The 144,179-nt window shown below is 31.7% G+C and overlaps 10 protein-coding genes and 3 long non-coding RNA genes across 14 annotated transcripts; 3 read left to right on the top strand and 10 right to left on the bottom strand.

Annotated features, from left to right (window-relative positions):
• Positions 1-20,536: 20,536 nt before the first annotated feature.
• On the top strand, positions 20,537-30,305 carry LOC131594465 (transcription repressor KAN1-like). Its single transcript, XM_058866603.1, has 7 exons — positions 20,537-20,654; positions 20,925-21,644; positions 22,025-22,101; positions 22,975-23,020; positions 23,348-23,459; positions 29,199-29,292; positions 29,823-30,305. The coding sequence occupies exons 2-7, from the start codon at positions 20,954-20,956 to the stop codon at positions 29,916-29,918; spliced, it is 1,116 nt and encodes a 371-aa protein (XP_058722586.1). The 5' UTR covers positions 20,537-20,654; positions 20,925-20,953; the 3' UTR covers positions 29,919-30,305.
• An 18,763-nt stretch (positions 30,306-49,068) lies between these two features.
• LOC131596760 (uncharacterized) lies at positions 49,069-49,875 on the bottom strand. The gene has a single exon (XM_058869503.1). The coding sequence runs from the start codon at positions 49,873-49,875 to the stop codon at positions 49,069-49,071; it is 807 nt and encodes a 268-aa protein (XP_058725486.1).
• Positions 49,876-50,857: 982 nt separating this feature from the next.
• LOC131596759 (annexin D5-like) lies at positions 50,858-64,482 on the bottom strand. Its single transcript, XM_058869502.1, has 8 exons — positions 64,323-64,482; positions 64,005-64,150; positions 61,289-61,527; positions 61,142-61,165; positions 56,571-56,709; positions 56,397-56,486; positions 55,987-56,116; positions 50,858-51,098 (listed from the first exon to the last, which is right to left on the bottom strand). The coding sequence occupies exons 1-8, from the start codon at positions 64,396-64,398 to the stop codon at positions 50,992-50,994; spliced, it is 951 nt and encodes a 316-aa protein (XP_058725485.1). The 5' UTR covers positions 64,399-64,482; the 3' UTR covers positions 50,858-50,991.
• Positions 57,199-60,447, bottom strand: LOC131598799 (large ribosomal subunit protein eL28y-like; the record flags this gene model as incomplete). The annotated part of the gene is made up of 9 exons (XM_058871359.1): positions 57,199-57,468; positions 57,657-57,889; positions 58,418-58,529; positions 58,629-58,705; positions 58,802-59,056; positions 59,325-59,472; positions 59,698-59,861; positions 60,033-60,141; positions 60,430-60,447. Coding segments are annotated over 4 exons (300 nt in total), but the record flags the coding sequence as incomplete, so codon positions are not given.
• Positions 64,483-69,973: 5,491 nt separating the features above from the next.
• On the bottom strand, positions 69,974-71,986 carry LOC131598803 (annexin D5-like; the record flags this gene model as incomplete). The annotated part of the gene is made up of 5 exons (XM_058871362.1): positions 69,974-70,382; positions 70,484-70,573; positions 70,657-70,872; positions 71,485-71,700; positions 71,837-71,986. Coding segments are annotated over 5 exons (876 nt in total), but the record flags the coding sequence as incomplete, so codon positions are not given.
• Positions 71,987-74,584: 2,598 nt separating this feature from the next.
• On the bottom strand, positions 74,585-75,824 carry LOC131598804 (uncharacterized). Its single transcript, XR_009282401.1, has 3 exons — positions 75,738-75,824; positions 75,225-75,454; positions 74,585-75,084 (listed from the first exon to the last, which is right to left on the bottom strand). It is a non-coding gene; the product is annotated as an uncharacterized LOC131598804 (long non-coding RNA).
• A 3,464-nt stretch (positions 75,825-79,288) lies between these two features.
• Positions 79,289-81,608, bottom strand: LOC131598802 (annexin D5-like). The gene is made up of 6 exons (XM_058871361.1): positions 81,451-81,608; positions 80,600-80,745; positions 80,219-80,434; positions 79,898-80,113; positions 79,724-79,813; positions 79,289-79,645 (listed from the first exon to the last, which is right to left on the bottom strand). The coding sequence occupies exons 1-6, from the start codon at positions 81,524-81,526 to the stop codon at positions 79,442-79,444; spliced, it is 948 nt and encodes a 315-aa protein (XP_058727344.1). The 5' UTR covers positions 81,527-81,608; the 3' UTR covers positions 79,289-79,441.
• Positions 81,609-84,962: 3,354 nt separating this feature from the next.
• Positions 84,963-88,482, bottom strand: LOC131594464 (uncharacterized). Its single transcript, XM_058866602.1, has 6 exons — positions 87,693-88,482; positions 87,398-87,507; positions 86,874-86,938; positions 86,310-86,399; positions 86,128-86,220; positions 84,963-85,633 (listed from the first exon to the last, which is right to left on the bottom strand). The coding sequence occupies exons 1-6, from the start codon at positions 88,112-88,114 to the stop codon at positions 85,232-85,234; spliced, it is 1,182 nt and encodes a 393-aa protein (XP_058722585.1). The 5' UTR covers positions 88,115-88,482; the 3' UTR covers positions 84,963-85,231.
• Positions 88,483-90,729: 2,247 nt separating this feature from the next.
• Positions 90,730-95,487, bottom strand: LOC131594463 (UV-B-induced protein At3g17800, chloroplastic-like). Its single transcript, XM_058866601.1, has 4 exons — positions 95,343-95,487; positions 95,115-95,246; positions 93,064-93,365; positions 90,730-91,876 (listed from the first exon to the last, which is right to left on the bottom strand). Exons 2-4 carry the CDS (start codon positions 95,238-95,240, stop codon positions 91,057-91,059), a joined length of 1,248 nt encoding a protein of 415 aa, XP_058722584.1. The 5' UTR covers positions 95,241-95,246; positions 95,343-95,487; the 3' UTR covers positions 90,730-91,056.
• A 6,869-nt stretch (positions 95,488-102,356) lies between these two features.
• LOC131598801 (uncharacterized protein At1g24485-like) lies at positions 102,357-107,062 on the bottom strand. Its single transcript, XM_058871360.1, has 7 exons — positions 106,437-107,062; positions 105,189-105,661; positions 104,427-104,559; positions 104,254-104,322; positions 102,965-103,036; positions 102,817-102,885; positions 102,357-102,722 (listed from the first exon to the last, which is right to left on the bottom strand). The coding sequence occupies exons 1-7, from the start codon at positions 107,021-107,023 to the stop codon at positions 102,482-102,484; spliced, it is 1,644 nt and encodes a 547-aa protein (XP_058727343.1). The 5' UTR covers positions 107,024-107,062; the 3' UTR covers positions 102,357-102,481.
• A 6,238-nt stretch (positions 107,063-113,300) lies between these two features.
• LOC131598800 (uncharacterized) lies at positions 113,301-116,910 on the top strand. The gene is made up of 4 exons (XR_009282400.1): positions 113,301-113,417; positions 113,536-113,583; positions 115,265-115,549; positions 115,658-116,910. It is a non-coding gene; the product is annotated as an uncharacterized LOC131598800 (long non-coding RNA).
• A 6,848-nt stretch (positions 116,911-123,758) lies between these two features.
• LOC131594462 (uncharacterized) lies at positions 123,759-126,698 on the top strand. The gene is made up of 4 exons (XM_058866600.1): positions 123,759-124,146; positions 125,629-125,774; positions 125,931-126,049; positions 126,393-126,698. The coding sequence occupies exons 1-4, from the start codon at positions 123,932-123,934 to the stop codon at positions 126,492-126,494; spliced, it is 582 nt and encodes a 193-aa protein (XP_058722583.1). The 5' UTR covers positions 123,759-123,931; the 3' UTR covers positions 126,495-126,698.
• Positions 126,699-128,175: 1,477 nt separating this feature from the next.
• Positions 128,176-133,791, bottom strand: LOC131594461 (uncharacterized). Of its 2 annotated transcripts, none has more exons than XR_009281398.1 (3): positions 133,637-133,791; positions 133,250-133,333; positions 128,176-133,153 (listed from the first exon to the last, which is right to left on the bottom strand). It is a non-coding gene; the product is annotated as an uncharacterized LOC131594461 (long non-coding RNA). The 2 variants fall into 2 exon arrangements; XR_009281399.1 differs by lacking the exon at positions 133,637-133,791 and having other exon boundaries at positions 128,176-131,171; positions 131,261-133,153; positions 133,250-133,612.
• Positions 133,792-144,179: the final 10,388 nt, after the last annotated feature.

The raw sequence follows: 144,179 nt of genomic DNA, 5'->3' as shown, positions 1-144,179 counted from the left end.
ATTTTTTTGTACTTACATATCATTTTTGTGGTGGATTGAATTAAGGTAGTGTGTATTGAATTAAGGTATACGATAAGTTTCCATATTCCAGCTAGTATGAATATAATATTTATTTCTAATGGGCCATTGTATTGAAAATCTATGTTGGATGTAAGGGATATCATGTGAGGATGAAAAAAGAAAACGCAGAAAATTCTAGACAAGTTGTTGGGGGAGATTAGAAAGGAATATTTGGGAGAATGAAGAGGAATTAAGAAACTAACTAAGGAATTTTATATTATTAGGGTTTACATTTGACAAATATATAGAAGCAAACAAACAAGCCTTTAGGCCCTCATTCTCCATCTCTATGTGTCACTATGTCTATTCACACATTCTGGTCAATGGGTCCACACCATAAAAATCAACATTTCTTTATCCCTATTATCACAACCACCGTTCATTTATTGCTAACGATAAAATTACCTAATATTGTTTGTATTGTACTATTATGAGTCGACCACATGTGTCATCATGTAAATCAGGCATGTTAAAATATAGTTTTTTCTCTTTTAATTTATTTTCATATATAAAAAAAACCATCAAATGTTATTGTTTTAGATAAAAAAATTAATGTGAATATTTTTTTTTATGAAAATATTGAGGGTAGTTACTACTTCAAAAGGAGGTTAACTTAAAAAGGCATACTAAATCTATTTTTTACAAAATCATTTTTAATTTTCAAGTAGATTAAATTAAAATATTGTAGATGATTAATTTTGATGTCTATATTAATAAAAAAAAGTACAACAATTCCCTTCCCTATAAATGCGGGAAAGAAAAAAAAATTCATATTAGCAATAATTTTCAAACAATGATCTCAAGGCTTTCTTAATTTTCAAGGAATTAGACAAAGCTTGGACCATGAAGAGAGAATCCATAGTTTAGGCCAATGTTTCTTAGATGCAATTGTGCCTAGCTTTATTACTACTTTGAATTCATATTGAATGTGTGTGATATTGGATCGAACTCTAGTGGGTCGAAGAGTAGCTTCTGGTTCGACAAGATTTATGCATGAGGTCGAGGTTTGTTTGCATGTTGTCGTCGAAGTAGTGTGTGTTGTAGTCGAAGGTGTTCTAACATGCATTAGTCGAAATGCTAGGGTTGTTAGTATTTCGAATTGGGTCTATTTGTAACGTTCAATTGTTTAAGTTAGCTTGTACCCTAAGTTAGCTTGTAATGGGTATTGGTAAAAAATATCATTAGTTTAGTATGTTAAGTTTTATTATAAATAGCATATTAGTCTTTCATCATTGCACACTGCACATCCTAATATAGGGTGAGAGGGTTGTTTGTTATTCTTGTAACTTGTAATCTTGATTGAAAGAGAAAGGAAAGAATAATAGTTACTTGTTTATCATCTTTTTTTTCATTGTGTTCCTTATTATACTCTGTTAGAGGCATCCTTTTCACAAAAAATTGGTGCGATGAACGTAGAGAAGATGCCCTCAACAAAGTATGAGATTGAAAAGTTCAGCGGAGCGAACGATTTTGCTCTGTGGCGCTTGAAGATGAAAGCCCTAATGGTTCAGCAGGGTTGTTCGGAAGTGTTGAAGGGAGCAGCGGCTATGGATGATGCGCTAATGGAAAAAGAAAATACGGCCATGATAGAGAAATCCCACAGCGCAATTCTGTTGAGCATTGGTGATAAGGTTCTTCGGCAGGTATCAAAGGAGACGACCGCATCAGGGTTATGGGTGAAACTTGAAAGTTTGTACATGACCAGATCATTGGTAATTCAACTCTACCTGAAGCAAGCTTTGTATTCATTCAAGATGATTGAAGACAAAGTGTTGGCTGAGCATTTGGATATGTTCAACAACTGATTCTTGATCTTGAAAATATTTATGTGAAGATCGATGATGAAGATCAAGCATTGTTGTTGTTGTGCGCTTTGCCTTGAACCCATGCTCACTTCAAAGAAACTCCCTTGTATGGAAGAAAGTCCCTAACCTTTGAAGAAGTTCAATCACCCTTATATTCTAAGGACTTGAATTAACAAAAGGAGCATAAAACTTCGATGGTTGGTGAAGCTTTGGCTGTTAGGGGAAAATTCTTACGAAAGGATGGTAAGTTCAACAAGAAGAAAGACAAAAGTCAGCAGAAGTCTTATAGTGACCAAACATTTGGTATTCGATGCTATCATTGCATGAAAAAGGTCACACAAGAAAGGTGTGCCCTGAACGCCTGGAAGATCATGGAGGTAAGGATAATGGCAACGCATCCATTGTTCAAGATTATTTCAAATCATCTAATGTTCTTGTGGTTTCGAGCAGTGACTCTAGTAAGAAGGGGATTATGGATTCAGGTTGCACTTGACACATGACTCCAAACAAAGACTTGTTAGAGGAATTATGTGATCAAGATGGCGGATCCGTATTGCTGGGAAACAGTAAAGCTTGCAAGATTGCAGGTGTTGGATCTGTGAGATTTAAGCTCCATGATGAGCCAATAAGGTTGTTGACTAAAGTCAGGTATACCCTTGAGGCTGAAGTTGTAAGTAGTTCGACAAATATTGTATCCATAAAACATTTTTTCGAAGACATAAATTTGGCACATGAGATTTGGGCAATGTCAGTGAAAGGGGTCTGGTCGAATTGGGAAAACAAAATCTTCTTGGTGGAGACAAAGTCGAAAAGCTGAAGTTTTGTGAACCCTGTGTACTTGGAAAATCTTGTAGAATGAAGTTCAACAAAGGCAAACAAAGAACACGTGGATCCATTGATTACATCCATGTCGACCTTTGGGGGCTTGCAAGGTGTCCAACACATTCAGGAGCAAGGTATTTTCTATCCGTAGTAGATGATTATTCCAATAAATTATGGGTATCCATCCAGAAGACTAAGGATGAAACTTTTGAGAATTTCAAAAGTTGGAAGACTCTGGTCGAAAATCAAATTGGCAGAAAGGTCAAGAGGTTGAGAAACAATAATGGCCTTGAATTTTGTAATTAGGCGTTCGACAATTTTTGTGCTGCCTCTAGTATTGCAAGGCACAGAACTACTGTAGGTACTCCACAGCAAAATGGTTTAGCTGAAAGGTTTAATTGAACTATTTTGGAGAGAGCCAGATGCATGTTGACTAGTGTTGGGTTAAAGAAGGTGTTTTGGGCCGAGGCTGATTTGACAACAACATATATGATAAATAGATGTCCTTAGACTGTGTTAGATACGAAGACACCTGAAGAAGTTTGGTTGGGACATCCACCAGATCTCGACAAACTGATAGTATTTGGCTGCATAGTCTATGCTCAAATTAGGCAAGACAGGGTCGAACCTAGAGCTCTGAAATGCATGTTCATGGGATACCCTGAAGAAGTCAAAGCTTATAGGCTATAGTTCCTAGAGCCAGGTCACAAGAAGAGTATCACCAATCGAGATGTAGTTTTCAATGAAGCTGGAATGGATTTTAAGAAAACTGATGATGTTGGTTGAAGTGTAAAAATGTCTGATAAAGAGCTAGAACATGTAGAGATTCTTTTTGAGGTGGAGCATGTTAATGCTGAATTGCATATCCCAAATGAAGTCGAAGAAGAAGTAGAAGATGTTGAGGAAGTTGAGGAAACTGTCGATGACTACCTATTGTCAAGAGATAGGTCGAGAAGAATCATCAAGCCACCTAAGAGACTTGGGTATACAGATCTTATAGCTTATGCCTTAATCTCTGCAAGTGAGGTTCTAAATGAAGAACCTAGAGACTATAAGAAAGTTATTAGGAGTCGAAGTAAGTCTGAATGAATGAAGGCCGTGAATGATGAGATGAAATCTCTTCATGATAATTACACTTGGGAATTGATTAAGAAACCCGCTGGAGCAAGGTTAGTCAGCTGTAAATGGATTTTCAAATGTTGCTTCGAAGGTTAGTCGCAAGGGGTTTCACTTAGAAAGAAGGTTGGTCGCAAGGGGTTTCACTCAGAAAGAAGGTGTCAACTTTAATGATGTGTTTTCTCCATTCAAATGTTGCTTGCCATGGTGGCAAAATTCGATCTTGATCTAGAACAGATGGATGTAAAGAGTGTGTTCTTGTATGGTGATCTAGATGAAACGATCCTGATGAGACAACCTGAAGGATATGTCGAAAAGGAAAGAAAGATTATGTGTGCAAGCTAAAGAGATCTTTATATGGACTGAAAAAATCTCCTCGACAGTGGAATAAAAGATTTGACAAGTTCATGGCTTGCATAAGTTTTGTTAGAAGTCAGTTCAACCATTGTGTTTACTTCCCATATCGAGCTGGTAATTCATTTGTTATTTTGTTGCTTTATATGGATGATATTCTCATAGCAAGCAACAATGTCGAAGATGTAATGAGGGTGAAGGCTGAACTTAATAAGGAGGTCGATATGGAGGATCTGGGAGCTGCATCCAGGATTCTTGGGATTGACATCCGAAGAGATAGAAAGCAGTTGAAATTATGCTTATTTCAAGAGGCATACCTACGAAAGATTCTTGAAAAGTTTGGTAGATACAACTTAAAGCCTGTTGTGACTCTGACACACCCACAATTCAAGTTGAGAATTGATCAGTTTCTCAGTACTAATGTCGAAAGAGCTTATATGAATAGCATTCCATATGCTAATATAGTAGGTTCTTTGATGTATGTTATGGTCTGCACAAGACCCGACATAGAATATGCAGTAAGTCTTGTAAGCAGGTACATGGCGAATCCTAGAAAGGCTTAATGGCAAGCATTGAAGCATTAAAGTGGATTCTAAGTTACATAAACGGGTCTCTGAATAGAGTCTTAATTTATGGTGGATCCTTGGGTGAACATAGTAAAGCACTAATTGAAGGATATGTCAACTCTGACTATGCAGGTTGTATGAATTCTAGAAAATATATTCCTGGATATGTTTTCACTATGTTTGGAACAACAATTACTTGGAAAGCAACACTTTAGAAGGTTGCTGCTTTATCAACCACTGAAGCAGAATATATTGCCCTTGCCGAAGCTGTGAAAGAAGCGTTATGGCTTGAAGGTTTTGCGAAGGAGCTGAAACTTCAAGGTCAAAATATCACTATTAAATGTGATATTCAAAATGCTATACACCTGTCGAAGAACTCAACATATCATGAGCTAACCAAGCACATCAATGTGAGGTTGCATTTTGTCAGAGGAGTAATCGAGCATGGAGAAGTCCAAGTGCTAAAGGTTTTGACAGATCACAATGCTTATATGATCACGAAGACATTGCCAAGTTGCAAGTTTTTCCACTGTATGCAGTTGATAAAGCTACATGACAAAAGGTTCTAAGGTGTAAATTTTTTAGATATTGGATTGAACTGTAGTGGGTGGAAGAGTAGCTTCTGGTTCGACGGGATTTATGCATGAGGTCGAAGCTTGTTCGCATGGTGCTGTCGAAGTAGTGTATGTTGTAGTCTAAGGTGTTCCAATACGCATTAGTCGAAATGCTAGGGTTATTAGTATTTCAAATTAGGCCTGTTTGTAATATCCAATTGTTTAAGTTACCTTGTACCCTAAGTTAGCTTGTAATGGGTATTATTGAAAAAGCCCATTAGTTTAGTATGTTAGGTTTTATTATAAATAGCATACTAGTCTCTCATTATTGCACACTACAAATCCTAATTTTGGATGAGAGGGTTATTTGTTATTCTTGTAACTTGTAATCTTGATTGAAAGAGAAAGAAAAGAATAACAGTTATAACCAATCATTGTTGTTCTTCTTGTTTATCATCTTTGCTTTTCATTGTGTTCCCTATTATACTCTATTAGAGGCATCCTTTTCACAACATAATGAAGGAGGTATTTATGAGATTTTAGAGAAATCCAAGATGAAGTCTCCATGATTGTTCCTCAATATACTACGACAACCCAAATTATGAGTCTCGTGATTAAAAGCACTATCACAATTATATTTCAACCTGTTCATATGTGGTGGCTGTCAAATCACTTCCTTAATGGTGGTAGCTCTAGGGTAGTGAATTTTGATGTCAAAAGCTTAGAGAAGAGTAAAGTCCTCCATGGAGGAATTGACAACCAAATTCCTCCATGTTGAATTGACAACAAGAATCCATGTAGCAGCCTCTAGACATGGCCATGCCATTAGTAGCATTCTTTTATTGCATTATTATCAAAACTAATAAGGACTTGGATGGTGGAATGTCCTTACTTCATATGCAGCTAGCCCAATGAGTTCTAGTTGGAGGTTTTGATTTGAAAATATAAGCTTCTTTGAGGTTAAGGGAACCTGAAGAGGAGTGAGGCCAAATCCTTTGATCATTATCATCAAGGTAAACCAAGTTTATGGTTGGTGGTATGTTATGGAGGAATGGGAAAATAGATGTCCTAGTTTCATGAAACTCCCAATCAACTTCATTAATTAACTGTAATACTTTGATAAAAGTACTAATGTCGTGAGTAACAATAGAATCCAAGTATGTTTCCATGTGAAGAGGTTGGCCAGACAAAGCATCCAACCAAATAATGATGTCCTTGCCATTACCCAAAACCCAACAAGAATGACATTTGAGAAGCTTGAAATCAATATTAATTCCTTGGCATATGGAGGAGAAAATGTGATGCTTGATAGCTCCTTACGGTCTAAAATTTCTGGATCTTGATATTCTAACCCAAGGCTCCATACTAGTCAACATATCCTAATCCAATTTAAGATTTCTAGCCTCATTAAGGATGTTAAGCAATCTCATTCTAAGACCTCCACTTGAGAGAGGAGTTTAAATTTTATTCCATGCAACCATGATCATCTTCATATTATTCACATTTCTACTTCAAATGAAATTCCTAAAATATTTTTCTATGCTTTTGAGAAGAGTGACCTGCCATGAGGCTAGAGTTGTATGAGTAAACATGCTTCAGATGACAGATTTAATAAGCATAACCCTACAAGCCATCGATAAGAAGGATCCCTTCCAAGCTGAAATTTTTTAGATGATTTTATATGCTACAATTTACATATAAATGGTTTTGACCCTGCCTTTAAAAGAGGCACACCAAGGTAGTTAAAGGGCAAAGAAACCTTGGAGAAACTTGTCAACCTTGTTATATAATCCAATCTTCTCATTAAAATGGAGCCTGAGAAGATTTTAATTTAGCTTTGCTGAAAATTTGGTCTGATGCAAGAGAGTATGTAATGAAAAGGTTGGTAACGGCATGAATACTAATTGTGCTACCTGTATAGAAAATGAAAATATCAATAACATAAAGAACATGAGATGGAATTGTAGTGTTTGTAGTTCATTTTAAAAAATGTAGGTCCTCATCCAATACACGTTTAGTGATGTTCATGCTAAGAACATCCTCAGGAAGATAAAAAGGAAGAGGAAACAAAGGGTCACCTTGTGTCACACCCCTAGTGCAATTAAAGTAGCCATCTAGGGTAGCCTTAATGGCCATAGAAATAGATACAAGATTAATGATATAGTTTATCCAATCACTAAAGCTAAACCTTTTTAGAACATTAAGAAGAAAGTTCCAACTTAATGTTTCAATAGCCTTGTGATACTAGCTTTCATAGAAAGGCTCATATAAGTGTCATTTTGTTGTGTTTTTGTATATATAGTTTTGTGGCACGTATCATGTTTTTGTGTAAATTATGTTGAATAATTTCCCGTTTAGTGTATAAATACGTTTAGTTTATTTATACTCGTGTTTTGATTCATTTATGTACCATTAAATAGTTTTCTATTCATTTTGTAGGTATTGATGCGTGTTTGGAGCATGGGCAATAAAGTATCGAAGACACCACTTCAAACGCGCGATTTTGAGCAATTCATCAATGAATAAGGCTCAAAACAAATATGAGAAAAGTTATTAATTTTGTGTTATATTTAGTCATTGTTAGATATAAAATCGAATAAGCTTTCCAACGCATCGAACCAGGTGCAAAACGGAGTTACGATTCTCAAGTTATGACCTAAACAATGCAGAATTTATTGGTGTAATCACCCGGAGAATCTAGACTCACCCGACGAACCTGACAGGACAGAAATACATTAAAAGGGGTCAAAATCACATTTTTAGGTAATGTGTTGGGTATTTTTGAGTCTCAACACCATCAACAACATTTTTTGGGTAGATTGAGGCTTAGAAACAACAATATTGGAGCTTGCATATGGATGGTCTGGAGTAGATTGCTCATCAATCGGCATTGACAAACTGGGAGATTTGTGGTTCATTTATCTTCTTCTTTGTGTATTCTCTCTTAGTTGGGTTTTTTATATGTATTTACTTTAAAATCATGTATATTTGTCGCCCATGGCATTATATTTAATCTGTTTTACAAATCTGTGTTGATTGTTGTCTTAGATTTTTGCTCTATGCTCAGGATTTGGGTTGCTATAGACATATACTGCTTGAATATTTATTAGGATGTTTATCTATTAGTTTTTGAATTCTAGAGATAGATTTAGAGCTAACAATCTTTATGGGTGTCGAACCTTAATGCTTCCGTGTTTGTTGTGTCGGTTGAGAGATCGTCGATACAAATGATGTGAATGTTTTCTGTGTTGTTGAGGTTGGCTGAGAGGTCATCCCCGAGATGATATAGTAGTTCTCTTTACTTTGGGTTAGAAATGACTTAGGGTTTGAGCGACACTGGATGATACAAATGAGTATTCTAGGTTAAGTATAACAGGTCGATAAGTTTAAGTTTTTGAGAAGTAGATTATATGCATGCTTGATAAGTTTCTTCTCTCTGAAGAATGAATTCTTTTTGTGTTGATATTTACTTTTCTGTTTTTATACTTTAAACAATTCAATCCAAACTCATAACTTTGGAAACTGTTGAACGGAAGTTCAATGCACTAGTTCATGTGGAGACGATAATTTCCCGGATAAATATTTCCAATTCTTTTGTTGCTTTCCATTTTACCGCTTCAACAGGCTCCCAAAATTATATTTATTGTGAATTTTACCATGGTATATGCGTCATTGGTTTTTAAGATGAGGATTATGGTGTTGAAATTATAATTAGACATGATCGAAGCAAGCTTGAAGAACTAAATAATGGTATTACAAATAGAGTTATATTAGGGTTTAAATCTGGTAGATCACGTAGTAAAATTTTTAATAGGAAGAAATTAAATCGGCCTATTATAAATGCTCCTTTTATGATAAGCTTGGCCACTTAGAGGCATTTTGTTTTGATAACTTTAAGAATGTATAAAGGTAGTAACCTAGACCTCTTAGAACTAGTAACACACCAGGACACAAGATGATTTGGGCACCAAAGGTGAAAACATATAGTGTGTTTTGCATGGATACTTTGCAGTTTTAAATAAAGCCTTAATGCAAATTAAATGAAGGTTTGTAAAGAAACATGTATACCTTTGTATAAACATAGCGTTCCTTGTAATCCAAGTATGTTTATCGATGGTTTATTTCAACAGGAGTGATCAAAACTAATTTCATTGAGGATGGCTCTCAAAACTTATGATTTATGATGATCAATTAACCTCTTAGTTGGTTGATAAGATAAGTCTGTAATGGATTTTACTATCTCATGGGTTTAACCAAATATCGTCTCCAAATATTCGTATAGAAGGATTTACATCATTGTTTTGTCGTTGCCTCGAATGAGCTAGTTTTATCAAGGTTACTTGCTATTTAAGTTGGTACACTTTTTAGAAGTTGAATAATCGTAAAATAATGATTAATCCTCTAAATCAGTGGTTTAATATTTGCTCATCCTTTAAGAATTATTATTACTAATAAAATGTATGAGTTTCTAGCATTTTTGAAGAAAGGGGTGCAAACAAGATCAAAAAGGGTGTAAAAAGAAAAGCCAAATCTCAACTCAAGGCCCAAAAAGACAAACGAGACTAAAACCAATGAAATAATCGTTTAGACTAATCAATTGTATGCTCTTTGTAATAGCTTGGGCCCCTCACAAGGCAATCTCGACACTACCACCTCACGAACTTCTCTACTCCCATCTCTAGTAAAGCTTTTGCCTTTCGTGGGAATCGAACCATGTACCATGGGGTTCAAGACATGTTCAATTAATTCCCACTACCAATCAAACTACTAGTTCAATTTTTAGTGGGAATGGATTGAACATGTACTTGAACCCCAGGGTACATGGTTTGATTTCCATGAAAGGCAAAAACTTTACTAGAGACGGGAGTAGAGAAGTTCGTGAGGTGACAGTGTCGGGATTGCCTTGCGAGGGGCCCGGGATGTTACACTATTTTCATTTCAAATTTCAAATTAAATTAGATTGTATCTTTTACCCCAAGATAATCAAATCAGAGCATTAATGGAGAACGCGCGAGATATTCAAAATCATCATTACTTAATCGATTAGTCCTAAAAACTAGTTATTTGGTTGACTTGTTTTTAGAAAGTTTTGGTCTTGACACTTTTTGGACTAAATCTTCAAGGAGTTTATGGAGATTTTGCATACCTAAAACGTTAAAAGGAACACTATAAATAGGTAATATTATTCCCATCTTTTGCATCATTCTTTTCATCTCATTTTAGCTTCTTTCATATGTGCATTTTAAAGGGTTTTAGAGAAAATTTTCTTCTCTATCTCTTCATCATCATTAATGGCACCAATGAGAGCACGTACCACTAAAGCCTCATCATACTACCACTCTGAAATCTTCTGAACCCGAAGCAAGAAAGTAACTTCAACCACTACTATACCAAAAGATAAATTCTTAAGTCTCTCTATTTGGATGAGAAAATCTTTAAGGATTGCAACTTTGTCCAGGCGTTTATGGAGGTATTTTTGAATAATTTCATCTTTGAAGTACCCAAAGAAATATTCTCCACCTTAGTGAGATTCTTTTATGTCAACCTCAAATACGAGGATGAAGTCCTCATCTATAAAGAGAAGAAACATCAAATTCACTTAAATCTTGAAGAATTCACACACATTTGCAATCTTCCTTGAAATGACTATGAATATAATTAAAGTAAAAAGGGTAACACTTTTAATTGTATTGATGCTTCTATTTATTTTTTGGTTGATCCAACCTCTATGATTCCTATTCCCTTCACAGTTTGCATAATATGCCAAAAAATTCGTCTAATCCGCTGTGGTTAATCATGTTTTTTCCCAAGGAAAAGCAACTCTAGACACTTAAAAAAATATGACATACCTCCAGTTTGGTTTTTGGATAATATAGTTGAGAAAAGTTTGGTTGATGCGGTGATCCATCATATGGTGGGCAGCAAAATGAAGAACACACTTCTAACATACAATGAACTAGGCACAAAAATATTGGTGCAAACTACCTATGATTTAGATGAGGAAAAAAACTTTAAGTTAGATGAGGTACAAAATTTAAAATGAGGCATTAATTCCACTACCTCCAGAAATACCACCACGAGCACAATAACAAGTAGAAAATATGGAGGAGCCTAACATACCTCCTACCTTCTCTTCGAGACTATCCTAAACAACCTCCTCCAAAACTAACAATAGATAATAAGGATGCAAAAGATGAACAATTTAAGGTTTTTTTCGTTTTATAGACAAGCTCGCTGCAACCTGACTCATATCCCCGATCATTTCCAATGACGATGATGAGAAGGAAAATTAGTTATTTGCTTAGTTGTTTGTAAGTTTATTTTAAATTTTTTTCCTTTTCTATTTTATTCTTAATTTTGCAATATTATTTTTTGCTATTACTTTGTACTCCACATCATTTAAATTAATGAATGTTTTCCCGTTTAATTAAACTCATCTTATTTACTATATCTATATGTCTCACCTTTGTTAGTAAAATGTGTTTGACCTATGTGACATATGTGTTTGCATATTTACCTTTGTTGTCTAGCATATTAACGTGTCTTTTTGATTATGACAAAGGGGGAGAAGTATATTCTAAAGGGAGTAAAGTATACTCCTTACTCATGTGTGAGAGAGTTTAATCATTCAAACTTCTATCTACTTTCCTTCTCTTTTACCACCTCCCTAAGAAATGAGTTATCATCATAAAAGGGAGAATATGGACCTACGTGCTTGCAGGTACAATCAATAAGTGATCCAAGATGGTAAAGCTTAATAATAGAAAATATGTAAGTCAACCAGTAGTTTCTTAATTTTGATGATGATAATACTTGAGGTCAAGCAACTACTAAAGATATCTCAAGCAATCAAAGACACACAATATAGTTGATCAAGCTATCCTCCCAAATATAGAAGTACATGTGTTTATAGTGAACACTGTAGTCCAACGACTTTCAAGTGAAGACTTAGGGTTTATGATCACTGAGGATTTGATCTTTCAACTCTCAAATGATGGAAGTCAACAAAGAATTATTTCAGTCCTCATCAAGAAGACTCAAGGTTCTTGTATGATGCTAAAGTCAAAGATAATGATGTTAATACTTAAGGCTTTAGAGTGTAAAAGAGAGAAAATGTGAAAGCTCTTTGACCGTATCCGTTTGAGTGATCATGTATTTTAAAGACACAAGGGAATTTTCTAAAGTATTATGGCCAAATCACATACACTAAAAACTGTGAGAATCCTCTTGTTTTTGAATTAAAATCACCAAAAAATATTTTTGGAGCGTTGCCAATATATAATATAATAAAATTTCTAGAAACATTTCACCAGTTCCTCTTTATAATGTATCTTTTGATTTTGAAGAAAGTGTAGCCAAGTGGAAGTTTATTGAGCTATCTATTGATGCACATAAGTGCAGCAAGTTTAATGAGCTCCTTAGTGATGCTCAATTCTTGAAGACTTTGTTTTATGTTGGGCCTTATTATTTGTTATTACATATGGATAGCTTATTTTTATAGGAAAAATGTTAAACAATATCTCTCAAAAGTTACTGATACATCCTGGCCCATTTATCCTAAGACTGTGAAAGAATTTATAGTTAATCTTTTAAGTGAGTTTAATTATGGCGATAGTAGAAAATGTAATAAGGTCCATGTTAGATAAGATTGTTTTTATTTTTCGACTGCAATCATAAACGAGTATCTTTTTTGTGGAAGATTGATAATTTTTACCATTCTTTCCTCTTTAAAGACCATATCTTGAGAAATTAGTGGCAATGTTCATGAATGATACTATAGATACTATGATATAATTTCCTAATCTAGGAAATTCTACGGAAATATTTGGTGTTCCTATCTCCATGAGTGTTGCATGTAACTATATCTTTTTGCTTCTAAAATTGATGTTGAAACTTCAGAGTTTTGTTCAAAGCCTCTTATGTATTTTTTTATCAATATGGAATAGCCAAGATTGTTTATGTGAGGTTGAATACAATCGAGATCCTCCATGAACTTGGGGACATTATTGTTAACATCACCAAAAAGCATCTTTTTCTTAGTTTCTAAGAAATGGTTTTTATAGTTTGGGATAATGTCTCATAATATAGACAAGTAGGAAAAAAAATACTTATTAACCATCGTCATAATTAATTAATAATAGAATATGACATGCAATATTTTTATCATTATCTTTTGAAGTAAAATAAAAAGAGGAAACATAAACATAACCAAATAGTGATAGAAAACAATCTTCCCACTTCAAAACAGTTGTTAATGGGCATTATTATGATTCAATTTCTAAGAAAAATGTTGACCACTATTCATTCATATTAATTAGTGGTTACAATACTTCATATTACGTCTTAAAATAAATAATGATACAACATATGTGACATTTGTTTATACCTTAAAATAACTAAAGTACGAGCCGAGAAGATTCTAGGGTTAGTCAAATATTTCTCATTCTATAGCATGCGAGGCAAGTATATATACATAAGAAAACATGAGTCAACAATTCTTTTTCAACTCTACATGTGTCTATCTGTTTACGGTGATTTCCGGTAAACAACCGTTAGTCCTCCAAACTATAAAATATACTTTGGTTACTCGCAGGATCGACTAGATTGATCCTAGGACATAGTCAAACAATTGTCTCTCGATATGATTTGATTCATATTTGTTTTTTCTGACTTCAAGAAAACTTGTTTCTGATGTGATCGTATGAATATTCACTTAAAAACAACACTTGTTATACATGTTAATATGACTTTGGACAAAGGAAACGTAAACAAAAGCGTGTAAAACTGCAGGAATGTAAAGTGCAAAAATATAACGTGCAAGAATGTAAAATGCAGAAAAGTAAAGTGCTTCGAAATGAAAGTTAAACAAAAAGGATAAAGGAATTGAAAAGATACTTGAATAAAGAAAGATACAAATGTATTTAAAATCATGTTGGTGTCATACGTACATTTCTCAGCGAACTCGTTCTCTGAACACTTGATACTTGAGTGATTTGTACAAAATGAACACACGGAATCCTAACATTAAGACCCTTATTTATACTAATTTCGACCCTAACGGTCCTATACTAATCTTATGCCACGTTGCCCACAAGAATCCTTGGGATGCCATCTGTCCTTGTGCGGTTACACATACTACTTCGAAATTCAAATCCTCCCGCCTGAATCCTCTTTCGACGCGTGGCAACGTGATCAGAACCGAGAATGCCACGAAAACACGTTAGGCCTCAATACCTTACGTATTTCGCAAAACGTTTAAGTCTCAAAGATAATTCACTTCGAATTAGCTCTGATTCTAACCATCTTCACTCCAACTCAAACAACATTCTCGAAACATGGCCATCAGTAGCCATTTTTAATAAAAAATGGTCATCAGTAACCATCTTTCTTCGAATCATAATCCTTCAAAGAATATTTCCTCCAAACGAAATCTCCGGCCAACACTATCATGGTCGCCAAGACTCTAAATTTGATCAAAACATGATATGACATGACAATTGGGTCTTATGACCATGTTTATTTGATAACATCATTAATCAAAAGAGTGCGGAAATTGTAGAACCACATAATAAGGACATGGTCAATTTAATTCACCGAGAAATAGAACAATACGAAACCGAACGCGACATCGAATAGGATTTCGAGATAACGAATGGTGTCATAAAAAGTGAGCTAATTTTCATCTCGAGTTATTGACCGAGGTGAAGAAGAACTGGATAGCGCACCATTTTCCCCCATAGTTGGAATACTAATCAATGTGAAATGTTGTTTGGTCATGAGTTCGAATCTCAGCAATATCATTTTTTCATTTTAAAAATGACGCATTGTACTGAAATTTCCCATGGTTGAAATAATAACTGAGGTTAAAAGCTCAACTTTCTACCACGACTGTGCCTTTAAAAGGGATAGGTTGAGGTGACTCACTTTTCTCTTCAGTTGGGAGATCCAACAGTGGGGAAATACATTGGCTTTTTAAAATATAAATTTTTAATTTTACCTAATTTTCATTATAAACTATATTTTTATGAAACAAAATCGGAACAGAAACAGACACGACAGCAGGACACACAAAATTTATGAGCCAAAACCAAAATGGTACACATTATGAATTAAAACTATACATTATTACATCAAAACCAAAACGACACACATTATGAACCAAAAATATATATTATTACATCAAAATCAAAATGACACATATTTTATACATTGTTGCATCAAACAAGGAAACAACCAAAAAAATAAAAATAAATGGGAACTTGACTCATAAATCTAAAGGAAGCAATAAACATAACATGAACAAATATTTTTTGGTGTCTGATCGTTAAACACCTTTAATTTGAAATAGTAACACTTATTGACACACACGTAAAACACTTAGAAATAATAATAAACAATAAATTAAAAATAAACAATAAACAATATTCACTTGTTAGTTTTCCCATACCACTTCTTGATGATCATAACAAATAGCAGGCACATCATCTGAATCATTTTATTCATATGAACTACGCACATGTGTTGCGAAAGAAGGGATCTTTAGAATATCAAGAGTTAAATCTTTATTTTTATCACTAGGATGAATGTGTTTTTCTTTGGAGGACAATTGATCATCTATTGTTAGAAGGAACCTTATTGCTTGAACCGTAATCATCATACGCAACATTGTCCTTTAACTAGTAGCGCGACTCCTTACACTTTGGGCAATTATTGGGTTTTTCATACTCTTTACTTTATAATATTCAATCATTACGACATGCATGTTTTTGATATAATCCAAACACATTGGTAACAATATCTTCTAGGCCTCATAATTACAGTCCAACACGTGTTACCTTCTGGAAGCATTTATTTCAACACTTCATGAAATTTAGTGAACCTTTTATCCGTCCACCCACTATTTTCCTTCAAATTAAACAATTTTAACATTAGTGACAATCATATAAAATTATTCAGTGTGTATATCATGGATATTCCTTGCCACTACATAAAGCATCATACACACGAGCTTTACTAAAAGATTCTTCTTCAATATCACATATCATATCTTCTAGTCGATCATTCATATCTACATTAACTTTATCTCTATGTGATTGTCATACCCCAAATTTGCCAGCTCCATTTCGAAAGAAAATTCAAATGATTTTTCAAAATTGGGTTTTATAAATGTATTTGGTTTATTTTGGCTTTTTGTAAAACACTTGGTTTGGATATTATTTCGTTCTGCTTACATATAGAAAATAGTTTATTTAAAATTATTTGTATATTTAAAGAAATATCACATAACCTTCATATAATTTCAACTGGATCTCTATTTTGAATATATGAGATAGCACAATTGGTAAGGAAGTAGAGGTTGCAAGCATGAGGTCATGAGTTTGAATCTCACTTAGTGCACTTTGGTTATTTTTTTAGTTATTTTTAATCTTTTTTGCACCTCGACACAAGTATGTCCAAATTCTTAATATTGGTGACCAAGATAGTTTTGGGATTTTTTATTTTTGGGTAATTTTTTTTTTTGTTGAGATTTTTAACCTAATTTTTGGTTATATAAATAGGGTTCTCTTCACCATATTTTTTCGGACCAACTATCACCCAGAAATTCTACGATTTTAAACACTTACATTTTTTCAACCTTGTTTTCAAAACCTTTTTTCAAAAACTATTTTGGGTCGATGATTTCATATGAGGCTCCCCTTTTACTTTCAATTTTGTCTTTTTTAATTATTTCTTAAAATCATATGATGATCCCTGATGGTTATAAAACATTTATACTTTTTTTTATCAAATATCAACAATTATCTACAAAATTCCACAATTCCTAAATCACTCTCCCTAAGTTGTTGTTCTTGACGAACAACGACAAAGATTGTTGATCTTGACGAACAACAACAAAATTATTGATCTTGATGAACAACAATTATAGAAAACCCAAAAACCTCATTTTTAAAACCTAAAGACTAAATGGGTCCCCTTGAGTACAAGGGAGGCAAAAGGTATCTACCACCTTTCCTTTGCCTAATTTACATACTTATCTAGATCTCTTATTTTTAAGGATTTTCCACTTGCCTTGTCCTTTAATTAGGATAAAACAAGTAGTGGGTAGCGACTCGTTTAAACATAGATTTTAAAGCAGGTTACCACAGTGACGTAGTTGGATTTTATCCACTTCACCATTCTAAGTCCATAATATATAATATTGACTAATTCTATCACAACATAGATGATTGAACCACAAGGATAATAAAAGATTCCATTATTTTTAGGAAGTATTCTTTTAGCGAATTCAAGAAATTCAATCACTTCATTCTCATACTCCGCATTTAATCTATTAGCTTTCATGCAATTACGATTCATTAAATTTTAGAAAATCAAATCAAAATCCTTGTAAAAAATGAAAACTTTGCTAAATTCAAAATTTTGCTAGGCCACATTATAAAATCAAAACATTTCTATGTCACGCTGTAATAAAACTACACCTATATTAAATTAGACATACATTAAACATTTAATCTTAACAACAACAGCAATATCAACATAAAACCTTCAATTTCAATAACACCAACAATATCAACAATAAACTTTTTACTTATCTCACCAAAAACAACATATAACATTCAATCTCAATCTAAACAACAACAACAACAATAATAACAAGAAACTTTCAATCTCAATAACAATAATAACACTAAACCTTTTACTTATCTCAACAACAACAAAATAACATAAACCTTTAATCTCATCTTAGCAAAAATATCAATATAAAAACTCCAATCTCAATCTCAATAACAATAACAACATTAAACCTCTAGAATTTAGGGTCTCAACAACAACAATATTACCGAAACATAAATGATGAAAATGTTTCATGTACCAGAAATGTGATGAAGAAGTTAAAAACTTGATTTTTGTATTTCTTCTTAGGAGTTTCATGTTTCCTTTCCTTGCTTTGTACGAGTTAGAGAAGATATGATGGAAGTTAGTTAAAAATGATGCTTCATAGGTTTATAGAGACGAGGTTTTACTAGGGAATTATTCTGTTTTGATGGGAAATAAGGTACAACTTTGTTTATGTAATTTGTTTTAATTTAAATTAAAAAATAATAGAATTTTTTTCACCTCGATCAGTTTTAATTTAGCACCGAGGACAAATGTATTATGTTTTAGTTTAAAATAAAAAAAGGAATGAAACAACTTTTCACCTCGGTTTGTTTTTCCAACTGTGGTGAAAGGTTAGCCAGTTTTTATCTATAAAGTTTATCTTTCATTAACAAAATTTACCTTTGCCCTTAAACTAACTCATCATGCCTCCAAATTTCACCTTCCATTAACAAAATGCTATTTCTCCCCTAAACTAAACTAAAAAATATAATTTCTTCCACAAATCAAACTTGAAAACAAATTTTCTGATTATGATGTTGTTGTATCACTAACTTTTAAGATTTGTTTTTTTTTAACTTTTAAGATTTGGTTTTGAAGATGCTAAAACAATATCTGAAAAATTTTGGTTTGAAGATTAATTTCAAATTTTCCTTTATCAGGTAAATGGTATGCTTGAACCTTGACATTAATATTTAAAGCTAAAATTTTCAAGATAATAAAATATTAAGATATTGCAACCCAAACAGAAAATGGTGAATAGTAAAATTTGGAAAGGAAAAAACACTTTGTGGTGCGTTTTTTCTTCAATTTTTTCTTATTCATTTTTTTAAAAATATAAGCAATTTGTTCCCACGATTGCTAAAATTAACCGAGCTAAAAAGTGACTTAAAAATAAAAAATAAATAAAACTGTTGGAGCAGAGACTCGAAATGTGTCCTTGAGAAACATTTTTCTACAATTGCTAAAGATGACTAAGGAGAAAATTAATTTTATTTTAATTTAAAAATAAAAGGAACACGCCACTTTTATAATGAATAAAACACAAAATTATTGGTGCTAAGATTTGGAGTGTGTGTTCGGGGGACCTTTATCCACATTTGGTAACATTCACTGAGGGAAAAAGTGATTTAAAAATTAAATGAGAGAAAAACGTCTATTAAAATAGAATTTATTTTAATGGATTAATTGATCGAGGTAAAAATTTGTTAAGAAATGTACAATAAATTGGAGTGTCTTATAATATAGACTAGTAGGCCGAAATGGTTATTAACCATCGTCATAATTAATTAATAAGAGAATGTGACATAATTAATTAATAAGAGAATATAACATACAATATTTTTTATCATTATTATCTAAAATAAAATAAAAAAGAGAAAAATTAAACATAATCAAATAATGATAGGAAACAATCTCCCCATCTCGAAACGGTTGTCAAGGGAAGTGATTATGTTACAGTTTTTAAGAGCAAGTTGACCATTATTTATGCTTTTTAATTAATTGTTATCTTACATCTTAAGGCTAAACGATAATACAATATACGTGACATTTACTTTACACCTCAAAACAATTAAAGTGCCAGCCGAGAAGATTCTAGGGCTAGCCGAATGTTTCTCATTCTATAGCAAGTGAGGCGAATATATAGACCCAAGAAAACATGAGTCAACCAAATTTTTCTCGAATCTACACGAGTCTATCATGATTGCCAAGACTTTAAACTTAACTAAAACACTATAGGACAAGACAATTAGATCTTATGACGATGTTTCATTAATAGCTTCACTAACAGAAAGAGTGCGAAATTAAAATTGTAGAACCACGAACCAAGAGAGTTGATCACTTAATGATAGGTTCAACATGATTCACCAAAATAATATGAAATCCAATGTGGTATAATAAACATTCATGCATTACCCACATAAATATAAGGATAGAAGAATAGTTTCTCTAGACCTAACTTTTTACTAGGACAAAATTGCATTATAATTTTTATGAAAATTGTGTAGCAAACTTTAATTTTACTAAATTTCTGGTCAATTCAAGTAAATCAAGGACTTAGTATAACAAACATTATTATGATTAAGCTCTGTGACACACTATTTATATTCTTTAAATAAAAAGCAAAACTAGAGATAGAAGTGGTAGCTAGGTATATGGAGTAAGTAGTTATTGTACGGACAGTCTTTGTTTACTGTTTCTACACTCTACACTCAATAATGCAAACAATATTTCACCCCGTTGTCTCCGGAGAATTAATAAATTAATTATCAGAGAAAAATTTTGTCCAAACTTTTCAGTGTTTGCGTGTTTTGACTATTCAGAAAAGGAGAGTTATTATTATTATCATAGAATAAAAAATAATGGAATTGTTGGAGTGTCACTTTCCTATATATACTCTCAAACTCAACTTATTCCCAGAAACAAACCTCATATCTCTCTCTCTCTCTCTCATGATTCTTTCAAGGATGTTTGTTTTATGAAGCTCATGATAAAGGGTATATTGTTTTTATTTCATTATTACTAATTATTAATTATTAATTATTAATCATTTCCTCTATACAATTAATCACCTTAATTAATATATTCTATCTTCTTCTTGTTTCTTTAATTCTTCTTAGTTTTCTTTCAAGGGTTTCTCTTACTCAATAGTATAGTAAATGAATAAATAAATAAATATATAATTAAACAAAACATCCTTAATTTGATTGTCCTATGTTTATGTCTTGTTACATATTTTTGTTCTAATTTTTCTTTGTTTGTCTCAGGTTGAAATTTTTTCCAAGAATAAAAAAAAATGTCACAGAATCAGATTCCTGACCTTTCTCTACAGATTAGTCTCCCAAACAGTGCTCTTTCATCAATTTGCACAACAACAAATGAAGTTGATGATTTGGATTCACCTTTTGATATATGGAAAAATGTTCATGAAGGTTTCAAATCTCATAGTGATGATTTTTCATCTTCATTCAAGAAAAATGGTGATACTTTTCAAAGAATTGATGATACAGAACTTTCATTAACAACAGCAGCAGCTCCTTCTGAAGCTGAGAGTCTTTGGAAGAGAAAAAGCTTTGTTAGATTAAGACCCTTTCATGGAATCCCTTACAATCCTACAATATTAGAGAAAGATTCAAATTTTTCTCTTTATCCTTCTTGTTCTTCTGGTAATAGTGGTTTTGATGGCGTTAAGCAAGTTTCGAGGTTTAATGGGATAACTATGGAGAGTTTAAGGGCTCACAAGTTTCAATACTTGAATTTGAATCAACATCAAATTCTACAACAGCAACAACAGCAGCAGCAACAGCAACAGCAGAAATATAATCAGTTTGGAAATTCGGAGTTTGGAAATGGATTTGTAAGGTCAAGAATGATGATGCCAAGACAACAGAGTAATAAGAGGAACACAAGGGCTCCGAGGATGCGGTGGACTAGTTCGCTTCATAATCGATTCGTTCACGCCGTTGAGCTTCTCGGCGGCCATGAAAGTGAATCTCTTCTCTTTTGTTGAATTTCTCTCCTTTAGGTTTCCGTTTATAGATCCTCTGCAGCATCTGCACCGATACAGTAATCTAGATGACTGTTTATATATTTAAATTGACAATAAATTTATTAGAATTATGTAATTCTAGTAAAATTCTGTCAATCCGATACAGTCATATAGATGACTGTTCATATATTTAAATTGACAGTAAATTTATTAGAATTATGTAATTCTAAGAAAATTCTGTCAATTTAAACATATACTATATCTCGGTGTAAAAGCTGCAGAGTTTTCAGATCTAAATATAACCAAATATATCATGCATAATATAATAATTTTTTTTATAATTCTTGATGAATTTTTCTTTTAAATTTTGGATGATAGGAGCAACACCAAAGTCAGTTTTGGAGCTAATGGATGTGAAAGATTTAACACTAGCTCATGTGAAGAGCCATTTACAGGTATAAAATATAACTAACTCTCAAACCTAATTGTTTTTTCTTACCCTTTTTTTTATTCTTGACATATAAAACAAAATTACAAAATCAGAAAATCTCTTTATGTGTGACTGAAGTGGATTGTCAAAATCCAAAGTCTATCTTCTAAGAGGCACAAGAACCAAGGCATGCAGTGAGTGAGTGAATGGAGAGATGAACAGTTGAATCTGTTTGTTTTGATGCACAGAACCAGACAAGTTCTACTTTTTATGAGAGAGAGAGAAAAAAGAAATTTTTAAAGTAGGAAAAGTAGCCATCATTTCTCAATAATAGAACCAATTTACTTACCTTACCAAACATCAACCTCATTTGTTATTGTAGTATTTAATTAAACAAACAAACCCCTAGAAAAATGAGAAAAAAAATTCATCTCATTTCATTATTTTATTTTCCCTTTTTTCTATTTGAAATTTCCAATACCTAAATATAGATCTTTCTCATCTACCGACTAAAATTTATTTTTTAAAGGTGAATAAGAAAGTGTCGCAAATTCACATGTTTTATAAACTAATAATTTAATGTTTATCTGATTATCAACTTAGATGAATTGACCTAGTAGTTTATTGTTTTTTCAACTATCAACTGAGTTGGATTAACCTAGTAAATTAATATTTTTTCAACTATCAACTAAATTGGATTTACATGAATTTCATCAATAGTTTTAAATTGTGCTTTGGTTTCAATCATGGTTATAGTACAAAATGCAACAAAAGGAATCAAGATTTCAAAATTACTTTTATATTGCGAACACAATTGCGGATGAATTGAAATACTTTTGTTCATTTTTGTTGTTGTTGTTTATTTTGATCTTAATTGTACTTTATTTGGTTTATGCAGATGTATAGAACTGTTAAAAACACTGACAAGCCAGCAGCTTCTTCAGGTAAATAATTCACATAATAAAAATCACAAAGTTTCTTTGTACTAATAATATTTTACCTAATGAAATTTATATATAATTAATTCCTAGGTCTTTGTTCCACATTTTGAGTCTACTTTACTCAAATCAAGTGAAGATTCCTCTCACAACGCTTTATGACTCACCCTATTAATTCTTCCATATTTAAATAATTATTTTATAGACATATTTAAATAATTATTTTATAGACCTAAGTGAACATTGCAAATTTATTTCAACCTAAACTTTGTCTCCACATTACTATATGATTAAAAAAATTAATTATTTTTTTATATAATGCAAATTTAACAGATGGAGATGAGAATTTCATGTCCCTAACACCACCTCATAATCAAAATAATCTCTCTCTAGATCATGATATTAGCTTCATTTCCAACAATCTATGGGGAAATTCATCTTCAAGGTAACATTTCACAATTTTCACTCTAATTTTTTTGAATATTAAGGAAATATTTTATTTTTTAATTTATATATATGTGTATATATGCATGAATGCATGGTTACATCCATATTCTTTTGTGAAACATAAAAGTGCTTCTTTCTGACAACTTTAGCTTTTTTCATACATTTTCACCAATTCTACTTTTTTTTTTCAAAGATCAAAGTAGCTATTCCTCATATGGGTGATAACCCTTTTTGGTACAAGTTCTTTAAATGTACAAAAAGGTAAAAAGAAATTATTAACCTAGATGCGTTTTTAGTTGTTATGTACAAACATAAGTTAACAAAAATAAAACTTTTACTGTTCAATATATAGTACTTTCTAAAAATCAACTTACTCAATTTTAGAGCAACAAATTTTCTTTTCTACTTTGACTTGTTTACTTTTTTACTCTCTTTAGGTTATATATCATTGAAAATCTTAACAACTAAAATATTATCTTAATATACCGTTACAAAGTACACAATTGAAAAGAATAATTTTTTTCTATGTGAAATAGTACTTTTTGTATTTTAGCTTCATGAAAGATGAATGCTTTGGTACTATAGTTTGATTTGTAATTCAAATTTTGTGTCAATCTAATGGTACAAAAGAGGGTAGAATCCTAGGTAGAAAACTCTCACAATGATAACTAACTACTAAAACTAATGAAAATATTCATAATGATTACTAACTACTAAAACTAATAAGAAAATTTATACACAAAATTAGACAGTGGACTAATATTTAGTTGGATTAAAGGTTTAAAATGTGTATTTATGTAAAAATTAGAAGTGTCGGGTGACTTTCTTTTTCGAAAATTAATATAATTAAAATCAGAGTTGTTTCAAATTTAAGAAGGCTATAAATTAATAAGTGTGCAGCAACAACAAAACATACAGAAACTTTATTTAACTACGATTTATCCATCATAAATATTTTATAATAATATAAGTAACTATGATTTAACTGTAATAAATTTTATACATTTTGTGATAGTTTGTTTTGCACGAATTCAAAGACGACTCTGTTTAATGTATAGGTCGTATTTTATCGTCCTGACAGCTCAAAACACTTTTAAATAAATTGCTGAGTGAATAAATTATTATTAATTAAAAATATTAATAATTATTTTTTATAAAATTTATTTTTTTGAATTATAAATTAAAGTCAAACTTTTACCAACAAGTTATTATCTTATCAAGATCTATTAGCCTAAAGTCAAACTTTTATTAATATTGTGATTTGTGACACTAATTCACATACATCGATTTAGGAGGGAAAATGTAAAATATACTATCACAAAAATTTATACTTTTAGGTTCCCTAAATCCTAATAATGTTGGTCTAGAATTGAGTTGGCTTATTGTCAGCTTTGACTATCACATGCAACCAAAATTTTCTGAGTCTCTTCACATTATTTTTCTGAAATAGGGTTCCTTGTAAGTCAGAAAAAAACAGATAGTAATCTTCAATTCACTGTTTCTTTTTCGTACACTTTTATTGCTTGCTAGTGTGTGGAGAAAATAAATATTAAATTTTGAAATTAAAATATTTGATTTATTAGTAAATTTATTGAGAATATTATAAAGATATAGTAGCATTTGTAGGTGAGAATATTGTATTAAAATATGTTCATATATAGGTACAGTTGTATTGGATTGGACTTGTTGAATTTGACTGAATATTTTATTTGTCTAAATCTAACCTATCTATGGTCTTTGGATTTGGACTAAGACTCAACCAACTAAACATTATGATAAATTAAAATGCAGTATAATTTTTTTATGTTACATGATTTAATAAATATGTTTTTAATAAGTAAAAATGAAAACTAAAAGATGGGTTACTGATACACATTTATGAGCAACATATATCAGTTCTGTATCTTGGTTCATGTGCTTTTATTCAGACAAAAATGTTTATATAAAATAATTTTGTTTCTAAAAATTTTAAGGTATCAGAATAATATATTGCTAAGAATATGCTCAATTAACACTGACCTTTCACCCTTCCTGAATTCAATATACTCCATAGTTGGACAATTTTAAATATCACATACACCACTTCGATACACTTCCCAAATTTATGGTACATTTTCACATTTCACATAGGAATCCAATACATCCACATAGTTCACATGTGGATAGCACAATACACATGTGAAATTCAAACGTATTTATTTGTTTTAAAATAAGTGTCGTTTTAACAAATTAAATTTGTTTTAAAATGAATGTCATTCTGATTTTTTAATGCAGTAACGATTACAATTTCTTAATTGTGTCATTTAACTATTATTATGTACACTACTTCTAACACATTTATTTTAAGGTTAATAATGTAAAAATGTAATGTTTTATGACACTAAAATTACTTTCCTTAATATGTGTGCAAAAACCTTAAACGACACTCATTTTAGAACGGAGGGAGTATAATACCTTTTCGTGGAAAATTTAACAATATGAATTTTGTTGAGAGCTATCATGAATGAGATAAAGAATAATGATATTTACTCAAATGGTTTTTAGGAACAAAATAACCTGTTAAACAAACAGTGTAAGTAAATCCACAATAAAAAAAAATTAAGATGAAAGACGAGTTCATATAATTTATTTATTCACTTCTATCAAACTGATCTATTATGAGAGAGATAACAACTTTTTGATTGAGCATGCTTTCAAAAGTTATTAAAAGATATTACAAATGAGTTAAAAAAAATAATCTCTTAAATTTCTAACAACAAATTTTATTTTGTATTCAAGTTTTTCTCAATCTCTTACATTCTCTATATATGAATCACATTAATTCAAAGTATTTAGAAGTGTAATAATCTTATATACTTCCAAAAGTTTCCCAAATTTCAAGAACTTCGTAGAATTTTTACCATTGCCTCTCCTACTAGGATTAACACCTCTTCCTTTATCTTTTCTTCACATACAAAAGTGATAGAAATATGTATTTATAATTACTGAAACCCAACAAATCTCAAACAAACCCAAAAAAAACCCACTAATGAACATACTATTGACCTGAACTGACTCATCCCGAAACCAGCGACCTTCCCTGAGTAGCCCCCTCGCTGTCGAAGACCACCTGTTTTCAAATTTTTTGGACAGCGGGAGCTCCGCCACCATCACTTTCCAGAGTCAGACAACACCTTATGTCGTTTTCGTGGACCCCAACTGCATATTGTGGCTCCATCACCACCTCATCAGAGAGCTTATGATTTGCTAGAACACTCTCGCCGACTTCTCTGCCTCTTTTTGCGATTCTAATTTCTAATAGTCTCAAATCATATTTTTCTTCTCTTCATTACTTAATATAAGGGAAAAATTTAGAGAAAACATCAACTATGAATAAGCACATGGTTGAATATATAAGAGAGGTGAACAATAGATCCAATGCATTAAGATTTTGGATAGAAGTATGATATCTCTTTTTTTCGTGGTTTTGAAGAATTGATCCGTTGTTGCTTCCCACACTTCTCTAGAATCAGTAGCAATTAAAGCTTTATAAGGCTTGGCGCAAGAGAGGTAGACTATTCATGCATGTGTTGAATTTTGTAATAGGTGTGGGAGAATATCACTTAAGGAGAAGATTGTTGAATTCAAGAGTGAGTTGTTAAATCCTTAATTGATTATGAATAGATAAAATAATGAAAATATAACTGAAGCGAAGTAAATAGACAATGTATTCATGTTTTGGGTGAGTATTTAACGTTTCCTCTCTTGTGGTTCTGGAGAATTGACCCGTCATTTTTCTTGATGATTTCTATACTTTTCAGCAAATGGTATCAAGTATGATAAAAAAATCAAAACACAAAAAAAAAATCATAATCATTATCAAATGAAAATTAGAAAATAACAATATTTGATAATTATTACAACACATAAACTATTCTCCCAAACATCTCATCTCCCACAACACCCGCACTATCCAGAGCTAATATTTAACTGCATACCATCCCACTCTAACACAAGAATATGATAAAATTAAATTTTCAAATTGTCTTCATTGACAACCATAATATAAAAATAACTATCACATTCCATTAAAAATAAGACATCTTATTTGAGAAAAACAAGTTGGAAGTATTGAGAAATAAGTGCGAGAAAGTCATGTATTGATTAGAAAAGTGGAGATTAAACATTTTATAAATGAGAGAACCCACACACCTATAACCTTAAGATTTTGAGTGAATATCCGGTGTATTTATCGCAAGGTGTGTTTTTTTTTTTATAAGCAAAATGGATTATATTAACAAGCACTAGGGGTGCTCAACCCAAACAAGATTACAAGAAGGAGAAAAAGAAACAAAAGGGGCATAAATCCCCAACCGGATGCAACCGGAAACAAAACCACTCAAGCCAAAACTACCTATAAAAACGGTCTCGGATCGACACATCAATCCGGCCAAAGAATAGTGTCATGCACCTTAAAAAAAGTCATAAACCATTCCCAAGTAATCAATTTAATAAATCCCAACCCATTAAAAAAGTCATGCATGATTCTAGAATAGTGTCATGCACCTTAGACAAAACCAACCCATTAATGATCACCTCATTCCTACATTTCCATATAGTCCAACAAAAAATTAAGTCAAAGAACCAACCCACATCTAAATTAAAATTAAAATGCGACTTACAATAATTTTCAATTCAAATAAACCGCTCCAAAATTGTTCCAGTCGGAATGATATCATCCAAATGGAGCCAAAGAAACAATTTATAGAAAAATGTCCCAACGTAAAAAATCTCTCTAATGTTACCCCCAAATTGATGACGCAACAACTTGAACTTAAACCACTCTACAAATTTGACATTGTCTTCATTTTTGTCAAATAAATAACTTCAATTAAAAGTCAGTCACTCTAAAATATTTATATGTCAAAATCATCTTTGATTTCAGTTTCGACAAGAAAAAAGTTACTATTCCATCATTTTTCTCTAATTCAAATTTCATGGTGGAACTTGTAATTACAAGTTTATCCATAAAAAAAAAATGTAATGGAAAAGTCGAAAAGTTCTCAGGTAAGAGAGGAAGTTTCACAATATACCCACTCACACATTAACTCTTTTAGCTAAAGCCTTTCTAAAATAACATTTTCACAGCATGAACTATTCTAAAAATAAAATTTTCATTACACCATGCTTTTTTTTTAAATGTAATATCAAACAACACTACAACCACAAAGCATATTAAGAATTCATATTTTTAAATCGAAGAAAACACTCTATTACTAATTATTAGAAAAAACCGACATAGGAAAAATAAAAACACTAAAATATAATATGGATACTATAAAATAAGAGAAAAACTGCGGACATTAACAAATTACTCAACCAAAAAAAAATAATATGTAAAATTCTTACAACAAAAAAAGTTGTTGTATTTTTATATTTTGTGTTCTATTTTTTTTTTTTATATATAACCTCACTTCATAATCGATTACAATGTTGCTGCATTTAGTGGTATAATTTTATAAACTCCAAATCTACATAGGCTCATGGTTAAATACCGAAAATATTCCTAGGAAGTTGTACAAAAGTTTATAGAAATCACTTCAATGATATTATTTATCTGTCATTGCCATAAATTATTTATCTTTCAAAATAATCATTACAAACTGTTGTGTTTAGTACTATCAACTCAGTACTTCTTATACTAACTGGTTTTTTGTTGACTCACTTTCATTAACATCATTTTTGTTCCCTATGACAGTAAAGGAACATGGACACAAGGTAGTTCCAGAGACTTTGATGAGCATAGTACAGATGAAATCCTATCATCTCATCACATTGGGAACCCTCCTCAGGTTTTTAAGCCCTAATCCTCACTTATGCTAATACTTGTATCTTAGAAACATAATTACTTGGTATCTTAAATGCATGCCTTTATAATTAACAAATCATATAAAAGGGATATGGAACTATACATAATAAAAAAAAAATAACGGTGCAGCTTGTTGTCTGTTTACATTTTGTTACTGTATTCTGTATTATCTTTTTATATATATTTTAAAAGGGACATGAAATTACATATAATCAAGAACGAATGATGGTGAAATTTATTCTCCGTTTGCATTATGTTACGGTCAACAAACTATATATATAAAAGAAAGATTATACAGTAATATAATGCAAACGGAGAACAAACTGCATTGTTATTCCATCTTGATTATATATAGTTAAGAAGGAGTAAAGATGCAGGTTATTGTCCGTTTGCATTCTGTTACCGTATAATCTCTATTATATATGTATTTTCAAAGGCATGTGAAATTATATAAAATCAAGAAGCTTTAAAAATAAAATAAAAAACTAATAGACAAGTTAATTATTTTTGCAGGGAAACAACTATATACAACCAAGAGGCTTCAAGGATCAAAACTTAGACTGTCAAAAGAATCCAAACTTGGAGTTCACCTTAGGGAGATCAAATTAATTTTACTACTTGTTTACAATATTCATATGATCTCTTTACTAGCCATAAGAAAACAACAATAGTGCACAGATATATATAAATAGCTAGTTTAACTAGGTAGTGCTTTTGTGAAGACGAAGATGTCACTTTCCACAAATCTAAGCAACTTTGTATATTCTTCTTCTTTTGAGCCAAAGATTATTAATTAAGTGGGGTTATTCTATATAAAAATGTTAATGTTAAAAGTAAAAGTTGAAGAAAAAGAAGGAATCAAATGTATGATAAGGCTTTTATTGTGCCCTTTTTTTTCTTTCCTTTTCCCTAGGTTCCTACTGGTTTGTCCACACATGTAACTTTTTGTGGCTCATAATCTTTGATTATGCATGAATTAATGATGAGTGTGTGAAAGCATGAAATGTTTCATGAGTGACTTTTTCTTACTACCTTATATCATTAGAGTTGCTCAATTTTAATACTTTCTAGCTCCAATGATTTATCATTTGGGATATCAAAGTAGTATTTATTACTCTCTCTCTTAAAAGAATATTAGGTTAATTAATTTTAATGATATAAAGTGTTATGACTAAAACGATTTTATTTAAAATTAGTGAAGTAGTCAGATAGATTAAGATTTAATAAATAACACTATGGTTACAACAAAAAATACAAAAGATAGACAAACTCTCTTTAGGCAATAGCAAATCAGATAATTAGATGAGTATAAACATAGTTGAACATTGTAAGCCGAATTTTTCTCAAGTCTCCTGAGGTCTATCATGGTCATCGAGACTAAAGAGTTAGACAAAATAAAGCAATTAATAGATATATTAAGCACAAACCCCCCCACCCCCCAGTTAATAGCAAGTTAGACAAGTATGAACATAGTTGAACGTTATTCAAATAAATATTTCTCAAGTTTATTTAGTCAAAATGCAATAGAATTAGTTTATTTAGTCAAAATGCAATAGAATTAGACAATTAATTAAAGATCATGTTCCATGTCGATAACGCCACTAACAAAGAGGGTGAAGATCATGAAACCATAATCTAAGGAAATTGTGCATGCAGGGATAGAGTAAATGAAACATTTGTGAAGTGGAAGACATTCAGATGAACTTAGGGTATCATGTTTCTCTAGCTGATGAAGCACTTGAGTCCCATCACGACGCCCATCACTACTACTAAGAACACATTTTACTTCAATTGATTGCATTTTATCTCAGTTTCAAAGGCGATACGTAACAAAGGACGTCATAAAAAATTTGCACTTTAACTCTCGAATTCTATAAAACTGAGAGATAAAGTGTATACTACACATGGGTTCGAATCCTAGCAACTGCAATTTCGTATTTTATATAAAACAAGCAATTTTACCTATCGCTTTTACCAATAACCGAGGTGAAATATGTGTATATATTAGTATTTGTAAATATATGTATACTAAATTTTCATTGAAATACAAATTTTCATAATTTATATTATTTTTGTTTAAACCTACATGTACAATTTTGAAAAAGAATCCCAAAATGTATTCATCATCATCCTTGTGAATCTTGAAGAAGAACAAATGTCCGATATATAACAATAACAAAGGTTAGCTAAGAAAACTAATTTATCATGTAAAGAAAATAGATTATGATCGAATATAAATCTTAACCAATACTATTTTCTGCTCATACAATCCATCACAAAGATTGTTTCAACTTTCCTTTAAGTTTCAATTTTTTCAATCCTAATGTTTTCATTATCAATATTTGATATTTTAAATGTTTGTGATTCTGATATATAGTGCGGCATTGAATGGATGTCGTGACGGTTTTACGCTGATCTCTAATGTTTTTTGTGGATTAATTTGTTGAGCATTGACACTTAATAAATGAAGCGTTAAGATTTGTTTATGGACCACAAAGAAAATAAATAAACTCACTTATTTTACCCTTTTGTTTTGATAAAAAAAATCAAGGGAAAAAGTTTTTACTTTTTAAATAAAAATAAAATAAAATAGAGACTTTTCCTCTCAGTGTTTTGTTCCACCGATGTAATAGATTACTTGAAAAAAAAATATGGTGAATGAAAAAATTAGAAAGTTACATGCACTGTTTCCTTTTTCAATTTTTTTTGTCAATTACCAAATTTTTTTGTATAAAAATAATTAAACAAAAGACTATATTCTAAATAAAATTTTCAAGACATTGTTTGGTGAAACAATAACATTGCAGGATAAATTTTTCAATATTGTCAATCAAAGAAAGCAATTTATTATAGAATGTTTTCTTTGACTGACAACATTGGGAAGTTATTCCAAAAAATAACAATATTTTCTTTTATCATTCAACATTGACAAAAGATGGAAACAACAACAACAACAACAACAACGCACCATTATGTGAGATAAATTGCAAGAATAAAAAAATATTTGTTAAAGGTTGATATTAGAAGAACAACAGAATAAAAAAAAAAATTGTCTTGGAACTCATTCAAAAGAATAATGTTTACGAGTATGGAGCGACTATATATATGAGTTAAATTTATTTAGGATAAAATTTAGTGAATGAATCCTTTTATAACTAATTATGCGTATCATACCCTTTGGTTATTAGGAAAATAGATGAAATAAAATTATTTAATAATTAATAAAAATTAAAATAAAAAGAAAGAAGTCACTTTTAAAAAATAAATAAATTATGTATTGTTGGGATTTAAAGCATAACCCTAAATTATTTTATTCCTCGGTAAAGAAATAGATGGTATTTTTTTGAAGAAAAAAAATACCGTATCACTTCCAAGAATTATACCTCAATTTTTGATTGAGTAAAATAAAAATATTATTATAAAATATATTATTTATATTAATGCATAAAATATAAAGATAGAAAATTAAAGTTCGCGACATGATCACCAAATAAAGTTTTCAATCGAAAGTCCGAACTAACCTACTATCTTTTGGTTACACTCTCAATGATTAATTCACTACTAGAGTTAAGGGATTTACCAAATCAACTATAAATATTGGGAGTCAAATCCAATGTACTAGACATCATGTTCCATGAAAACGAAAGTAAATATGAATTGGAAGAACAAGATAATTACTTGTGACTACATCAGAAGATGGTATGGATCAAGAATCCAAATCAACAAATCAGTGAAAATTGCAGACCTTAAAGGAGTCTAAGGAATTTCAAGAATCTTTGGAAGAACTTGGAATAACCAAGATTAATGGATGGTAAAAAAATACTTTTAATTTTTTCTTACACAAAGAAAAAGAGGGAGTGTTTTTTTTCCTTGACTAATTTACATTGACTAGTACATAAGGGATATATAAAAAGCAGTGATGGGTGTGAAAGATATGAAGAATATAACATTAAGTTTTTTCTTTGCTACAAATAAATACTATTGAGCTTTTATTGATAAGTAAAACAACCTCTTTTTGACAAAATCTCATTTATGTGAAAAGCATATATATTGTGCTTAAAATTTCAAGATTCATTAATTAATATGTGATTGGAAAATATCCACGTTGCTTTAGACAGTAATTAGCATGTATATGTTGTGATTATGGGTTGCATAATATGGCCTACTAATAATGGATACCTTTTTGTTGAATTAAAATAAGCCTAATCTACTGACTTGATGTTTGATGGAAAAATCAGTTCCTACAGCTGTATCCTTAAGTGAAGCATATTCAAAGCCTTAAAGGCTAGGAAGAAAAAAAATACTAGTATTTTTATTTAAGTATCTTTAACATGTTTTGATTTGGTGTATTCATACTTATTTATTGTTATTTACATTTAAAAACAATTAATATAGTAGTCAAGATCAGAAGACGGTTTAACTAGGGGTGGCAAAACGGGCCGCCCGCCAAACGCCCCGCCTTAAGCCCGCCAAAAAACAAGCGGGGCAGACATGCCCGCCAAGTGAAATGGACACAAAAATCATGTTCGCCCCGCCAAGATGGCGGATTGACGGACGGCAGGCTTACCCGCCTATTTTATTTATATTTTTTTTCATTTTTTTAATAGATTAATAGGTTTTTTTTACCTTTTAATTAAATTTTTCACTTATTGTTTAAAACAATTTTTAATAAAAACAACTTTTTAACAAATTTTATTTAAAAAAAAAAATTACATATATTTACAAATAAATATATAAAATAAACCATCAAGAATTGAAATTACTAGAATTAACTAAAAAAAAAGGGAATTTTGGAGGAGGGGCGGGCTTTGGCGGGCGACGGGCGTTGGCAGGGCAGGCTATGGCGGGCGGCGGATTTTGGAGGGACGGACTTTGGCGAGTGGCAGACCTAAAATCCCAACCCAACCCGCCATTTTTTGGCGGGTGTGCGGGCTGGCCCGGCGGACCACGGCCCGTTTTGCCACCCCTAGGTTTAACATCAAACAATATTATTTGACCAATCGACAGGTGAGTGTGAATACAACTGAATACGAGATAGTCAAATATTTTTTAAGTTTATTAAAGTCTAAAAAATTATAGGAATGTTAAAAAAGTATTCTCTCAATCTCATAAAAAGTCTCAAAATAAGTGATTTAGTTGACAATTTCACACATATTAATAAAAGTGTATTTCTGTCAAAAAAATATAAAAGTGTATTAAAGTAAGAGAGAGAATAATATTTTTACTATAATATCCCTTATCATGTATTAAAAATGATAAAACAAATTTATTAATTAGAGGGTAGAATTGGAAATAGTGCATTGAAAATTGAAATGAGTCACTAATTTTGGGACAGTATTTTATTCCAAATTGGTCACTCATTGTGGGACGAATGAAGTATAAAATAAGGCCTTTTCAAAAAAAGGTCAAAATAAGTTGTGCCTAAACTAATGACGAGCAACACTTCGCATGGGTTTGCGCCTGCAAACCAAGAAAATCTCGTCGAAGAAGAAACCTTCTAGCTCGCAGCACCAAGAAACTCAAAGGAAAGGAAGAAGCAGATGCTATTCACACACAGGACTCACTACAAGCTACTGGATTTGGAAGGGAATAAGGCTTATCCTATAAATAGATGGTGACATGGGAAACATCCAACGCAAGAAACCAAAAGACAAACATGGAGGAAGAAGAGGACGCTGGAATATGGCTATAGATTGTGGAAAAGAAGTATGGTGAATATGAATGTCTTGAATTCATATTAACCAAAGAAGAAGAGGTAAAAATCGCTCAGCCTTGGAAGCACAGTGTCATCATGAAAATGCTATGAAAAATATTGGTTTCAAGGCGCTGGAAAATAGACTTAATCAGATATAGGCGTAACATGGATGCCTAAACATCATGGATCTTGGGCATGACTACTACCTAATCACATTCACGTACGAAGAATATCATCAAACAACACTACTAGAAGGGCCTTGACTTATATATGATCACTATTTGACGGTACGTGAATGGAGCTCTAACTTCAGTCCCTTGAGTGATACCATCGAACAACTTGCAGTGTGAATTCATATATCTGGATTGTCGATTGAGAATTAAGATCATCGTTTGCTCTCTTGCATAAGCAACAGTGTGCGGAAGACGATCAATGTTGATAAAACCACCTTGTCTAAAGAACGAGGAAAGTACGTAAGGTTGTGTATCCAGGTTTACTTAACGAAACCTCTGTTGGGAATGTTTGAAATCAAATGGAGGTTTATAAGGAGGATTTACCTCATGATCGACGCCATAAATATTTTGGCATACCCAATATGGTCATGTTTCTTGTTTCTAAAATTTGATTATATTGAGGTGTATAAAAAGTCGCTACCTCATGATTGACACCATGTTATGCACAGAACTCCTCAAACATCTTGGGTGTGTATTCACCACCTCTATCTGTTCTAAAAACTTTGATCTTCTAATCACTTTGGTTTTTGATAAGCATCTTTAATCTCTTAAAGATTTTGAATACTTCGTCCTTTCGCTTGATCATATAAATCCAAAGATTTCGACTATACTAATTGACAAGAAAAACAAAATACATGTTTCCACCAATGGTATGCTCCCAAAAAAGGCCACATATATCTGAATGTACAACTTCGAGTATGCAGGAGGATCTCATTGGCATAGTCAAAACACATAACTTTCTGGATTGCTTCTCTACTAAGCAACCTTCACATATTTTTTGTGCATCACAAGACTTGGTATACCTGATACCATATCCTGAGTGATTAGTTGATTGAGTGACCTAAATTTCAGATGGACAACCTCAAATGCTACAACCAACTGTTCTTCTGGCCGACAAGTGTTTTTCAGACATTATAACTCAATCGAGTTGATCATGGTCTTAAATGTACTATTCTTTAACATAGGATATTTCAAGACCGAGTTATTTTGAGTGTCGAATAGTTTCAATGTTCTATCTTTCATAAGTAACCTTTTTCGACCAGTTGTCCAACAATTAGCATATTACATTTTATTCTAGGTACATATAGTACATCTTTGATCATAGCTTTTGCTCCGTTATTCCTTTGAATAACTATGTCACCAATACCTTCTGCTTGAAACGGGATATTATCAGCAAGTTTGACCTTTCTCTTCTTCGACTCATCAAAATGTGTTAACCACACTTTTTGACCAATCAAGCAGCCTGAATCGAGGAACCGGATCTTATGGTTATCAACAATTGCAACCATAACTACCATATCTTTAGAATCATTTGAATTTTGGCATGCAAGGTTTTCTCCTTCATCCTTGTCTTTTTTCAATCCCTTGTCTTTTCTGTACCAATGATAAGTGCCAAATTGTAGTTAATTTTAGTAGTATTTTGTGGCACTTATTAGATTGTTTCTTTTGGTTTTTATGTTAAAACTTCAACTTTATTGTAAATAATAGCTTTATAGTTTTATGATGTAAATATTGTATAGATTAATTAATTTTTATCTTATTTTGTAGAGTTCTTTGCATGGTTGAAGCCTTGGGCATCATAGGAAAAGTAAAGCTTCAAGATGCAATTTTTGGATGGAAATAATGAGTCCCAGGTTGGACTAAGAGCTTTCAAAGCGTGCTTGTACTTTTCTAGACGGGGGGTAGCACGCTAAGCACTCTCTTTGGTGCTAAGCGTGCCCAGCAGGATAAGGCAGTTTAAGTGCAATAAGTGGAAGCGCGCTTTGACAAGGATAAACTCTCTTTGGTGCTAAACTCTAAACATAGATTTAGATCTAATATTCACAGTTGGTATGGATTTTTAATGCTCATTGTTGTTTAATGGGTTGAGACATCGTCGATTAAGGAATAAGGTCGAATTCTTGTTGGTGTTGCAGACATGGGAATTAATGTGAGGGATACATGATGATATTGATAAGTATCTTAAGTTTCTTAAAGATGATCGATAGATTTAAGTCTTTGACGGGTATATGAAATCCAAAGCTTGATAAGTTCTTTATTCTCTAAGGAATGCATTTATTTTCTTGTTCATAATTTGACTTTTCTCATTTTACTCTTTTAAACCATTCAAAACCAAGCTCAGGAACCTGGAGATTGTTGAACGACATTTTATCCCTTGCACTAATCTCTGTGGAGACGATGAAACAAAAATACTTACTTTTGCTTGTTGCTTTATGCAAAACAACCAACAATTCTAAACCAAGTGACCCCAGTTTTCACATTTATAGCATTGCACACCTTTTTTGTCTTTCTGATAGGTGTTTCTTTTTCCTCTTTTCGACGATTCAGAAGCCATATGATCGACCTTGTGCTTGTGAGTAGGGATGGCAAAACGGGCCGCCCGTCCCGCCCGCCTCCTGTCCCGCCAAAAAACGAACGGGGCGGACATGTCCGCCAAGTGAAATGGGCATAAAATCATGCCCGCCCCGCCAAGATGGCGGGTTGGCGGGCGGCGGGCTTGCCTGCCTATTTTTATTTATATTTTTTTCTTCATTTTTTTAATAGATTAATAGATTTTTTTACCTTTTAATTAAATTTTTCACTTATTTTTTAAAACAATTTTTTATAAAAGCAACTTTTTAACAAATTTTACTTAAAAAAATATTACATATATTTACAAATAAATTTATAAAATAAACCATCAAGAATTGGAATTGCTAGAATTAACTAAAAAAGAGAGAATTTTGGAGGAGGGGCGGGCGGCGGGCATTGGCGGGGCTGGCTATGGCGGGAGACGGGTGTTGGCAGGGCGGGCTTTGACGAGCGACGGGCCTAAAATCCCAACCCAACCCGCCATTTTTTGCAGGTGTGCGGGCCACGGTCCGTTTTGCCACCCGTACTTGTGAGGGTTCGACCAAGACTTCTTACTCTGAGTCTTGTCTTCTTTGCCTTTGAACTTATGGGAACCGCCATGCTTCTTTCATGCCTGAGCCTGTAGTTCTTGTATTGAATCTTGAACCCCTTTCCTTTCAACAATCATAATCTCATATGTCTCCAACGAACCAACCAAATTTTCCAATTTTTGAGTTTCAATATTGTTAGATTTTTGAACAGCAACGATAATGTGATAAAAGTGAGAGGTTAACACAGTCATTACCTTTTCAACTATCTTTTTATCAGTTAGAGTTTCACCACAACCCTTCGTGAGATGGATGAGATTATGCATCTTCCACTACAAAAAAAATGCTCATTAGTGACGTGAAATTCACGCCACAAATAGAAAAAACACATCACAAACCAAAGTTTGCGACGTGAAAATCACGTCACTAATTTTGGCCCAGATATTCACACAGCCAAAATCAGAGCAGGCGTAGTAGATTTGGTTCAGAAAAGGAATCTTTAGTTGCGACGTGTTTTTCATGTCACTAACTAGTGACATGTAAATCACGTCACTACTTAATGCATTTATTAAATAAAAATTATTATTGACCCCAAAATTGTTATTGACGTTTATTGGTTGCGACGTGATTTCCATGTCACTAACTAGTGACATGTAAATCACGTCACTAATATTTTTTTTATATTTTATAAAATTAATATATATATATATATATATATATATATAAATAATTAAATTAATAAATTAAATATATTAAATTGATAAATTAAATTAATAAACTAAATATATTATAATATATAAATTAAATTAATAAACTAAATATATAAATTAATAAACTAAAATTATAAACCAAATATTACTAAATAGAATTATAAATTAATCAATATTTTACAAAAATTCAAAATCAAAAGTAACAACAAAATAAAAACTAAATTAAATCAACAATCAGTGTGGGTTGGGAAACTCATCATCATTTCCGTCCTCCTGATCACTCGGCGCATAACCACCCACATTTTGGTTTCCACCAAACGATTGCATAAATTGCCGCATTTGGGCCTCCATATCCGATTTTCTCTTTGTCATGACCTCTATTTTCCGCTGATGCTCACTCTGCATTGCCTCCATTTGGGCCTTCAAAGTCGCTTCACGTTCCGCTGCATCACGTCTGGCTTCATTTATCGCCAATTGTCTTACGCTTTCTTGCTGCTCCGGTGTCAAAGTTACGGGACGTGAATCTCCTTCCCCGTCAATAACTCTTTGATATGAAGTTCTATCATCTGGTCTCAAGGTGCCTGCTAGATTTCCACCACCAAAAAAATATCCGTTAGGCCCCTTGCCGCCAATGACTTCACTCAAAAGATAAAAATCCACATCCGGATGAAGTGGCTCTCCGGGTCTTGGAGTATATTGATGATTAATATTCAAAAATCGTACAAGAAATGTTTGATAATCATCCTACACATACAAAAAAAAATTAAGTTGAATATAATTTAAATAAAATTAAATTGTCTTAAATAATATATGAAAAATAGCCACGGGATTTTCACGCCGCAAATTTAGTTGCCACATGATTTTCACGCCACAACTTCTCACATGCCACATGAAAATCACGACACAAAAGTTGCCAACAAATTAAAAAAATTTGAACAACGTAAATTAAATAACTTACCATAGCTTTTTGTGTACGCTCGTCAACAAAACCTCCTGTTTTCTTTGTCCGAGTCATTGCAATCAACTCGATCATCAGAGGTTGTCTATTCAATTCCTTAGCCTAAATAATAAAATTAACTATAATTAATATTATCTATTATTAAATGAAATTATAACTTTAAAAAGTGGTAATAATTATTACCAGGCGTCGAAGATGCTCAGCAGTGCTTATACTTCCAACAACATTAAGGCAACCCCTTTTTCAGATGCTCTCATCTTTTTTGCATTTTCAGATTCAGCTGAAACTCATCACTCTCCCAATATTTAAGAAGTTGCTAAAAGACTTCTTTTCCTATCCAACTGGGACGCATGCCATGAAGTTCCCAACGCTTTCTAACACGTCGTAGCATGTCAGAAAATCGTCTTGAAGTTCTGCCATAATAATTTTTTTTAATCCGCTTCTCTTTCATTGGTTCCCACACACATTTTTCCTGCAATGTTGTATGACATTAAAATAAAAGTTAGATAACTCTAATGAAAAAGTCATTTAAATAACATAAATTAAACAATAAATTAAGTATACCTGAAATTGCTTAAACCAATGTTCACTATCATCGCCCTTAACATCTTTAAAAGTCTTTAGAAATGTTTTATAATTCTGTTGAATTATATAACTTATAACTTTGGCAGCAGTCAGACTCGGCGCGAATCTAAACAACATTAATTGAATTAGCATTAATTATAAAATTATTAAAATGGAAACGTATATTTAAATACAAATTGATAAATAAGAAACTTACGAGATTCCTTCGGGCTTAATGAAAAATCTCCCCTCAATGATATGAATCTGGTTCGGATCATCATCCCCTCGAAGATCGCTCTCATCCAACTCATCATCCCCAACCTCATCCTCATCCTCCACCTGATCATCATCCTGTGTGGGCGGTGGAAAACTAGATCCTTCTGTCTCCTGGAATGATGGGGGCACATGTGGGGGATGTGGGGTGCGACCAGTCTGTATGGACGATGAAAAACTAGTTCCTCCGGTCTGTTGGAAGGATGGGGGCACATGTGAGGGAGGTGGAGTGCGACTAGTCTGTATGAGCGGTGGAAAACTAGATCTTCCAGTCTACCGAAAGGATGAGGGCACTTGTGTCTGCTGGAAGAATGGGGGCATCTGTGTCTGCTGGAAGGATGGGGGCATCTGTGTCTGCATGAATGGATAACCAGGTGGTGGTATAGGTGGACTAAGAAAAGACGGGCTGTCAGATGGATATGGAGAGGAGAGTAGTGGCGTAAAAGCCTGAGTACTGGCCATGGACATAGGATACACCTGACTCTGCGGAGGAAGACATATGGCCGACTGAGGTGACTGACATACTACTACTCGTGGACGCTGGGACCTCTTCTTACCACTATCACTCACACCCTTACCTTTATCAAATCGGGGTGGCATTTTACCTATTTATAGAGAATACACAATTAATATAAATATATTCAATAGATGGATCATTAAATAAAATTACAAAAATACGTTCTCAATAACACTTATTCATTAACACATTCAATACATGGTTCATTAAGTATAATTACAAAATCTTCATTAACACATTATTCATTAACACATTATTCTAAATCTTCATGCTCGTCATCCATATCATTCACATCATCTGATGTGATATTGCTCCTCAGACCCAATAATTTTCCATAAAACCCCTTCTATGCAAATGCCTGACCACTTCCTCTGGGTCTACATCCACATTTAAGACAAGGACGCCTAACTCCTCCTTCGCTTCGACAACATTCTTGAGCAAACCCCCAAGTGATAAACTCATTAACTCCTACTATAAAATTGGATTTCAGTGCACGTCTTCTCGGTTCCAATCTATCGTACATCCAACTACGATAATATAAATAATATTCCATACTGCACATATATCCAATCATTGCCTTTTTAGTAAACATTTAACTACATCAACTATAAATTTTCAATTATTTTAAAACTATATTAACTCTATATCTATATATACATTAACTAAACATTTAACATTCATAAAAACATATTGAATATATATTGGCATAAATTTTTTTATTTTTTAACTAAACATGTAATAAATAATGTTTTTAAATATATTCACTATTATTTTCTATTTTTTTAACATAAAATATAATAAACATATAAATTTATAATTATTTTAAAACTAAATTAATATATATATATATATATATATATATATATATATATATATATATATATATATATATATATATATATATATATATATATATATATATATATATATATATATATTAACTAAACATTTAACAGACATAAAAAAATATTGAATATATATTGACATAAATTTTTTGTTTTTAAACTAAACATGTAATAAATAATTTTTTTATATATATTCACTATTATATTCAATTTTTTAACATAAAATATAATAAAAATATACAATTATTTTTTAAATAAAATGTTAGGTTTAAAAAAATACTACATTACATGGTATTGTTCTTAAATAACAAAACATTCTATTATTAAATATAACATATAACTATATTTTATACTTTTAATATATATTTTAATTTAAGAAATATAACATATAATTATATTTTATTTTATTTTATTTTAAACATACATATATAATATATGTTCTACTTTTAATATATATTTTAATTTTAAAAAATGTATTTTCAATTTGATAACAATAACATATATTTTAATTTAAGAAATATAACATATAATCATATTATATTTTATTTTATTTTAAATATAAATATATAATATATATTCTACTTTTAATATATATATATATATATATATATATATTAATTTAAAAAATGTATTTTCAATTTAATAACAATAACATATATTTTAATTTAAGAAATATAACATATAATCATATTATATTTTATTTTATTTTAAATATACATATATAATATATATTCTACTTTTAATATATATTTTAATTTTAAAAAAAAATGATTTTTCAATTTAATAACAATAACATATATTTTCATTTAAGAAATATAACATATAATCATATTATATTTTATTTTATTTTAAATATAAATATATAATATATATTCTACTTTTAATATATATTTTAATTTTAAAAAAATGTATTTTAAATTTAATAACAATAACATATATTTTAATTTAAGAAATATAACATATAATCATATTTTATTTTATTTTATTTTAAATATATAAACTAATTTTAAACTTATACATATAAAAAAAATGTAAACTTATATATAAACAATTTTTAATAATCTGTTTTATTAATATATATATATATAATATATAAACAGTTTTTTAAACTTATAGATATAATAATCTGTTTTTTATTAATATATATCTATATATATATATATATATATATATATATCTATATATATATATATATATATATATATATATATATATATATATAATTTTTTTAATCTGTTTTAAATATATTTTTAAATCTTTAATAAAAAATTCGGATTAATAAACTAATATATAATAAAATATTTTAATAATATATATAATAATCGGTTTTATTAATATATATAATTTTTTATATATATTCTAAAATATTTAATAAAAAATTCGTTTTCATATAAAATCTATTTAAAAAAATAATTACATTCAATTTTAAAAACTATCTTATATTCAATCTAAATATAAAACAGACAATAAAAAAAATTGATTTTTATCAATACCTAAACATATAAATCATATAAAATAAAATTTTATAACTAACAGAATATTTTTAACATATATATTAAATTTATAAATAAAAATAAAAAACAAAAATACCTCTTCTTCTCCTTCAACCTTCTTCCTTTTTTTCAATCTTCTTCTTTGGACACTCTTCTTCTTCAATCTTCTCCTAAAAATCTTTAAAAAAAATTCAACCAGAAATAAACAAACAAAATTACATATTGATATGATAACAAAAATGAAATAATCAACAAAATTTGTATATAAATTACCTTTAATACAAGAATGGAAGAAATTTGGGGTAAGAATGGATGAAATTTGGTGTGGATTGTGTTCAATGGAGAAAGGGTTTTTGTGTTCCAGAAAGAAAACGCGTCTGGGAGGGAGAAAGAGAAGCATGTATATATAAGCCTATCAGTGACGTGAATTTCACGTCGCAACCCAGCCACGTGGAATTCTCGTCGCAACCTCCCCAACGGTAAATAATCTTCTCTCACTGCAATAAAGGACTGCACGAGTCAGCCTTAATTGGAAGGCGTGGATTTAGAAGCCAATCAGCGACGTGAATTTCACGTTGCAACCCAGCCACGTGTAATTCACGTTTCAACTTCCCAAGCGGTAATAAATTATATTCTCTCTCTGCAATAAAGTCTGCACAAGTCAGCCTTATTTGGTAGACCAAAGCTTGTAAAAAGGTAGCGACGTGAACTTCACGTCACTGCTCAAATTTTGAAAATTTTCAGATTGCCCCCATGTGAATGTCCCCGCCTATTTAATTTTTTGTATTAATTTTAAGGTTGCGACGTGTTTACCACGTCACAACTATTTTTTTAAAAAATAAAAACCTAACACACACAATATTTATGTTATGTTTAATATTTTATTATTAAAATTATTAGTGACGTGTTTTTCACGTCGCAACCAATTTATTCATCCCACGTGTAATTCACGTGGGTAGAGATCACATTTTTTGTAGTGTTCGACACAGCCTGCAATATTTTCATTTTCTCCCATCTGCAGCATTTCATACTGCCATCGCAAAGTCTGCAATTTAACGACTTTGACTTTCTCACCACCTTCATAGTACTTGACAAGAATATCTCATGCATCCTTCAATAATTCATCATGAGAGATCTTGTTGAAATTCATCGAATCTACCATCGATTGAATTCAATAGGCAACCTTACAATCTTTCTTCTTCGCCTCTTTATTCGCGACTCTCTGAGCATCGGTTGCATTCTCTGCAAGCTCAGGGGCGCCGTTAGTAACCACTTTTAGGGTTTCATGAAAGCCAAACAAAGATTGCATCTATTTTCTCTAGGATTCATTTCTTGCTGTCAAGAATTAGAAGGGAATTTAGAACATCATTAGTATCATTCATCTTTGCAGCAAACATGATTAACTACCCACGATCCCAGAAACACGATCATTGATGTGTGATTCTTGAAAATACGATTAGGAATCTAACAAGAGCTTTAAATACCAATTTGTTAGTATGCGAGACACTTTTAGTGATGAGAGAAAGAGATAGAATAAGAAAAATAAAGATTGATGTTATTGAATGAATAAAAACTGATTTACAATATGTCTATTTATATACAACTAACTTGTATACTAAATAACAAACAAATCTTAATTAACTTAAGCTTGGGCTTGGATTACTTAAGTTGGATTATATAACAACATTTACATCATCAAAACATACATCAAAGCAAAATGAAGAGAGAAGGAAACCATTTCAATTAAGAACGCTTAAAAGAATTCAACATCATTGATTCAGTATGGTTTCTAACTCTCATTGAAATTAAAAAGTATTGTGAAAAATCATAATAACAATTTGCTTGATGAATTTTACTAACATTTCTCCCATTGCGAGCTTAAACAGGATTTGTAAAGACTAATTTTGTGTTTTACAAAGAAATAATAATTGTTTGGGTCAAAACTAATCAATAACGCAATGTAGGGTTTGTTGGAATTAAGGTTGTTTTTGTGTGTAGGACAAGTGTTTAGAAATATTGGAGGCTTGAATAGAAACTTGATAGGTAGGGGAATTCTTTATGGAAGAGAGAACTTTGTATTTTTGCTTGATACAAATGTGTAGGATTACATCTCTATTTATACTACTCTAAGGAGAACTCTAGACACAATAATTCTAGAGAGTTCTCAACTCTAGAGATTCAAAGAGTATTCTAGAGAATTTTACAACTATAAGAAATATCTAGACATTCCAAACACTACAAGAATTCTCTAGAAACACTACCCAAAATTATCTAACCCCAAAATAACTAAGCCCAAAATACCAAGTAATAAAGAGGCCCAAATCAAGTTTAATATTGCAACATCCCCCCTTAAACTTGATTTGTGACTCCAAGCATACTCCTTAGCTTCACGAAAGTTTCCAACTTGAGTGGCTTGGTGAAAATATCGGCAGCTTGATCTTGAGACATCACATACTTCAACTTCACCTCCTTTCTCTCAATGCATTCTCTTATGAAGTGGTAACGTGTGTCGATGTGCTTACTTCTTTCATGAAAGAAGGGATTCTTTGCTAAAGCAAGTGCTGATTTATTGTCAACACATATTTCCATAGGATCTTTTTGTGGCATCTTTAACTCCTTCAACAAGTTCCTTAGCCAAACTGCATGACAAACACATGATGTGGCGGCGACATACTCGGCTTCACAAGTTGATAGTGTGACTATAGGTTGCTTCTTTGACATCCAAGTGAAAGCAGTATCTCCCATAAAGAACACAAAACCAGTAGTGCTCTTTCTATCATCCAAGTCTCCACTCCAATCGCTATCACTATAGCCAACAATTTCATAATTGTTAGAAGCGCAATAGTGCAAGCCAAAGTTTGTTGTACCTTTGATGTATCGAAGAATTCTCTTTGCCGCCTTGAAGTGAGTTGTTGTTGGAGCTTCCATGTAGCGACTTACGACTCCTACGGCATAGAGAATATCCGACCTTGTACATGTCAAGTAACGTAAACTTCCAACCAAACTTTTGTAAAGAGTTGGATCCACAGTCTCTCCATTTTCATGCTTGCTCAACTTTCTTCCACATTCCATCGGGGTGCCAACTGGATTGGTGTCATCCATCTTGAATTTCTTAAGTATTTCTTTGGCATAACCTTCTTGGGTGATGAAAATTCCTTTGTCTCCTTGCTTTACTTCGATGCCGAGATAATATGCCATGAGCCCCAAATTTGTCATCTCAAATTCATTTGACATGTCTTTCTTGAAATCTTCGAACATGCTTGGATTGTTCCCTGTGAAAATCAAGTCATCTACATACAAGCATACAATCAAAATATCTCCACTTTGCGCTTTGATATAAAGTGCATGCTCATATGGACACTTGATGAAGTTCTTGTCTTGAAAGCACTTGTCGATTCGAACATTCCAAGCTCTCGGTGCTTGCTTGAGACCGTACAATGCCTTCTTCAACTTCAAGACTTTTTCTTCTTGCCCTTTTACTTTATAGCCCAATGGTTGCTCGATATAAACTTATTCTTCGAGGAAACCATTCAAGAAGGCCGATTTCACGTCCATTTGATAGATCTTCCATTTATTTTGGGCTGCCAAAGAAATGATCAGTCTAATAGTTTCAAGACGAGCAACGGGAGAAAATACCTCATCATAATCAATTCCTTGTCTTTGACTATATCCTTTCGCCACCAATCTTGCTTTATATCTCTCCACTTCTCCTTTTGCATTCTTCTTCGCCTTGTACACCCATCTTACTCCGATTGCTTTGTGTCCTCGTGGAAGTGTAGTAAGTTCCCATGTATCATTCTTCGTGATTGACTTGATTTCTTCGTCCATGGCATCTCTCCACTTTATGTTTTCCGTCGCTTCTTGGTAGCTTAGAGGCTCACAATCACCAAAAAGACAAAAGAGGTTAATGTCGTTTAGGTTTTCGGTTACCTCATAAAGCTCTTCAATGCTCCTTAGTCGTGGTGTCCTCTCACTTGAGCTTGTTTCTTCCAACCTTGGTGTCGGTGAGGTCGGTGGTGTAAGATGTTCCTCTATCATTGGTTGTTCGATTTCTTCTTCTTCTTCTTCTAAGTAAGGAAGAAAATCATACCTTTCTTCTTGAACACTCCAATCCCAACAATCTTCTTCATCGAACTCCACGTCGCGGCTTATGACAATCTTTCCACTATTTGGATTATAAAGTTTGTATCCTTTGGAACTTGAGTCGTAACCTATGAACACATATTTCTCACTTTTATCATCGAGCTTTGTTCTTCTTTCGTTTGGAACATGGGTATAGGCAATACTTCCAAACACTTTGAGGTGAGAGATCCCTGGCTTCCTTCCACTCCATGCTTCTTGTGGTGTCTTATCATGCACACTTCTTATTGGGGAGCGATTTGTCAAGTATACCGCACATGCCACAGCTTCGGCCCAAAACTCCTTCGGCATCTTCTTGCTCTTGAGCATGCTTCGCACCATGTTAAGTATGGTTCGATTCTTTCTCTCTGCTACTCCATTTTGTTGTGGCGATCTTGGCACAGTCAGTGGACGACAAATTCCATGGTCTTCACAATATTTATTGAACTCATTTGAAGTGAACTCTCCTCCTCGATCAGATCTCATGGCCTTAATGGAAAGACCACTTTCTTTCTCCACAAGGGCTTTGAACTTCTTAAAGTTTTCAAACACTTCTGACTTCTACTTCAAGAAGTAAACCCATGTTTTTCTTGAATAATCATCAATAAAGAGGAGAAATTACTTACTCTTACCAAAAGAGTTGGGTTTGGTTGGTCCACAAACATCTGTGTGTATGAGCTCTAGCGGCTTTGTCGCTCTTGATGTTGATTCCTTTGGAAAGCTTTTTCGGAATTGCTTCCCAATTAGACATCCTTCACAGAGTTGATCTGGGTGGTTGATGCTAGGCAAGCCTCTCACCATCTCCTTCTTCGCCAAACGTTCTAGACCGTCGAAGTTGAGATGCCCAAATCGTAGATGCCATAGCCACGAGGAATCGGTATAGCATGCCTTGAGACACTTTGCCACATCATTTTGAATGTTCAAGAGCAACATTCTATTCTTTGACATAGGCACCTTAGCAATCAAGTTATGTTTACAATCTCTTAAGAAAAGACTATGGTCTTTCAAGTGGATGTCATAGCCTTTCTCTAATAATTGTCCCAAGCTCAAAATATTATTCTTCATGTTAGGGACATAGTAGACATTGGATATTAATTGATGACTACCATTATTCAAGCGTATGAGAATTTTACCTTTGCCTTTGACTGGTATCTTCGAGTTATCTCCAAATGAGACATCGCCATTTGCCGCTTCATTGATCTCTACAAACATGCTTCAATCGCCGCACATGTGGTTGCTTGCACCAGTGTCGAGGTACCACTTGTTTCTTTTCTCTTCAACTTGGTTTTGACATGCGAGTAGTAAATTTTCTTCTTCTCTACCTTTTTCTTCTACAAAGTTAGCCTTCTCTTCAACCTTCTTCGAGAATCTACACTCGGATGCATAGTGACCAATCTTGTTGCAGTTGAAGCACTTGACTTGTGATTTTTCGTACCTCAACCATGAATTTCCTCTTCCACGACCTCTTGTCGCTTATGGATTCCAACTTCTTTCTCCATTGTTGAAGTTGTTAGAGTAGTTGTTGTAACCTCCTCTTCCTTCTCCTCCACGTCCTCGTCCACGTCCACGATCTTGGCCACGTCCTCGTCCTCTTTGGCTCTTGTAGTTTACATAGTTTGCTTCCTTTATGTTGAGTTGTAGTAGTTGCTCTATAGCCTCCTTTTGTTTAGTTTTTCTCTTTTGTTTTTCTTCATATGCTTGTAAGGAACCCATAAGTTGCTCTATGGTCATGGTATTTAAATCCTTGTTTTCTTCAATGTTGGTAACAATGAAGTCAAAACTTGGATTTAAAGTGCAAAGTATTTTCTCCATGACTTTCACATCATCAACATCTTCACCATTTCTTTTAAGTTTATTGACTACGGCCAATACTCGAGAAAAATAATCAGAAATTGACTCGGACTCCTCCATAAACAAACGTTCAAAGTCACCTCTAAGAGTTTGAAGACGAATCTTTTTTACCTGCTCAACTCCTTTGTTGCAAGTTTGAAGCTTGTCCCACGCTTCTTTGGCCGTCGTTGCGTTGGATATCTTCTCAAAAGTATCTTCATCCACCGATTGATAAATGAGGAAGAGAGCTTTCTTGTCTCTCTTTCTTGACTCCTTCAATGTATCTTTTGCACCTTGACTTAGTGAGGCTTCATCTTGCTCCTTGAAGCCTTTCTCAACGACATCCCACACATCTTGAGATCCTAGTAGCGCCTTCATCTTGATACTCCAATTATCATAGTTGTTCTTTGTGAGCATCGGCATTTGAAAAGGGAAACCTCCATTTGCCATCTTTTGAGGACCTTGAAGCTCTGGTACCACTTTGTTAGAATTAAGGTTGTTTTTGTGTGTAGGACAAGTGTTTAGAAATATTGGAGGCTTGAATAGAAACTTGATAGGTAGGAGAATTCTTTATGGAAGAGAGAACTTTGTATTTTTGCTTGATACAAATGTGTAGGATTACATCTCTATTTATACTACTCTAAGGAGAACTCTAGACACACTAATTCTAGAGAGTTCTCAACTCTAGAGATTCAAAGAGTATTCTAGAGAATTTTACAACTATAAGAAATATCTAGACATTCCAAACACTACAAGAATTCTCTAGAAACACTACCAAAAATTATCTAAGCCCAAAATAATTAAGCCCAAAATACCAAATAATAAAGAGGCCCAAATCAAGTTTAATATTTCAACAGGGTTGACATTCGCTTACTCCTTAACGTAAATATTTTTCTTAGTTGGGGAATTTGAGATTTAACATCAGACGATGTTCCTTCCGTTGATATGAGGTTAAACAAATGCAAATATAAACAAAATTGAGGTAGTCAAATATTTCTCAAATTTAATGTGAGAAGAATTGAATTGAGCATTATGCACCACAAACCTCAAGTACTGGAAACTACATAAGGCTTTTAACTTTCTCCATTCTTAATTTGGTCATGCTTCCATGATAGTTATTCCTATTTGATAATTTATATTCACAGACCCATTACCATATATGAATTTTATATTTTCTCATAGCTCCTTCATATATAAAGTGCATCAAAGTAAATTGATTGTGTTCATACTAATCTTTTCAAAACCAGACCAAGCCATTCAACATATGTTGAACTGAGAACCTTTAAGTAGGCACGAATTTGTTCAACCACAATGATTTTTATTGCATCAGAACCATGTCGAACCATGGTTCAACTGATGGTTCAACCGATTAAACCGTGATCTAAAGGTCTGAATACTCCATTCTATGAATTGTGCTAACAATACACAAGTCTCAAACTCAAACATGCATGTTCATAACAATGCTTACAAATGTCTTACAAAGCAAATCAAACTACCAAATTTCAAAACATTTAAACAACATAGTTTGAAAACATCCAAAATAAAATATGATTAAACATCAATTGACTAATGATTGGGACCCAAAAGTGCGAGAAGAAAAGCCCTATAGTTGCCCGATGTTTCAGAGTGAACTGCATCATTCAATGTCTTCTTGTATTTCTTCGCATATTCTGCTTTGATATTGTTGTGAATTCAATGCCAAGAACAAAGTATAAAACAAGGAAGAATAAAGGACAAGGAAGAAGAGGAACACAAGAATTGGTTATAACTGCTATTCTTTCACTTTCTCTTAAAACAAGATTACAAGTTTACAAGAATAACAAATAACCTCTCTCACCCTAAATTAGGATTTGCAGCTTAGCAATGATGAGAGACTAGTATGCTATTTATAATAAAACCTAACATACTAACTAATGGGCTTTTTCAGCAAGGCCCATTACACAAGCCAACTTAATAAACAAGCTAACTTAACAAATTAGGGTTTAAACACTAAACCTAATTTAACATGCTAACAACCCTAGCATCTTCGACACAAGCATGTGAACAACCTTCGACTTCATGCTTAATCCTGTCGAACCAAGAAGCTACCCTTCGACCACACTAGAGTTCGATCCAATATCCCACAAATCTCCACCTTGGATCTAACTCTACAACGTCAAGGAACACACTAGCTTTCTTCATGCAGCTTTATCAACTACATACAGTGGAAAAACTTGCAACTCGGCAATGTCTTGGTGATCATATCAGCAGCATTGTCTTCAGTCGAAACCTTCAGCACTTGGACTTCTCCACGCTCGATTACTCCTCTGACGAAATGCAGCCTCACATCAATGTGCTTAGTTCGCTCATGATAGGCTGAATTCTTCGACAGGTGTATTGCGCTTTGACTATCACATTTAACAGTGATACCTCGACCTTGAAGTTTCAACTCCTTCGTAAAACCTTCAAGCCACAATGCTTCTTTCATAGCTTCAGTGAGAGCAATATATTCTGCTTCAGTGGTTGATAGAGCAACAACCTTCTGAAGTGTCGCTTTCCAACTAATTGTTGTGCCAAACATAGTGAAAACATATCCAGAAATAGATTTTCTGGAATCCATACAACCTGCATAATCAGAGTCGACATATCCTTCGATTACTGCTTTACTATCTTCACATAAGGCTCCACCATAAATTAAGACTCTGTTCAGAGACCCATTTATGTACCTTAAAATCCACTTTAATGCTTGCCAGTGAGCCTTTCCAGGATTCGCCATGTACCTGCTTACAAGACTTACTGCATATGCTATATCGGGTCTAGTACAGACCATAGCATACATCAAAGAACCAACTATATTAGCATATGGGATGCTATTCATATAGGCTCTTTCGACATCAGTACTGGGACACTGATCAATACTCAGCTTGAATTGAGGGTTTGTAGGAGTCACAACTGGCTTCGAATTCGACATACCAAACTTTTCGAGAATCTTTCGTAGATATGCCTCTTGAGATAGGCATAACTTCGACTTCTTTCTATCTCTTTGAATGTCAATTCCAAGAATTCTGGAAGCAGCTCCCAGATCCTTCATATCGAACTCCTTATTGAGTTCAGCCTTCACCCTCATCACATCTTCAACATTGTTGCTTGCAATGAGAATATCATCCACATAAAGCAACAAAATAACAAATGAATTACCAGGTCGAAATCTGAAGTAAACACAGTGGTCGAACTGACTTCTAATGAAACTTATGCGTGCCATGAACTTGTCGAATCTCCTATTCCACTGTCGAGGAGATTGTTTCAGCCCATACAAAGATCTCTTTAACTTGCACACATAATCTTCCTTCCCCTTTTCGACATACCCTTCAGGTTGCCTCATCAGGATCGTTTCATCTAGGTCACCATACAAGAACGCAGTCTTCACATCCATCTGTTCCAGTTCAAGGTCGAACTGTGCCACCATGGCAAGCAACATTCGAATGGACCTATGCTTCACAACAGGAGAAAACACATCATTGAAGTCGACACCTTCTTTTTGAGTGAAACCCCTTGCAACTAACCTTGCCTTGTATCTTTTCGACGTCACTCCTTCAATTCCTTCCTTAACTTTGAAAATCCATTTACAGCTGACTAACCTTGCCCCAGCAGGTTTCTTGATCAGTTCCCAAGTGTGATTATCATGAAGAGATTTCATCTCATCATCCATGGCCTTCAACCATTCAGTCTTATTTTGACTCCTCATAACTTCCTTGTAGTCTCTAGGTTCTTCGTCTAGAACCTCACTTGCAGAGATTAAGGCATAAGCTATAAGATCTGCATACCCAAGTCTCTGAGGTGCTTTGATGACTCTTCTCGACCTATCTCTCGACAATAGGTAGTCATCGACAGTTTCCTCATCCTCAGCATTTTCTGCTTCTTCTTCGACTTCATCTGGGATATGCAATTCAGCATCAACATGCTCCACCTCAACAGGAATCTCTACCTGTTCCAGCTCTTCGTCAGATGTTTCTGTACTTCGACCAACATCATCAGTTTTCTTAAAAGCCATTTCAGCTTCATTGAAAACTACATCTCGACTGGTGATACACCTCCTGTGACCTGGCTCTAGGCACCATAGCCTATAAGCTTTGACTCCTTCAGGGTATCCCATGAACATGCATTTTAGAGCTCTAGGTTCGACCTTGTCTTGCCTAATGTGAGCATAGGCTATGCAGCCAAATACTCTCAGTTTGTCGAGATCTGGTGGATGTCCCGACCAAACTTCTTCAGGTGTCTTCATATCTAACGCTGTCGAAGGACATCTGTTTATTAGATATGTTGCTGTCGAAACAGCCTCAGCCCAGAACACCTTCTTTAACCCTGCACTAGTTAACATGCATCTGACTCTCTCCAAAATAGTTCGATTAAACCTTTCAGCCAAACCATTTTGTTGTGGAGTACCTGCAGTAGTTCTATGCCTTGCAATACCAGAGGCAGCACAAAAGCTGTCGAATGCCTCATTGCAAAATTCAAGGCCATTGTCGGTCCTTAACCTCTTGACCTTTCTGCCAGTCTGATTTTCAACCAGAGTCTTCCAACTTTTGAAATTCTCAAAAGTTTCATCCTTAGTCTTCTGGATGAATACCCATAATTTTCTGGAATAATCATCTACTATGGATAGAAAATACCTTGCTCCAGAATGTGATGGACACCTTGCAGGCCCCCAAAGATCAGCATGGATGTAATCAAGGGATCCATGTGTTCTTTGTTTGCCTTTGTTGAACTTCACTCTGCAAGATTTTCCAAGTACACAGGGTTCACAAAACTTCAGCTTTTCGATTTTGTCTCCACCAAGCAGATTTTGTTTCCCTAATTCGACCAGACCCCTTTCACTGACATGGCCCAATCTCATGTGCCAGATTTCTGTTTTCGACAAAGGTTTCGTGGATGCAACATTTGTCGAACCACTTACAACTTCAGCCTCAAGGGTATACAAGCCTTGTTTCTTCACGCCTCTCAAGACTTCCTTCGAACCCTTCATGACTTTTAGGATACTTTTCTCTCCTTGGAAAACATATCCTTTCTTGTCGAACTCACCAAGAGAAAGCAGATTTCTCTTCAAATCAGGAACATACCTGACTTCAGTCAACAACCTTATTGACTCATCATGGAGCTTGAATCTAACAGATCCAATACCTGCAATCTTGCAAGCCTTGTTGTTTCCCAGCAATACTGATCCACCATCTTGATCACATAATTCCTCGAACAAGTCTTTGTTTGGAGTCATGTGCCAAGTGCAACCTGAATCCATAATCCACTCCTTCTTAGAGTCACTGCTTGAAACCACAAGAACATCAGATGATTCGAAATCATCTTGAACAATGGCAGCGTTGCCATTATCCTTCCCTCCATGATATTTCAGCCGTTCAGGGCACACCTTTCTTGTGTGACCCTCCTTCTTACAATGGTAGCATCGAATGCCAGATGCTTCGCCATTGTAAGACTTCGACTGGCTTTTGCCTTTCTTCTTGTCGAACTTACCATCCTTTCGTAAGAGTTTTCCTTTAACGGCCAAACCTTCGCCAACAGTCGAAGGTTTATGCTCCTTACGTTCATTCAAGTCCTTAGAGTACAAGGCTGATTGAACTTCTTCAAACGTCAGGGACTCCCTTCCATACAAGAGAGTTTCTTTGAAGTGAGCATGTGATCGAGGCAAAGCGCACAATAGTAACAGCGCTTGATCTTCATCATCGATCTTCACATCAATATTTTCAAGATCAAGAATCAGCTTGTTGAACATATCCAACTGCTCAGCCAACACTTTGTCTTCAACCATCTTGAATGAATACAAAGCTTGCTTCAGGTAGAGTCGATTTACCAGCGATTTGGTCATGTACAAACTTTCAAGTTTCACCCATAACCCTGATGCCGTCGTCTCCTTTGATACCTGCCGAAGAACCTTATCACCAAGGCTCAACAAAATTGCGCTGTGTGCTTTCTCGATCATATTCGTCTTCTCCGCTGTCGTCAATTCTGCATTCATGGCTGCCTCCCCCTTCAACGCTTCCAAACAACCCTGCTGAACCAGTAGGGCTTTCATCTTCAAGCGCCACAGACCAAAATCATTCACTCCGGTGAATTTTTCAATCTCATACTTTGTTGAAGGCATCTTCTCCACGCTCACCGCACCAATTTGTTGTGAATTCAATGCCAAGAACAAAGTATAAAACAAGGAAGAATAAAGGACAAGGAAGAAGAGGAACACAAGAATTGGTTATAACTGCTATTCTTTCACTTTCTCTTAAAACAAGATTACAAGTTTACAAGAATAACAAATAACCTCTCTCACCCTAAATTAGGATTTGCAGCTTAGCAATGATGAGAGACTAGTATGCTATTTATAATAAAACCTAACATACTAACTAATGGGCTTTTTCAGCAAGGCCCATTACACAAGCCAACTTAATAAACAAGCTAACTTAACAAATTAGGGTTTAAACACTAAACCTAATTTAACATGCTAACAACCCTAGCATCTTCGACACAAGCATGTGAACAACCTTCGACTTCATGCTTAATCCTGTCGAACCAAGAAGCTACCCTTCGACCACACTAGAGTTCGATCCAATATCCCACAGATATATTGCATATCAATCTCAGTCCTTGATACAATTACCCTTATGAGTGTGTCATCATTAGTCCCAATACCTTTCATTGCCTTATGCAACACCTGCATTGTAGCAAGCATGAACATACAAATTTTGTGTAAAAGAAAATTAATACATTTAAAAAGTTCTCTAATATTTCTATTCTATGCATCACAGACACAGACACGACTCTAATACTGGTATGTTTGCATCAATGATAAGTGATTGAATGTAACTAGATGTGTCAGCGTCAGAAAAGTAGTAGCAATTCAATCATACTGTTATTGAACACGAAAACTTTGGCCATTGCGTAAAATCATAAAAGAAGTATTTGTCGTAAAGTTGAAGTGAAGATAAGAATACCTTTGCAAAATACTTTGCTGGATTTTTAGCACATTCAAGTATTGTCAAAAGTGCGAGACCTAAATTCCCAGATGTTTCATTCTTTACTGCCTAATATGAATTCAGTTTAAACTTTAATACCTCAAAATAAATGAAGTTGAAGAAGTGATGATTAGATTAAGGTGATTAAGATACCTTCTTCAATGAGTTACCATACATGTCATGATAATACGAATCGACCGCAGCCAAATGCGCACTACTTCGTTCACTGAATATTTTAACAAAAGTCTTTTCATCGATTCCGAGTTTCTTTTCACCCGCTTTGAAGAGAACCCACTACAGGAAAAAAGTCCTCCTGCCACGCCCAGAAAACCGAGGCTATATGCAAAATAACCGTGGCGTAACGCTGAGGCCACGGTTTGGCCACGGAAATCCAACTGTGGAGTATACGGCCGTGGCCTAAAGTTAAGACCACGGTTTTTTTTGTATAGACCACGCCTTTTTTACAACCGTGGCTTTTTTAGGCCACGGTTTAGGTAGCTTGATTAAGGCCGCGGTTTGTATTTGCCATGACTTAAAAACTGTGGCTATATGGTAAAGCCACGGTTTCATTTTAACGTTTACGACACAGTATTAGTTCAAGATATAGCCACGGTTTGGTTATGACCACCTATTTAAAACCATTGTTATATGTTATGCTTTCTAAACCATTTATCTAGCCACGGTTTATTTCTGTATCATTACATAAATATGTTATATATATATATATATATATATATATATATATATAATTAACAATAAAATTAACATAATAAAATTAACATTAAGGTCAAAAGTAAGTTTTTTTTTTTGTAGTGCCACTAATAATAGTTGGATACTAAGTTTTGATGTCATCCCAAATTCAAAATTCAAAACAACCATATGATCCAAAACAACCATATTAAACACAAGTTTCTCTCAAAAAAGAGTCATCCCAAAATAACAAAAAAAAATTCTAATAACTGGCTAGCTAGATAACATAAAACAACTATTCTTCTTGATCTTCTCCTTGCTCTTCTTCCACATCTTCTGCACAACCAGCTTCTTTAACAAACTAAAATTAGATTGGTATTAGTATTAAATATAACAAGAACCTCACCTATGACAAGGTCCATGAATAAATGAACTTTTCACTATAAGAAATGATTTAATAATTACTCTATTTAACATAAGATAAAATTGCCAATAATTACTCTATTTAACATAAAACCATAATATACATGCATTGATGACATTTCTCACCCTTGGTTAGATCATATATACGGTCTCCATCCTCATCATATTCATCCACAAACAATTTCCAATCAGTCTCACAATCTCCAAGAAGCTTCTCGTGCTCTTGAGTATAAACCTCAGGCTTTGTACCTTGTGCTATATAAATCACCACCTCCTTCTTTTTCTTACATGATGAATTTCCTTGATGCTCAGCTTTAGGAAGTTGGAAACTATAGTCAACCGGTGGTAGAGTCATTATGCTGCAAACCCATGAATCATAAACAGAAAATCAATTCCAAAACTCAAACACAATAATACTCCTTCCCCGTGTATTTTAAGCATCTTAGTTTTAGTGAAGCATCTAAGCCTGAAGATTAAAATAGTGAAGGTCAGTACATGCATCCAGTTAACTCTAACAGATATATTGGGCATTGATGAAAACATGTTTCCTAGCAACACCAATTATTCAAGTAAGTCGGATGCTGAAATATACACAAATCCCAGCCTACAACTATATTGTCCTATCATAAATATTCAGATAGAAATTGTGTATCTTTCTGCTTCAAAACAGGAAATAATAAATATACAATGATGAAGAATAACCACATACAGTAAAGACACAATGGTAAGAATTGGAAAAATAATAGGTGAACTATGTTATTTTAGAGTATTTCCTCTATCCACTAATTCCATCCCGTTCTTTCAAAATTAAATCTTCTGTTCAATGCACAAGATAAATGGAAGGCATTGCACCATCTATACGCATCATATAAAATGAAAATTACTACCTCTTAAGGAAGTATCAATCACTTTGATGGCTATGGTCATCAACGACGAACAATCCAAGCAAACATCAGCACCCTTGCAGCAGTATCTAACATCATCATAATCTGTCATATCCTAAAGCCCACCGTGCAAAAAAAAGAAGAGGATAACAAAGGTCAAAAAGAGGAAAGTATCTAAAGGCTTCAATAGGAGACTCAAGTCAGAAAAACTTACAATATCAAAAATAACTCCCTCTCAACTGGAGTGAAGACACTATTATCACCCTGTGCATAAGCATGCCTTTTTGCAGGCTGAACCACAAAAAGAATCATTAGTAAATGCAGCACGAACTATAACAAAACTGAGGAAGATAATAATTAACTATAGCGTGAGAGGAGAAATGTTACATCGATTGTATAGACAGGTCCAATGTCAATCTTTAAAGGGAATTTATCTTTGATCGAGTTTTCAAGTTCGAGGACACTGTTGTATGATTGAAAACGCAGATAAAAATCACCTTTCAGAGTGAAAGAAAATTCCCTTCTTCCAAAGTAAGACTGATCACAACCAGGATGTTTCCCATCTATGATAACATTGTTGACGCCGGCAGAAGAACTTATTGAAGGAGCTGGTTCAGAACATGCCTTGAGAACAGCTTCATTCTTTTAAAAAGAAAAAAAACCATAACATTAGCCATTGTCATAATGTTATATCCTTGTAAAGAAATAATGCATGAACAAAAACAAAAGGAAGTGGCTCTTCAACCACAGAAGATAAAGTAACAAAGCAACATCCTTAATCATTTTTTCTAGGTATGAGGAGCCTATTTTATTAATAACGTAGAATGCTAAGCTAATTTAACGGATAAGCATAAGAAACTAAACTAGCAGGGTGATTGCAAGTTGGGAGAGGTGTTATTCAAATACCTACCACACACGGAGAAGATGCTTCTTGGCATTGGCTTTACGGGTAGTCGTGAGTTTGATTCTCTTCCAAAGGAGTCCTCCAGAATCATGCTTCTTCACTTTCTCCAGCACACGTGTCGCCCAAAATGCACCAGCCATCTACTTTATTTTGCCTACAAAATAAACACAAACATATTAGATTCAATTAAGATTTCATTTGACACAAGCATCGTCTTATTTCTTACACTTCCCATTAGTCTCCAATCAATAGAAAATACATAATTTTCATATATTTGCAACACTACACACTACATAACATTAATTAGTTTGTAAAATAAAGAACTACACCTAAAAACAATATAACAAAATCAACAACATGCAAATAAAAATCAAATTACCTGATTTTGGACAGCCTTTGCCATCCTCCTGAATTCCTTCTTCATCACAGATTTGTGAAGCAAAGTGGAAGGTTTGTTCTGCTTCCTTGGCTTGGTGGTCGCCAATAACACAGACTGATCTTTGCCAGCTGGCTGAATAGTAACAGTTTTCTTGTTGGCCAAACCTATCAGAAAATCATAAACACAAACTAAGATCCATGCACAGAAATCAACAGAATCACAAATACATCACACAACAAAACATTCACATTATCAAAATCAAAATCTTAATCCTATTTCCACAGAATCCAATTAACATCACATTTAACATTAAAAGGAAGCTATTTTCTACTAACCAGAGTACTTGTAGGAGTTGAGGTTGTAGAGACTGTTTGGCTCTCTGCTAAACTGAACACTCTGAGTGTTGTTACCGAACTCCTTAACCAAGAAAGAGTTGTTCCTCTTCTACTCAGAAACGGAGATTTATCAAAACAAAACATAAACTTGTACTTGAGAAAAAGAGGAGTTAGGGTTTTCAACAACAGTTTACCAACACTAGAAAAATTTAATAAAGGATACTTACTCTAGAAGAATAGGATGCTCACGGCTGCCTGAACAAATCTGGCGTGGTGGCTCGCCCAAAATAGTGCCGAAATTTTGTAATAACAAAGCAATCCAAAAATCTCAATACAAGGAAAGAGGAAAAGTACAAGACGAAGAATAAAATAGAGTATGATGGCTGAAAGTCCTTACCGTCAAGAGGGGAGATAGAGGTCACCGACAAATAGCTAGAAAATATGATCTGTTGTGTTCGATGGAGAGCTCATGTGAAGGACAACACAAAAAACACTTTCATTCTTCATTTTCCGCCGTGGTGGCCGAAGGCAGAAGGATGGTGGCGGGCGGCGAGGTTGGGAGAAATGGAATACAAATCGGTGTAAAATAAAGGTCATGCGACGAGGAGCAAGGAAGTGGTGTTTGTTTTTTGATTTGAATTTCAAAGTGACCGGAAAGAGGAGAGAGGAAGCGGCGATTTAGAGAGAGAGGGAAGTGAGGGAAGGAGACGGAGATTATTGAGGCATGAGAGGAGGGAGAGGAAAAATTAGGTTAACTTGTATTTATATTTTAAATGTTTTTTTAATTGAAAAATATTATAAAAGATATTAATTTAGAAGAGGGAAACGAAAAGAAAAGAGGGAAAAAATAGCGGGGACTAATTTTTTTGGACTTTGGTTATAATTTTTAGTCAAAATTATAAGGTCGCAGTTTTTCTTTGTGGCTTAAAATATCCGCAGTTGTATAACTGTGGTAATTGAAGTAAATGCCACAGTTTCATACTCCGGATTCAATATTTTATAACATAATTCTACGCTTTTATAACCATGGCCAAAACATATATGTTGCCACAGTTTCTGAGCTGTGGACAATTTTAGCGTGGCCGTAGGCCAAATTTCTAGTAGTGACCTTTGCATCCTTCTCAGCAATTTCTCTTAACAAGTTTTTTGCATAGATCGATTATTAGACGTGGAAAAAAGGTAAATTTGTCAACAACTAGAGACAGAATTCACAATTACAATCATATTTTTTTGATCCTATAAAAATTTCATTCAACTTGATACTCAATAAAAACCTCACCTTTTGAAGATCTCCGGAAGTGTTTGCTTCGATTTCATGCTCGAGATAAACTCCAAACTTTGAATGGTAGAGCTGTTTTAGAAATTGCAGTTGGGATGGAGTCCGCGAACATATTACCTCGGTAGCAGCTTCGAGGTTTCTCTTCACAACAAGAGACTTCCTAATGATTTCTGCATCACGTCCGGCAGGGTCGTGCATCCAAAGCAGAACTGCAGTCTGTAAAACCGAAAAAGTGTTAAACAAACAACGAAATTGAACAGTTCTAAGTTATTATAAACTTGATCCACTTTGTTAGATCTTCCGATTCAACGCTTTGTTCTTTTGTTCCATTGATTGATTTTGAATTCTGTATTACATTATGTAATTTTAAAAGATTGATTTATAGTTGTTCTAGGCCGTTTGAAGGCCTATAGCAAAAAGTCAAACGGTTTTAACTGCTCACACTATAAAGGAAGAGCGATTCATTTCAGGTATTCATATTCATTCTAACTCTCACATTACTCATTACTCTCTCAGTGAATTTGACATCGAAGTACTAACTTTGACTTTGACATCGAAGTACTAACTTTGCAGGTCAATCCTCTCTCTGCGCCACACCGAAAACCTACTCAACCAATCTAAGACCGCGTCTCGTAGTCTCACCAATCATTTCTAATTCTCAAGCGGAACAATAGTATTAATTTATGTAATTTAGTACCTCATTACACCAAGGAAAGATAATTTCGCTCCGGTCGCGTGAATCAACGTCTGATTAGATCCAAGAGCCACATGCAAAACGCACCTCTTTTCGTACAAACAGTTTTAACTGCTCACACTATAAAGGAAGAGGGATTCATTTCAGGTATTCATATTCATTCTCACTCTCACATTTGTTAGTTTTTGGGGTAGTAGTGATATTTTAGAATGTAGTTGGATAGTGTAAAGAGCTTTGGTTGATAGTTCAAAGATAGTAGCAAGTAGTGTGTTAGATAGTATCGGAGCATGGCAACACATAAGTAATCAATTTATTGTAGGAGGAGGGTAATAGTAGAATGAAGCCTCCAATGTTATTGATATTGAACCTTAAAGGCTTAAAGGCTTGAAGATAATTACACATATGTTTGCCTATTTATAGGAGCTTAAGGATGTTTCTAGAATAGAACTATCTAGGCTCTTGTGGTCTTTTCTACATTACATTTACATAGAACTTTCTAGACTATAAGTAAATCTAAGAATCATTGGAACACTCTAGAAACATGTAGCAACTTTAGACTATTCTAGTTTTCTCTAAACATTGTCATGTATTTATGCTAGAATATTCTAGAAATGTGCATCAATTTCAACACTCCTCCTTGATGCATATTTCTGTAACTCCAAGTGTAGTCCATAATTATTCAAATGTGAATTTGAGAAACTATCTCCTCCTCCATTGATACTCTTGTGTAATATATTCTATTTTGAAAAGCATTACCTCCATCGTGATTCCACTTTGTCACACTACTTGTCTCAATGAATGTTAGTGAACTCTTTCTCAACACTGTTGAAGGCTTTTTGATGAGAATCATTTTCACTCCTTAGTTGTGTTTCTGATCTTCCTTGTTTGTCTTGTTAAAGACTTCTAGCAAAGACCACTTTTTTTGTCTAGTTGCATGTGAATCTCCTTGTCATCACTCTTGCTTCTTAGTTACTTATGAGTCACCTTGCCTTTCTTGTAGAAGAATTTTGACAGGGACTCATTCTTGCTCTAGTAGTTGCATTTGTCTTCCTAGGCTTGTACTCAAGTTGAGCCTCAGAGGCCACAGGTCTCAATTTTTTATCGCCTGGACTTGTGCTCTATCAAAACTCGAGCCTTATTTGCCATAGGTTTACGACATTAGTTAAACTTGAAATTAAGAGGGTCAAACTGTTAGGCTACTTGAACTCCTCTCTTTCATTTTTAGTTTTGGGTTTTAACTCAAACAGAGTCGGGCCGTGTAGCTACCTGTACTCCTTTGTGTTTGAGTCGGAGACCTCATTTTCTAGTTTTAATAAAATTGTTGGTGACAAGAAGAAATAGTTTGCTACGCCCCGTGAATGACCGAACGTAGCTCTGATACCACTGTTAGGATTTTAAGGTAGTAGTGATATTTTAGAATGTAGTTGGATAGTGTAAAGAGCTTTGGTTGATAGTTCAAAGATAGTAGCAAGTAGTGTGTTAGATAGTATCGGAGCATGGCAACACATAAGTAATCAATTTATTGTAGGAGGAGGGTAATAGTAGAATGAAGCCTCCAATGTTATTGATATTGAACCTTAAAGGCTTAAAGGCTTGAAGATAATTACACATATGTTTGCCTATTTATAGGAGCTTAAGGATGTTTCTAGAATAGAACTATCTAGGCTCTTGTGGTCTTTTCTACATTACATTTACATAGAACTTTCTAGACTATAAGTAAATCTAAGAATCATTGGAACACTCTAGAAACATGTAGCAACTTTAGACTATTCTAGTTTTCTCTAAACATTGTCATGTATTTATGCTAGAATATTCTAGAAATGTGCATCAATTTCAACAACATTACTCATTACTCTCTCAGTGACTTTGACATTAAAGTGCTAACCTTGCAGGTCAATCCTCTTTCTCTGCCACACCGAAAACCTACTAAACCAATCTAAGACCTCGTCTCGTAGTCTCAACAAGCGGAACAATAGTATTAATTTATGTATTTTAGTACCTCTAACTTTCCGGTAAGTTCCGAAACTAAGCGCTTCGAAAGCTCCTCAGAAAATGTTGTTTTATATTCTTGTTGAATGTAGGCACGCTGAGTGGCGTCTCGATGAGCAAGAATATTGATCACAGCAGTTGTATCGCACCCAAATCCTGTGAAACCATAGAAGATCAGAATCAATTATATGCTTTTGGAATCACTTTTGACTCTTCCTATAATAAAACCAAACACATGCAAAAACTTCAAATGAATTACTACAGTCAAAATTGATCATAAGGCATTATTAAAAGCATGCATGCAACATATTTAGTTGATAGAGAGAACCTTTGAAAGCACGGTAAAGTTGAATGGCATCGTCTCTAGGAGAAGGAGGAATTGGAGGTACAATCAGTGTAGACATTTTCTTCTTCTTTTTCTTTCTCTCAATGGAAACCGAGAAGCTTGTGAGAAGCAAGAAAGTGTATAAAGAAAGAAAGAAATGAAAAAGGGGTAGGGGCAATATGGTCAACATATATTAAATACAGAGAAAATAAAATTATCATATTTTTTTTTTATGATTTATCAGGATAAAAGGATAAGTTTTGGGATGAGGGTAAATATTCCAACAATCCATGCATGATTCCATTCAAATAAGTTCCAAATACCAAAGATTTTAGTGGGCCTAAAATTTTTAATTATTTATTTACAAAGTTAACTTTATAAATATTTGTTTTTAAAGAGTGAAATTGATCCAAAATAAAAGAGATTATAAATATGTTTAGGATTTGAAATAGATTTTGAAAGTTTTTTTTTATTCTAAACTGTTTAGTGAGGCTTTTTTGCGTCTGATTGATTGTGAGAAGAATTAAGAGAGGAGGTAGATTGTGAGAAGAATTAAGAGAGGAGGTAGATGTTGAAAAAATTAATTATAAATTAAATGCATCGATCGATGATGCTATAATCGTGAACGAATCATTTTTTTTATAGTATTTCATATACTTAAAAATTGTTTTACTAGTATACAAAAATAACAAGGATAATTTAGTCAATATTCGAGTTTGCACAAGATCGAAGCTGGGAAGATGAAATCTGAAATTTTGTGTAAACTGCCTTTTGCAACAAATCACAAGTGTTTTCTATTTCTGAATTCAAAAAAACAACATTCACTTGTAAATTTTCTTATAAACTTGATTAATTCACCCATAATCATTTGTTATTGATTACAAACATGTTTTGAAATTTTTGATTTAGTACAGGGAACAAAACGAGTGTTTTTTTCAGCGCTAGAACAAAGTTATTTTGACAAGGAGTATAAAAAAATTAGTAATTTCATTGTCAAAATTATTTTTCTTAAAATTAGATTGGATTAACAATTACATGATTTGTCACTTCTTTATTTTATATTTATTTTCCTTAAAATTATTAATATAAAAGAAGTTTATTTGTTTTAAAATTAACTCATTAATTACAAGTTTTTCTGAAAATTCGGTATTATTAATGGTTAAAACTAAAGTTTTAAAAATAAGTATTATAGAATTGTGATTGCATATAAATTGTATTTTTTTATATTAATTAGATATGATTTTAATGTTATTTATACACTAGTAATAACATAGATAATGTTAATAGTTAATAAAATTATTTAAATATAAAATATGAGAATTCTATTTATTCTTTTAGAAAAAGTATTTGTGTTAGGATTTTTAGATTTTATTTTAATAAAAATCTATTTATTCTTTTAATAAAAATAATTTTAGAGGCATATAGCATGCGTGTGTTTATATACTAGTAGAAGCTTGAATTATGCTTATTGGAGAGAAATCATTGCATTTGTACATATGTATTATGACTTTTGAGGACTTGGAATCTGATGCATGGTGGTGGTGCAAATGAGACAGAAATGGGAATGTGGTAAACTGATAGGGTTCACATGTTGCATGGTTTAACAAAGGTATTGGGAAAAAAAACAAAACATTCGAAAGATGTCATTTTCACCGTGTTTCGTACACGCGGTATCGTCATTATTACTTTCTTATTATGGTTTTGTTCCTCAAAAAATTCATAGAAACAAGAAATGCAAGAAAAAATAACAGATTCAAGCATGGATTACAATGTTTGCACTTCTTATATATAACACTAACGCGATTATAGATAAGAGTAAAGAAAAATACACAAAAAATTTGTTCATTCAGTTGGGTTAAATCATTTATGTCTGCGATAAAGCAGCAAATAAAAGTAAGTATTTGTTTTATTGTCTTTATAGAAATTAGTGTGATATCATCTACAGAGGTTCAGCGTTTTGGTTGTCAAGTTCGTGCGTGTCTTCGGAAGATGGAGACATGGTGGAGCCATCCCTTTTCTCGGGGACTGTGTCTTATAAGACAATGTTGACGAAGCCTAGGCTGGACTTGTGTTCGAGAGAGAGAGAGAGAGAGAGAGAGAGAGAGAGAGAGAGAGAGAGAGAGAGAGAGAGAGAGAGAGAGAGAGAGAGAGAGAGAGAGAGAGAGAGAGAGAGAGAGAGAGAGAGAGAGAGAGAGAGAGAGAGAGAGAGCGCAGATGTATGAACATCGTGATCAGAGTCAAAACTGGCCATGGTGTAATTGGTAATAATTGCTTTGGTCTTTGTGTGAGGGGGAGAAAAAGACGGAGATATCAAGGTTTCCCACATACGGCATCACTGATCAGGGGGGTGATCGAAATCAGAAAGTGGACCAGAGACGTTTGTACGGTGCTGATGAAGAGGAGAAGGGGGTGTACATGCAAAGCACTCTGACGAGCAAGTAAGTAGGAGCATAAATACGTGGAATGTTTCAAGGGTTTGAAATTGTGTTACTTGACCCTCTCGAATGAGAGGGTTTTTATATTGTCCCCCACCGCTTGGCCATTGGTCCACGTTTTGGGCTAGATCGTGGATTTAGGCCCAAAACGCGTGACTGCCAGGATTCTAGGAGCATGTTAATGAATCCTGGAAAGCTGTTCAAAATTAGTCGTTGGTCGGGTAGAGAGGTGATTCTGGTCGACAGGGAGGCTTAACGAGCAAGATCCTGCTCGACCCCTCGGGGCAGGGAATCTTCCTTGTTGCTAGTCGAGCATAACGTCCAACGCTGTCCTCGGTATAAAGGGGGAGAGAGCCCGACTGTAACATCCTGATTTTTATTAATATTTTTATTAATTATATTAGTAATTATATTATTTGGTGTTTTTAACAATTATTTGCTTAATTTAGTCATTTGTGATGTTTATTGAAATTTTGCATTTTGGGACGATTTAGTCAGTATTAGTTCGGGATAGCGGATCAATATTTAATCGAAAATTTTAATATTTTTAGTATTAGAAATATTAATGAGTTAATATTTAGCGTTTTGGGAATTTTCTGAGTAATTAAGATTAGACCGGAAATATGAGACATTGAGTTATTAGAAGATTTTATCCGTATTTATTTTATTATATTATTTTATTTTATTTGGTGTGTTAATTATTTATTTATTTATTTGGTGTGTTAATTATTTATTTAATTATTTGGTGTGTTAATTATTTACTTAATTGTTATGAGATATAATAATTAATTAAATTAATTTACTATGTGTATTGGTATTTAGTTAGTTATTGGGTTAGTAGAAATATTAATAGATTATGTCTATTGGGCCTATTTACTAGAGTTAGAAGTATTAAGCCCATTATGACAAATAAGTAGTAAGGGTTAATGAGAGTTAGGAGTATCATTTTCATTTGTTGATTTTGAAGAGAATAGAAGGGAGAGAAGAAAAGAGCGTAGAAGAGAAAGAAGAGAGGATTGTAGATTCTTGAAGAGGGTGGATTAAAATCAAAAGGTAAGGGTGTGAATCCAAGTTATTATAAGTAGATATAAGTGGGTAATGATGATTGAGTTAGAAAATGCATATTTGGAATGGGTTAGATATCATGAAGTTAGGATTTGGGGATTTGTTATATTCTTGAAAACCCTAACATGAATCTATGTTTCAATCCATGAAATTGATGATTTATATATGCTATGATGTTTCTATATTGAATTCCATGAATGGGTATGTGTATAGAACATGATTTAGTGCATATATGTATGTTTAAGTTTCACTTGAAAATGGTTGATTTGAAATTTTGGTGAAAATTAATGGAGCTTAGAATCTTGTTTTTATAATCCTAATAGTTGCTATCTAATGTATATATTGTATAACTATTTATTTCATGAAAAATGATGGATTAACATGGTTTTATGGTGAAAAATTTGGGCTGGACAGCAGTATTTTCGCTACAGCAAACAGTATTTTTGCAACAGCATACAGTATTTTCGCAACAACAGTTTTCTGGTTTTTGACAGTATTTCCGTAACAGCAAATTTTCTGGTTTTGACAGCATTTTGAAAAACTTATAAATTCAATAACTTTTGACTCGGGTGTCCGTTTGATGCGCCGTTTGGACCGTTGGAAAGCTAAAATAAATTCCTATATTATTAAATTGGATTGAAAACCATTAGATAATAATTTAATATAACTTATATTTTTTGTATGTGTTTGATCGGTATGAATTGCTAATGATGTTGTATGTTACATGCAATTAGTTGTATGTATTCGAATTGTATGAGCCAATGATGATGCCTTGTGTTGAATTAACAATAATATGCTTTTATTAAGAAGTTGAATTAACCGTGTCATGTCATATCTTCTGATCCGTAACTTCTTTTTATGCGTCTTTTGAAGCATTAGAAAACCAATGTTATTATCTATGTGATAGGATAGAATTGGTTGGCACTTATTGAATTAATTATGATGTTGTTGTGTGAATAACATGTAATTATGTATATGTGAGTTATGAATCGATGAATTATGAATAACATTTGTTGATATGTTATGTGGTATGATATTCATGAGGTGTGCGAGTGAGTGTATGCTATTTAAATGCAATTGTGGAGAATGATTACTTGATGACTTAATCATTATGTGATAGTGTATGTCATGGATTAATGTTAATTGTGGATAACATGTATTGGTATTTCGTACCATGTGATAATTGTGATATTTGGAAACGTTGAATGCTAATTGTTATGCATTGTTGTAATTGTCGTATGATAAATGTGTTTTGTACGATGGTGGAATAATTCAATTAGTTGAATTTTGGTAATATGCTTGGATGTTAAGATTATATGGATAATTCTTAATTGCATATGTTTTGGTAATTGTATGTATACATGATGCTTAGATTTAGCAAATGTATATGTTGTTTTTGGAGAATTGTTGAGAAAGATAATGCTATGTGAATGCATATTCTGGATGAATTATGATTAAATGTTAGGTGTTATCTGAAATGACCAGGTGTGTTGTGTATTGTGGATAAATGTTGTCGGTTTTTTAAAAGCTTTTAGTTTTTGAAAACGTCGATGTGACGCCCTTTTCTATTATATGCATGCTTATTCTCTGATTATATGCTTATTTATTTTGGGGTATAAAAGGGGTGTTACACCGACCGTAAGACAGTTGAGACGACATCTTCCCTCCCCTTTGGTGATTGGGCTAAGGTTATTGGGTCGTCTTGGGAGAAAAAGCGGATTGGGCCATGCCTAGCCGTTGGACCAGTCCATAACCGTTTTATTCCTGTAAAATTATAAGGTGTACATGTGCCATTATGGCCTTGCAAATGGTGTAAAAATGAATATTTTTGGTACATTGTGTCTGTTTGAGAAATGGACAAAAAGTGAAATGTTTCTGTTTCATAAATGGCTAAAATATGGTTCTTTAATACATGTTAAAACCAAAATACTTTAAAAAATAACAATGTTTTCCCCTTGGTTATTATTATAAACCGAGGTAATAATTAATTATTCTCTATTACCTCGGCACCTCAAATAACTGAGAGTAAATGTGAGACGCACCATCCAGTTTTAAAAATAATAAAAATGCAGGAGTTGGGGATCGAACCCATGTGAAGTACAGTTTACCCCTCAGTTAGTGAAAAATAGTGAGGTATTATAGTAAGTTTTCATAACGCCCTTCGTTACCTCGCCTCTGTAAACGAGGTTAAAACCCCTTCACGTATGAAGTTAATCGAGTGTTTTGTATAAGTGTACGTTCATTTTTATTCCTTAAACTATACAATATAACTAACATTATAACTTTCAAATACTCCCATAACTACTATTATAAGAAGTTTATCCATATCCCAAAATAAAACAAGCATGACCGTCTTTGATTAATAATTGGGACCCAAAAGTTCGAGAAGAAAATCCCTATAGTTTCCAGATGTTACAGAGTGAACTGCATCATTGAGTGTCTTCTTGTATTTCTTTAAATATTCAGCTTTGATATATTGCATATCAATCTCTGTCCTAGATACAATAACTCTAATGAGTGTGTCATCATTAGTCCCCATACCTTTCATTGCATTATGCAACACCTACATTATGGCAAGCATGTATATATAAATTTTGTGTATGGAAAAAATAATACATTTAAAAGTTTCTTGAGTATTCCTAAATTTAAAATGAAGATGAATACCTTTGCAAAATATTTTGCTGGATTAGTAGCACATTCAGTTATTGTCAAAAGTGCGAGACCAAAATTCCCAGATGCTTCATTCTTTACTACCTGGTATATGTTCACCTTGAAATTTAAAACCTTAAAATATAAATGAAGTAGAATTGATTATAAGATTAATTTGATCAAGATACCTTCTTCAGTGAGTGACCATACATGTCATGATAATACAAATTGACCGCAGCCAAGTGCGCACTGCTTCGTTCATTGAATATTTGAATAAAAGTCTTTTCATCAGTTCCGAGTTTCTTTTCCCCCGCTTTGAAGAGAACTTTTGCATCATTGTGAGCCGTTTCCCTATTAACTTCGGGGCCTTCATGGCGAGGGGTGCTTATATATGCAAGCAAGATCTTAACAAGTTTTTTTTGCAAAAAGAAAGATTAGTTCTTATTGTATGAGGATTTTTAATGTCACTAATTTGTGATTAGGGGTGTGAATTGGTCAGACTAGGCCAAGTCTTAGAAGGTATGAGTCCGACCTGTGTTAAATTTTTAAGGTATGAGTCTGGCTTAGGGTCTATTATAGACTTTTTTTTGTCTAGTTTGGTCTTTTTAAAAGTCTGGTCTGACCTCAAAGTTTATTTAAAAGTTTATTTCAATGCTTTCAAATAGTCCATTTTACCTTTTTTTTAATAGAAGTTAAGGTATTTTATATACTATTTACCTTAACTTTTTATAGATAAACATATATAGGTTGACCTATAAGACATCATAGACTTTTTTAATAGCCTAAGTCTCCCCTATTTAATTAAATAAATTTTTAAAAAAGTTTAAGCCTAAATATTTTTATTAAATAGACCAAGTTAGACTAGGCCAAACTTAAACAGGTCAAGCTATAGGCTCCTATAGGCCGGTCTTGGCTCTTCTCATCCATATTTGTGATGTTATATCTAAGATTTAATTCTTAAGAGAAACTACAACTTTTTATAAACCTTGTAGAGTATTCATTCATAAACATCTCACCTTTTGAAGATCCCCAGAAGTTTTTGTCTGGATATCGTACTCGAGATAAACACCAAATTTTATATGGTAAAATGACTTTAGATATTTTAGTTGTGATGGAGTATGTGAACATATAACTTCGATAGCAGCTTCAAGGTTATTGTCGACGATTAGAGACTTTCTGATGATTTCTGCATCACGTCTGAGAGGGTCATGCATCCAAACCACAATTGCAGCCTGAAAAATTAATAAGTGTTAGCTCTTTCGATTCAATATTTTGTTTAACTCATTTCAAATTTTACAAAAGGTTATTACATTGTATATTATTAAAGTATGATATGTTGTGTTAATTTATATATTAGTAATTTAGTACCTCTAAATTTCCAGTGAGCTCTGAAACTAAACGTTTCGAAAGCTCCTCGGAATACGTTGTTTTGTATTCTTGTTGAATTTGGTCACAATGTGTAGCATCTCGATGAGCCAGAATATTGATCACAACACTTGTGTCACATCGAAATCTAAACCGTAGGATTAGAATAAAATAAAGATTTCATATAAAGATACATTTAAATGATAATGTCCTGAAAAACAACCTCATATCATAGAAATTGTATATAAGTAGTTCCAAATATTTCTCACTTTCTAAAAAATTGATGTTATCTATGATAGAACAATTTCATTTTAGGTATATCCTGAATAGTGGTTTTGAGTAATGGGGAAATTTTACTTTTCAAAGAATATTTTAGTAAGATTTAAATTCTAAGATAAGATTATCTTATATTGTTGGGTTACAAACATGCTATCGTTATCGAGCTGTTGAGTCATGCTGGAGATATCCAATTCTAGGTGTCAATTGGATAATAGCTAGAAGTAGAGTTGTCAAAATGAAACTGACTTAGTCCACCAAACTTATATTTTGATATAGATCGGTCCATAAAAACATAAAAAATAATGGAGAAAAAAAAGTCACATATGACCTACAATTTATCTTCTCTTGAACGAGTTTTAACACTCTCACTTCTCTGTGACTAATTCATCTTTCACTCTTCTATATCTCTTTTTGTTGCATTGTCTTCTTTCTTCGCCAACAATTTTTTCTCTCATTAATTCATTCTCAGTTAGGTAAGTGTTAATTTTTTATTTTACCAATTTCTCTCTGTTGTTAAAGCAATCAATAAATATACTCATTCAAGCACAAATTCAATTTGTTTTGATTTATAATTTTATAGTTGAATACTTACCTCTATTATTAAAGTTAAATGTTATTTTTCTGATGTTGTTCTTGAAAATGTTTAGCGTTAATGATTAAATGTTGAATATTAAAAATTGTAAGTGTTTTTAGAAATAATAACTACTACAACAACAACAACAATAATAATAATAATAATAATAATAATAATAATAATAATAATAATAATAATAATAATAATAAATTTATAGATATATTATATAGGGTTAAATATGTTAGGGATCCCTATAAATATGACAACTTTCAATTTTAGTCCTTACAAAAAATTTCTTCAAACAATGATCCTCACAATATTTTCCGTCTCTATTTTTGGTCCCTCCCGTTAGATTCCACTAACGGAGGCTTATGTGGCACGCCACGTCAGTTAAAATAAATATTAAATAAAAAAGACAGATTGCGGGGGTTTTAAACCCCTTTAAATAACTTTAAAAACAATAATTTTTCACAAGGAATTAATTAGGAAAATCTTTCTTACCCTCATTCTTGACATCATCAGGAATGAAATTTCCAACTCAATGGCTTGTAACTTGAGTACCTGATATTATCACTATCTTGGATAAATAATCTATCTTCCATGGCCGAACTTGAAGCAGCAGTATGCGTATGCCTTGCTGAACATGTTCATGGCTTAGAACCTGTAATGCCATGTATGGATGACATTGATTACACTTGTTGTGACGTGTAGGTGGAGCTGAACCTAACCCGTAGACATCATCCTATCAGTATAGTCTTTTTTTATCTTCCATATCAAGTGCCTCATTACATTATAAAGTTTGTAGCCAAGCTACATGAATTTTACACTCATCCAGTAGAAATCAAAACACATAATTGGGGCTTTACACCTAATATAAAAGATTTGTTGTTTTTGCTTCATTCCAAATCCATGACTCGCTCAAATTTATTGTTGGTACAGTGATGGAATTTACAATAATCAAAGACATGGAATATAACTTAAAAAATAACTTAAAAAAATCAAAAAATTCCAGGGATATATTGAATGCCAGATTGGTAACTACGTAAAGCAGTGGAAGCAAGGGAGCACCATCACAACCTGAGACATGGAAATGAATGTTTTCGACAAGGTTCAAAATCATTTAAGGGAAGAAGAGCTATTTAATTATTGAACCTTTTCACAAAAAATGGAGAGAGGCCAAATAACAAATTTCGTATAATTATGAGAATTTCAATTTAAAATTCAGTTTGGGTTGTGGCTCACTCTTAACTATATAGCATTGTGATATGAACTTAGAGAGAACCGTAACATATAAGATAGTCATATCCTAAGAAAACCCAAGAATCATATAAACCATCAGTGCACTTAAGAAAATAATCATTTACTCTTAACAATTAATATGATAGTGTTGTGATGTAAGAATTAAGAACAAAAGAAATAAAAGGAAATGTAAATAAGAATAGAAAACCAAGTAGGAAGATGTGTTATTGTATTGTCACGTAGTATCTATTAGAGCATACCTGTCTTATCAGCTCCAATATTTAGAAAGCCAGCAGCACCACTTTTAAGATATGAAGGCAGTTGAGCAAATGGTATTCCTTTCAAGTTAGAGATTAAAGGTAGAAAGAGAAGTACGAAAAGAGCCTACAATACATATATATATATATATATATATATATATATATATATATATATATATATATATATATATATATATATATATATATATATATATATATATATATATATATATATATATATATATATATATATATATATATATATATATATATATATATATATATATATATATATATATATATATATATATATATATATATATATATATATATATATATATATATATATATATATATATATATATATATATATATATATATATCAGAAGCCAACCGTAAATATGGCTCATAATTATTATTTAATTAAGATACATAAAATATGCATGACCAAAATAAACTCGAATTTTGTAACTAATAGTACAAGTATTCTAACAGTTCGCATTTGTTATTGTAATGGGACAAACAAAAGTAATGCATTTTGAGATTATCTAAAAGGATAGAAAGCATACATATAATTTGAACTCACAAGATAGCACATCTATTAAGATATTAGCAAAACAGGATATAGAGACTACACATTTGTTTTATCAGGTCATTTACAAATTGTGAAAGGTACACTTATTCTTTGTAATTGATATTGCACCAATCATCATATTTAAACCATTTGTATTTCACGTTATTATTGCAAGACATACCTGGAACCCAGATCCAAAAGAATTGACCACAAATATATCCAACGACTTTTGCTGCAAGAGAACATGTTACAGACTTCAAATCATGCCCATGAATAAGATGCCAATGGAAACTATAGTACAGATTCCAGTGACCTTAACCCCCTGCTGCCAAAAAGAGTAAAAAAATACCTTTAATCGAGTGGAAGAATCAAGAAAAACAAATTCCTGCCGTAAAAAAAAATGCAATGATTATTTTGTTCCCCAACAAGGTTTTACTAAATTTCAACATCTCTTTCTGGACTAACCTTGATTATCGAAACCCCAGCTTGATAGGCATTGGCGTTTTTGCTTTTGTCTTGAGTTACCAAGGCTCATCTTTTATTTCATGCTCTTGATGGTTAAGCTTTGGTAGCTTCTGTCTTTTATTGTGGTTAATTTGTTCAACATTTCACTTTGGTTTGAAGATGTAACACCTTCCAGTTGGGGTTTCAGTTGTGGTTAATGTAAAGATTTACCCTAAAAAATCTTGATGCTCCTGAAATTTTTTGATTTTTAAAGTTATTTAAAGGGGGTTTAAAACCCCCACAATCTATCTATTTTTAATTAGTATTGACTTTAATTGACGTGGCGTTACACGTGGCGTGCCACGTAAACTTCCGTTAGTGAAATTTAACAGGAGGGACTAAAAATAGGGACGGAAAATATTGCGAGGACCATTGTTTGAAGAAAATTTTTGCAGGGACTAAAATTGAAAGTTGACATATTTATCGGGACTAAAAACTTATTTAACCCTATTATATAAGTAGATAAGAGAGTACCTTTGAAAGCACGGTAGAGTTGCATGGCATCATATCTTGGAGAAGGAGAAATTGTAGGTATAATAAGTGTAGACATTTTCTTCTTCTTCTTTCTTTCAATGAAAAACAAAGAAAAGTAAAAGGCTATAAATAAGAAATGAAATGGAAAAGAAAAGAAACAAACAAAATTGGAAAAAGTCAATAAGGACAATTATTTCAAATGCAACGGTTGTTCTTCAATTCAACCATAGAAAGAAAAAGCAGTGTGTAAACAATTCTGTCATCATAACGTACCATTTGGTTTGGAAAACGTGCAAATTAAGTCGTTTAAAAAAATCAATTTTTCTTTTATATTTTTGATATATTTTAAAAAGATATTTTTCTTGAGAAACTCTAAGTGAATGTTTGGATTGGCTTCTACAAGTCCCAAAAGCACTTTTAGTCCACTTCAACTTGATAATTGGTTTTTTTTGTTTGGATACTTTTTTAAAATCAATTCTTCTCCTCCAAAAGCAATTCTAGTAGAAGCTACAATTTCTAGCTTTTGAGTTTAGTAGAATCAATTCTACATTTATTATATATTATTTATTACAACTCTTTTAAATTTTCCTACTTTACCCTCTTTAATTTTCATCAATTACTTCTTTTCTTTTTGATTTGTACTAAAATTTATTACCATTTTGGTAATTATACAATTCAAAATCAATTTTGTTAAAACTATCCAAACAACATTAATAGATAACAATCACTTCTATATCATTGTATCCAAACATAAATCAATTCTTGTAAACTCAATTCTATTAAAATCAATTCTACCAAACTCAATTCTCTCGGAATCAATTCTAATATTTGTCTGTTGTTTCTGTTTCGTAAATGTACCGTCGAAAACACATTTTTTTTATTTTAAATTTCATTTGTTCCGTAGATGCATCCATGAAAGACTTCAAATGATGCATTTACCGAAACATTTGATCTTATATTCGCGTCAGACTCTACTATTCCCTCATTCTTTATTTTTCTTCTTCACTCTTTCAAACTCTCTACACCTCAAAAATTAAAAATCATCAAAGTTGTTTTTTTTCCCGAGTTCGGCGATAAACATGTGCATCAACGATCAACACATTTCGATAACTTTAAAACTCAATTTAATCGATAAATTTTTGAGATTTTGAGTTATTTTAGAGTATTTTTCGTTATAGAATTTGAATACACTTTTAAGTGTAAAAATCATTAGTTAAAAAATCTACGAAAAAAACTAAATTTTATTTAAAAAAATAAAGTGTTTTTAGATGTGTATCTACCAAATCAGGAGGCATAATTAGAATTTCGCCACATATATAAGAGTATCAGGATGTTCATTGAAATATTCTTTATCTTTTTCTTTACAAATTATTAATTTACAAATATACACACTTTATTTAAATAAATAAATAAAAGTCAATGTTAGAAAATTAGCACTTTTGATCATCTCCTTCATTTTTCTCTCCTTTCCTCTCCAACCTCTCTATCTCTCTCTTAATTTCATTCTCTCTCTTGATTAAATATTATTTTTTAATGATGAGTGAGAGTGAAATTAAGAGAGTGATTGAGAGGATGGAGAGGGAAGGAAAGAAAAATGAAGGAGAGGATCCAAGTCCGAAAATTAGTTTGGATATGAGTTTATATTTATTTAAGTCAATTAATACATATAAGCTGAGTTATCACGCCTATCTATTTTTTTTATTTCAAAAATGTTTTTTATTTAATTTAATTTATAAGATCATAAGAACCATCTTAAATTACAACCATTATTTCTATTCGAACAAAACTTTTCAATTTAATAATATTGAATTAAACTTTGTAGATTAAAATTGATCTAATGTTAATTATTTTCTTAATTGTACTTTTTATTAAAAAATTAATCACATAATATTCAATTTAATATCTTATAATAAATATTTACAGTAATATATATATATATATATATATATATATATATATATATATATATATAGAGAGAGAGAGAGAGAGAGAGAGAGAGAGAGAGAGATGAGAGAAATAAATATCAACTATTAAATTCATCAAGAGAGATAAATTAATAGCCACATTAATGTATTTTGAGTTTTTTAAAATAAAATTTGTTACATCAAATACAATACTAAATTAATATATATATATATATATATATATATATATATATATATATATATATATATATATATATATATATATATATATATATATATATATATATATATATATATATATATATATAAAGAGTATTGTATTTGATGTAACAAAATTTTATTTTAAAAAACTCAAAGACATTTGAATGAGATGGCAAAAATTCTTATAATTTAACTAACTTAACCAGAGGTTTTGACATTTGAATTCGAATTCAACCTCAAACACCCAACAATGTTAAGTCTATATTTGATTTCACGTTTGAGACATCTAGAATTGATTCTCAATGTCTAAAATTGATTTTGAAGTGTTTGGTTGATTTCGAGTAGAATTGATTATGCTTTCAAGAATTTATTCTACTTGAATCTAGGATCTGTAGCTTTTGATCAAACGTGATTTTTACACTGAAATTTATTGTTCAACTTACTTTTGCAAAAATTTCTCCAAACATAAGTCACTTATCCAAAATCAATTTTACAATCGATTCACTCAAAATTAATTTTTTTTACCGTAGAACCAAACACACGCTAAATCTTTTTAATAAGAATTGTCCTACCTATTAAAATTCTGAAATAAAAAATATTTTTTTTTAACCTTTCAAATATCCGTATAAATATTTATTACGTATATGATACGTGTTTCAACTAAGTATTTAATTAAAATTAAAATTTAATAAAATTTATTTGAATAAAATATTTTTAAATGGGAAAAATATTTTTTATATTTTGTTATAAATAAGTCAAAATTACTAACAACTTGCTACAAACTGAGTAATTTATTAAAAAAATGTGTATAGACAAAATTAATTCTAGTTTTTTTTCTTTATATAATGAAAAAATAATTTATAAATAAAAATGGAGAGAAACGGATTTCAAATAAATACCCTCAATTTAAATTAAAATAATAAAAATAATTTTTTTATTTAAAATGAATTAGAGATGTATTTTTTTTTTTTTTTGACTCGCCAAGTCATTGTTTTTGCTGTTGTCGAAAAAAGTCTTTATCTTTGTTTTATATAAGAACCTAAGTCTTGATTTTTTGTTTTATATGAATGACCAGATAAGTCTTTTATTTAATTTCTCAGAATATGTCTTTTTATTTTCTTTAATAATAAAAAAGATAAAACAAAATATCATATTTTTTAACACCTTGACAACAATAAGTCATAACAATATTCAATATTATGAATACTTCTATTGTACTATAGTGTGACAACAAATCAGACATATCAATTGCTAATAATCCAATTAAACATGGGTGAACAAAGCATATCATTGTCTTTTTTTGAAACAATAACAAAGCATATCATTGTCAAATGTTGCATTGCAACTTTAAAGAACAATTGGCATACATTTAGACTAAGATACTTTCTTGTGCCAAATTCATGGATCTAAGAAGCAAACCAAGTCTTCAAGAAATGTTGAGTCTTGACTATACCAAGAGTCTTTATGATAATGCTTACAAATTCTCCTTCCAAAGCACAACAAACAACCAAATTTCAAAACATTTAAACATCAAGGTTTGAAAATATCCAAAATGTAACATAATTGAACATCAATTGACTAATGATTTGGACCCAAAAGTGCGAGAAGAAAAGCCCTATAGTTGCCCGATGTTTCAGAGTGAACCGCGTCATTCAATGTCTTCTTGTACTTCTTCGAATATTCAGCTTTGATATACTGCATATCAATCTCGGTCCTCGATACAATAACCCTTATGAGTGTGTCGTCGTTAGTCCCCATACCTTTCATCGCCTTATACAAAACCTGCATGGTGACAAAATTATGAATATACAGATTTTGTGTATAGGAATTTTTAACCATTGTTGAAGATCTAAGGAATACCTTTGCAAAATACTTTGCTGGATTATTAGCACATTCGGTTATTGTCAAAAGCGCGAGACCGAAATTCCCCGATGCTTCATTCTTTACTGCCTGGTACGAATTCAGCTTGAAATTTAATACCTCGAAAGATAAATAATTTTTGAAGCGATGACAAGATTAATGTGATTAAGATACCTTCTTCAATGAGTGACCATACATGTCATGATAATAAGAACTGACCGCAGCCAAATGCGCGCCGCTCCGTTCACTGAATATTTGAATAAAAGTCTTCTCGTCCGTTCCTAGTTTTTTCTCCCCCGCTTTGAAGAGAACCTTTGCGTCCTTCTGAGCAATTTCTCTATTAACCTCGGGGCCTTCGTGGCGAGGGGTGCTTATATATTTAAGCAAGATCTTAACAAGATTTTTGCATAACACAATTAGTTTTCAGTTGTTGCAGCAACTTCATGCTCAGTATAATCGGTGTTTTGTTTACATATAGAAATTTAGAAACCTCACCTTTTGAAGATCCCCGGAAGTGTTTATTTCGATTTCGTGCTCGAGATAAACACCGAACTTTGAATGGTAGAGCTGTTTTAGATGTTGTAGCTGGGACGGCGTGCGCGAACATATTACTTCCGTAGCAGCTACAAGGCTTCTGTCCACAATTAGAGACTTCCTAATGATTTCTGCGTCGCGGCTGGCAGGGTCATGCAACCAAAGCAGAACAGCAGTCTGAAAAACCGAAAAAGTGTAAGATAAACAATGAAATGTTATACGAATTGCAACCACTAGAAAACTCGAAGAGAGCGAGCGAGTATTAAGTTATTGAAAACTTGATTCACTTTGTTAGATCTTTCGATTCATAGTTTTGAAAGCTCTAACTTAGTAATTTCGTACCTCTAACTTTCCGCTTAACTCTGAAATTAAGCGTTTTGAAAGCTCCTCAGAATACGTTGCTTTGTATTCGTGTTGAATGTAGGCACGCTGCGTAGAGTCTCGATGAGCGAGAATGTTGATCACAGCAGCTGTGTCACATCCAAATCCTGCAAAACCATAGAATTAGAATGAAGTAAAGGTTTCATGGAATATCAATAGTCTCTTCAAAGTTTGTTAGAGTTAGTTTGTAAGTTGAAAAACACTGTCATCTTTGACGGCACGCATAGGACTTAAAATTTGTCACGTTCAGACCGTAGATAAATTAAGCCTAGTAAAATATTATCCCGGTTAAATTGTGATTAAATAAAGCTTTTAATTGTTTTGCCATGATTAAACTTCAGCTCACTTGACCTACACAGGACCTTCAAAAAAATTAAGACGTTAGAGCTAAAGTAAATTATAAAAATTTTAAAAGTGTACAATTGATTATAATTGATTTTTTTGGTCATAATTGATTCTAACTTTAAGTTAGAAATTAGAGCACTTTATTCTAGAATTGATTTTACACTCATTTGACTTTCAGATCAACATATCTAAAGATAAACAATTATACTCAATTTTAGACCTAAATAATTAAATAAAAATCCATACACCATAACCAAATTACACACTTAAATTTGGGGCTTTTACCTTCACAATTAATTTTCAGCCTCAAATTTATAATCAACACACTTTCTCCACATCAAAATCCAAACATAAAATCATTTCAATTCAATACTAAATCAAAAATCACAAGAACAAAAATTCAAAACCATGCATGCTACATAACCAGCAAATTAAATTGAAGAAAAAGAAAGAAAGAGAAAAGGTACCTTTGAAAGCACGGTAGAGTTGCATGGCATCATCTCTAGGAGAAGGAGGAATTGGAGGTAAAATAAGTGTAGACATTTTCTTCTTTCTCTGAAAATGAAAACAAAGAGAAAGAGAAAAAGTGAAGAAGAAAAATGATTGATTGAGTTGGAAGATAGAAACAAGAGAGGTTTTAAAGGGAGTAGGGACAATAGGACAGATTATAATAATGGCAAGAGTTGTTCAACCAATTCAAACAAAATAAATATTTTATTAATGATAGCTAATTTCTAACTTGCAATTTGGACAACATGCAATTTTTTTTGTACTAGAATGAGCTAAATTTTCTAATATTTGAATTATTGAATTAAAGTGCATTGAAAGATGTATTTTTTGACCGGCCAAGTCTTTGTTTTTTATTTTTAAAGGAATGTAAATGTAAATGACCGGCCTATTTTTTTTCTTTTAATTTCATAGAATATGTTTTTTTTTCAAAGTCATTGATATATAAATATCAATTAATGGTATCGTTAAAGATTAATCTTAAATTAATGTTTTATATTTATTTGACTTAATTAATGTATATTAATTGAATCACGTCATACATTCATTTTTTTTAAAATATGTTCTTTAATAAATAATTAATTAATATTCAATTAAAAAAAAATTATGAAGAAGTCTATTCTAAAAAAAAATGATGAAGAAGACTATATATAAAAATAATGAAGAAGACTATTAAAAAATGAAAAAGTCTATTCTAAAAAATATAAATGAAGAACACCATAAAATTTTATATAAAATATATACATTTGTGAATTGAAACCTACCTGCATAGCTAAGTAAGGCTGCACTCCAATGTCTAATTCTCACAACAATTTTTTCCACCAATATCATGCAGTGTTGATTGGATAATTTCTTGCTAGTAAGGAGGATCCCTAAATACATGAAAGGGAGGGGGCCTTCAGTAAAAGAGGTGATATCTTTTATAGTTTCTTTGACATCATCTTCCATTCCACCAAAATGAGCCTTGCGCTTAGTGGGACTCACTATTAGTCACGTTGACTTTGAGAATTCATTGAAAGTATTCATCACAAGCTCAACTGATATAATGTCCCCTCTGGTAAATAACAACAGGTCATCAACAAGACTAAGGTTTATGATATGTAGTTGTTCACACTTGGAGTGGAAGTTGAAATCTGGGACTTTCTGAAGTTGCTGCATCTTTTTGTGAAGATATTCCATGACTATGACAAAAAGCAAAGGGGAAATGGGGTCACCTTGTCTCAAACCCCTCTTTGCTTTCAACTCTCTAGTATGGACACCATTTGAAGCTCCTTGTGGATTGACTCTTTGGATTGACTGCATTTTTGCCAAACAACAACATGGTGTAGTGTTCAAAGTGTTCAAGATTATTCTAGCTTGCTTAAGCAAGATTATTCTAGCTTGCTTATTTTAGAGTGGTACATTTACAAGAGTCCTTTTTTATTTTATGTACACCACACTATGTTTCAGTAACTTGGCATAGTTGTAGGTTTGTCTAATTGAGTTGTAAGATTCAATATCACTTATCTATATAATTGAAGTTGATTACTAGGGTTTAGTGGATAAAGTCTCAATACTAGGGGTACTCAGTGCTTTGAATGTGAAGGCCATGGACACGTTAAAGCAGAATGTCATACCTTTCTTAAGAGACAGAAAAAGTGACTATCCATCACTTAGTCTGATTCTGATAATAAAAGTGAGGGAGAAATTGCCAACAATGTGATGACCTATTTTGGTAGATTTATGTCTAAAGGTGAGTCCAGTAATGAAGATTTGACTAAAGTAGAACTTGATGCATTCATGATAATGCTCTCCAAGTGGGAGGAAGTGCGCTTAACAATAGAGAACCAGAAGAAAACCATAAAAGTACTTCAAAAGGAAATTGAGAAGTTTGCATCAACCATCACAACTTTAGATAAAGAGGTTTCATCACCAAACTCCAATCTTGAATACAAGATACAAACCGAAAAGAATTTTAAAAATAATTCAAATATACTTGATGGAATGATAAAGTTTGAAGAGATGTCAAGAGATATAAATGAGATGGAGATTCCCACGTAGAAAATTTGTATTCATGAAAAGAAGACTGAGGTTTTAAGGCTGGACCTCGACAAATCTGTTTACAACAACAAATCTGCTTCTACAAAGCATCAAGTCATCTACGGAACAAAGATTATCCAGATTGACTCTAATAGCTCAAGACTCGACGTTTCTCAAAACACGAAAGACTTACTTTGATCAAGCTTCATCTCAATATATTAGAAGCCTCTGGCTCACGTGGTTAGAAGTGAAGAAAGTTAGTAACTCTATACTATGACCAAGTTTCACCAAATCCTATCAGAAGCCTCTGTCTGGAGAGATTACTACAAAAGAAGATACTGTGAAAATATTGAAATAGTACAAATCATCATCATTTCCACTACCTTGAAAAAGAGGACAAAAGGACTGTTGTTAGTACCAACTTTTGCAAAACGTTCTATCCTCACCTTCCACTATGTTGTTATCGCTACTCTACTATTGCACTACTCAACGTCTCCATACAAATTGTGGTTAATGAAATTCCAACTTCACTCTCCAACGGATCTATTTTCATCTTTTTAAAAGAGTGTTTAAAGCCATAGAACAAGAACGTGAAACGTAAAAATCATATTCAAAAAAGTTAAGAGAAACACTTGAAAAAATCGACCATCAACACAAAGAAGAAAGTTATTATTTCATTTAAAGCTTCATAATTTTCATTATTTGTAAATCTTGTTGTATTTTAATTGTGTATATCAGCTTTTCAAAAAACATTTTATAAACACAACACTTTGTAACTTAACTAGGTTGGGTAATATTTCTTGAGGACTAAAGATTTAGTCCGGATCCTCGAGAAGTCTTTGACTGGTAGTCATTAAAGTTGTAAAAGGATATTTGATTAATGAATTAAGTACTTGTTGATAAGGCAAAATTACCTTAGTAGGGGGAGGTAGCGTAGTTAATAGTGAATCAGGATAAAATCTTGTGTTTTTTATCCTTATGCTATTTTTCAATTTGTATTTAAGTGTTCCAAAAAGCTTTTGATCTTGAAACCTAATTCAATCCCCCCTTTCTTATGTTTCATTGAACCTTCATTTGCTAGACTTAGGATTTCTAAGTTGATCTCACACCTAAGTCCTAGAACTGCTTCAAGCCTTCTTAGAGTTTCATCTGATATATTTCTTTATATGACCCTCTTGAATAAGCTCATCAATATCTCTTTTAGGCTAATAACAGTCTTTAATATGATGGATGACCCTACACTTTGTGGTACTTTCACATTCTGCCGAGTTCTAGTTCCACTGTATCTGACTTGTGAGTTGACAAAAGAAGAAAACCATGAGTGTGGAGCACTTCCTTTCAGATTTTCTCTCAGCAAGTGTTTAAGTATGGTCTATCAGTTCAATCAAACACCAAGTACTTAACATTCACCCACATTCAGTGACAAAAACAAACAACAAAATAGATGCAACAATTGAGGGTAACAAGAAATATTGGCTAGCAAAATGATACAGACTATTTATGGTTTTGAGCAAAACAAAAAAACATGCCTCAGAAGTACATTGCTTCAACTTTTTGTCTCTTATTTACAACCAATGAAATCCATCACAAAAATGCTGCCTCTTCAACATTTTCTGTGGTAGAAAACTCCACACCATTTTTTTTCCACATTGCTTTAACAAATTTTTTCACACTTGTCGGTCGGTCGGTGTCGGGTCGAATAACATATTTTCAAAACTAACTTCACACTCTACTATTCAACCATTGAATTAGATCTTTAGTGATTTCCTCTCTTTCTGGTTCAAAGAGTAAATCATGTGAGAATCCTTCATACAATTTGATACTTTTGTCACTTGATGAAGCTTCTTCATATAGTTTTTGTGAAGCGTTAGGATTCGTCACAGAATCGCAAGTGCCGTGTAGAACAAGAAATGGAACTCTCAATTTTCTTAGGTTTTGTTGCAAGCAACTTGTAATTCGAAGAATCTCGTATCCAGTTCGTATTCTAAGCGATCCCGTGCATACTAACGGGTCTGAATATTTCGCGATAAGAGCCTCTGGGTCTCGAGTAACAGGCAATCCTTTTTTGTATGCAGAATTACATGGAAATCTTGGTAGCAAAAATGATAGTATTGGAGCCAATACCTATATTGAAGAAAACATAAACATGAATAAAGATGATATACATGAATTTTACAAGGACAAATGCTATCTTATTAATTCGCATGACCAAAATCAGCTACTTTTTTACCAAACAGATAGGACCGCCTATGACAGCGCGCAAGTCGGACTATCGCACATGGCACAAAATTTGACTAAAAAGAACTTCATAAAATATCTGTCACAGTTAAACCATGTTTGATTTGTCAAACTTAAAACGTAGTTAATCTACACAGAATCTCTAAAAACTTGACAACCCTGCAAACAGAGCCTTAATAAAAAAATTGAAAAGAACCGGTAGATTATACTCAGGGCCGTCTTTGAGAGCGTGCGAGACGGACTACAACATAGGACCTCGAGTTTTTTAGGATAAAATTGTGGATAAATAGGGTTTCGTAATAGATCCGCTATGATTAAATCATAACTAAATAGAAACCACTGGGCCTCTAAAATTTTAAGACGGCGTTGATTATGCTTACCTCCAAAATTGGATGAGAAGCTTCAACTCCAACTGCAGGTGAAGTGAATGTAGCACCAGCTATGCAAGCTTCAATCTTTGGATCTAGAAGTGCCTACATTATATATGTAGAAGTAAATATTGAATACTCAATTGGTTCTTGAGCTTTTTTGCTTACAAGTAAGTTTCAAAAATCTTACATACCTTGAGAGTAATTGCTGCACCTGTTGAGTGTCCAAAGCAGAAACATGGAAGGCCAGGATTTTCAGTTTTAACCTTCTCAATAAATACTTTCTGTTCATAAAAAGTTTACAATAGTATTTATCAGAACAAAGATAATTATAGCATAAGCGCTTATCTCATGAGTGCTTATGTATAAACTATTTCTATAACATAAGATAAAATAAAAATATATAGCTATTTTTCATATGCTATTCAAAAGAGCTTATGAAAATAAGTTAAATAGTTCCCAAACATGTTACAAGCTATTACAGATAGACATTAAAGAGTGACACACACAAACATTGAATCCTGACACATAGACATTGAACACGATACAAACAATGACACATCAAATTGAATAATAAAATTTAAAATTAATTAATGTGTCAGCATCATGTTTCTGTCGAAGACCAGACACGCTCCGATCGTGTCAGTGATTTGGAGGTTTTTATAAACTCTCCCAAACAGCCTAATAAAACAAGTCAATCCAAATAGGACCTTAGTTATGTAACATACAACAAAATTCTTGGAGATTCATCAACATACCAAATCAGAAACTGCATCATCAAGAGAATGTACATAACCATGCAGCCCATCACTTCCACCATGACCTAAAAGTTAAGTGAATACACATCACATTAGTAAAACAAAATCAGATTTGACCTAATAAGAAAAGTGAATGAAACATACTATAACATTGGAGAAGGCGAAATTGATTTCAATTTCCAAAATCGTATAATTAATTTTGACATGTTTAGATGTTGCCAGAGTATAATTGATTTGGCCTTTTAGGCTCGAATATATTGTTCAACTCACATTTACATGGTATCCAAACATAAATCAAGTCACATTTAACTCAGTTTTAACCATAATCAATTCTATAAATATTCAAAGGGCGAAATAAAATTCGGCAAAACAAGTTTTGTTTCTGAATAATCTTATGATTAACAAGTTTTGTTTTCACAAAAGGAACTAATACCAAATTGATGAATCATTACAAGGTGAAATAGCTATTACCATTTCTCAGACATAATACAAAACTCATAAATTATAATTTGGTTCTTGCTTACCAATCCAATCCATCCCATAAACTTTGTAGCCATTGGCATTCAGCTTCTTTGCAAAATTACTATACCTACCACTATGTTCATTAAGACCATGCATAACAATAACAAGTCCCCTGCACAAAATACTAAAATATTAGCCAAAACGGTCTGTTACTGCGAAAACGACAGATTCGACCACAATCAGTATCGCAACACCTATACCAGATTCAACCACAATCTGGTATCGCAACACCTATATCGATCGAAATTGTGAAAGCGGCAACAATGGATATTGAAGAATACAAATCTATAAACATACCTAATCTTAACAGAAACATGAGTCCAACATTGTGTGAAAATAGTATCACCCCTTTTGGTTCCAAAAAGCCAATACTCCCTCATACATTTCTCATCACCATCTTCCAAAACTCTCTTTATAGCCAATTCCCTTCTCATCAAATAATCAAACACCTTCATTGCAACCACACCAACACCAACACCACCACCACCACTCTTCCACGGCACAATCTTCGCCGGAACACGAACCACCGCGCCTTTCCGGTGATGATGATGATGACCACACTCATGATTCTGATTCTTCTCCTCTTTTTCAACCCTTCTTCTTCCTCTAAATGGCAAAATAAGTACCATCACAATAGCTGATACCAACATGAAAAAACTCTTCAATGCTCTCATTGATAACAAAGCGCTTTCTTTCAACATAAACGCCTCTGTAGCCATTTTTTTTCTTGCAGATTCAATGACCCTTTTGGTTTTTCTTCTTCCAAAGCTTCAAAAAATGAAGGAAGAAGAAAAAAAAATGATTTTTTTTTTGTTAGCTTGTAAAATTAGTTTGAAGGGTGTGTTTACCAAATATAGTTGAAGCTAAAACTAGATTTGAAAGTTGAAAGGTCACAGAATTGAATATGAATATGAATATGAAGAACAATTGAAAGAGAAGACAAACTATATAGAATCAATATGTTTTTTTTTTAAGGTGGTGTTGTTACTTGACAATGTTTGAATGATGTTTTTTTGATGAGATGGTGATGTTGTTGAATGATGATGATGATGATTGGTTTGAGGGAGTGGTGATGTGAGGGAGAAGGATGGAATGAAGGAGCTATATAAGGATGACACGTGGAGTTCGAGAACATTTTTTTAAGGTGAGAAGGTGAAGATTAACGTGAACCAGTCAAATACAATGTTTCATCTAGAAATGTCCATGAATTATGGGAAGAATCGGTTATCAATTTCGTTTGGATTTGGTTTTGTCTTGTCGTGCTTTTTCTTGTTCAAGAAATGTCTTATGTCACGTTGTTATCTACGGACATTAGCTATGCAATTTATATTGGTTTTAAAGCAAAAATTCATGTGATTCCAATTCGATTTTTATTGGTTAGTTAAATTATTTTATATTGTAAATTGATTTTTTATTATTTAGATTATAGTTTTTTTATTTAAATTATAAAAAAAATGAAATTTTGATATTCGAAGTTACGATTAAAAGAAATGAAATTAATCCAAGGTTATCTTTGGATATTGTAAGACGAATAGAGCGGAACAGAATAAAATAAAGATGTTATTTCATTATTTAGGTATTTTATGATGGAGTAGAATAATTTTGTCATTTCATTCAAATAGGAGAGTACAAACAGTGATGAAAAATAATAAAATGAAATGTAATACATCTTACCCGATCTCGCTCTATTACATTTTTTTAATTAGTCCAAACAATAAAATGTAATAGAACCTGAGTTTATATTATTTTATTCCATAAATGTAAACATATTTTTATAATATAAAAATAAATAAATACATTGAATAAATAATACATCTAAAATAAATAAAGAATCTAACTTTTCATATGCATCAGATATATTACTTATATAATATATTTAAAAAATACTTTTTTATAATAGATAAGGGAGAAAGTATTTTGTTTACTTTTTTATAAGTAGAAGAAAAGTAATAAATTTTGTTATTTTCTAAATAAAATTTATTTATTATTTATAATATTTTTAATTATTGATTTAACTTTTTATTTTCTATAATAAATAATTAGAAGTATTTCCAACAAAAATTAATTAATACAACTTTAAACTTTATAAATAATATTATTAATTGCAATTATAGTCCTCTTATTTTGTCTTTTTGTTGATTTTGATCCCTCTATTTTAAAAACCACTATTTTAGTCCTTTTTAAAGTTTTCTGTGTAATTTTAGTCCCCCTATTTTGCATTTTTCTGCAAAATTAATCCATATTTTTGTCTTTTTTTCAACAGAAAACTCAAAAGGGGGACAAAAATCGTGATTTTAAAATTGGGGGACCAAAATAAAAAAAAAACACAAAATAGGAGACCAAAATTGCAATTAAGCCTAAAAAATTATTAAAAAAACCACACTTAAAAAGGAACTTACTCCTTCAAATTTTTATCTTAAAAATGTTATTTTTAAAATATTTCAAATAATGAAAGCAAACTTTTATATATATATATATATATATATATATATATATATATATATATATATATATATATATATATATATATATATATATATATATATATATATATATATATATATATATATATATATATATATATATATATATTAAAGCAAACTCTCAAATGTGTTGCCTTATAAAATTATTTTTGTTACATCAAATTACTTTTGCGACATCTGGCATTTTTTAAAATTTATCTTATTTTTTAAAATTTAAAATCATATAGAATCTCTGTTTGAGGTCACGAATTCGAATTCTGGAAAGTAGTATTAACCTAATAAATATGTGTCACATGTTTTAGAAATATGTGTAATATACACACAAAACTATAATAATAGAAAAGAAATGAAGTTTAAGAAATAGAGTAGATCCTTACTCATTAATAACATACTCAAAATTCAACTCACTGCAACATTTCATTCTTATCGTAAGAAACATTTTAAAAGATATTGATTTAACTCATTCTAAATTAAAAATTCTAACAAAACAAGAATCACTTCAATTAAATATACTTAGTTAATTGAGTATATTTTCTAAAAATTTTCATTTCTCAAAATACAAAATCACATATTTAAGTTCTATTTGAAGTCAGAAGTTCAAATTCCAACAAATACAAAATATATTATTTCAAATATTATTTTTTTAACATTAAAATAATAAAATTTAAAATTTATTAGTCATATATCATCTATATAAAACAAATTTACTTTTTTAAGAGACAATTTAATTGTACACCAATAAACACATATCTAAAAACTCATTTTAATTATTTCAATTACATAGATTACAAAAAAAAATAATAATAATTAGATTATAACCAATTTCCCTAGCAATATTTCAATTGATCAAATAAAATAAAATAGGAGAGAATGCAATGAAATAGTATTATCCAGTGATACATTGTGACAGTTACAAAGAGCAATCAAATATTTAGCAATTAAGATTAAGAAAAGCTAGTAATTTATTTTAAATATTTGATGTGATAACAAAATTAAACAAATAAACAAGCAAATATCTGACTTTGCAGAAACTTTCCATTCTCAGTGAAAGCCAAATCCACTATATACAACACCAATAAGTGAAAAGTATTTGAACTTCATTTGTGCCAATAAAAATTGATCAGTTCTCCTCAGTACCAAGCAATATGAACTTGTTTTCCCTTTGGAGTGAGCAGAACTCAGTTTAGTACAAAATGGTACCTTGAGTCGACATAGCTTTCGACATCCCAAAGAAAAGAACCAAAAGTAACAGCTTCTAAAACAAGCCTTTTCAAACCACCAATGCTAATTTTGATGATTTCATCTTTTGAAGAATTGATTTTCCCCTCTGGTGTCATGGCGATTTCTGGTCTTCCAAACAATGCATCGGTGTGATTCTCAATGATGCTGACAGACTCTTTGGATCTAATTGTTGCGTATCTTTGTAATGTCTCGATATCGAATGACATCATATAGGAGCGCAATCTAGACACTGTTATCTCTTGACCAAATGCACCTGTACTGATTCCACTGTCAGACCATGCAGGGACTTCAGGGTGGGGCGTAAATTGAGAAGGGACCTCAAAACCTGCTATTCTTGTTTTGTCTTCCACAGATCGGCTAATGGTATTATCTTCTGCTTCGTCAGGTAGAATTTTTATTGTCTTCTCCAGCTGGAACCTTTGGACAACACGCTTGAGAAAGTATCCGTACATTACTGATGCTGCATAGACCTGTCCTACCCTGAGTTTGCTGATCTGAGCTACAGATGTTGAGTCGCCCATTCGATTACCAAGAAGGATAGCCAAGTGACTTTGAATCATTTCATAGGCTTCAGGCGAGTGAAGCTTCTCAAGCTTTCCATCTTCGCTAGGCCATGAATCAACTTGACCGGAAGGATGTGGCTCTAAGGAGGGTATTAAAGAAACATCGGCATCCATAAATTTCTGGACGACCAATGTGTACAATATCTCTTCTATTGCTTTTCTTCTCTCTTTAGCCTTAACCTCAGCAATTCTTCTGTAAAAATTTGGAACCAGGTAAATGGTTAGCACCTTTTTTTTTTCATTTTTGATAAACCATGCCTTGGTGTCTTATAGCTATGAAAAACTTTTAATAGAAAACAGCAAGAAATTAAAACCATTAGGAATATACTTGTCTTGTGGGAGAATAAAATCAATCATCAATATTAATGTTTTTCTACTAATATCTTGCTTTTTTATAGATTCAAAGAGTAACTTAAATTCACTGATTACTTAATGTGCATTTCATATTTTCATTAGACTAGAAACAGAGGGTATTTCTCTACCAAATTTACTTAAAACAATTTGATGAAATTCGGAATGTACATGAAATGCAAACTTTATATCGGAGACAAGTATATTACTTAAAAGCGTGTATTATATACAAAAGCAAGGATTGAACAATTTTGTTTCACAAAAATTACTATGTAAAGCACAATAGTGTTGTCAAATATCGGCCATGGCAGGACATCGCTGGCGGTTCTTTGAATCTCCACTGTGGCTAAACTTGTGAAAAATGGCGGCACCATGGCGCCTTATGTCGAACATGTTGGCGCCATATGTTGTATTTTTGGCTCTCTGCCATGGTCCACCATCAATAACACTAATGCACAAGTCTTAAATAGTTTTTTAGTGAAACCAACTTATGTGAACTTTTCAGTCTATCTATCTACAATGATAGATTATTCATCAGAGGAATTCCACAGCTTTTACTTAGAAAAAGAATACTCTTACTACATTTCCTTATCATGTAATTCTATTAGTATGATTTTATAAAGTTTCTTAAAGTTACAACTTTACCGCATTATCAGTCATTAAAAACATTAGGTAGGTTTCCTATAAGACTTGTACTATCTTTTTATCCATTAGGCATTATTTTCATTTACATTTCAAATTTACAATCCATTCTATGGAACTATATAGTTATAAATTTCTAATAGACCATTTAATTAAATGCATACAAAATCAACCTATAATATTTACAATAATGTACTACACAATCAAACCTTGAAATTTAGATGCCTTGATAAAATAATAGTAAACAAGCCCAATTACACCTAGCTATCAATTTATGACATTTCATTTTAGTTTTACTAATAAGCAAGAAAGTAACTTTCCTAGATTTATGAACAATTTATGGTGCTAAAAAGCAAAATATCAAATATCATCAAGTATAAAACAAACCTGTACAAAACTAAATCAGTTCCTGAAGCAGAAGGCTTATCCTTTTGTTCATCACCATCACGATCGGTTTGGAATAGCTCTAGCTGCCGCTCTACTGCAGCAGACATCAGATGTGGATGAGTAACCAAAATCTGAGAGAGAAACTGGCCGATTGGAGACTCCAGCTTTAGTGGGGCAATATTAGAACTTGATCCAGATGACTCTGCAGAGGATGACGCGGCTCTAACAACAAAAGCCCTTCTACTGCCAGTAGAGAGTTTTCTCCCGTGGCCTTGCTTGGAGACAGGTACAGAAGTGTTCAGCTACCAACCACCAAAAAAAGCCAGCAAGCATACAAATAAACCCTCAAATCTTGTGTATTATAAAACAAGCTAATTCAGTGAAAGCACGACAAACACCACGCATGTTCGTCAAGCCTATAACACCAAGTAAATAAAAATGCAATATAGAACTAGTGTAAATCATCAAATGTTCACAGGAAAAACAAAAGTATCTGAAAGTATCAAATGCCACCTTGACATTACTCACTTAGATTCAAATGCATCTCTTACTTTACCAATTTGATATCATTATAATCCATGCAAATATCACTTGGTTGAACAAACGGAATAACATTTAGGGTATGTTTGGATTGGTGAAATATTGATGGAATGGAGTGGTACATAATCAGATTCTATTGTTTGGATTTACAAATGATGGACAGAGCGGAATGGAACATGATTGAATCCACTCCATCTTATTCCATCCAATCCTAGGGGTGATCAAAACCAAACCAACCCAATAGAAAACCGCAAACCAAACCAAACCAAACCGAAACCGCAAAAAACCGCATTTGGTTCGGATTAGTTTGGTTCATTTTTTAACAAAACCGCACAGCTCGGTTCGGTTTGCGGTTTGTATTTTATAAACCGAACCAAACCGAATCAAACCGCATTATTTTACAACCTAAATTTTACTTAACTCACATCCAACCCAAACTTAAACCTATGATACATTAGCCTTATGATTGCGAACAATTTTTTCATTCTTACACATATAATTTCAGTCCCGATCTTCTCAAATCTCTAATAACATTATCGCACCTTCTTTGCCACATACATCTTCCCTTCTCTTCTATAATCTCTACTCTCTTATATTCTTTCTTTTTCACTTTCTCATTTTTATGTAAATGTTCCGTATTTCAGTTTCGTTTTTATCGCACATCTTCTTCTCTAATCTCTTAACACTTTTTTTTTCTTTTTCACCTTCACTAATCTTTCGTCTCTTTTATTTTTTGTTTCATTATAATAACTTTTATATTATTTTATGCTATTATTTTATGTTTAATATTCCACTTTTGTCTAATTTAATTTTTACATATTAAATGGAAAATTGTTGTCAAAATATGACGAGTTTTGTTGTTATTTGATAGTGTATGAATGTCTAAATACAAAATCATGTTGTCATCTATATGTGTATGTATGGCTCAATAAAATACTTGTAAAAAAACGAACCAACCGAACCGAACCAAACCGCATTAGTTTGGTTTGGTTTGGTTCGGATTTTTTTTAAAAGCCAACCGAACCAAACCAAACCGCACTATTTTTTCTCTTGCGGTTCGGATGATTTTTTTCGTCAAAACCGCCCAAACCGCACTGCGAGCACCCCTATCCAATCCTTCAACTTTCATTTCCCCAATTTAAAGTGTATGCAATGGAATGAACTAATTTGTTCTGATTCGTTCCGTCAAATTATGAAAAATACACAATCAATGGAATGGAATCTCAGTTCCATTCCGCTCCACTCCACTTCATTTCATCATGGTCCATTCCACTTCGCTCCATTTTAGTCCATCAATCCAAACGAAGCCTTACTAATTTCAATGAAATTGGACATTTACTCATTCATTTTTTCAAAACTTTATCCAAACTAACTCCAACCAAAACCATCAATTTCTACAGAAATTCATCAACCCATTGCTCCCATCAACCACAACAAACACAAAACACAATCCTACCAACCATAACTCAAAATCTAGCACAAAAAAAAAAAAACTCAAATTGATTCAATACCTTGCATGGAAACGGTAAACCGGACCGGAAAACCGATACAGTGGATCTTCCAACGAACATTGACGGTTTCATCTTCCACGAAGATGAAGGAAGAACAGTTGCCGTTAAGTTTAACGTCACTTCCATTTTCGACTGTGAAAAAAGCAATGAGTGATTGAATGAACGAAGATAACAAAATTGAAGAAATGCGCGATTTTTATGAATGAAGATGAAAAATTTGAAGCATACCTTGGGGAAATTGCAGAGATAATATATGAAAGATGAAACCCTAGAGAGAGAAAGTGAGGGGAATTTTAGAGAGAGAAAGTGAACGGTGTTACAGTTAGAGTCAAAGGAATGAAATAAAATAAGATAATAAATTCAAAAGAATGGTCGGAACTTAACTTGTTACATTTTTTTTAATTTTGCAGTAAAAGTGTTTTTATGAAACTAACATGAATAAATTATTAAGAATTAAAATTGTATTTGTTGTTTTAGTTTATTATTTTTAAAAATATAATACAATAACTATGTGTTTGGACTTCACGTTGTTATGTATCAATATTATATAATTCAGCTTATTAGATTAAGTCGTTTTTGACGGCAAAATTAATTTGTAAGTGAGCAGCCTTCACATTGTTGAAACATGTAGCACACAACTTCTTAATTATTAAAGATGAAGATAGGAAGAAGTTTAAGATAATTTGAATTTTTTTTTAAGCAAATTGGATTAACTCTTTGGATTAATTTGAATTTGTATGTGTGTTGCTCTTAAGGTTTCAAGTTCGAAACCCGTCAAGTTCAAATTGCTTATTAAAAAAAAACTCTTTGAGTTTTAAGATGTTTTTTTCTAAAATTTATCACAAACCTTTCACTTTTGAATTCAAATATTGTAGTAGATTTTATAGGTATTATTGAATCTAAAATAATTGTTAGAAACAATTTTTTTTAAAAATAATTTTAATGTTTGAAAATCATCTTTGAAGATAACAATTTACATCTATTTAGTGTCTCATCTTGATGAATACGTATGTTCATCCTTTCTTGATCTTCATTAATCATTTCAAAAGTGTTTCATATTTATGTAATAGTATTATAGGTAAAAACATAAAGAAACTCTCTAATGCTTTTCTCTTTTTCTTTTTTTTAACCGACCGGTATCCGCGGGGGAAAGGGGCCCCACGTGACTAATCCGGACCCGGGCTCGAAGGCGACGGCACCGTGCCCCTAGGCGTTTTTGACTCCAGCCGGGATCGAACCCGGGTACTAGCCGATTCTGTCCCTTTTTGAAGAAAACTCATTTGCCAACTGAGTTAACCCTTTGAGGTTTCTCTTACTAATTTATTACTAATCAATACATTACGGACCATTTATAAAAAAATTTCATAATTCAAAATCAATAGATTCTAAAAATATGTTTATTCTCTCTTTGTATTCATGAAGTGTCTTGTTAAAAGAAGAAGCGTTTGAAATCACCATACTACCACCAAAGACGATTAGTCTTATAATAGGAATTGGACTTTGATGTCACTTATTGAACAAATGGCTCCAAGCACAATAAATAGGTGAATTGTGTTGGTTAATAATCGGAGTCCAATTATGAAAAATTCGATTTCTAAAAAACGTTTGAGTTACTTTTATAAAACAAACTGAGAATAAGCATTGAAATAGAGAAAAGAGTTGATGAAGAAGAAATGGAAAGAAAAAATACAGCGTAAAGAAAATAAAGTAATCTTAATCTTAATCTTAATATATATAAATGGAAGGTTGTCATGATGGCAACCCTAGCCACGTGTCATCATGACAACAATTCTTAATAAAAATTCTAATGTGTCATTTACTAATTTGACCCTATTAAGAAAAACAATATTAATAAATATATAATAATAATATAACATCCAATTTAAATAATATATAATAATAGTAAAAAATTAAAAGAATATAGTTATAGAATACAAAATTTCTTATAAATTTTAGAATTAAAATTTTAAAAAAACTCATAAAAAGAATTTAAATCAAATTTATTATTATGGTTTTCTTTTTTTTTAATCTTATTTTATGACTATTCAATAACATTTAATTTATTGAAATTTATAAAATTATTTAAATATTTTACATATTTCATACTTTATTAATTACAAAATATCATGAAGAAAAAACATATAAGAATATAAATAAAAAACTTATGTGTTTATAATTTTTTATTATAAATTTATAATTTATGTATTTAAATATTTTACATCCTTCATACTTTATTACTTACAAAATATCATGAAGAAAAAACATATAAGAATATAGATAAAAAACTTATGTGTTTATAATTTTTTATTATAAATTTATAATTTATGTTTAGTTAATATGTAATAATAAAAAGAAATTAAAACAATATTTTATACAATACAAAGTTTTTAATAAATTTTAGAATTAAAATTTAACAAAACTCATTAAAAAAACTAAATTTTAATTTATTCTTATTATTTCTACTTTTTAACTTTATGTCTATTAAAAAAATTACAATTATTGAAATTTTTAAAATAAATATTATATTATATTTCGTAGTTTATTACTTACAAAAAATTATGAAGTTGTATGTGTTTTCTAAATAAGTTACACGATTTATGTCTATAATAAAACTATTTGCATTTATTTAATTTATTCTTATTATTTCTACTTTTTAACTTTATGTCTATTAAAAAAATTACAATTATTGAAATTTTTAAAACAAATATTATATTATATTTCGTAGTTTATTACTTACAAAAAATTATGAAGTTGTATGTGTTTTCTAAATAAGTTACACGATTTATGTCTATAATAAAACTATTTGCATATAAAATTTTTATACTTTAATTATAATAATTTAGATATATTTTATTTTATTCTTACACTCAATATATTTTTATATATTTAATTAAAAATGTAACTCTCAAATAACTCTTGTTATTTTTTATTATTGTTTTTACAATTAATAAAATTAAAAAAATGTGTTCAAATTAGAAATATGGATAGATAGTAAACAATAAAGATATATTAATTATAATGATGACAAAATTTAAGTTCTATATAGTTATTATGTATAACTGTTATATTAAATTATATTAATAATAAAACGTTACCCAATTAAATAGCTACATAAAGGTATTATGTATAACTGTTATATTAAATTATATTATTCATGATGACAATTTTTGTTAACCTATTCAATATAAATAGCTCTTATCTTCCACCAAGCCATATGAAAATGAGATCTACTTATCATTTTGTATTGATGTTTTTTATTACTTTTTCTTAGTTCTCACTAATATTTTAACTATCTTTATGGTTTATGATGTAGGTTTATGATTTTGATTTATATTGTTGGCCATTGACTCAACTTAATCTATGTATCAACTATTTAAATATTTTATCAACAGTACTGTGTAATAATTTATTTATAGAATCAATATAATATTTTATCATCTACTTTTATAATTTTCTCTTCTTTTTATTGTTTATTAGATATAATTATTACAGTTATGTGAATGAAAAAAAGAGGATAAAAAAACTCCTATTGTTTCTACTATTGCATTCTTGCTACTTGAAAATCATGAGAAAAATTATAGCTCATATGGGTATAATTTTAACAGTAATCTTTAAGAGAAATGTGTATTTGATTTAATTTATTTATTTAATTATTAGAGATCTTCAATAAACAAAAATTATAGTGCGAGAAGAATCTACTTTTCATTGAAACTCTCTCAATTATTTATGCATTATTATTAATGATTTTGGAGATACCATTTGCACTTCTCTTGGAACAGAATTTTGGGTCATCAGAAGATAAAAGACATCTTATTTAAAAATACTAGAGTTATCCACATCCTTCCTTGAAGAAAAAGTAAATTGCATATTTCATGGTAAAGCTCGCATACACTAACAACAATCTTCTGATTGACAACTCTCTTTCATTGGGAAGTAATTTATTTTTATGTTAATAGTTTTTTTATCTCTTTTTTAAGCATTATAACAAATAAAATGATTAATTTTTGTTACACATCATTTTAATAATATCATCTTTTTATCTGAATAATAGGTAAGATTTCTATTTTATTTTATATATCAATTGAATTTTATAATTATATTAATTTAATTTTTATTATTATTTTTAATTATTAGTATTGTTATTTTTATTTCTATTAATATGATAATAATTATTAACTATCTCTAAATATCCTTAAAAATTAAATAATTATTTATAAAAAATAAAATTATAAAATAAATTTTAGTTATAAGTTATAATTAATTAAGTTTTAAGTTACTAAACTATTTAAGAGTTATGTAATGATAAAGTATTTGATTTATTATAATATTTAAGTAATATCTATTATGAATAATTGATTTATTTTGTTAAATGGAAGAAAAATATGAGGACTAATATGTAAATTATAGACTAAACACTAAATTAATAATTGAATTTTACATTGATCTACTCTTATATTTATTATGAATTTAATGATTAATCATAAATAATATATACAAATAATTTTATATAACACTTTTTTATAATATTGCATTATTCACGTAAACATGACATATCTTTCTAATTTAAAAAATATAATTGAACCTTTATATATATAATTTATTAAGATTTCTTATACTGTAAAATTTTATTTTGTAATTAACATAATTTTAAAGCATATTTTATCATATGATTATAATTAACTATATTTAATCAAATATGTTATTTCAAACAAAAATTCTAACTTTTGATCATATCTTCTAACTTTTGATACTTGAGATAAATTCTTTTATCAAATGCCATCATCGTAGGTTATTGGACAGTTGTCACTAAAGACTTCACTTAATATCAATTTACTGAAGGTGTTGTCCTTATCAAAATCATTATGACCATCTGATGATTGTAATTTGATGTACCTGCAACTCATAGATCCACATTTTCCCCAGTTTTTTATGATGACAACACATTTCTTAAGGAGGTGGTAAAAATTGAAAATAGATGGATAAAAGATTGGAACGGTTAAGTTCTCTTTACAAATAAAGCGAGTATATTCTACTCCCATGAGAGCATACTTCTCGCCCTTTGACATTATCAAAAAGACTAGAGACATAAAAAGGTATATAATTGTGTAAACACATATATCACAAATAATCATTAAGAAAGAAGCAAAAACTTAATAGATTTAATTAACAAAGAAACATCATTTATTCAATTAGAGGAAAGAGATACAAAAAGTGTTCAAGTAGTTTTATTGTAGGAGTTAACACCAATCGGAAGCCTTAGGTACTCAAACAAAAGTGAATATTCTTTACAATTGAGAAACCCTTTTGTTAAAGCCCAAATTGAACAATCTACATTAACCTTATTAAGCTACTCTTAACTAAATTCAACTGAAGACCTGAGGCAACCTCTAAAGCGTGAAGAATTGATTTAATAACTTTAAGATTGTAAACAACCACCTCACCCAAAATCAATGTTTCATTATCATATTGGTGATTAGAAACCTCGAGCACTGAGGTGCCTACCTTAACCAAAATAAACATGAAGATCAACTGCTATCCAAAATAAACAATTAAAGCCTTCAGCAACCAAAAGAAATAGGAAGTGAGCTAAGGGATCACCCTGCTTCATCCCTTTCTGGATATTAATCTCATGTGTAGGACATTCATTAACAAGGACAAACAACTTTCCGGCAAACAGACAACTCTGCTTCCAAGCACACCACATAAAAAAAGACAAATCACCCCAATATATAGTCCAGAAATTTTCAACTAACTTAATCATATGTCTTCAAAAAATCTATTTTTAAGATGAGACAATCGTTTTTAGTTCTATTAGCCAAGTCAATGATGTCATTGATAATCATAACCCCGTCTACCAGAAGTTTACATTTAACAAAAGAAGAATGATTAGGAAAAATAATATTTTCCATCAAAGCGACTAACCTAGATGCCAACACTTTAGCTATCTGCTTGTATAAGCATCCTACTAGAAAAATTGGTATAAAATCGCCAAAAGATAAATAAGACTCCACTTTTGAGATCAAAGTAATGAAGTAATATGAGCACAAACTAGATAAGGTGGCAATAGAAAAAACTAATTTAATATCACCACAACCTTTTTTTTTTGGAGTTGTTAGAACATCTTTAAAAAACTAAAATTAAACCCATATAATTCTGAGATTTTATTCCCCTCAAATTGTGATACCACAACATCAATTTTTAAAAGGGTAAAGGGGAAAACTAATGACACTCTAATCTTCAAGAGTGATAATCTAAAAAATAACCTCATGCAAAACTTGGAATATCAAAATAAGACTTAGTGAGTTGATTGGTTAAGAATCTAACCATTTTCTTTTGCACCTCATCAATTTGTCCACCTAAATATTACCTACATGTAAAGTCATGATTGAAATTTTCATCATCCTATTATTGATAGAAGCATGGAAATAACCTGAATTAGCATCATCTTCCTTAAGCCACATATCCTAGAATCTGTGAGCAATTTGAGAATGCTTGAAAATCGAAGAAGTAACTAAAGATTCAAAAGATCCCTACTTCTAATGATAACATTAATTATCGTGAAGGGATCTTCCTCATCTTTAAATTCTAGAACCCTATTATTCCCAAACAACACACTCATCCTTGCTTCCATATTGCACCAAACACATCCTTTACCTATCGCTTGAGATTTCCAAACACGTATATTCCCTAACATTTATGGTATGTTAATATGCGTTAATCATATATGTCTATGATATTTTTGTTTTAAAATATTAATTTATACTAAAAAAATGATATTATTTATTGTTAGGTTTAAACATAACTTTTCAATTTTATTTACTATTTAAATGGTGAAAAAAATTATTTCCCAAAAATACATTATACTTATTGATAATAATAATGATTTTTTTCTAAATTTTAATTTATTTTAAATTTAATATTCTTAAACTATTTTTTTAAGTTTATATGATTGTCAAAAGTTTACCAAACATATTTAATAATATCCCTAATAATATAATTTTTAGGAAAATTAATTCTAAAAATCAATTTTAAAAACCATAAAACAAACAAACTTTTATGTTTGAAATTCGTTTGGAAATTAGTGTATACATTGTCAAAATGTTTTTTTTCACATTGTGTAACTCAATCATAATCTATAAATTTAAAATCTCACATATAAATTGTTATAAATGGTTGTAATTTGTGGATGACATGGTCCTAAATTTATAAGAACATGACACTGAAACATAATACATACACACACAAATTTACATAAGAAAATTAAATTGGAAACAACTTCGACTCTTTTAAAAGAGTCACACAAAACATAACTTTCTTGATTATCTTCATCATCATGTAAAAGAAATTAACAAAAATATAATTTATTTTCACATAAACTTGAAGAAAACCATTGGTAGCAAAGCTTGCATGGCTAACATGAATAACTTTTTTAACATGTTATTCTTCACACTTCCATCCCCAGAACTAAATCCTGGCAAAGTTGATGAATCAATTATATTTGGTTGATCATTTGAAAATGGTTCATCTTCTGAAACTGGTGTTGTTTGCCTACTTGGTGAAGCTTGTAGAGGTTCACACTTCATTCCAGTGAGACAATTATTTCTTGTGCTAAAAAAAAATCAAATCATTGAGTTACATATAAATAAGGATTCATATATAGATGAAATGGTGAGAGAGAAAAATAGAAAAAAGTTTAACTTACTCAATTTCAATGTTCTTATCCACCAAAGATGCAGGTATGGAACCATTGAACCTATTGTAAGACAAGTTCCTGCAAGGAAAAATAAATATGAGCTTAAAATATGTGTTGGATTTTATGAAACAAAATTTTGAATTAAAAAGAAACTTACAATGTCTTGAGATTAGGCAAGAGGCCTAGGAAATTAGGTATAGGTCCTTCTATAGTATTGTTTTGCAATTCACTACAACACAAAAATTGAAAAAAAAATATATATTAAATTTGTGAATATATATAATACATATAGGGATGTCAACGGGGCAGATATTGTTCGGAGGATGCTTCTCCACTCTCCGCCCCGCCCCCAAATTTAGTCCCCATCCCCATCCCCAATCCCCGCCACGGGGGAATATTTCCCTCCATCCCCATCCCCACAGATCCCCACGGATATCCACGGAGATCGAATCTTAAGAAAATTTCTACACTTTTTGATCAAAACTATGACACTAGTATTTTGTTTTTTTTTCCCGTATTTTTAAAACGCATATATTTGCATCTTTATTTTATAAAAAAAATCAAAATACATCTTGCATCAATAATAAATAAAAAAAGCAAAAGAATGTTGCTAATATTTTTTATGTAAAAATAAATAAATAGTAACATAACTTCTTGCTACCGTGCTTCCACTAATTTACTACCACAATACCGATGTCGTCCAGCGCAAGTGGTTGATTATGTGTGACAAATCTATAACTTCTAATGACTCTTCATTTTCTAATACATTGTAAAATTATATAATTATATAATATATAAAATATATAAATTAACATATATCTTCGGAGTCGGGGAATCCACGGGGACGGAGGATACTTTCCCAATCCCCGCCCCAAAGTGTTATCGGGGGAACTTTTCCCTCCATCCCCATCCCCACGGGGAAAAAATCCCCAACTTCGGATCTCCGCACAAATATTCCCCACAAGGATCCCTATTAACAGATGCAATTGACATCCCTAAATACATAGGACTGTTAAAAAAATCGCAGAACCGAAAACAACAATTGAACCAAATAGAACTGAAGTTAACATAATTAAACTATTATATTTAGTTAATGAATTGAACAATGCTATACAAACGATTTTAGAATCAAATCGAAATTAAAAATGTAAAATGTTAAAAATAAGTTTAAATTTTTTATCAAAATATTTATATAAAAAAATAGAACGGTTCAATTCTTTAATAAATGATTCAGTTTAAAAAAAAATTATCTTCTAACAATTTAGTACGGTTCGAAATTTCAAATCAATATTAACAAAATATTACATTTGATTTAATTCTAGATAAATTGAAACTATTTGGTTTGGTTCGAATGACATTTTATCATGATTCAGTTTAATTTTCTAACAAAATTGTATCATGAAAAATCGTAATCATGGTTTTGTGTTATGTAAGTAAATATCTCACATTGTTTCAAGTGCAGTCATGGAACTGAAATCTGGAAGTGTTCCTTGTAGCTCATAACCACTAAGATACCTATTTTAATACACACATAAATATCAACAAATTATTAGTAGCTACTATATAATATACATAACTTATAAGATTTATATTAATTAAAGTGATATTAATTTACTTACAATGCTGTTACACGAGGTTTGGCATCAGAAGTACATTGAATCCAATCCCAATTATAAGGATATGGTAGACAAGGGTCTCCACTCCAATCCACAAGCACTTCAAATGCAAATTGTAGTTCTAACAAACCTTTCACTAATTCCGTAAAAAAAAAACACACAAGCCAAAATGTAAATAATCATTTAGTAAAATAACTGTTTTTATTAATAATAAAAATTGTTCTATTTTATTTTATTTTCATTATAAATAACTTATACTTAAGCACTTACCAGTATATAATAAGAAGTTATCTGATAAAAAAAATCCGTTTCTTTTATCTTTAAAAAATAAAAATAAAAAATTGTAATTTGAAAAATTATTTTGATGATTTTTTTTTTCATAATAGTAAAAAAATTGTAACATATTTCTTACAAGTTAAATTATTAATAACATAAATATATATTATTAAATATTAAAAAATAATAAAAATCACATAATTTTTAAAAAGGATTTTAATGAAAAAAACCATTCAAAATCTCTTTAAATATAAATAATTTAAAAAAAAAAATTACTATCTAAAAAACATTATAACAAAAAAACTATATTAAAAAAATATTTTATAAAAAATTATTTAAACCAATTATTATTTGAAATTTTTTTTATATTTTTTATAATTTTATTTAACTAAAATATGTAACTATAAAAATTATTTTAAATAAAATTGAAACAAATCTAATCAAATTCTAAACTAAAGTGGTTATCCAAACAAGACCTTAATCGCTTACCATCTCTGCTATCTGTTCCTGCATTGAATGCATCACTTATTGTAAAAACTTCAAGAGCATTCAATATAGGAGGAAAAGTAGAAGAATCTGAAGCCCTTAGAACAAAACTAGTATTTGCTGAAGCTGTAATATTGGTAATATAAACTTCTTTCACACTTCCAAGAGGAGGAACAATAGGACTTAGAAATGGCTTATTATCAATGTACATTTGAATTGATCTTTTTCCAAAAGCACTTTCCATCACTTCTGAGAAATAAGCGTTTATGTAAACAGGTTGTTCATCTTTTGGAAGCCTATTGATGAATTCTATGTATGCATTAGTGCTTGATGAAACAATAGCGTTTTGTAAGGCGGATTTTGGTGGTAGATCTTCGGATGTAGTAATGTCGATGTTTGATTCCTCGCTTTTTACTTCGGAAAGAAGGATACCGTATGCTGGTGTCCATATTCGATCAAAAGTGTCGTCTGGGTACCTAATATATGTTTCAACCGACGCACCAACAATAATGTTAAATATAATTTTAAATTGCAATTGCGAACCACAGTTTAAAACTATGAGGTGAGACATTTATTGATAACCCAATCAAAGAAATAGTTAGTCTTTTTTTAAAAAATGGTGCGCATATGAATTACACCTCGATTGATTAATGATCGATATGAAAACTTTATTATAAAATTTAGAAAAAAGTTGTATTTTAAGTTGATCTCATATGATTGTTAAAAAACATATTCTTTAGGGTAAGTGATATATTAACTATGAAAGCAATTTTTGTTATATTTCACTAGGACGTGTAGTCGGGTCTTCGTCTATTTTTCTCGATCTATAATAAAAGTTGTTATCTAGTTAATTGAAATTTTTAGAATTTATAAAATTAATAAAATTTGATATGATTATTTTGTAAAATTCATCTATTTAATTGAATAAAATTAAAAAAATTATAAATTAAATACTTTAAATAAAGAATAAAAGTTCAAGAATTAAACTATACTTAAATTTATTGCAATTGTAATATAGATATAGTTTTTTTTTTTTTAAATGACTTAATTGATTGCATAAGCTAAACAAACTTTTTTATAAAAGTTTAATAGTTTAAATAAAAGATAAATTTTAAATGATAAAAACTATAGACAAAAATATAATTAAGCATAGATATTTATATTTAAAAACAATTAATAAAAACATAAAACATTTTCAAAGTGTATAAATAGTCTATAGACTTTAACTCTCAATATAGTAATTTAGAATACCTTATAGTTTGATTTCCACCAAAAGCATATCTCCATTGCAAAATCAAAGCATGATTAGAATCAACATGACTATACATTATAGGATCCAAGCTTCTAACTTCAAGTGATGAAATAAAAGGAAATTGATTATCCTTTGTTTGAGCAACACATATACTAGTGAAATTTCCTTTAGTTACATATATTGCTTCATAATCAACATAATAAATACTTGAAGTATTAACACTAGCCCAATAGTTACCATCAAATTGAAGATCAAATATTGGAGGTGAAAATTTATTATCATAATTTCCATAATAGAAGCTTGCCCTAGCAAGAACTTTTTCACCTCTAGGAACTTTTATGGAGTAGCAATTTTTCTTTCTAGTTGTGAAAAGCCTTAGAGTGCTTAGTGGGCTAGAACCTAAATAAACCTCTTGAGGTACTCCATTTTGAATGTAGTCATAATCACCAATCCATTTTATGTTGTTTTCATCAATGAAAGATTTTGAGGATCCACAATTGATACTTACAAATATTGTGAGGGAAGGTTTTGAGAATAATAGCAAAGAAATTGCTATGAAAAAAAGAAAAGTTGAAGGGCTTGTCATGGAGATGATTGTGAAGAGTTTTATGAAAAGAGTTGTGATTAATTAACTAAGTGTTGTTTTGCGTTTAGGCTAAGCATGTTTTGGTTATATATAATGATGGCATTATGATTTTTATTGATTAAATGATATGTATATAGTTGACTAGACAGCAAATTAGTTTTGTTTAGAAAAATTGTTTATTGTTTAATTGTTGATTGGGTAAGCACTCAAGGTATTTTTGTGTTAATTTATGTTGTGTATTCCTATTTGACTTAGAATTATATATGTTGTCATTAATTAGTTGTGAACAACTTCTAAGTGTTATCCTTTTATTTTTTATTTACATTATTTAATATTTTTGTTATATGTATTTGTTTAAATTTAAAAAGAATTGTTTGATTTGAATTATTTGATGCATAAAATTTCAATTTTTATATGTTAATTAATAGTTTAAATTTTACCTTTTTAAAAATAAATAAATGAAATGTGATAAATTCGAACTCGCATATAAACATTTAGATGAATTAATAAAATGATATTCAAATAAATTTAATAGTTACATCTGATTATTATAAATTTGAATTTAAGTTAAAAAACGGTATTGTTGCTAATAGGTAAATTTAGAGAATTTCTCAATCCACCCCTTGAATCTTTTAATCATTTGATGAAATTCTATTTATGCCCTCTGCTTCCGTGGATGTACCTTCGAAAGTATTTTTTTTTATAAAAAAAAATTGGTTTTTCCCGTAGGTGCATCTACAGAAGCGTTAAAACATAGTGAAACTTGAAAAGATCCTAAATTAATTGGTAAAATCTCAAATTAAATGAAATATTTCATAGCTACATCTATGGAAGGTTTTGAAACTAGAGTGTTTTGTAGATATATCTACGAAATATTTTGTCATATTTTAAATCAATTACATTTCACTCCAAAATTCAATGTTTTTAACAAAAATGAAACATCAAATTATAATAAATCAAAGTAGTGCAATTGAGATTTTCCAATTACTTTGATTTATTATTATTTGATATTTCATATTTGTTAAAAAAATTGGGGTTTAGGAGTGAAATATAGTTGATTTGAAAATATAACAGAATGTTTTGTATGTACATCTCTGGAACATTCTATTTTCAAAACTTTTTATAGATGTAGCTACGGAAGATTTCATGAACTTAATTAATTTGGGATTTTCCAATCAATTTGGGATTTTCCTAATTAATTTGGAGTTTTTCCAAGTTTCACTATGTTTTAACGCTCTCATAGATGCACCTACGAAAAAATCAATTCTTTTTAAAAAAGGTACTTCCAAAAGTACATCTACTGAAACAAGAGAGACAATTTTTACAACTCGTATGGTGAGTGAAAGGTTCAAGGAGTGGGGTAAAATATTTTTTAAATTTATACCGTAAAATATTCAACTAAAACTAATAACTTACACCTTGTTATTTTAGTTTTTTTTTTTATCTTAAAGCTTGGGTTCTTTTAGAAAATAAAAAAATTAATAATATTTTTCTCGGTACAAAACTAAAAGTATGCATTAAATCAAATGACAATTAATATTATGGTATAGATAAGTTACATTGTGCATACTAAAAAAGAATTTTAATTTTAATTATTAATTAATTAAAAATATTTAATTTTAATCATAATTACTTTCAAAATCATATAGTCTAATTATACATATCATTTGTCACTAGGTGCTCTAGGATTAGTTGTGGTAAAAATATTAGATTTGAAATAAAAAAGAAATATAAGGTACTTTTTTTAATGGCGAAATAATATATATTTAGTTAGATAAATTTTTTTTTATAAGCAAACTTTATATTCAATATTCGAGTATTAGGGGGTACTCGAACCCAAATGCAAAAAAGAAAATACCTACAAACCAATTAACAAAATCGTCAAAGGTTTTCTAGAGGGTATTTACATCACTCGTAGAAGTTACAATTTAAACGGTTCGAATCAATTTAGAGCCATCACCAGGAATGCATCTTAAGTTTATATATGATTTCTTCAACGTCACCCACTTCATTATTAAAAATAATCACATTTCTAACATTTCAAATGCATCAAACCGTTGTTATCCAAATTACACACTCTCTAAAACAAAAAACCTCACCCTTTTAGGGCAGTATGAGACTTTGAAAAAACTACAACAATTGTCAATGTTGATGGTGTCTACATCCTGTACCTGTAGATTAATCCAGTTATACACCATGTTCCAAATTCCTCTTGTCATTGGACAATGAATGAAAATATGACATGTGCTTTCAACAACAACATTACAGAAGCTGCACATGCAATTATCCGGATCAGCAATAATGCCCTTCCGCTCTAGTTGATCACGCATTGGTAACCTATCCTGCAGCAATCTCCAACCAAAGGTTTTTACTTTTTGAGGAACTTTCAATTCTCATAAACATCTCAAGGCATACTTGACCCCTTCACATAGATCAGTCACCAATTGTCCCTACATAATCTTTGCATAACATGGCTTAACCGAAAAAAATTCTCAGGTTCGAAAGGCCAAATTGTCCGATCGGGAGTATTTAACAACAATGTCATTCCAAAAAGCAACACCTCCAAATCTTCTAACTCTGCCAACATCACAAAACTGACCATCATCAGATCACAATCAACTTTCCACTTCCACCCGTTCTCCAACTAATGCCCTAATCTCCAACAGACGCATTCTTGTGCACTACAGACACATACAAATTTGGAAAAGAATTGCACAATAGATCGTTGTTGAACCATTTAGCAGACTATAATGGAATGCTGGCACCGTCACCCAAACGCCAATTCGGAAGCTTTAGAAAACCAGTACCATATGTCAAACTCGAATCATCATTTCGCCACCACAAAGACTCTTTGGATTTATTTCTGTTACCTTTTACAAACACCAACCTTCTACTAAAATTCCCATATCTTTGTTGAAGAAGTTTATACCAGATTGCACCTTCATCTACAAGACATCTGCAAAGCCATTTACAAAGCAAAGCCATTTACAAAGCAAAGCCTTATTGAAACAGGCTATATCCTTAATCCCAAGCCCCTTCCACTTTTAGTCAGCATATTGACTTCCAATTATGCGAAACCATACCCTCTTTCTCCGTCGTGCCATTCCAAAGAAAGTTTCTTTGAATGCAAGTAATTATATGAACAATTTTTGTTGGGACTTTAAAGAAAGAAAAATGATAGTCTAGAATATTAGAAATCACCACATTAATAAGAGAAGTCATGCCCCCGATAGACAACATTTTACCCTTTCATGAGGAAAGCCTTGCTTTCAATCCCTTAATCAATGGATTCCAAAAACTTAACCTCCTATGATTTAGTTAGATAACTAAAAATACATCAATGTACCAGCGATAAATATTCATATAGAACAAGAAATACCAAATTGGAACACTTAAGTAATAATAAAAAAAGAACAACAAAACAAGGAACCAACAAAAATAAAAAAACTAAGGCTTAAATACATTTTTGGTCCTTGTAAGTTAGCGAGTTTTTTATTTTCGTCCCTGTAAGTTTCTTTTTTTGGTTTAAGTCCCTACATCTTACTTTTTGCTTGCGGTTTAGTCCATAAAGCCAAAATTCGCAGGAAAATCTGCAGGTTTCCTGCGGATTTTGATTTTAGGGACTAAAACGAACGTGAAAGTGAAATATAGGGACTCCGACAAAAAAAAACTTACAAGGACGAAAATCAAAAACTCGCTAACTAACAGGGAGCAAAAGTGCATTTAAGCCAAAAACTAAACAGTTAATAAGAACTACACCAAAGAAGAAAGTTGTACAATTGAACCCTGCCCGTAATAAGACTTATGCTAGATCTTAAACCACCAAAACCACCATCAATAGACTAGAGACCACAAAGAGAAGCGCTAAATAACAACCCTAGAACCAAATCAAAATAATTGATTTGTTATTGATTAAGACATATGATAAGGTGCTTAAGTCAATTAGAAAAAGTGCATAGGTTTGTCATTGGTCCACCAATAAACTACTTCCAAGGCAAGAAAATGCTATTTTCTTCTACCTCATTCACAATTGTTAAAAAACTAATAAACAAATATCATTACGCACAATCCAAATAGTCCAAACAACTGAATGTTAAATCATAGAAACTCTACCTCTAAACTTAGTATTATCACCTAAAGACAAAAAATGTATATGATGTATAAGACTCAACTAGACTTAGGGAGGTCTTATCATCGTATAGGTCAGCTGCCTTTGATTATCAATACTTGCTTGAATTTGGCTTCCTTGAACTTCTTGAGTAGTAGACGTGACATAACAATCAGCTGAATTGGCTCGTTAGGACTCAAACTCCCTAACTTATTAGATCTCCATATGAGCCATAAGTAATATAATATCAAAAAATTATTAAGAGGTGTGATACATGATATCATATATTCTTAGAACTTACTATTGTATAATGAAATACTTAGTCATTACCATTGGTTCATTAGTTGAAACAATTCCCACAACTCCATAAATAATGAAAAGAGGCACATTTATTGGCATTCCTGTTGATTAAAGGTACATTCATTGTTGTTGGTTTGACCTCCACGTAGACACCGGTGATAATTGATCCATGTTGTTGAGGTTTTGCTTACACCAAGTGTCTTAGTTAATCGATGATTAGAAATGTCTAGTGTTATTTGTCGTAGTGTCGCATTGGGCATGGCGAATTTGTTATCAAATTTTAAATAATTTTGTTGAAATTCACCTAATAGCTTTTAACATGTAATTTCCTTTTTATTCAAGTGATTTCTGAGGGACGAACACCATCCCTCAATTGTGAGTTTCTTAAATACTCCAATAAGGATTAAGTACTAAAGTGAGACATATTAATAGCTTAAGAAATATATAGAAATAACTTGGTCGACAGTTTATAACATTTATATATTCGATCTTATTATCAAGGTGAATCTATAGTTGACTAGTTTGTAAAATAAAATTTAAGCGCCAATCATGAATATATTAAACTTATAGCGATGCACGTCACTTCTAGGAATATATTAAACTTATTCATTCTTCAACATTTTTTTTTAGGAAAAAGTTTGGATTATTTTGATCCTATGACTCATCGAGATAGGGATAGATTTTAGTACTTAAATAACAATTACATAAATATTTAGATTATTCGTCAAACAATTCTCCAGCCAAGTTAAACTCATGCACTTGTAACATGTTTTCCACTCTTCAACGTTCCTATGATCTTCTATCAAACATTGTAGTTGTGATTGTTCTTATAGTAATACTCAATTTAAGTACACCATTGATATATCTTAACATATTTTAAAAATAGAGATAATTTAAATTAGCACAACACTTGCATAATTTTGTCCATTATAATATGGTAAGTATTTTAAATGCCTCGTACTAAACAAACGTCTATTTAAGGTTGTTTGCGAAATAATGTCGTAAGTAATCCTTTTAAATATCCAGGAATTCTAACTAATGTCGGGAAATGTTTAAAAAGTGAGTCTTTGACTTTGCTGTTTAAGAGTACATAATAATTGGGAATACGGTTTCGGTAAAAGTCATGGTAACTTTAAACTATTATGTGTTATTGGATTAATTAAGAGAATTTCTTTCTGACCCCTTACTTTTTTTTTTTTTTTGTCATTCGTGACAAAAAACCAAAAATACTTCTATTTCGAAAATGCATTTTTAAAATAATTTTTTTAAAAAAATTTCCCCAGAATTCGGAAATGCACTTCCGAAAAAATTAAATGAGGTATTTTCGGAGATGCATTTCCGAAAACACTCATTTTTTTGGGTTTCGAAAGTTTACTTCCGAAAAATGTATGCTAATTAATTAGTTTCGTGTTGATGCTGATGCAAAACTTGAAATTATGTTAGGTACGTTTCAATAGTTTTTACGCATTCTTTTTCGATTGGAGTATTTCTATACAAATTACGGATGATTCCCCTTTGATTTCGAATTCAATTGTTGCAATTTATGCTAGGAAATAGAGGTTTCTTGTTGTTTTATGTTCGTTTGAATGACAGAAAGAGATTAGAGTGAAGAGAATAGAAGGAAAAATACAGAGAGGGATGTTGATGCATTCACTACAAGAAATTTGCCATATACCAACGGCCACCTTTACTAACCGTAAAAAAAAGGTCGGTATAGATAATTTTTAGAGACCAAAATTACAACCAACAGTTGGTATAGGGTCTGGAAAAAAAATAGAAAAACACCAAAACTTAGATTTAGGCGCTCAATTTTCACCCTCCTGTAGTTAGCCGCCCACTTTTTCACCTTTTTATAATTTTTCAATTAAAAAAAAAAGTAGAAAAACACTTGAAAGAAAAAAAGAATAGGTAAAATAAGGGTTTCTTCCCTCTTCTGCTCGACGTTCTCACTCTTCTCTTTTGCTCGCTTCATTCTCTTCTTCACGGGTAAGAACAAAATTCATATTTCTCAACCTATTTTTTCGAATTCAAATTTTGTTTCCTTTGATTTCTATTTCTCTCCTTCTCAAAATCTTTAAATCAATTCATCAATTTTGGATTGCAGAACTTTGATTTTCGTTTCTAAACAGAATCATCAGAACCATAACAAAGGGTAAGTGATTCATTATTTTCTGGGTCGTTTCGTTTATTCATTGTTATCTATTTTTCTTACTGGATTTTATGTTTCTTTAATTGAGTTGAATTGCTTGTGATTAAGTAAATTGAAATTAAAACTATGTTTTTAATTATGGAGTGTGTGGTTGTTCATAGGTTTAAGCTTACCGTGTGTTAGTGAATATTAGGGTTTTACTATATGTTCATTGGTTATTGGCATCTACAGCTCCATTCATGCTTTATTCTTGAGTCACCATTATTCTCTTGTGACCACTTTCCAGATTTTGGTTGAATATTTAGGGTGTTGATATCTATGTTTGATGCTATGTGACTGAAAAAGTATGTTTAACCTATTCTGCTAGTACATTCTAAACCTCCATGACTTGTATAGGTGAAAAAATACATGGCTTTAATGTCATTACCAAGCTTTCAATTAGATTGATGTTTCTTGATGAGTGTAGAACATAGTTTAAGGACATGTAGATCAATCATAATTCTTCTCATATGATAGTGTAAATAACATTTATATTAGTTTTATATACTAAAATGACTAGCTTGTTTTCAAAAAAAAAAAACTTTAAAACTAGCCTGTTGAAAGCATTTAAGTTAAAGATGTGTATGGTGTATTAAGTTGTAGCCACATTATTCCTAACATTATATGGTGTTTAGTAGTGGCAAAGAAAATATTGGAAAGGTGTAGGGTATTAGTTAATTCAATTTTTTATTGTTGTTTCTATGATTACATTAAGGTTTTCTTTTCTAGAATCAACCCTGCCCTTGCAATGACACTAAATAATCTTATTTTTACCACAAAAAGCTCTACTGTGTTGACTTTATGGAAACTTAGAATATGAACAATGCTTTATTTAAATATGAATAAGACTTTGATGTAAAATAACTCCATGTACATGATAATACCATTTTATATCTCACTAGTAGCTGAACCACACGTTAAAATATTAAATTAAATAACACAAAAAAAATATCAGAGTCAATGTGTGTATTAGGAACTCACTCCTTTGTTGGTGGATCATAGATTGTTAGTACTACACAGCTGAAGACTAGGTGATTTGAGTTTGAGAGGAGGGAGGATGTATAATTGTTAGTGTTATCTTACTTTGGTTAAAGTTAAAAAGTGGAGAATTTTACCTTTCATGTAATGTTGCAAGACAGGAAAGAGAAAATATTTAGAAAAAAAAAAATAATACTTACTCTATAAGTAATGGGATATTATGGTATAATTAATTTAACTAATTCTATTATATAACATAAAACACAATATTATAAGAACAAGGATTGGTGTGTTGCTCTAGATGCAAAGGTCAGGGATGTTTATGATATGGGTGAAGAAGATTCCAATGAGGATGAAGAAATCAATGAGCAACCAATACACAACACAAGCGAAGCTACTCAAAATGTTGATGCTTTAATTGCGATTTCAGTTGCTGAAAATGATTTCATTGAAGTTGATGTTAATAATTAGATTGAGGAAGAAGAGGAAGATTGGGAGAATATGTTTTAATTTTGAATTATTTTACACCTTTTGTATACAACTGAACTTGACTTATTATGTTTAGTGAATGCTTTAATTCTATATTTTATCATTTCGTTTGTATTTTGATTCTTTATTATTATATTTTCATGCTATATTGTTAGCTTGTTAATTAAATGTATTACAGCGATGACAAGGAAGAGAAAATTGAATATTGGGAGTCGTAAGTCAAAAGACTCAAACCCCATCTCATCCTAAGGAAGTAATGCTCAAGAAACTCATCCAACCTCATCTCATGCCCAAGGAATTAATGTTGAAGAAACTCATTCAACCTCATTTCATGTCTAAGGAAGTAATGTTGAAGAAACAAGGCCTAATCCACGTCATGTGGAAGTTGGCATACATGAGTCTGAAGATTCTTACTCTATTCCTTCTGATGTGGAAGCAGAAGAAGACCTACAAATTAATAAAGGTTTGAATTATATATAAATGTTCTTATGTTCTTTTGTAGAAGCAAAAGAAGATTATAAAGTTTTAAATTATGTCAAATTTCTTGTAGTGATTGAATTTGTTTTGGCAGTGAGGATGATTTGAAACTATGAAGGAGTTGTGATACTGGAGGTGATTTGAAAGATGGTGTATGAAGGAGGATGCATGAAAGTTTCTGTTTCGTTCAAATTATGATGGTGTTTTCGGAAGTATACTTCCAAAACCCCCAAAAATGGGTGTTTTCGGAAATGCATCTCCGAAAACACTCCCCATTTGATGTTTTCGGAAGTGCATTTCCGAATTCCTGAGAAAATTTTGAAAAAAAATTACTTCTGAAATGTATTTTCGAAGTAGAGGTATTTAGGGGTTTTCGCTGGGGGTCACCCCATAGGGGGGTTAGGAAAGAAATTCTCTTAATTAAATAGTTGAAACTAGGGGTGACAAACGAACATGTCCGCTCCGCAAAAATCCGCAAGAAAAATGGGCGGGACGGTCAGAGTAAAGAGTGCGGGCCTAAAATCTTGACTCGTCCCCCAAAAAAGTGAGGGTCGGGCGAGCTAAGCCTATGGGCACTACACTTTTTAAGCCTAAAAATGCAAAATTTATGTAAATGTCTATGTCCGCAAAAGCCTGCATAAAAATAGGGCGGGGTGGAGCGGTCACACTAGAGGGTGAGGGCCTAAAACTTTGACCCGCCACGCACAAAAGTGCGGGAAAAACGGGCATGTTCAACGGGCCTGACCCGTTTTGCCACCCTTGGTTGAAATAATCCCAGTGACTTTTCTCTTTAATTTATTTAAAAAACACATAAATAATATATCTTTGTTTCACCACTATTTCAGGTTCTATTCTCCATACGGTATTGTTCCTTTCCTCCACTGTTTTGATCGCCATTGCCCTCGTCGTACAAATTGGTGCCACTTATTTCTTTTCTCTTCCTTGATACGTTGTGTTTCTCATTACTTTTCTTTTTCCTCTTTGCATTACGTACATCACACACTGTCATCACTCAGTGTTGTAATGAGAAATCGATTTCTCACAATTTTGCCACTGATTAAAATCGATTTCTCATTACAACACTGAGTGATGTACGTAATGCAAAGAGGAAAAGTAATGAGAAACATAATAAATCAAATTTAATCCTAAAAAATAAAAAAGATAAACAAAACACTAAAACTAACAAATTTTGCACAAAAATGCCTTGTTGAAATTTGCAATTCCTAGCAACGGCGCCAAAAAGCTTGATGGCTTCTCAACAAGTCTACCGATGGTGTTGAAGTAATAAAAATAAGATCGTATCGGCAGGGGCTTCTATTTAACAAAACAAAAGTTGTGCAAGTTCAAAAAGTAAAAAAAGTGTGTGTGTGTGGGGGGGGGGGGGGGGGGGGGGGGGGGGGGGGGGTTTCAAGTTTGATTTTGAAAATTAGAAGTTGTTTTGAAAATAATGTGAAAGCAGTCCGTTTTTGCTTAAAATCCCTTATTTATCCCATATTGATGTTTAATGCACTACATGAATGATAAAGTCCTTATATTTTCACGACTAATTAACAAAATCACTATACTTAATCCCTTAGTGTATAGCTCACTAATTTCTACTAGAGATCTCCCATCTATATTCAACCAGCGTAAGTAAAATTAGGCGATACAACATGACGTTAACTCCAATGCCACTGCTAGAGGTTTTTTATCCATATTCAATCAGCTTAAGTACAATAATTTCCCTAGTTCCAACGTATAGACTAATAGTCACTAATCCATATGCATTTGTAATCAGATTAATAGAGTATCTCAAATAACAAGCATTAAACATAAGAGGCAATTAAATAGAAATATGAATTCAATTATTCATGCACTGACAAATTAAACATATGTTCCAACAGGTTCAAAATAAGTTCATTAAAGAAAACCTAATCTAAAAGTGTTTAGCTACTCATACTAATATAAACCAAAAACAATTGATACAATGAAGATTGTATGAAAAAAAAATCCTTGAAGTACTGACCTCAAATGGCTTCCGATGCTCTCAAATTCGCACTCCCAGTACTTTTTATCGTCACTTACAATAAAAAATCGTAGAACCCCTGGAAAAATACCAAACATCTCATTTTAAAGCCTTCGGAAACAGAGAGAACATGTCATAAAAAGCCCAGAAAAAGGGTCCATCGCACGTGCTATGCAACTTTTTCAGCTCCATCACGCACGCGACAACGCGTGATGGTCAGTGTGATTTTTCCAGAAACTTTGTTATTTTTTCTCTCTTTTTCAGCCAATTTTCTCTAAGTCCCTGTTCCTTCATACTTAGTTATTTTTGCATCACTCTTTGGCATTTCTATCTTAAATCTGCTAATCTTTGACAAGTTTTTATCCGATTCTTCGATGAAATATATGCAATGAAAGAGTGTTATCACAATGTTATGTACACCGAAATCTTTGTGGGACTCATGCTAGGAAAAAAAGGACCTATTACCCTATTTGAAAAGGACATCATCATTGTTAGTTCTTAGGATTTTTGTTCTCCTTCCTCAGGTTGTTTGAAGCAAAAATATATCCCCATCTTGAAGCGCAAACCGACAACACAACGATAGCTCTATGCAACTAATAGAACATCTCTTCTATCACCTTCCGCGTGATTGTCTCTCTCAACCTTTGAAAGTATGTATAGTTTCCCTCAAGGAAACACGTTTAACCATCTTTTATAGTAAGAGACCCATTGGTAAGGAGAAACGGTTGCATGGAGTAAGTGAGTGGCAATATGATGATAGATTGGGTATTTCTTGTTAAAGGGATAACGTTGAAAACATGTGCTAGAAGTTAAGAGAGAAAAATCTTCATGACATGTACCTTGATGATGATTTACCAGATATTGTACCAATATGCTTAACGATCAAAGTGTTAGATATATCCTCTCTATTCTTATTGAGAACAAATAATCATTACATAGAAGAAAATATTTCTTACTCTTTCTAAAGAATATGTTACTCATTACATATGTAAGAGATTTTTACATATGTAACACACTTTAGATACAAAAGCTATTATCTTACATTATGTTATCGTTAAAATCAAGTTAAAAAAAATATTGTTTTCAAAATAACTCAAGAGATCATATATATGGAGCTTTTATACACTCTATGAAAATTCGAAATATTTTCTCTATAATTGGTAAAAAGATCTATTCCAAAAAAATAAATAAAACTAACTTGTTTTGTTAGAAGGAACAAATCTAATCCATGCATCATGAGCACGAATCATCCCCAGCTGAAATAATGTAATAAAAATAAAATGTTATTTTCAAAAGGTGAAGATTGTGCTAGTACTAAGAGCATGAGAAAAATTGTTGGAGAGGATCCAGATCCATGCATCATGCATGTGCAGCATATAGACCATCAACCCCCCAACACATTAACCAAGATGTTTTTCTGCCATTTCATTAAACTTTAAAAAATTTACTAATCTACTTTCTATATATTACTAAGAAATTGATCAAACTGACAAAATTACCCTTCTTACTAAAAAATATTACACTACAAATTGGACAAAATAGTAATTAACAAAATCACTCTATCACTTTTCTATTGTCCAATGAAAATGAAGACTTTTGCCACAGTCAACACAATATTTAATTTATTTTAATTGATCATTACACATTTTCACTATCTTAATTAAAATTTAAAATTTCTCTCACATTTTTTTCACACTTTCTTACTTTCTTTTTTAATTTTTTTCTCTATTTATTTATTACTCCTAAAAATATCTATTTTTTAATTTTAATAAAATTAAAAATTTTGTTTTATCACGGGTCACTATCAACACAATATCTATTTTATTTTAATCAATCATTTTCTTTATTGGAGTGATAATATCCTTTTTTTTTTAATTTTCTCCATCTCAAATTTTTTTATGATTATTTAATGCAATTAAATTTATATGATTATTGTTCATTTTATATTTGTATTTAAATATATTTTATATTGCATCAAAGATTTTTTTTTTTATTTCACGGGTCATTATCAATACAATATCTATTTTATTTTAATCAACAACTACTATTAATTGAGAGTTAATTTTTATTTTTAAATGTTAAAATTTCAATTTTTTTCTCCAACTTACAATTTTTTATATATAATTGTAGAAGTTCTTCATCCTAACATTTCTGACCACTCCCCTGTGAGGGTTTGTCTGAGCAGTACACACATCAGAAGGAAGCATATGTTCAAATTTCTTAATTGTACTACTAGAAAGGAGAATTACCAGGATGTTGTGAGGAGCAGTTGGGAGCAGAGTGTTCATGGTAATGCTATGCATAGACTGTGGTCCAAGCTGAAGAGGCTACAAAATCCTATAAGGCAGCTTCAGAAAAGTTTCCATGGGATACAAATTCAGTTGCAGCAGGCCAGGCAAGACTTGAGTGATTCCCACCAAATGCTTTTGACTGACTTGTTTAATAGCAGCACCATTGACCAGGTCAAAAAGCAAACTGAGAAAGTAATGGAGCTTAGCCTAATGGAAGAAGACATTCTTAAACAGAAAGCTAAGGTGGATTGGTTACAGCTTGGAGATGGTAACAACTCTTATTTCCACACTGTAGTGAGAGAAAAAAACAAGCAGAAGAACATGGTTAGTCTTACCTCTCTAACAGGTATTGAGCTTAGCAAAAAAGAGGACATTGCTGAAGAGGTACTTGGTTTTTACAATTCTCTGGTAGGGACTGCTGCACCTGCTCTCCAGGGTATTGACATGCCTTGTCTTATGAGAGGGAGCACTTTGTCTAGGATGGATTCTCTTAGCCTTATCCAACCATTCTCTGAACAGGAAGTGTGGGAGGCTCTTAATGGCATAGGAAACACCAAGGCTCCTGGTATGGATGGTTTTAACTCATTCTTTTTCAAGAGTTCTTGGCAAATAGTTAAAAATGATGTTATGGCAGCTATGCATGAGTTCTATCAGACTGGCAAAATGCATAGAGGACTGAACTGCTCTTTAATTACCTTAATTCCCAAATCTAATGAGGCCAAAACTATAAAGGACTGGAGGCCCATCTCTTGCTGCAGCACTTTTTACAAGATATTGTCTAAGGTTCTCACTAGAAGGCTAAGTAGAGTTATTGGCACTGTAGTGAATGAGAATCAGTCTGCATTCATTCCTGGAAGGATTACTCATGACAACATCATGATCACTCAAGAGCTAGTCAGAGGTTATGGCAGGAAGAACATTTCTCCTAGATGCATGATCCAAATGGATATACAAAAAGCTTATGATACTGTAGAATGGACTGCTCTTCATCAGATTTTGAATGCCCTTGGCTTTCCAAACAAGTTTGTCATGTGGGTTATGGCTTGTGTGGAGACTGTTTCATACAGGTTTGCACTTAATGGTGAACCTAGTGAATTACTTAAGGCTAAAAGAGGTTTGAGGCAGGGGGATCCCATCTCCCCCCTGCTGTTTGTCTTGATCATGGAATATCTATATAGGGTTCTCCAAAGTCTGAAAGATAATCCTGGTTTTAGATATCACCCCAAGTGCAAGAAGATGAATATTGTTAATATCTGTTTTGCTGATGATATTATTCTGTTTTCCAGGGCTGACATGAATTCTATTAGGATTCTCATGGATAAAGTCAAGGATTTTTCCAAGGCAACAGGTCTTTATATGAGTGTCCCTAAAAGTAAGATCTATTTTGGTGGTGTGGACAGTTGCAGACAAAGCCAAATGCAACAATTGACTGGTTTCCAAATTGGAGTGATGCCTTTCAAATATCTGGGTGTGCCTCTGGATAGTAGGAAGATCACTATCAACAATTGCCAACCTCTCATTGATAGGATGATGTGTAGAATCAAACACTGGAGTACTAGGATGCTGTCCTATGCTGGAAGGCTTCAGTTGATAAAGAGCATTATTTTTTCAATTGCTAACTATTGGTTGCAAATATTTCCTTTGCCTAAGAAAGTCCTCAAGCATATTGAGAGCATCTGTAGAATTTACTTGTGGACTGGCAAAGATGCTAACAGCAAGAAAGCTCCTATATCCTGGGAGCAGATTTGTGATCCTGTGGCAGCTGGAGGGTTAAATGTGATTGACCTTGGCATGTGGAATAGAGCTTCTATTGGTAAAATGCTGTGGAATTTGAATGCTAAAAAAGATAGGATGTGGATAAATTGGATTAACCACTTCTATTTGCGAAACTGTGATGCTAGCACTTATGTTTCCAAGCAGTCTGACTCATGGATACTGAAAGCTATGTTTAAAAATAGAGATGTTTTGTTTAATTCTGCTGCTTGGAATCTGTTTGTGGCTACAGGTACTTACAAAACCAGATTGATGTATGACGAGCTTAGAGGGAGTAGAGATAGTGTTCCTTGGAGGAATCTGATGCGTGGCAATAGTGCTAGCCCTCGTGCCATCTTCATTATGTGGATGACTTGCCATAGAAGACTCCAAACTAAGGATAGGCTGCTGAAGTTTGGGTTGCAAACTGATGGGCTCTGTGTGTTTTGCAGGGATCTTGAGTCTTGCAACCATCTCTTTTTCGACTGTGAAGAAATCAGGCGCCTCTGGTCTATGTTACTGCAGTGGATGAAGTTTGCCCATAGACCTTATGATTGGGATCGAGAATTGCCATGGATCATTGCTCATACTAGAGGCAAAAGTAGAAGAGCTCAATTGCTAAAGGTGTGCACGGCTGAAACAATATACCATGTATGGATTAAGCGAAATACGAGAGTGTTCCTTCCCTCAAAAGAGGAGCAGCTGGATATTCGGGAAATTCAATATAGAATCAAGGGCAGAATTCTAAAAAATAGGGCTTTATGGCTATATGCTAATGAGCTATAGTTTTCTTTAGCTTTGCTTTGTCACTTTGATGCTTGGATCCATTTGGGTCAGCTTGTATTCTCTGTTTTTGGAAATATATATATTCTTTATTGCTCCAAAAAAAAAATTATTTAATATAATTGAATTTATATGATATTTTTTATTTATAATTAAACAATTCATTTTAAATTTATATGTATCTAATTAAAATTTATACAATATCAAATAAATTTACCCGTGCGGAAGCACGGGTATCTTACTAGTTCAAGATTTTATAATCATAAATAACTCTTAAAATAATTCGATCCTAATTTTATCATAATTAATTAAAAAGTATATTTTAAATTCAATCTTAAGAAACTAATTCAAGCCATTTTTCTGCCATTTTATTTAGGTATGGCAAAAAAAATCCGCTCTTGTCCAAAAACAACTATCTCGCCCTACATCAAATGAAAAAATTGATTTAATTAGATATGATTGTAGGTGCATGAAAAATCCAATTTTTAATTATAGAGATGGAGTGGACGATAAATTATTTCTCCGAATTGATTTAAAAGTGAGGTGAAGCTAGTATAAAATGCAGATATTCGGTTCCTATCAATTGTATGTCAGACTGCACTGCAGTTTTGAATTCCAGTTAGTCTCCTCAAGCCAAAGTTGTGGTCCTATTTTATGTTACTAGCTTATTTCAACAAGTTTGGAGAGCTAGGAATTTGAGAAGATATGAAGGCACAAATTTGCATTGGAAAGCTTGCTCCACGACCATTTTGACAAATGCTAAGTTGGTTGGTAATGCTACTGCTAGATGTTTCCATTCTTCTATTTCAAATTTCCCTTTCTTAAAAGGTTTTGATATTAGCATACATCCTAGAAAACCTTTAAGAACTTTAGAGATTTCGTTGACTCCCCCTCCTAGGGGGTGGATCAAAGGAAACATTGACGGACTTGCTCGTGATTCACCTTCTATGAAGGCTTGCGGCATAATTTTCAAAGATAACGATGCGTGCCATATTACAAGCTTTTCTGCTTAACTGGGTCTGTAAATTCTAAAATTTGCAGAATTAATGTCGGCAATCATTGCTATTGAAAAGACTTGTGAGCTGGTGTGAAAGAAAGTTCGAATCGAAACTTTGCTTGTGGTGAAAGCCTTCTCTAACTCTAATCTAGTTCCCTGAAAAATCAAATCTCGTAAAGTTAGTTCACATATATGAGGAAGCTAATTTTTATGCTGATTTTTTTAACTAATCTTGAATTAAATTTTAAACTTTTTGCTTGGTACAATTATGTACATATTAATATTGTTAGGAAATTCTCGTTAGAAAAAAAAAATAAAAATTGTTAGGAAATTCTTGTTAGAAAAAAATGCTAGACTGTATTAATTGTTTCTCCCTAAAAATTAACCGTAATGTGTTTTTTCTTCACCATCTCTAACCCTAAATCAAAAACCATTTTTCATCTTTTAATTCCAATCCCATTTTTCTTCACTTCCCCTTAGTTCAATTCACCCTAAACCCAATTTCAATTTCACACAAAACCCTTATCGTTCTTCTCCGCAATGAAGTTTCGTTACGCCATGGTTTGTTCTTCGAACCAGAACAGAAGCATGGAAGCTCACTTCCTTTTCAAACGACAAGGCTTCGATGTGTCTTCATATGGAACAGGTACCCATGTTAAGCTCCCTGGTCCGTCCCTTAGAGAACCAAATGTCTATGAATTTGGGACACCGTATAAACATATGCTTGATGAGCTTCGCAGAAAAGACCCTGAACTGTATCCTTTTGTTGTTTGAATTTTTGTTTGGTTTTTTGTTTACCCTTTTGGATTTTTTAGATGAGAATGAAGTTTTAGGTTAGTGGGGTTGATTGAAATGAAAAAAGTTTTGATTTTTTGTTTGCTTAATTGGTTTTGTTTTGGAAGAATTATAGGTTTTTTTTTTCTTAGGCATGAATGAGATGAAGCATGAACAGATGAACAGATTTGTGTCTTTTTCATAAGGATTGAGGAGAGTAGGTTAAGATTAGAGTAGTCAATAGCGGTGTTATCCCGCTATAGTGAGGCAGAGCAGAGGCCGTCCGCCATGGGAAGAGTCTTAGAGGTGCAAAAAACACTGTAATGGCAGCTTTAAGGTAAATAGCGGGTAGCGGGGGTGGAGTAGTTTTTGTCGCGCCATCTTCTTCCCTATGAAAAACCGAAATTACCCCTTAAATTTAAAATGTTTTTAGGTTAATTTTGGATTTTTCAATCAAATTCGAGCCGAGGCTCAATCCTGCACTTTAGGAGTTCCAAAGAAAAATCACAAGTTCCTCCCTCACGTTTTCTCTGCACTTCGTATGTTTATAATTATTACATTATTATTTATGTAATTTGTTCAAAAAATATCAAATGGCGGCCATCCCGCTATAAGCTATCTTGCTATCTCATTTATGGGGTTGGCTATGCCGCTATCCGGGAGTGACTTTTAACTACTATGGTAAGATTGAATATCAACAATTTGGGTATAAGATGGTATTTAATGTTTTTAATGCTTGTTTGTTGTATGAATGTTTGAAAAAGAAAATGAAATTTTTAGTTTTTTAATGATTTAGTAGAATGAAAGGTCTTTCTTCAAGGTTTTGATTGGGAAATGTTTGAAATACACCATAAAAACATACTTAATGCTAAGATTTTTCATTACATAAGAAGTAAATTGAGTTTTTGGTTTCTGAAATTTTGAGTTTTGATGAAAATACTTGAAGAAACTTGGGCGAAGTTGTTTGATGAGATTCCTAATGCGGTCAAAGGTATGATTTTAAATCACACCGCAATTGAGGTCCGATGTGGTTACGGAGGCTACTCCATCAACAATATTGCAGCCGGAATTTCGGTTGCGGACTACAATTTAAAACCATGATGGTAATTGAGGTTGATGGGTTAGGATTAAAGGAACAATTTCAGGGAAAAGATGGTGTATAATGTGTCTAATGATTTTTTTTGTTTGTTTTATGAATGTATGTTGAACAATTGAGCTTTTTTCAGTTTTTATCAGTTTTTTCCCTATGTTCTTGCTTTAGCTGTTGTGCCTTTGATGTGCTGACAGTTTTGTTGGACTGATATTTCTGATGAGATTAAGAAATGATGGGATTTTGTGATCGACAAGGAGGGGTTAGGTTGGGATTGTAAAACTGTGTTTTGCATCTGTTGGATTTCTTCGCAATGCGATTTTGAATTTTTGTTTTGTATGTTGAGATGAATGGAACCTTAACAAGTGTGCAGCTACAAGCGAAATGGAATCCTGCCAATGCTTAAAAGAAATGCGAGTGTGAAATTGGCGCCTCAGAGATGGCAAGAAAATGCTGCTGATGGCATATATGACGTGGTAATCACGTTCGAAGAAAAAGTATATGATATGGTTGTCGAAGGTGATAATATTCTTCTTGTCTGTTGATTTACTCTTTTTATCATTTGATCTAATTGCGAGATGTTAAAAGTTGAGTAATTTTTTAGAAAAAAATTCACTATACCTGCAATTGCAAACTTTTTTATTTGATTTCGCCATTTAATTTTACATTGTGTAGATCTCCATAATAGAGACCATGTTTTATTGAAAACGGTGTTGATAGTCAACTTGGAGGTTAAAGATAACCACGAAGAAGCCGCTATAGGAGCAAGGCTTACTTTGGATTTTTGTCGCGAGGTTTGTCTCACTATGTCCTCTATATTTATTCATATATGAGTCTGTTTGAAGTGATTTCTTTGAGCTTATCTAATGAAAAACACTCACATAAGCTCTTTTTAACTTATTTTTATAAGTTCTCTAGAATAGCTTATGAAAATAACTTATAGATTATACAAAAACAGTTTGACTTTATTTCATCTTCTGTTATTACTTATCTGTAAGCGCTTATATGATAAGTGCTTATGCTATAAGCCTGCAAAATAAGTTGCTTATCCAAACATGATACATGTTCTATTATGAAAATGACTTGTTTCTTAATGTTTCATGATTAATTGCTTACCGAGATTTATTTTACGCGTAGCTCGAAGCTGTTGAATCATGGGAGGAGTCGATTGACGAAGTTATTTCTGGTTTTGAGAAACGCCATCGGAGGAAGCTTTTGTATAACATCTCCTTCTACTGAAACTACACTACTTTTCTAATGATTTTTTTTCTTCTGTTAAACCCTTCTGGATAAGTTTCACAGGTTTGTGACCCTTGAAACCGCGTTTTGCTTTGAAACAAAACTAATGGCTTAAACTACCAAACAGCTACCAAACGCGTAGAGATGTTTATGTAGATATCATGTCTCATATGGATTTGAAGGATTTGCTAGCACTTGAGAGAAGTATATTGTTTTTAATTTAAGATTTTTACCAATATGATGTGAATGAGACTGCATGTTTGGGTTTTTGAAGAGTGAGTAAATTGAAACAATTCGGTTCGTGTGACATTTTACTATGGTTCGATTTGATTTTTAGACTGAACTGTAGCAGAGTATATAAACCTTTTCTTTTTCAAATATTTGTAACAAAGATTAGGATTTTTACACATGCTACTACAATATTGAATGAAATATACAAATAGTGGATATTTTATATGTACAAATCAATTTTACTCACAAATCTAATGAACATGATCTTATGATTAGGTCGTGGTGCACTTTGTAATGAAAGAAATGTTTTAGAGAATCAAGTTCAAGTTAATAAAATTAAAACTCTTTTAGTTTGCAACAAGAAATCTTATTTCTTAAAAAATTATCCATTTTTTTAAAAGGTGTTGTGGTATAATTGTGGCATTCCAAACAATTTTAAATAGAGTATCCATTTTATTTTATTTTTGAAAATGTGAGGCTCATGCATGCCACATTTTATATTTTCACAAAACAGTTGCATTGAAATTCTAAACAAAAAATCTCTTGATGATACTTTCGCACTTGTTTGGATTTGTCAATATTCCTCTCCTGGTTAGCATAAATTTCAAGAATTTATTCACTTGTACGTTAGGGGTGTGCATGGATCAATAACCAAACTAAATTAAACCATATATATGGTTTGGTTTGGATCTTAAAACCATTTCTTTAAAACTGATTTATTTTTTTAAAACCGGTTTACATGTGGATCGGTTCAGTTCTAAATCGGTTTCTCATAAAAACCAGTTTATAAAAAATACCGGTTTAAAACCGGTTTCTCTCAAAACCAATTTTTTATTTTTTTAAAAGAATTAGTTTTAAAAAAAGTTTAATAAGAAAATTAAATTTTAAAACCAGTTTAATTATTTTATTATTTTCAAGAAAATGTTAAATGAAATTTTATTTTCAACATCACAAAGAAACATCTCTCTCTATAAGATAATTAAATAAGTATGTTTAAATTTTACTCCTTATATCTCTAATTGTAAATATTATCTAATCATAAGAATTAATAAAAAATTTCATAAAACTACTAACATGTACACGTAAATTTTAATATAATTTTTTTTCTTAAAGAATGTATTAATACAAATGACAAAATTTATTTATTTATAAAAAGTGAGTAAACATTTAATTATAAAGAAGTAGTGCCTAAAATGTAATCAGAAGCTATGAAACATGAAAAAATTTCATGACTAAATGGCCAAGGCTATCATAGCTGAAATGAAAAATAATTTCCAAACCATCCTTTTAGACTCTGTTTCTATATAGTAATTCTTATGTATTTTCTAATTTCCTCTCAGTTTCAATAAGTGATTGTTGGTAAATCACGTTACGCACTTACACTTAATAATAGCACCGTGATTTGTTTATATTACAATTTTTTTTTTTTTTTAAAATTAAAGTTGTTCATTTTGATTTAGAAAAGTTAATCATTAAATATGGATAAACTTAAGTATAGAAATTTTATACAGTAAAATTAAAATTATATTATAATTTATTAATATGTTATTAGAGAAATTTAACTTTAATATATGTATATGATGAACCATGAAAAAAAAACGTATAAATTTAATATATAATGAAATGTGGGTATCCAATAACTAAACCAAATTATTATTATGGGTACCGGTTTATATTTGGATAACAAAATGGGTACCCGATTTTATATTTTAGCATTTGGATTGGGTTTTAAAAAGTGGAATAATTTGGATATCAATTTGGTTAAGGATAACCGGTTTTTTTGCACAGCCCTATTGTACGTCGAAGGAGTACTTGGCGGGATTTAAACACATGATATACTTCTGGAGCGACTTAATGATGTCTTTCAAGTCTGCACAATGGTTTCTCCTCTATGAAGTGTTCACAATCATACCATCGATGTAGACATCCAAATCTTGCCCTATTTATTTTGAGAAAATTGCATCCATTAGCCTCTGGTAGGTGGTGCCTATTTTGGATGCGTCCAAATGATTCATCTTTATCTTATGGTAGTCTGAATAAGCATCCATGAAGCTCAAGGTTTTGTAGCCTAAGGACCCATCAATCAGTCGGTTAATGTTTGGTAGTTGATATGGATCCTTAGGTGGCGTTCAAGTTAGTGAAATTGACGCACATGTACCATTTATTCGATATATTTCGAACCAAGACCATGTTAGTCAGCTAGGTCGGATAACTTGACCTTTATTATGAGGCATACACTCTTCAATTTCTCAACCTTCTCATCGACCGTCGCCTATTTCTCCTTGCCCACTTTGCGCTTTCTCTGAGACAGTAGCTTCACAATGGATTTAACGGCGAGACGGTGACAGACCACCCTAGCGTTTATTCCTAGCATGTCGGCAGACGTCTAGGAAAATAAAATGACATTCCTCCTTAGCAAGGCAAACGATTCATCTTCCTTTGTTTTAGATAAAGAGGTGCCCATTTGGTGACTTAAAAATCTATTGGCCCAATTCAGACGTCTTTTAGTTCCTTTGTGGGAGTGAGCCTTTCATTTTCAATTTCTATTATGGGATATAAGTTTGCAGCATTCACTCCCCGTGCGCCTAGCTGTGAAATGGCGGCGCCGACCATCCCCACTTTTCTATTTTCTCATTTCGAGGTTGCTTGGATAACATTCTGGGCTATCTCTTGGTCCCCTTGGATAACTCCAACCCTCCCGTTATGTAAAGGGTACTTCATGCTTAAGTGTAGATTGGATAAAACGGCCCCAACAGATTGAGGGTGGTGGGTCTCCTCACGATGATGTTGTACGACGATGAGGCATATCTACTACGAGGTATCTCATCTTAATTGTCTTCATGTTCTCGTTTAATTCGAACGTTGTCTGGAGGCTTATGTGGCCTTCATTTTGTACGTGTTCGTCAGAGAGACCGGCTAGGGGGCCATGACATGTCTAAATGTCATATGGATCAAGCTGTAGTCTCTCAAAAGTGTCCTAGAATATGACGTCTATTGAGCATCCAAGATAAACCTGTACTCACTTTATGTACAAATCATCGTATTGCACTGTGATGACCATAAGGTCATTTTTATGTGGGAGCTGGATGCCGACGACATCTCTATGGGAAAAAAGTGATTTTGGGCTTTGAATTCTTTTTCGAATCTTCCTTAAGGCTAGCGAGTACGACGATTGTTGTCAAAACATGCCGACCATTCTTCCGGCAAAAACAATTGGATTCTCCACCACCGACGAGCCCTTCTGCTATGGTATTCATGGTCACATCTACGTCAGTGGGCGTTGGTGCTCATTCCACCATCATGTTGGAGAACAAAATTAAGGTGTTTGGTGAATGAAAATGAGACTGACCCAAGTCAGTTTTACCAGACCCCATGGTGGATACCGATTGTAATTTTAAAAAAGGTACAATGAAAACAACCCCTTAATGTGTAGGACTATCTACTGTGTTAGGTTATTTGGTTGTGTTTAGAGCTATCTTACGTAGGATTAGGATTATGAGAAGCTCTGAGTATGGCTTTATGAGAGAAAGATTGGAGACCACCATCTCATATTTATGGAAGACTTTTTGGAGCTAGACTAGAGAGTGATTTTTCCTAATTCTCTTATGAGAGAGGTGGAGCATCCCAAACATATTCTCTTTTGAACTATGGAACATCCCAAAATATTTAAGAAGAATTATTTAGAGTTAAATCACACTAAAAGAATTGATGCGTGGGAACAAAGAACAATAACAATAAAAAATTAAATCAGACCTACCTTCCGACTTTCTAATTTTTGACAATTTCAAAAAATATTTTCTATCAATTAATCATTCAAAGGTTTTAAAACATAATTCAAAGTTGAACAACTATTTATAAAGATAATTTTTCATGTGTTGTTAAATAGAAAGAGATATACATGAAATATAATAAAACAAAACCTCTCAAGCATTCTTTTTCACATATCATCTTCACAATAGTTGTAACAATTTTGTTTGTGTGATCACTTCCAAATACAGCTTTTGAACAATTGATACAACATATTTTTCTCCTTAGTTTAGGAGATTATTGTCCTGCTTAGGGGAGAATAAAATGTTTTTTAACATAAAGTTTTACTAAATAATAATTTACATTTTTTTCTCTAACTAGATTTTTTCCAACTTAAAACTTTTAGAGTAAGTTTTAAACTAGGTATATCTATATTCTCTTTTAATTTATTTATACTAATACATTTTTGAGTTTTTCATGAAAGTTGAAAAATTGGAGAAATGAAAATAAAATTTATAAGTACATTAATACAAATATTATACCATATAAATTAAACTATATGCTAAATGGCAACATATATAATTATTCTTAAACATGATTATTCTAATTCCTTGTACTCACAGAAACCATCAACACACTTACTTAACAGAGTAAAAAACAATCGACATTGAAAATCAGATTGGCAGGGAAATCCAGTTTCTGCATCATAAGGAAATCAGAATGTTATCTAAAGATGATTTAATATTGTGCATAAAGTAAATTTGAAAATAGTGTGAAAAATAATATACTTTTGAAACAAAATTTAGTAATGAAGAATATCAAAGCATAACAATAAAACAAGAGTACTTGAGCCATAGAGATTGCAAGAAGTCATTTATAAAATTTAAATTAATGTTAAATGTCTATAAATCAATATGTTGCGTGTGTCTCTTTAACTCACTTAATAGATGATTATCAAAGTTATTTTTTTTATTGTAAGAGCAATCATGAATAGTAATAAGCAAATTAAACGCATAAATAATGTGTCAAAGTAGTGACAAAATGTTTATTTATTAAATTAAAATTATTATAGTTCCTGGCAGAAACAATGTTTGGCCAGTACACGCGCCTCTGTAGCACGAGCCGGATTAGTCAATCTATTATGTACGTCGGAAACTGGTACGAAAACCAAAAAAATAAATTAAAATGATTATAGAATGACTATTTTCCATACCATTTTATATCAAAGTTAAAATTTATATTTTGCAATCTTAGCACTAGGAGCATTAATTAGCCTCTTCTTAGGGAGGATTTTTTTTTGAGTTTCACTTCTTTTCTAAGTTGTTTTTAGTTTTATCTCTAAGGCCGAGTTGCCTATTAGTTTGAAAGATTTTTGACTTATCTTTTTAGTCGGTTCTCTTTATAAGTTGATGACAAAAATCTTAATTGCTATGTTAGTCAAAATTATGAATAAGTTTATCCCGTCCAGTCTAATCAATTGACGTTCTTGAAATGTCATTTTTTAATTGATGGTGTTGTACTTGTGAATGTCGTGAATGACCTTGTTAAGAAAATAAAAGAGTGTCTTGTTTTTAAGGTAGATTTTGAAAAAGGCATAACTCTATAAGTTGGAGCTTTTTGAATTATATGCTTGTTAAGTTTGATTTTTCTGATAAGTGGCGCACCTGGATTGTGTGCTTATATATTTTTTAGTAATTTGGACATCGTAGTTAAGGTTTGAAATAGAGATATCCACTGGCCCATTTTCTCTTCCTTTTAGTTGTGGAAGGGCTTAGTAGTGGGTCTGGATCTTCTGTCTGGTTTTATGATTAATTCTTCAGATTTAGTTATCTCTCATATTTAGTATGACGATGATACCTTAATCGTTGTCGAGACTTCGATTGAGAATATTTGAACTATTAAAGTTATCATTATCCTTAAAGGGTTTAAGCTTGTCGCTGGTCTTCCGGTCAATTTTTCCAAAAACATCCTTATTAGTATTAATGTGAACCCCTTTAATAGACTTAGATATTGACTTCTAGCATATGTATGTTAGCCTAAGTGACAAAGTGACACTTCTCATTCCTCTCCTGAATGCAATTGCTATTTTCTTCCTATCTTTTCTCAAAATGTCTACTAAGATGTGGAAGAAGATTGCCAAGCTTTACAGGTTCGAGGGGTTAATGGTGATGTTAAGATCCCTAACTAGGTTAGATGACAGGATGGGTGTAAAACCAAAAAAAAACGGCGATATTGGAGTTCATGGCCTTCTTTTATTTATCCTACCTCTTTTAAGTAAATGGTGACGCCATTTGATTTTTGAGACTACTCGTCTTTGGTAGGACATTTTATTTAACAACTAGAAGCAACTTGTGTTTTCCTTTCTTGTTGGTAGAGTGGTGCTATTAAATTCGGTTTTGAGTTCAATTCCAATCTATTTTTATTTTCTTTTAGTTTATTTGTACTAATACATTTTAGATTATGTCATGAAAGATGAAAGATGGGGAAATGAAAATAAAATTTTGAAGTACATTATAAGAATACAAATATTATGCCATATATATTAAGCTATAAAGGTAACATAATTATTCTTAAACATGCTTATTTTGGTTCCTTGTACTCACAGAAACCATCAACACACTTACTTAACTGAGTAAAAAACAATTGACATTGACTATCAGATTGGCAGGGAAATCCAGTTTCTGCATCATAAGGAAATAAGAATGTTATCTAAAGATGATTCAATATTCAATATTGTGTATAAAGTAAATTTGAAAATAGTGTGAAAAATGACATACTTTTAACATGAAATTTAGTAATGAAGAATATCAAAACATAACAAAACAAGAGTACTTGAGCCATAGTATATTTTTTTCTTCTCTCTGCAGGTAATAAATATCTTTTTAGCCCTTTTAAGTAAAAAATTGCTTACTTTTATATCTTCTTCAATTACATACTATTTAACAGAAATTTGTAGAGTCATTTATAAAATTTAAATTAATGTTAAATGTGTATAATCAATATGTTGCGTGTATCTCTTTAACTCATTCAATAGATGATTATCAAAATTTGTTCTTTTAACAATCATTTATTTTTTAAATTTATTGTAAGAGCAATAATGAAATTAGACACATAAATAATGCGTCAAAGTAGCGACTATAATGGGATGGTGTTAGAATTCGTACGACGGCGGAGGACTGCGGTGCGGCGGGTCTCACGACGTCGGTTAGAATTGGTATATACAATTTTGGGATTTTTGGTACTTCAGCCAATTTTTTTGATTCACGTGTTTTGAGACTTTTCCGTATGATTTATGGATTCATTTGTAAATAGATTGTATTTTGGGATTTGTTTGTTGTGTTAACAATTATAAATATGTATATTCTATGTTATTATAGGGTGACAATTTTAGATATTTAGAGCAAAATGGAGAAATCAGAGTTTAGGAAATTCTTAAGAAAAACTTAGAAAGACAAGGTTTTTTTAAGAAATCTTTAGAGTGTGTTTGGATGGAGCATTTTAATGAGGGAAAGTAATGTTTTGAGGGAATTTAAAATGATTTGACCAAAATCCATTGTTTGGATACAAAAATGAAGAATTGTTAAAATGATGGAAATTTATGGAGTATTTCATCTAAGTTAAATTTAATCATTTTGAAATGACACCAAAAACCAAAGAATTTGAAATTCCTCTCATGTTCCATAGAATGTATTTGTTATTATTATTTCTTCAAATTTTACAAATTGGTCCTCATATTTTCCAAAATTATAAAATTGACCCCAAAAAATTTTTAAAAATTGCAAATTGGTCCTTAATAATTTTTAAAATTTACAATTTGGTCCTTCAAATTTTTAAAAATTGCAATTTGGTCCCTACTTTTCAATTTTTTAATTTGGTCCAAAAAATTTATATTTTATAAAAAAATACCTAAAAAATCTAACAATGAATTACCTTAATACTTCATCCAAACAAAATAATTTAAAATGAATGGATTTCAATTGAATCATTTGAATTGCTTTGAATCTTAAATTCCCTTAAAATTTCTAATTACCTCATCCAAACACAAGAGTTATCTAAGGGGATTAGAAAATACTTCTAGACATTTTGAATTTGTGTGATTCTTATATTAAGAGTTTAAGACATTGTGAAACACTTTGGTAGAAAATACGATTTGTTCTTGGAAACTTGAAAGACTATTTTCTTGTAACTCACTTGTAATCTCCTGTAACAACTTTTGAACTATAGTGATTTGGAGAGTTTCTCCCCCCTCATACGTAGATCATTTAATCAAACTGGGTGCACAAACCTTTTGTGCTTTTCGCCTTTTTTATATCTTTTTCTGCTAAGTTAATTCACTGTCTTATTGGTTACTTATGTTGAAGGTCATTTATTTTGATTTCCATTATTATTTGTCCCCACATATCAAATTCCTTGATATGAATTGAACCTTAGATTTTCACAACTGGCATTCACCGTGGGGCAAAGTGATATTGTTTATAAGTGAGCATCACAACAAAATGGAAGATCGCGAAAATTTTCCGGAGACAACAATTTTGGGTTGCGGAAATTGAAGATGCAAGCAATTTTTACACAAGATAAGTGTATTGGAGATTTGAAGGGAGAGACATTGATTCCTGTAAGACTTACACTAGTTGAGAAGACCGAGATAGATGATAAGGCCATGAGTGCCATTATCATGTGCCTCAGAGATAAAGTTCTAAGGGAAGTCTCTAGAGAGCGGACTGTTATTTCGATGTTGACAAAACTTGAATCATTGCCTCACAGGTTGTGTCTAAAACAACAACTTTATTCATTCCGAATGGTGGAGAACAAACCCATAATACAACAATTGACAAAATTTCACAAGATTATTGATGATCTTGAGAATATTAAAATTAAGATTGAAAATGAGGAGAACACTCTACTCTCATTGAACTCATTACGCATATCCTTTGACCACTTTAAGGATGTTCTTCTTTATGGTAAGGATGATACGTTTACTTTGGATAAAGTCCAGACGACAGTGAAATCCAAAGAATTTTCAAAGGCAAAAAATTTAATGATTGACAATAGTGGTGAAAGCTTGCTTGAATATCTCAAAAGGAGGGACTGATCAATGAGGAACGTTCAAATAAAATAGGTTTGACAATTCAAAGGTACAATATTTTAATTTTTAGAAAATCTTTTGCTTCAAGAAGAATTGTTCTATGAGAAATGTCAATGGTGATTCTGTTCAAGTTGTGGTTGCTTTAGATGAGGATGGTTACTATAATGCTGAAGCACTAGCCCAGTCGATTTTAGAGACTAAAGATAATTGGATCATAGACTAAGTTTAATCTTATCACATGTGCCCAAGAATAAGAAACTTTGAGAATTTGAAGCTGGAGCAAGATGGAGTATTTTTCGTTGGTGATAATAACGCTTACAAAGTTCTTGGTATTAGTACGGTCATACTTAAAACGTTCAATGATTATGAGTTTCTTATTCAAAATGTGAGGTATTGGTACGATCATACTTAAAACGTTCAATGATTGTATGTTTGATGATCTAGACTACTGCACTAGAGTTGAACGTGGAGTGTTGAAGATTTTGCATAATGAAATGAGGGTCTAAAATATGTAGTCTATATGTTTTAGAAGGTTCAAATGTTGTTTTTCATTAATCATTAACTAGTGAAGACATTCATAACAAGAACAAGCTATGAGATTTGAGGTTAATACATGATAATTTCCTAAAAGTTGTTTCGTAACAATTTAATGAATTTTATAGAAGACATGGGTTAAAGATGCTTGAGACCGTTGAGTTGTCATCGAGTTTTTGGGGTAAGGCTAGTGTCTAAGTAGCTTACTTGGTTCACCGAGTTTATTTAGAGGAAGAAGAGTAAAACAAAGGGATGAAACTTTTAGAAACTATTGTAACGCTCGGAAATTCGATTATTCGCTTAATCTAGTCGTTCAGAGTGTTTAGTGAAGTTTTCGTATTTTGAGACGATTTAGTCGGTATTAGTTCGGGATAGCGGATTGATATTTAATCAAGAGTTTTGATATTTTTTCAGTATTAAAAATATTATTGGAATAGTATTTGAAGTTTTGGGAATTTTCTGAGTAATTAAGATTAGACCGGAAATATGATATATTGGTCGAATTTGGATTGTCGGTGTTATTTTAAGAAGCGTATTTGAATTTATTAAGTTAAAAGTCGGATTTTAGTCGGACAGTCGAAGAATAATATTAAGAATAATATTATTTATAAGTCGGAATTTATTATATTGTTGGAATATTAATAAAAGTGATATTTTGATTATTTCGGGTTATTTAAGTTATTGGGCTGATTTGGTTTATGAAAATTGTGCTAAAGACTAAGCCCATTGAAAAATGATAAATTAGGGTTTTAGAGATAGAAGAGTAGTGTTGTCATTTTTGGGGAAAACAAGAGTAGAAGAGAAGGAGGCTATGTCTTGAAGGGGAGACTAGAAGCTTGGAGATTTCCATCCACTGTGTTAATTGGAGATGCAATTGGAGACCCATTTAGTTTCTTCAATTGATAAGGTAAGGGTGGGATTCTCTTCCTATAATGGAGCTCATGAACAATTGTACGTGGGAAATAGGGTGTGTAGATTTATTGCTCTTGCTGTGTAAAATTATTGCTGGAAATTGGAAATCCATGAAATACTGTTTATATGAATCGCTGTTGCTGTTGTGCGTGTGAGAAATAAGAAAACAATGTTGAAATGCTGGCTGACGGACGGCAGCCACACACAAGTGACAGTTACGTTTCATATTGTGTGCTGATGGCTATTTCTTTAACATATATGTTGTTTTTCTATGTGTTCATAAAACTACATAATGTATATATAATTGTAACATACCTTGGTAATGAAATATGATGATGAAATTTTATATAATTAAAACAGTAAGAAAATAATATAGTATGTGACAGTAACAATTATGGAATTTTATGAAAAAGCAAAATAGTCCCGTTTGATCGAAGTAGTCGAATTAAGCGGTACAATTAGTTATTCGGAATTTGATGAAAATTTACGTGATAGCTAAGTTTAATTAGTACGTTAACATGGTGGTGTTATTTTGTCGAAATTGTGATATTAATCGGTCGATTAAACAATAATTGAATTAAGGTCCAATAAGTCTATCCAATTGGAGTAAACTTGAATTTAGATTAAATGTTCGGTTGGTCGGTAAATAACGGTGTCTTGAGAATTTGACTGTAATCATACTTTGGGATTTAGTAAATAACTTAGGAACTATGGTATGATAGTAAGTAGTGAATTTAACCGAATGAATTGGATAATCGGTGAAGTAATTGAATTGTGTCTGATTAACGAGTAAAGAATAGAATTGTATCTGAATTAACCGGTTGAGTTGTGTTTTTGGTGACTTGGAAGTATAACCCAAAAACTCATAAAGTTGTGAATATTAAGAATTTAACCGGAAATTAGATAACCAGTAGTGACGCGGGATATATTTGATTAATTAGAGATTATTAGGTAAATAATTTTGGTCAGTTGATAATGGATTAGTGAGTTAATAAATCGACTAATTTATAGAGAATTATAAGACTAATTTGACTTGGCTTAATGTGTCGATTTGTTGTGATGATTTTGTCGGGATATGAAGTTATATGTTTGTGGTGTTACGTCGAAACATGATGATGTTGTGATGATTTTGTTAATATGTGAAGTTATATGATTTTCGATGATGTGTCGAAACATGACGATGTTTGTGATGATTGGTAATAGGTGATGTTGTATATATTTGTGATGATAATTTTGTGACTAAGTGAAGATGAAATATTATGGTGACGTGAATTACCTCGTATAATGGTAATTGATTGTGATATAGGCTTATGCCTCGTGACGATATGTGATTGTGATGAGTATGCTGTGTTGTCATGTTTATCAAGTCACATTACATATGCATACTATGTGACGACCTGGATTGACAAATTAGTGACGAAGGCTTATGCCTTGTGCCTCTGAATTGGATAATTGGTGACGGGGGCTGAAGCTCCGATTGGTACCACATGCATATACATGAGTCATGTCCCATGTGTCTTATGTAATTCATAGTTGTGAGTTGTGACGTTTTGTGAATATATTGTGATTGTATTTGGTGACTTGTTAAATGATGGAAGTATGTGAAAATGTGAATTGATGACTTTATAAATAGTATGATGATATCAATCCCTGTGAGTGCAATTAACTGAATATGTCTGAGTGACTTATATGTGATGTTTTTGTGACTAGATGTATGATTTATATGCGGTGATGTTTTAGGATTAGAATTGTGATTTATACTTATGTTGAATTGTGACTTGTATATATATATATATATATATATATATATATATATATATATATATATATATATATATATATATATATATATATATATATATATATATATATATATATATATATATATATATATAAAATTGATGTGAATATGAAGTGTTGTGACTTGTTGTGAGATGTACAACATGTAAGATTTTTGAATTAGTGAAAGCATGAAGTGTATAGCAATATTAATACTTGCGATGTGATAACTATATATTCCTGGATCCTAATATACAATTTATCATGCGCTCACTTATATGATTTGATATCTCACCCTTTTCTTTGTTTCGTCGTTACCTTTATATTGATAATGTGCAGGTGATTCGCATTAAGGAGAGGTTAGCCGATTTAGTCTTGAGTCGTTGTCGCTCTGATATGTAGCACTCGGGGGGACGAACAAGTTGATTTACCTGCTTTTGGATTATTATGTTTTGACAAATACCTGAGTTGTTTATTTGAGATTGTTATTCTAAAGTGTGTTATTTGTTGAATTAAGATGCTATGAATTCTTAAACTAATTGTTGAGTTTCCGTTGCACTTCAATGGAAGTTGTTTCATGTTAAATACTATTATTTGATGATTCGGTTCTCCCTTATTTTGTGAACGCTATGTATCTGCTTTACGCGACGAGGTGATTTGATTATGAGAATGATTACGTGATACCTGAATTTCTTTGTTTGTGAATTTGTATACTCAGATTTTATTTAAATTCCGTGAGTTGAATTGGGGTGTTACAACTATGACGAATGTTTGAGATGGAGTTTTCTACTATGGATACTAGTAATAGTGAGAGAATGATTGTAGAGACCTTTGATTATCATTTGACTCTAGATCAGATAAGAAAGAAGATATTAGCATCTCAAAGACTGGAGTTAATGATGGTTGAAAAACCATTCTTGTGAGCTTGTGAGATTACCTAAGCATAAAGAGTTCAAGATTATTGATTAGAGTTTCAATATGGTTGAGAACAACAAGCTGGTTAATAGATAAATTGAAATCACCACAATTTCAAGTCAAATAGGAGATTGTTGAAGTATGCCTTAAAAATTTTGTTGATGAAGAGAAAGAAAATATATTTGAAGATTGCACAATCCAAAAAATCACATATTCTAGAAAGTATTTCAAAAAGTCGCAGATTCTAAAATTGGGGCAAAAAAAGAGAAGGTGGTGCCGGAGCCGTGGAGGTGGCCGAAGGAGCTCTAGTGAGTGGAGCCAATCAGTGGTGGTGGATCCGCGAGTTGGCGGTAGCACCAGAAGAGGACGACACCATAATCTATACGGGAATGGGGGACTGTTGAGTATGGAGAAGGAGGGAATCAGCGAGTGCAGACAACAATGTTCGTACGGCGGCGTGGCGCGTCTTGCAGAGGCTGTTGGAATTAGTCTGTATGATTTTGGGATTTTCGGTACTTCAGCCCATTTTCTCGGTTCACGTGTTTTGAGACTTTTTGGTTTGGTTCATGGATCCCTTTGCAAATGGATTATGTTTTAGGCTTTGTTTGTTGTGTATTAGCAATTATAAATATGTATCTCTTTTGTTATTACAGGGTTACAATTTTAAAGTTTTAGAGCAAAAGAGAATAATAAGGGTTTAGAGAATTCCAAGGAAAAACTTAGAAAGAAAATGGTTTTTGATTTTTTTTTGGAATTATCTAAGGGGATTGAGAAATACTTCTAAACACTTTGAGTTTGCGTTGTTTTTATATTGAGAGTTGAAGAGATTGAGAAGCACTTGAGTATAAAATAAGGATTGTTCTTGAAAACTTGGAAGGTTATTTTCTTGTAACTTATTTGTAATATCTTGTAACAACTTTTGGAGTATAGTGAATTGGAAAACTACTATCTCCTCCAGATGTAAATCATTTGATCGAACTGATAAACAAACATTTTGTATTTCTCACATTCTTTTATCTTCTTTTGCTAAGTTAATTCAGTATCTTATTGATTACTATTGTTAAAGAATTTTAATTTTGGTTGCCATTATTCTCTATCCTCCCATATCAAATTTCTTGATGTGAATAAAGAAACATCAAATTAGATCAGCTAATTCTGTGTGAAAATTGATGTATTATACAATTTAAAAGTTAAATAGGGAATGAATACAAGGTTAAAGGAAACAATTGAAGGAGAAATGTATTAGCTCTAGCTATGTAGTGATAAGACTAGTTATTAAAAGTCAACAAGTTTAAAAAGAATGCACAACTACCCCCCATAGATGGATGTTATAATCGTTGAAGGATTTGGATGAATGTTGCTTGGTTTAATTGCTTGCAATAAGTGCTGCTATTTCATTGAACTATTTAATGCCTCATAATTCACAGTGCCCAGGACTATCTACACCATGTTGAGTTTATATATATATATATATATATATATATATATATATATATATATATATATATATATATAATAACAATTATTAACAATGAAAAAATACAGCTTAAAATTGAAGTAAAAATAGAAGAATATTTACATACCTGATGTTGATATGGTCAAATTTAAAATGTAGCAACTTTCACTACCTTCATTTCATCAAAATCAATTTAAACAAAATCAACTTTCATAACCTTCAACTGACCAAGATAAATTTAAATGCAATCTTCACAAATATGGATGTGAGATTTTGGATCGAATTCTAGTTTCGACAATGATATCTTCTTGGTTCGACAAAGACTAAGCATGTTGTCGAAGTATGATCACATGTTGATGTCGAAGTCATGCATGTTGTAGTCGAAGTACGCTAAAGCATGCAGTAGTCGAAATGTTGGGATTGTTAGCCTTATGAATTGGGTTTGTTTGTTTAGCCCAATTGTTTAAGTTAGCTTGTAGCTTAAGCTAGCTTAATAGTATATAAATAGACTAGTTTTTTCAGGTTGTTGAGAGAAGTTGGTTGTTGTTATTCACTTGTAATCTGTAAACCCTAATAGAGAAAGTGAATAATAAAATAGTTATAACCAATATTGATTTTTCTTCTTCTTCGCTCTTCTCTCTCTTTCGTGAAAATCTAATAGTTTTTTTTATGTGTTTGTTCAAGAAACTCAATCTTTCTCATAGTTTGAGTTTATTCTTGGCAGTACACCGTTACAACAACCTGGTGAGGTGAGTACGAAGAAGAAGATGCCATCAACAAACACTATGCCAAAAAAGAGTTTAGGCAACACCTTTTTTTACCATCGTTTTTTTTTATAAAACGCTGCTAAAAAATAAAAGAGAATATTAAACAACGCTTTTTGATAATAAGCGTTGGCATAAGATATCCACATGGGCAGTGCTTTGCAATATAAGTGTTTTTGTATATTAAATTAAAAAATAATAATTAAAAAAATTATATATTAGACAACACTTTTACGTTAAACATTGCTTCTTGATAAATAAAAGCGTTGCCTTAAGTAGTACATTAGGCAGTGCTTATTAATAAAAAAAGCGATGTGTTAAGTAGTACATTAGACAACGCTTATTAATAAATAAAAGCGTTGCCTTAAGCAGTTCATTAGGCATCGCTCTTAAATATATAAAAAGCATTGTCTAATGTACACAAAATCATTAAAGTTTCAGAAAAATCAACATTAGGCAGCGCTTATTAATAAATAAAAGCGTTGCCTTTAGTAGTACATTAAGCAGCACTAACTAATAACTAAAAGCGTTTCCTTTAGTAGTACATTAGAAAACACTTATTATTAATTATAAATAAAAGCGCTTCCTTAAGTAGTACATTAGGCAGTGCTTATTAATAAATAAAAGTATTGCCTTAAGTGGTAAATTATACAGCGCCCGTAAATAAACAAAAAGTGATCTCTAATGTACACATAGAATCTTTAAAGTTTTAAATAATTAAAATTTCCAAAAACATTAACATATATGAGATCAAACCCCTGCTCTTAGGGATATTCACAAATTTCTCAACCACTCAACTACATTTCATGCTATTGTTCTCTTATTTAATAGCTAATAACTATTTTAAAAATAAACTTAAAAAAATACAAAATGATTTTTCTTTCAAGTCAATTATTTCATTCTCTTCTTTTCCATTATTTTCATAGTTTGTCATTTCTTCTCTTTTATTTTGTAGGTTTTATGTCTCTTTTTTTATTTAAAGTTTGTTAATTTTTTTTATTCTTTTTCTTTTTACTTGCAATTAAATTTTTTGTTTCTTTTTCTTTGTGCTTGCAATGAAATATTTTAAATTTGATTCTTTAGGGTTTAATTTTTTATTTTGTGGGTTTTTAGTGAAGTTAATGTTTGGTTACAAATAACCATAATGAGTTTAGAAATCAATTCTTAATATTTGTTAAGAATGAACAATGTTAACAAAGTACCATTTTTTTTAATAAAATTATATCTATATAAAGTGAAAGTAAGAATTGTATGGAAGAATTGAAACATACAGGGCAATATGTGATATTGTAAGATTTACTATTAAATAGGTGGTTTTAGATCCAATTCAATAACAAAATTTCATTTGATCCAATTCCAAAGAATGGATGTTAGAAGCATTGTGACATTTTCTTCATTTTGAGATAAGAGAGAGGTTATAGTGATTCTCTTAATTGTAAGATACCTTTAGTAATACAAAATTTTAATTTGATGCTTGTTTGTTTGTTAATGAAATCTTTTCAGCGTAAACAAAATAGTGGAACACTACCAAATAGGAACTCGGGTATCAAAGACTAAATCAAACTATATTACACGAATCAGAGTACATAGTGGTTATCATATTCTAAATTTGGTATGAATTTATAATTCAGTTATTCTTAGTGTCATTTTGGCTTATTTTTCAAATGACTTATTCCACCACTTTAAGTGCAACCATTAAAAATATGCATTTTGGTGAACCAAAAATTTCAATTTATATATATATATATTTAAAATTTCTTTATCACAATGATAATTTTAGTTACTAAGATGTTGATTGAAATATAATTAATATGATATATATGATATAAGCTGATTAATCACATAAATATCTTATGTGCTCTCTAAAATTGAATGATTTGAAAGAAGACATTATTGAAGTAATTACATATTGTATTATCAAAAAGAGAAGGAATTATACTTCATTATATCATGGAGATTATATAATTTTGAATAGATATAAGTTATCATTTTTCTCCATATATGTAATTTTGAATTTGTATTATAGAGATTATAAACTTTATGCAAGTTCAAGTTAGTTCACTTGTGGTTATTGATCACGATACAATATTGATCTATGATTATGAGAATTGTAGAATTTATGATATTTGAATTGAAGAGAAAAATTTGATATTGAAACTAAAAAGGACTTACGTTAACGCTTTTATCGGAAAGTGCTGCCTAAAGAGAACTTACGCTAGCGTTTTTAAACAGAAAGTGTAGTCTAGAGTATACTTAAGCCA

The sequence above is a fragment of the Vicia villosa genome, linkage group LG4, assembly GCF_029867415.1.
Source record: "Vicia villosa cultivar HV-30 ecotype Madison, WI linkage group LG4, Vvil1.0, whole genome shotgun sequence".
Taxonomy (NCBI): Eukaryota; Viridiplantae; Streptophyta; class Magnoliopsida; order Fabales; family Fabaceae; genus Vicia; species Vicia villosa.
This window is presented reverse-complemented; position numbering and strand designations above follow the sequence as displayed.

Bases quoted from the DNA above. Each gene is read 5' to 3' on its own strand.
- LOC131594465 (XM_058866603.1), top strand. From the start codon at position 20,954: ATGTCACAGAATCAGATTCCTGACCTTTCTCTACAGATTAGTCTCCCA. The intron at 21,645-22,024 runs GTGAATCTCTTC...TTTGGATGATAG, and splicing joins GCTTCTCGGCGGCCATGAAA to GAGCAACACCAAAGTCAGTT. The intron at 23,021-23,347 runs GTAAATAATTCA...CAAATTTAACAG, and splicing joins CAAGCCAGCAGCTTCTTCAG to ATGGAGATGAGAATTTCATG.
- LOC131596760 (XM_058869503.1), bottom strand. From the start codon at position 49,875: ATGGCAAATGGAGGTTTCCCTTTTCAAATGCCGATGCTCACAAAGAAC.
- LOC131596759 (XM_058869502.1), bottom strand. From the start codon at position 64,398: ATGTCTACACTGATTGTACCTCCAATTCCTCCTTCTCCTAGAGACGAT. The intron at 61,166-61,288 runs GTTGAATGAAAT...AAACTTGTTAAG, and splicing joins AGGTTTTTATTGAGTATCAA to AGAAATTGCTGAGAAGGATG. The intron at 56,117-56,396 runs GTATTCTTATCT...GCTACAATGCAG, and splicing joins CAGCAAAGTATTTTGCAAAG to GTGTTGCATAAGGCAATGAA.
- LOC131598802 (XM_058871361.1), bottom strand. From the start codon at position 81,526: ATGTCTACACTTATTTTACCTCCAATTCCTCCTTCTCCTAGAGATGAT. The intron at 80,114-80,218 runs GTGAGGTTTCTA...AATCTTGTTAAG, and splicing joins CTTCCGGGGATCTTCAAAAG to ATCTTGCTTAAATATATAAG. The intron at 79,646-79,723 runs GTATTCCTTAGA...GTCACCATGCAG, and splicing joins CAGCAAAGTATTTTGCAAAG to GTTTTGTATAAGGCGATGAA.
- LOC131594464 (XM_058866602.1), bottom strand. From the start codon at position 88,114: ATGGCTACAGAGGCGTTTATGTTGAAAGAAAGCGCTTTGTTATCAATG. The intron at 86,221-86,309 runs GTATGTAAGATT...TATATAATGTAG, and splicing joins GTGCAGCAATTACTCTCAAG to GCACTTCTAGATCCAAAGAT. The intron at 85,634-86,127 runs GTAAGCATAATC...TCTTCAATATAG, and splicing joins CTTCTCATCCAATTTTGGAG to GTATTGGCTCCAATACTATC.
- LOC131594463 (XM_058866601.1), bottom strand. From the start codon at position 95,240: ATGGAAGTGACGTTAAACTTAACGGCAACTGTTCTTCCTTCATCTTCG. The intron at 93,366-95,114 runs GTATTGAATCAA...GGTGGTTGGTAG, and splicing joins GTTTACCGTTTCCATGCAAG to CTGAACACTTCTGTACCTGT. The intron at 91,877-93,063 runs GTTTGTTTTATA...AAATTTTTACAG, and splicing joins ACTGATTTAGTTTTGTACAG to AAGAATTGCTGAGGTTAAGG.
- LOC131598801 (XM_058871360.1), bottom strand. From the start codon at position 107,023: ATGACAAGCCCTTCAACTTTTCTTTTTTTCATAGCAATTTCTTTGCTA. The intron at 105,662-106,436 runs GTATTCTAAATT...AACATATATTAG, and splicing joins GGTGGAAATCAAACTATAAG to GTACCCAGACGACACTTTTG. The intron at 104,323-104,426 runs GTAAGTAAATTA...GTATTAAAATAG, and splicing joins AAACCTCGTGTAACAGCATT to GTATCTTAGTGGTTATGAGC.
- LOC131594462 (XM_058866600.1), top strand. From the start codon at position 123,932: ATGAAGTTTCGTTACGCCATGGTTTGTTCTTCGAACCAGAACAGAAGC. The intron at 124,147-125,628 runs GTATCCTTTTGT...ACAAGTGTGCAG, and splicing joins CGCAGAAAAGACCCTGAACT to CTACAAGCGAAATGGAATCC. The intron at 126,050-126,392 runs GTTTGTCTCACT...TTTTACGCGTAG, and splicing joins CTTTGGATTTTTGTCGCGAG to CTCGAAGCTGTTGAATCATG.